The sequence below is a fragment of the Pelophylax lessonae genome, assembly GCF_965119305.1.
Source record: "Pelophylax lessonae genome assembly, chromosome: 12".
Taxonomy (NCBI): domain Eukaryota; kingdom Metazoa; phylum Chordata; class Amphibia; order Anura; family Ranidae; genus Pelophylax; species Pelophylax lessonae.
Window position 1 is genome coordinate 216,542,924 of NC_138779.1, and position 144,179 is coordinate 216,687,102.

Sequence of the window (144,179 nt, forward strand, 5' to 3'; positions counted from 1 at the left end):
ACAAATATCATGGCATTGTATTCTGGACCTACAGCTGCAGTGAATGTAAACGGATGGAGATCAGATTTTTTCGAAATCAAAAACGGAACAAGGCAAGGCTGCCCGCTGTCGCCGTTAATCTTCATCCTGACGCTAGAGCCTCTTTTGTGCTTAATCCGCAAAAACACAGAGATCAAGGGGTTACACATGGGGGGAGGGTACCATAAATTAGCGGCCTATGCGGATGACCTAATTTTCTTTACAACAAACCCAGTACAGGAGCTGCCTTTAATTTTAGAAACAATGCAGAAATATGGGAAATTTTCACAATTTAAAGTAAACCTAGCAAAATCAGTGGCAATGAATATTACAATTCCAACGGAGATTTGGAGGGAACTGCAGCCCTCTCTTTCCCTTCAATGGACAACAAAGTCATTTATATATCTAGGAGTGCATATCACACCCCGAACAGAAGATCTATTTGAGGCTAACTTTCCCCCTTTCTTGAGAACACTTAAAAAAGATATTTTGAAGTGGCAGACCCTGGCTTTGACGTGGTTTGGTAGAAGCAGCTCTTGGAAGATGAATATACTCCCAAGAGTGCTCTATTTATTACAAGCTCTGCCAATAGAAATTCCAGAATATTTTTTTATGCAAATGAATACCTTGATGAGAACTTTTGTCTGGGCTAATAAAACTCCAAGAATAGGAATAAACATTCTTACCCGGCCTAAAATCCAAGGGGGGATAGGTCTGCCGGATTTGAAACGCTATCACAGGGCAATACATCTTACAAGGGTGCTTGACTGGCATTGCAATGAGAAAGCTAAACAATGGGTAAGCTTGGAAAATGCGTTGACAGAAAGCCCAGTTCCCTGGGGCCCTTGGGTACCGATATCTTCTGGCGACCCTATCTTCTCGCACCCGACGATAGGGACTACAATGAAGGTATGCAGAAGTATACAAAAAAAAGTACAGATTGCACCTCCAATATCCCCTATGTTACCATTAGTAGGAAATAGAGAGTTCCTGCCGGGTCATAATAAGGGCATGATCAGAATCCTATCACAGAGAGGGAAAACACGACTGGTAGATATATGGACGCAAGAGAATCCCCCTACGGTGAGAGAGATTATGACCGGGTCAGAGGAAACGATGGATATATTTTCTGCGTTCCAAATTAGACATTATTTGGTGAAATTACAGAAACAGGGATATTCCCCTCGGCCCCTGACATCTTTCGAAACTCTATGTAAAGGAGGTAATACAATTCCACATGCTCTATCGTTCTTTTACTCCCTTCTGACCAAGGAACAGGACGAACAAGCATTACCCTTTATGGTCAAATGGGAAAGAGAACTAGGAACTAATTTTAACCCGCAACAAATAAAAAAAATATTAGCACTCGCACATAAGGCCTCTATAGCTAATAGATACCAGGAGATTAGTTATAAAATTATGACGAGATGGTACAGAGTCCCAGTAGTATTGCATAAGATGGACAAAAAAAAAAACCCTGACAATTGTTGGAGATGCGGAGAAACGGGGGGATCAATGCTTCATATCTTCTGGTCTTGTCCCCGGATCAGAGGCTATTGGTCAGAGATAGCGAGAGTGATTAAGGATCTCACTACAATCGAGGTGGGAGAAGATCCGGCTTTATGCCTATTGCACTTGACAAAGTTATCAACCAGGAAATATAGAAATTCCCTGTTGATCCATTTGCTTAATGCGGCCAAGGCGTGCATCCCTGGGGTATGGAGACAAATTACACCTCCATTATTACAAACTTGGTTCGCTAAGGTAAACGAAATATACCGGATGGAGACATTAATAGCAGCACGTAACAGTAGGGAGGAAAAAGCCCGCATCTGCTGGCAGCCCTGGACCATTTATACAGCCTCGGAAGAGTACCTGAGACTGCGAGAAGAGGAGATGGGAAACGGAGGGTAGGGGGGAATGTCGTTTTTCTTCTTTTTTTTTTTTTTTTTTTTTTTTTTTTTTTTTTTTCTCTCTTTTTGCAGGATGGGATATATCAAGTGTATCAATTATTTTAATTAGGAGAATAGTTATGGAGGATAGGAGATTCAAAGTGTCTGGGGGAATATGAAGGTGGAGTTTTTTTTTTTTTTTTTTTTTTTTTCCTAAACACTTGGGGTAACTGAATAGTAATATACTGAAGGGGAAGAGATAGTATATTTGATTTATGGTTTTAATATGTAATCACGTTTATGTTCTGTTAGATTTATAACAAATGGGTAGGTGCTTGTTTGACCTACCCCCCCCCCCCCCCCTTTTTTTTTTTTTTTTTTTTTTTTTTTTTTTTTTGCTCACTTTTTGAGCACTAGGGGTAACTAAATAACAAACATATGGAAGAGAAAGAGAGAGCACATTTTGACTTATGGTTTAACATGTAACCACATCTATGTTTTGTTAAGATTTGTAATTTTCACCGGGTGGATTGCGTTTTGAAAGTAGGGTATCACTACTCACTGAAGTGAAGGGGAGAAAGAACAAAGGGGTAGGATTTTGTTCAATCCTACCCCTTTTTTTTTTTTTTTTTTTTTTTCTCTTCTCTCTCCCCCTCTCTCTCTCCCCCACTTCTGTAGAAACTTGGGAGAATCTCCTTTAGGGATTTATATGTTGATCAGAATGGACATTTATGCAGTAAGCTTTCTGAATATTATGAACATCAGATATTGTTTGTATGTGAACGTGTTGTGTGGAAAAATAATAAAATATTGGAATTAAAAAAAAAAAAACCTTACAGGTGTCCCCATAACCAAACCTTACAGGTGTCCCCATAATCAAACCTTACAGGTGTCCCCATAACCAAACCTTACAGGTGTCCCCATAATCAAACCTTACAGGTGTCAGCAAACCCAAACCTTACAGGTGTCCCCATAACCAAACCTTACAGGTGTCCCCAAACCTTACAGGTGTCAGCAAACCCAAACCTTACAGGTGTCTCCATAACAAAATCTTACAGGTGTCCCCATAACCGAACCTTTGCAGGTGTCCCCATAACCAAACCTTACTGGATTCCCCAAACCTTCCAGGTGTCCCCATAACCAAAACTTTACAGGTGTCCCCAAACCTTACAGGTGTCACAATTACCGAACCTTACAGGGGTCCCCATAACCAATCCTCACAGGTGTCCCCAATAACCAAACCTTACAGGTGTCTCCATAACCAAACCTTACCGGAGTCCCCAAACCTTACAGGTGTCCCCATAGCAAAATCTTACAGGTGTCCCCATAACCAAAACTTTGCAGGTGTCTCCAAACCTTACAGGTGTCACAATAACAGAACCTTACAGGGGTCCCCATAACCAAACTTTACAGGTGTCTCCCATAACTGAACCTTTGCAGGTGTCCCCATAACCAAACCTTACAGGGGTCCCCAAAACCAAACCTTACTGGATTCCCCAAACCTTACAGGTGTCCCCATAACCAAAACTTTACAGGTGTCCCCAAATGTTACAGGTGTCACAATTACCGAACCTTACAGGTGTTCCCATAACCAAACCTTACAGGGGTCCCCATAACCAATCCTCACAGGTGTCCCCATAACCGAACCTTACAGGTGTCCCCATAACCAAACCTTACAGGTGTCCCCATAACCGAACCTTACAGGTGTCCCCATAACCGAACCTTACAGGTGTCCCCATAACCGAACCTTACAGGTGTCCCCAAACCTTACAGGTGTCCCCATAACCGAACCTTACAGGTGTCCCCATAACCAAACCTTACAGGTGTCCCCATAACCGAACCTTACAGGTGTCCCTATAACCGAACCTTACAGGTGTCCCCATAACCGAACCTTACAGGTGTCCCCAAACCTTACAGGTGTCCCCATAACCGAACCTTACAGGTGTCCCCATAACCGAACCTTACAGGTGTCCCCAAACCTTACAGGTGTCCCCATAACCGAACCTTACAGGTGTCCCCATAACCAAACCTTACAGGTGTCCCCATAACCAAACCAAACAGGTGTCCCCAAACCTTACAGGTGTCCCCATAACCAAACCAAACAGGTGTCCCCAAACCTTACAGGGGTCCCCATAACCAAACCTCACAGGTGTCCCCATAACCAAACCTTACAGGTATCCCCAAACCTTACAGGTGTCTCCAAACCTTACAGGTGTCTCCATAACCAAACCTTACAGGTGTCTCCAAACCTTACAGGTGTCTCCATAACCAAACCTTACAGGTATCCCCAAACCTTACAGGTGTCTCCAAACCTTACAGGTGTCTCCATAACAAAATCTTACAGGTGTCGTCACCATAACAGTATGAGAGGAGAAAGCTTAAATGGGGACACCTGTCCGGGGAGCAACCTTTGAGGAGAGGACTCACTTCCTGTTGTGTCACCGGGACAGGAAATAAAGGGAAATCGGGGACACAGTCAGCAAAATCACGTGATGGGTATTAACCCTTTCCATGCTTTATAGAAAGTAAAACAAACAGTTTTGGCTATAAAGTCCCCCGGGGATTGAAGGAGAACGCTGACTCATGATCGGGACCCAGCGGGCTCCATGAACCAGAGATTGTGACTTCTCTGAAGGGGCCCCCTGATGCCCCCCCCCCCTCCCCCTCCCCAGTGATCTGTCACTGTGGCAGATTGATGTGTTATAATCTCACAAAGTGACTCGCACGGTTATCACGCCGCGTCCGCCGGCGCCAATCTCTGCAATATCACTAATGGAAGAGGTTGTAAATTCACCGGGATCAGGACAAAGGTTTGGTGGACCCGGAAAGTCCCACCAGGAAATCAATCCTTCCCCCGCTCCGCCGCCATCGGCAGTTTTAGCCGTGATTCACGACTTGGACCGCGCTGCTCCGCCCACTCAGGGAAATGAAAGCTGCGGATAAAAGAGACATCAATGCAGATCTGTATTCATGAATCCACCAATGTGTGTGTTTATATGGAAGCCAGCAGTGTGAGGACCCCCATTTCCCAGCCATTGGCATCTTACAGCAGAGCTCAGACTGGAAGAGGGAAAAGCAGCACAAGGTGCCTACCTGAGTCTACCAGGCATCAGTCTCTTACAGCAGAGTTCAGACTGGAAGAGGGAGAAGCAGCGCAAGATGTCTACTTGGATTTACCAGGAATGGGCCTCTTACAGCAGAGCTCAGACTGGAAGAGGGAGAAGCAGCACAAGGGGCCTACTTGAATTTACCAAGCTTTGGCCTCTTACAGCAGAGCTCAGACTGGAAGAGGGAAATGCAACACACAAGGTGCCTACCTGAATTTCCCAGCCATTGGCCTCCTTAAGCAGAGCTCAGACTGGAAGAGGGAGAAGCAGCACAAGGTGCCTAACTGAATTTCCCTGGCTTCGGCCTCTTACAGCAGAGCTCAGACTGGAAGAGGGAGAAGCAACACACAAGGTGCCTACCTAAATTTCCCAGGCTTCAGCCTCCTACAGCAGAGCTCAGCCTGGAAGAGGGAGAAGCAACACGCAAGGTGCCTACCTGAATTTACCAGGCATCAGCCTCGTGCAGCAGAGCTCAGACTGGAAGAGGGAAAAGCAGCACAAGGCGACTGCCAGGGGATCCCATGCTTGCCTCTGCCAGCATTGCCAAAGCGTGGCCGTAGCCCGTATGCTATGGTCTTCCTGTCCTAAAATCACCAGGATTGGCTGTCAGAGCTCAGACTGGAAGAGGGAGAAGCAACACAAGATGTCTACCTGAATTTACCAGGCATCAGTCTCTTACAGCAGAGCTCAGACTGGAGGAGGGAGAAGCAGCACAAGGTGCCTACCCGAATTTCCCAGGCTTCGGCCTCTTACAGCAGAGCTCAGACTGGAAGAGGGAGAATCAGCACAAGGTGACTACCAGGGAGCCCAACGTTGCTGGAGTGTGGCTGTAGCCCGTATGGTCTTCCTGTCCTAAAACCACCAGGATTGGCTGTCAGTCTGACCTTTTGCTCTGTGCTGCAGAAGCTCTGCGGATGAATACATTGTAACAGGATGATTGTTACTTTATTATTACACTCCTTTCCTTCTTTCATCTGCTGATGCACAAATCCTCAGTTATAGCAATCTCACAAATAGGAACAAAAATATTTTATTGTTTAATAAATTCCTGTTTAGACCCCCCCCCCCCTTCCCAACCTGTTCTTATCTATCCTTGTCAACTGCTTCTTCCCCTTCTCCTTTTATCTATTATTTTTTTCCTACTTATTTTGCTTTTACCGTTCATTTGTAAACTTTTGTTGTTTTCGTTTTGTTTATTTATTTCTGTATCATTCATTATTACACACAAATTGCTGCACAGAACGCCGCCATGCTGTGTACCGGAAATGATCGAGGACTTTTACTGCAGTGACCCCTGGAAGCAACTTCCTCAATGACAGTTACATTCTGACAATTTGAGAGAATTGTTTGGGTTTCCAATCTGCTGCTTCTAAGGCTTCATATATGAATAGTCCTGTCAGGGTAAAGGGCCCTAAAAACAGCCTAGGGCCCCAGGAACACTCACTTTACCATTGACTTTGGGTATAGCCATTCTTTAGCCCAGGCGTCTCCAAACTGTGGCCCGGGGGCCAGATGCGGCCCTTTGCTTGCCTTTATATTGCCCTTGGGACACTTTCCTCCCAATGACAGCAACTCAGTGGCACCATTCTTTCTACTGACACCAAGGCTGGGGTACTATTCCCTCCACTGACACCATTGATGGGGTACTATTTCTTCCAGTACCAATAATGGGGTACTATTCCTCCCACTGACACCAATGATGGGGCGCTATTCCTCCCACTGACACCAATGATGGGGCACTATTCCTCCCACTGACACCAATGATGGGGCACTATTCCTCCCACTGACACCAATAATGGGGCACTATTCCTCCCACTGACACCAATGATGAGGCACTATTCCTCCCACTGACACCAGTGATGGGGCACTATTCCTCCCACTGACACCAATGATGGGGCACTATTCCTTCCACTGACACCAATGATGGGGCACTATTCCTCCTACTGATACCAATGATGGGGCACTATTCCTCCCACTGGCACCAATGATTGGGCACTATTCCTCCCAGTGACACCAATGATGGGGCACTATTCCTCCCACTGACACCAATGATGGGGCACTATTCCCCCCACTGACACCAATGATGGGGTGATATTCCTCCCACTGACACCAACGATTGGGCACTATTCCTCCCACTGACACCAATGATGGGGCACTATTCCTACCACTGACACCAATGATGAGGGGGAACTATTCCTCCCACTGACACCAATGATGGGGCGCTATTCCTCCCACTGACACCAATGATGGGGTACTATTCCTCCCAATGACACCAATGATGGGGCACTATTCCTCCCACTGACACCAATGATGGGACACTATTTCTCCCACTGACACCAATGATGGGGCACTATTCCTCCCACTGACACCAATGATGGGGCACTATTCCTCCCACTGACACCAATGATGGGGCACTATTCCTCCCACTGACACCAATGATGGGACACTATTTCTCCCACTGACACCAATGATGGGGCACTATTCCTCCCACTGACACCAATGATGGGACACTATTTCTCCCACTGACACCAACATCCAGCCCCACTAAAGTTTGAAGGACAGTAAACTGGCCCTTTATTTAGAGACCTCTAATCGCACCTGCGCCTTTAGTGAACGTGTGGTTCAAAATTGTGCATTTTTGCACACATTTACAAAATGTGCTAAGAAATCATGTTGTGTTTAAGGTGGCATTTATTGGTAATTGCACCCCAAACGTGGCAAGCAGACGCGCGTTTGGAGGCACGTAAAAAAGCGAAACAAACGCGGTAAAGCACGTGGTAAAAACAAGCAAACCACTACACAGAAAAAAAGCTACAGGTGCACTCACTTCACCACTGACCTTGGGTATAACCATCCTTTAGATCCCATTCACACCTGCTTGTTTTGTAAAGGCGCGCAAAATTGTGCGTGTTTTGCGCACATTTAAAAAAAAAAGCACTAAAAACGTGTCGCTTGTTTGAGGTGCTTTTCATTGTTAATGGTACCCCAAACCCGGTAAGGAGATGCGCATTGTGCCATGTGCAAAATATGTGCAATAAATACGGTAAAACCATGGAAACCGTAAGGCTCCGTTCACATCTTGGCGTCCCCGATCCCAAATCAGGGCAAATCTCGGGACACCCGTGTGATTCAAGTAGAAGAACTTCATTTGGGTGACAGGCATCCCACGATTCGGTTTGCACGATTTTACTGAGATTCATCGGCGACAATCACGGCAAAATCTTTGGGGCGTCATTGGAAATGGGCTGGGCGTCCCGTGATTTGCCGTGATTCGGGATCGCAATGATTCCGCCCTTGATCCGGCACGTAAAGATGTGAACGGAGCCTAATCAGGCAAAAAAACCCCCTCCAACTCCATATACACCTGCGCATTTTTTTAAAAGGCATGCATCTTGCGTCTGTGTTGATGTTCATTGTCAATAGCACCCCATATGTGGCAAGCAGAGGTGTCTTTTGCCACACGCAAAAGTGCGCATTTTTGCACACATTTATAAAATGCACTAAATTTGTTTGAGGGTCCTACCTGCTGCAATTAAAGCTTCATATATGAGTAGCATGTAGCATTTGCAATGCCATTCATTGTTAATAGCACCCCAGATGGGACAAGCAGAGGCGTCTTTTTCTGCACGCAAAAGTGTGCATTTTTGCACACATTTAAAAAAAGCACTAAAATAGCTTAAGCGTCCTACCTGCTGCAGCATGTCGCATTTGCAACGCCATTCATTGTTAATAGCACCCCAGATGGGGCAAGCAGAGGCGTCTTTTGCCGCATTTCTGCACACGTTTATAAAATGCACTAAAATAGTTTGAGGGTCCAACCTGCTGCAATTAAAGCTTCATATATGAGTAGCATGTAGCATTTGCAATGCCATTCATTGTTAATAGCACCCCAGATGGGACAAGCAGACGCGCCTTTTGCCACACTTAAAAGTGCGCAGTTTTGCAAACATTTATAAAACGCACTAAATTTGTTTGAGGGTCCTACCTGCTGCAATTAAGGCTTCATATATGAGCAGCATGTCACATTTGCAACGCCATTTATTGTTATTTGCACCCCAGATGGGGCAAGCAGAGGCGGTTTTTGCTGCACGCAAAAGTGCGCATTTCTGCACACGTTTATAAAATGCACTAAAATGGTTTGAGGGTCCTACCTGCTGCAATTAAGGCTTCATATATGAGTGGCATGCGCATTTGCAATGCCATTCATTGTTACCAGCACCCCAGATGGGGCAAGCAGAGGTGTCTTTTGCTACACGCAAAAGTGCGCATTTTTGCACATATTTAGAAAACACACTAAAATGGTTTGAGGGTCCTAGCTGCTGCAATTGAAGCTTCATATATGAGTAGCATGTCGCATTTGCAATGCCATTCAGTGTTAATAGCACCCCAGATGTGGCAAGCAGACGCGCCTTTTGCCGCACGCAAAAGTGCACATTTTTTACACACATTTAAAAAACGCACTAAAATGGTTTGAGGGTCCTACCTGCTGCAATTAAGGTTTCATATATGAGAAGCATGTCGCATTTGCTATGCCATTCATTGTTAATAGCACCCCAGATGGGGCAAGCAGAGGCGTCTTTTTCTGCACGCAAAAGTGCGCATTTTTGCACACATTTATAAAATGCACTAAAATAGTTTGAGGGTCCTACCTGCTGCAATTAAGGTTTTATATATGAGCAGCATGTCACATTTGCAATGCCATTCATTGTTACCAGCACCCCAGAAGGGGCAAGCAGAGGTGCCGAGTGCAAAAATGCGCAACAAACCTGGTAAAACTCATGGTAGCAATGTGCAAACCGGAACACGGCAAATAGTTCTAACTCCATTCATACCTATGCATTTACTGTGTGGTTCCCTTCATTTGAATACAACCCCAAATGCAGCAAGCAGACCGCGCTTTCCTGAGTGCAAAAATGCGCAAAAACGAGGTAAACCTCATATGATAGAAACTTGCAAACTGGAATGTTGCAAAAAGCTCCGACTCCATTCACACCTGCGCTTTTACCGTGCCACGTTTGCGGTGCCATTCCTTGTTTAATGGCACACCTTACCCGACACATGTGTTTTACCACACGCAAAAATGTGCAATAAATGTAGAAAACGCGCAGTAAAAACAGCGCAAGCTGCAACGTGGAAAAAAGGTCCGCAAGCTACTTTGTTGCATTTGCGATGCGTAGGGCCCGCCCATTGAAAGCAAAAGGCTGCCCCGTGCATTTTGCACAAAAAAAAAGTGTGAAAAACACGCGTTTCAAGAATGCTACGTGTGAATAGAACCTTCATGAGCTACTTTGCTGCATTTATTGTGTGTAAGGCAGCTCAATAAAACAAAATGGCGTCACGCGAAAAATGCACAAAAAATTTGCAAAAAAAATCGCATGTTTACATGTCACCAGGTTTGAATGCAGCCCTGAAAACATGTAACATCTCTGAATAGTTCCATCAAGAAACATCGTCAGTGAAATAAATTGGAATCTGGGGCGCTGTGCCGACCCGCGCCAAAGCTGGGAGTGAGCGCATGGTGACACGGTCTGGTACAGAACAGCGCGGTCTCAGTTCTATGAGAAGGGTCTGTTTGTGCTTCTCGGAGGGAGGGGGGCAGTACCAGGGCGAGACGGTGGAGGGGTGCTGGCGTCATCCTCTGGATTGCCCAGCCACCTGTTCCTGGGGGGGGGTCACATTGCTGCAGAAACATCCGTCAGGATTGGGCGATTGAACAGAATGTTCCAATTTTCCTCTAACCCAATTGTCTTCTACAGTGATTGGGAGACGTGTTTATGTGATGTCACCCCACACTCCTCCCCCATACTGATCAATCCAGAGACCCCCCCACCCCCCATCATATAGAACATAAGAACATACTGATCAATTCAGAGACCCCCCCCCCCATCCCCTATCATATAGAACATACTGATCAATCCAGAGACCCCCCCCCCCATCCCCTATCATATAGAACATACTGATCAATGCAGAGACCCCCCCACCACCCACCATATAGAACATAAGAACATGCTGATCAATCCAGAGACCCCCCCCCCCCACCATCCCCTATCATATATAACATACTGATCAATCCAGAGACCCCCCCCCCCATCCCCTATCATATAGAACATACTGATCAATCCAGAGACCCCCCCCCCCACCATCCCCTATCATATAGAACATACTGATCAATCCAGAGACCCCCCCATCCCCTATCATATAGAACATACTGATCAATCCAGAGACCCATCCCCCATCATATAGAACATACTGATCAATCCAGAGACCCATCCCCCATCATATAGAACATACTGATCAATCCAGAGACCCATCCCCCATCATATAGAACATACTGATCAATCCAGAGACCCCCCATCTTATAGAACATACTGATCAATCCAGAGCCCCCCCCCCAATCATATAGAACATGCTGATCAATCCAGAGACCCCCCTTCCCCCCCATCATTTAGAACATACTAATCAATCAAGAGACCCCCCCCATCTCCCATCATATAGAACATACTGAACAATCCAGAGACCCCCCCCCCATCATATAGAACATAATAACATAGTGATCAATCCAGAGACCACCACCCCCCCCCCCAATCATATAGAACATATTGATTAATCCAAAGCCCTCCCTCCCCCATTATATGGAACATACTCAAAATATCAGAGCTCCTCCCCATCGTAAAGAACATACTGATCAATCAAGAGCCCCCCCCCCATCATATAGAACATATTGATCAATCCAGAGCCCCTCCTCCATCATATAGAACATACTGATCAATCCAGAACCCCCCCCCCATCATGTAAAACATATTGATTAATCCAGAGCTTCCCCCTCCCCCATCATATAGAACATATTGACCATTTCAGAGCTCCTCCCTATCATATACAATATATTGATCAATCCAGAGCTCCTCCCCACCCTTATCATTTAGAACATACTGATCAATCCAGAGCCCCTCCATCATATAGAACATACTGATCAATCCAGAGCTCCCCTCTCGCCCCCCCTCCCCCCCATTCTCCATCATATAGAACATACTGATCAATCCAAATCTCCACCCTCATTTAGAAAATACTGAATAATCCAGAGCTCCTCCCTATCATATAGAACATATTGATCCATTCAGAGCTTCTCCCCATCATATATAACATAGTGATCAGTCCAGAGCTCCTCCCCATCATATAGAACATATTGATCAATCCAGAGCTCCTCCCCATCATATAGAACATATTGATCAATATAGAGCCCTCCCCCATCATATAGAATATATTGATCAATATAGAGCCCTCCCCCCATCATATAGAATATATTGATCAATCCAGAGCTCCTCCCCATCATATAGAACATATTGATCAATCTAAAGCCCGCCCTATCATATAGAATATATTGACTAATCCAGAGCTCCTCCCCACCCCCATCTTATAAAACATACTGATCAACAGAGCCCCCCCCCCATCAAACAGAACATATCAATCCAGAGCCCCCCCATTATATAGAACATATCAATGCAGAGCTCCTCCTATCACATAGAACATACTGATCAATCCAGAGCTCCCCCCCCCCAATCATATAGAACATACTGATAAATCCAGAGCTCCTCCCTATCACACAGAACATATTGATAACTCCAGAGCTCCTCCCTATCATATATAACATACTGATCAATCCAGAGCCCTCCCCATCATATAGAACATATTGATAAATCCAGAGCTCCTCCCTATCATATAGAATATATTAATCAATCCAGAGCCCCCCCCCCCATTATATAAAACATACTGATCAATCCAGAGCTCCTCCCCCCCCATCATATAGAATATATTGAATAATCCAGAGCTCTTCCCTATCACATAGAACATATTCATTAATTCAGAGCTCCTCCCCATCACAACATTATTGATCAATTCAGAGCTTCTCCCAATTGCAACAGAATTGATCAATCCAGAGCCCTGCCCCATCATATAGAATATATTGATTGAGCCAGAGCTCCTCCCCACCATATAGAACATACTGAACAATCCAAAGGGCCTCCCCATCATATAGAACATATTGATCAATTCAGAGCTCCTCCCCATCATATTGATCAATCCAAAACTCCTCCCTATTACAACAATATTGATCAATAAAAAATGAAAGGGGTTCTTCTAGGCCTTCCCTGCTCCCTATCCAATGGGAAACCGATCACAGGGGCGGATTTTTTTTGGGGGGGGGGGGGGTCAACAGTACAGGTGATCTAACTCCATGATAAATCAATCACGGATTTCCTATAATCAATATCGAATGATCCTTGAATCAATCAAATGTCTTTGCAATTTGCAGATTTTACCTTGTAAGGGTAGCAGTGACATCATCAATGGACATAGGCTGTGCAGAGAGCAGAGCTATGGGAGAGCCACATCAGGCTCCACCCACTACAGGTTGCCTGCATAAAAATCCAATGGGCAGGGCGGAGACAAGATCAGTTACCTTGCACAAGGAGAGAGAAAGCAGCAGTCTTTATTACAGGAAGCTCCTGCACAGAGGGAAATTTTCACATACGTTGTGCCTGGCCACATAGAATAATGGCCATTCGGCCCCCTCTGTCATGGATGTCTATTGTTTTCTACAGTGGGGCCCTTGCGTGTATGTGGGTAGGCTGGACGGAAAGTGCTTACACATCTGAGGTCACTACCCTAATTGGGTGCAAGAAAATAGGATATGTCAACAAGTTGCAAGTAAAGAGGAAGTATTCCCCCCTGCAAAATCCTTTAGAAAGTACAGCATGATGGGGCCTCATAGGCCAAAGTTGACCAGGACTCAAATTTACTGGATTAGGTTCATCATACAACATTTATCATACAAATTACAATCTGACTATACAATCTTTGTACGGTATAATCAGCCCTCGCTTTATCAAAACTATTTAATTGGGCACTCACCTATTTGATCTTATCAATCTGTATGCAATCAGGCAGGCCCTTGCACTACGTAGTTGATGGTAAAGTTGCTGAACATACAAGAATGTTCTTACACATTATGTTTTGTGTTATGTCTTATGTTTACCCACATTGCAGGTTCACCAGGGGCATTGCTGGACTTTGCCACCAAGGGCACCTGCCTCAAGTCTTTTACGGAGTGCCCCAGGTCTTCTACTAAGTGCCCCAGGCCATCTACTCAGTACCTTAAGTCTTTTACTGAGTGCTCCAGGATGTCTACCAAATTCTTGTGGTGTTTTACTGAGTGCCCCAGGTCATTTATTGGGTGCCCCAAGCCTTCAACTGAGTGCCCCAGGTCATTTACTGAGGACCCTGGGTCTTCTATTAAGAGTTCCAGAGTCTTCTACTCAGAGTCATGGGTCTGCTACCGAGTGCCCCTAGGTCTTCTACTAAGTGCCCCAAGCCATCTACTCAGTACCTTAAGTCTTCTACTGAGTGCCTCAGGGTGTCTACAAAATTCTCGTGGTCTTTTACTGAGTGCCCCAGGTCATCTATTGGGTGCCCCAAGCCTTCAACTGAGTGCCCCAGGTCATTTACTGAGGACCCTGGGTCTTCTATTGAGAGTTCCAGGGTCTTCTACTCAGAGCCATGGGTCTGCCACCGAGTTCCCCTAGGTCTTCTACCGAGTGCCCCTGGGTCTTCTCCTGAGTCTTCTACTGAGTGCCTTGGTTCTTCTACTGAGCCCCCCCCCCTCCCCCAAGTCTTCTATTGAGTGCCCCTGAACCTCTAACCAGTGCCCTGGGTCTTCTGCTGAGTACCTGGGTCTCCTACTAAGTGCCCCGGGTCTCCTACCAAGTGCCATAAGTCTTCAATCGAGTGCCCCGGGTCTCCTACCGAGTGCCTCAAGTCATCTACCGAGCTCCCCAAGTCTTCTACGGAGCTCCCCAAGTCTTCTACCGAGTGCCCCAAGTGTTCTACCGAGTGCCCCAAGTCTTCTACTGAGCGCCCCAAGTCTTCTACTGAGCTCCCCAAGTCTTCTACTGAGCTCCCCAAGTCTTCTACCGAGCTCCCCAAGTCTTCTACCGAGTGCCCCAAGTCTTCTACCGAGCGCCCCAAGTCTTCTACGGAGCTCCCCAAGTCTTCTACCGAGTGCCCCAAGTCTTCTACCGAGTGCCCCAAGTCTTCTACCGAGTGCCCCAAGTCTTCTACCGAGCGCCTCAAGTCTTCTACGGAGCTCCCCAAGTCTTCTACCGAGTGCCCCAAGTCTTCTACCGAGCGCCCCAAGTCTTCTACTGAGCTCCCCAAGTCTTCTACCGAGCTCCCCAAGTCTTCTACCGAGTGCCCCAAGTCTTCTACCGAGCGCCCCAAGTCTTCTACGGAGCTCCCCAAGTCTTCTACCGAGTGCCCCAAGTCTTCTACCGAGTGCCCCAAGTCTTCTACTGAGCTCCCCAAGTCTTCTACCGAGCTCCCCAAGTCTTCTACCGAGCGCCCCAAGTCTTCTACCATTTGCCATTGGTCCTCTACAGTTTATCCTGGGTCTTCTACTGAGTGCCCTGAGTTTCCCAATGAGGTCCCCAGGTCTCCTACTAAGTGCCCTGGGTCTTCTACTGAGCATTCTAGGTCATCTACCGAGTGCCCTGGGTCTTCTACTGAGCACCCTGGGTCTTCTACCGAGTGCCCCAAGTCTTCTACTGAGTGCCATCGGTCTCCTTTGAGATACTTTCCATGCGTTATAAAGTTTTGAAACATTGTATATACTTTTGAATCCATCTGTTGTTTATTTTGTCATGTTAATGTCACGTTAGGGCATTTAGATCAATTCAGATTATATTAGGCTTAGATTTGATGCAAAGTGGTCATCACTGTATCCTACGAGCCCCTCAAAATGTGATTCTTTCTTTCCAGGGGTGCCCCTGGTCTATTAAGGCCGTGTGGCCCAGTCTTCCACAACTATTGCTAAACCAGGAAAAGAACAGACCTTCAGTTAAAATTTTCGAGCACCACTGATAACTTTTTTTTTTTTTTTAACCCAACCATGCTGCCCCAAGGTCACCATGTCCAAACCTTTGGATAGCTCAGTACATAAAGTCAACCCTACAAAATTTTTGAAACAAACGCCACCACAAAGTTTCTCGACCAATGCCTCAACAGGCCGAATGAAAGGACCGTTCCCCTTTCTCACGGAAGATGCAACAATTTAGTAATTGGTTGCATGAAATGACCAGCATGCTGGATATTGTGTTTTGCATTGATATTGCAATATACAGTATATAGACAGTTCATTTTATTCCTAGGCACACGTATGACAATGGCCGAGCCCTGCAGCCTCTCATTACTTAAGCCGCACGAGCCGAGGGCCCCCACCTTACTCCTGACATTATCTGCTGTTCCATTAAAGAACCATCATACAATTAGTGATTCCATTAATCTCCATCCTGGCACCAGGCACCACCTGCTATTTCAGCTCCTGGCTGTACCACTGCGCCACCTCCCGACACTCAGACCCCCCCCACCATCCTTCTCATGCCATGTTGCAATTGCACATTAACTAGCAACGTACTGCAATTTTGCAGCAGCCAGTATTGCAACTCGGCCGAATGTACATTATTGCAAATATTGCAAGCCGAAAAGTGCACCTTTGCAAAGTAGGGGGTGGCCATTGGGTACCCCCATTATTATTTTGAGTACCTGTCACGCCACAATGACCTCGACCGGGCTAAGCAAAGGTAACATCCCCCCCCCCCCCAGCCCCCCCAGTCTTTAACAAGGACCCGCTAAACCAGCTGTATCATGTTTACAGTTGTCTGGCATCTTTTGACCTTATAGACCCCCCTTCCCCTGCCGCCGCCATTGCCAGCTGCCCCAGGGGCCTGGGTTTGGAGGATGCCGCGGTCCTGCGAAGGGGTTGCGATTGTTATTAATCATTTTTTCATTTGCTGCCTGCGGTGACCTTTTTGCAAAATACACCAACTCCACCCTGCCCAGCTGTGCATTGCACCTCCGCTGCCATCTTACCCCGCCACCCCCCCCTCTTCGCCGTCCCCTCACCTGGGCGCTGAGCAGCAGAACGCCACCAACGCATAGGAGGGTGGTCCTCATTCTCTCCGAAGCCCCCATCGGGGATGTCGTGGCTGGTGGTTGCCGGCTGGGTAAGTTACGGTCTGCGGCGGTCTCTCTTGGCGTCGGCCGGGCTGCTGGTGGGCTCCCCTGCAGAGGCTGTCTCGTTGCGCGTCGCTCACGGATGCATCTAGGTCTCGGCGTGCATGTCACGCAGCTGTTGTGGCTCTCTAGCTGGGATGTCTGTCTGATGAAGCCTTGTTCTGCTATACAAAGACGTAACCCATCCCCCCTCCTCCTCTGTCTCCCTCCTTCTCCCTCTCCCTCTCTCTCTCTCTCTCCCTCTCCCTCTCCTCCCATCCCTTCTATCACTTCCTCCTCCTTTCCTCCCCGTCTCCTCCCAGTGAGAATTCAATCCACACCAGCAAAAAGGGAAAAAAAAAAAAAAAAAGTCATGAAAAATTTAGTAAGAATGCGGAATGAGGGACCGCAGGAAGCGAGCTCGATTCATTCCTCGCGAAATGCAAAATAGAGGGAACAATTAGAATTGTAAAAAGAAAAAAGAAAAAAGAAACAAAAAACAGAGACGAGTGAAATAAAAAAAAAAAAAACAAAAGGTGTTTTTTGTAGGACGAACGATAATTCTCCAAAGGGGCCGAAACACGGATTTGGTTAATAAGCGCAATAACAATACACAGGGGTCATCAAGTTTTACAGGCTCAGAAGGGATGATTGTATGGTTACCCGGAGGATGGCGATCGAAAAGCGTGTATGATTAAAATGGATGAAATGTAGAAAGCCGTTATAATCACTTCAAAGTGGACCTGTCGGTAACTTTACAAGTCCCCCGTAAATAAATTACTGACTTGTTACAATATAAAAGCTCCTCCTTTTTATTTTATTTGAATTTATTTTATTGATTTTTTCATATTTTATTTCATTTTTAATAATTGATTTCATTTTTATATGGCAACAATATCATTTTTAAAAAAGATCTACTTTTTTGTTCTACCTGAATCTATTTTATTGATTTTTTTTCATATTTTATGTAATTTTTTATTAATTTATTTCCTTTTTTACATGGCAACAATATAATTTTTAAAAAAGATCTACTTTTTTTTTTACTTGAATTTATTTTATTGTTTTTTTTTTTCATAAATTTTTTATTTTTAATAATTTATTTTATTTTTACATGGCAACAATATAATTTTTTTTTTTTTTTTAGAAAAGCTCCACCTTTTATTTTATTTGAATTTTTTTTATTCATATTTTTTTAATTTTATATTTTAAATTAATTATTTTATTTTTATATGGCAACAACATCGTGTGTATATATATATTTATATATATATATACAGTCAGGTCCATAAATATTGGGACATCGACACAAATCTAATCTTTTTGGCTCTATACACCACCACAATGGATTTGAAATGAAACAAACAAGATGTGCTTTTGCTGCAGACTTTCAGCTTTAATTTGAGGGTATTTACATCCAAATCAGGTGAACGGTGTAGGAATTACAACAGTTTGTATATGTGCCTCCCACTTTTTAAGGGACCAAAAGTAATGGGACAGATTAACAATCATAAATCAATTTTTCACTTTTTAATACTTGGTTGCAAATCCTTTGCAGTCAATTACAGCCTGAAGTCTGGAACACATAGACATCACCAGACGCTGGGTTTCATCCCTGGTGATGCTCTGCCAGGCCTCTACTGCAACTGTCTTCAGTTCCTGCTTGTTCTTGGGGCATTTTCCCTTCAGTTTTGTCTTCAGCAAGTGAAATGCATGCTCAATCGGATTCAGGTCAGGTGATTGACTTGGCCATTGCATAACATTCCACTTCTTTCCCTTAAAAAACTCTTTGTTTGCTTTCGCAGTATGCTTCGGGTCATTGTCCATCTGCACTGTGAAGCGCCGTCCAATGAGTTCTGAAGCATTTGGCTGAATATGAGCAGATAATATTCCCCGAAACACTTCAGAATTCATCCTGCTGCTTTTGTCAGCAGTCACATCATCAATAAATACAAGAGAACCAGTTCCATTGGCAGCCATACATGCCCACACCATGACACTACCACCACCATGCTTCACTGATGAAGTGGTATGCTTTGGATCATGAGCAGTTCCTTTCCTTCTCCGTACTCTTCGCTTCCCATCACTCTGGTACAAGTTGATCTTGGTCTCATCTGTCCATAGGATGTTGTTCCAGAACTGTGAAGGCTTTTTTAGATGTTGTTTGGCAAACTCGAATCTGGCCTTCCTATTGTTGAGGCTCACCAATGGTTTACATCTTGTGGTGAACCCTCTGTATTCACTCTGGTGAAGTCTTTTCTTGATTGTTGACTTTGACACACATACACCTACCTCCTGGAGAGTGTTCCTGATCTGACACACATACACCTTCCTCCTGGAGAGTGATCTTGATCTGGCACACATACACCTACCTCCTGGAGAGTGATCTTGATCTGGCCAACTGTTGTGAAGAGTGTTTTCTTCACCAGGGAAAGAATTCTTTGGTCATCCACCATAGTTGTTTTCCGTGGTCTTCCGGGTCTTTTGGTGTTGCTGAGCTCACCGGTGCATTCTTTCTTTTTAAGGATGTTCCAAACAGTTGATTTGGCCACACCTAATGTTTTCGCTATCTCTCTGATGGCTTTGTTTTGTTTTTTCAGCCTAATGATAGCTTGCTTCACTGATAGTGACAGCTCTTTGGATCTCATAGAGAGTTGACAGCAACAGATTCCAAATGCAAATAGCACACTTGAAATGAACTCTGGACCTTTTATCTGCTCCTTGTAAATGGGATAATGAGGGAATAACACACACCCGGCCATGGAACAGCTGAGCAACCAATTGACCCGTTACTTTTGGTCCCTTAAAAAGTGTGAGGCACATATACAAACTGTTGTAATTCCTACACCTTTCACCTGATTTGGATGTAAATACCCTCAAATTAAAGCTGAAAGTCTGCAGTTAAAGCACATCTTGTTTGTTTCATTTCAAATCCATTGTGGTGGTGTATAGAGCCAAAAAGATTAGATTTGTGTCGATGTCCCAATACTTATGGACCTGACTGTATGTATATATATATATTTATTTTTATATATGGCAAAAATATCCCTTTTTTTAAAAAAAGCTCCACCTTTTTATTATATATATTTTAAATGTTTATTAATTTATTTTATTTTCCTAATAAAAAGCTGTCCATGGGTTCCAGTCAGTGACTTTGCCTAGGCAGTGGTGATGTTATTAGTCTACTGCAGGCAGGCTGAATGATTTCCTCAGTCTCTTCTGCCCTGATGATTACTTAGACTGAGTGTACATTGTAACGCTATAGCAAGTCACATGGTGAGAGGGTACAGCAGGGGCTCTCAAAATTATAAAGTAGCCGGGGTGCAAAGAGCCCTTCATAATGGGCACAGCAGGTGTACAGACCCGGGAACTCAGCACAGGGATGGTGGGAGCCCCTCATAATGGGCACAGCAGGTGTACAGACCCAGGAACTCAGCACAGGAATGGTGGGAACTCTTCATATTGGGCACAGCAGGTGTACAGACCCAGGAACTCAGCACAGGGATGGTGGGTACAGCAGGTGAGTAGACCTGGGAAAGCGCAGAGATTTCACCAACAGAGTCTCTGAGAGTCCCACGACTTTACATGATTGTGTCATCTCTGACCACGTCAGTCTAGGAAGTAGAGGGTGACCCTGGACGATGCCAGGGGCCGGAGCAGAGGGGATGCAGTTGGTCCTGAGGGTGAGCTGTCAATTCTTCTAACACCCACCATTGCTGGAGGAAAACTGACCAATGGAACACAGGCTTTTGGTACTGTCCAGCGGTGGGATTCAGCCGGTTCGCACCGGTTTCATAGAACCGGTTGCTAACTTTCTGCAAGTACGCAGAACCGGCTGATCCCTCTGTGCGTCTAAGGACGCGCAGTACAATTGAAGGTCCCGCGCTCGGACCGCGCAGCCGCAGACGTGGCGGCCGGGGAGCAGAGCGCCGCGACCCGCCCAGTCTGTGACAATAGCGAATGAAAATTTGCTATTGTCACACGGATCCTCCTGGCCAATCAGGGAGCGGGTCCTCCAGCTTCCTGATTGGCTGAAAGGCAAACACCGTGCCATTGGAAGAGGAGGCGGGAGGACTGAGGACTCGAGACGCGGGGAGCCGGGGACTGAAGAGAAGATGCGTGACCGTCCGTGAGGTAAGTGCATGGGTCTCGCGGGGGGATCGCTGGCATTCTGCAATTATTGGGGGCAATGCTGTGGGCACTTTGCAATTATTGGGGGCAATGCTGTGGGCACTCTGCAATTATTTGGGGCAATGCTGTGGGCACTCTGCAATTATTGGGGGCAATTCTGTGGGCACTCTGCAATGATCATTTGGGGCAATGCTGTGGCACTCTGCATTGATTGGGGGCAATGCTGTGGCACTCTGTAATTATTGGGGGCAATGCTGTGGGCACTCTGCAATTATTGGGGGCAATGCTGTGGGCACTCTGCAATCATTGGGGGCAATGCTGTGGGCACCCTGCAATCATTGGGGGCAATGCTGTGGGCACTCTGCAATTATTGGGGGCATGCTGTGGACACTCTGCAATGATCATTGGGGGCAATGCTGTGGCACTCTGCAATTATTGGGAGCAATGCTGTGGGCACTCTGCAATTATTGGGGGCAATGCTGTGGGCATTCTGCAATTATTGGGGGCATGCTGTGGGCACTCTGCAATGATTATTGGGGGCAATGCTGTGGCACTCTGCAATTATTGGGGGCAATGCTGTGGGCACTCTGCAATTATTGGGGGCAATGCTGTGGGCACTCTGCAATCATTAGGGGCAATGCTGTGGGCACTCTGCAATCATTGGGGGAAATGCTGTGGGCACTCTGCAATCATTGGGGGCAATGCTGTGGCACTCTGCAATCATTGGGGGCAATGCTGTGGCACTCTGAAATCATTGGGGGCAATGCTGTGGCACTCTGCAATCATTGGGGGCAATGCTGTGGTCACTGTGCATTGAAAGGGGGCACGCTGGTCTCTCTGCATTGAAAGGGGGGCATGTTGGTCACTGTGCATTGAAAGGGGGGCACGCTGGCCATTCTGCATTAAAAGGGGGCACGCTGGTCATTCTGCTGGGAAAGTCGGAACTGGTTACTAAAATTTTTGAATCCCACCACTGGTACTGTCCCAATGGGTTGGCACAGACAGCAGTGTATTATGGGACAGGGTATAAAAAGCCAATGGGTACATGAGGTAGAGGTCTTTGGGTGGGAAGCCAGGTCCCAGAAGAAGGGGGACCTCTTCTGCAGCAGTTGGTGGTGTTCACAGGAAGTCGGCCTGGTGTACCAGTGGTGTGAGGCTGAACCCAGAGGTCTGGGAGAGCTGACTACAGAGTTGGGGCATTGGAGAATCTGGAAAAACAGTGTAGTGAGCACAGAGGAACGTGCCCAGGGGTCTGCCCAGGAAGGGGACCACTCCTGGAGTGTAGAGTCAGTGGACAGGTGTCAGCTAGCCCCAGGATCCAGGGAATCCCTAAAGTGTAATATCCAGCAGTCCCATAGGGGGCAGTGCTACATTTGGAAAAATATGTTGAACACGCATGCGCAGGTAAATGCCTGCCTTCCACTTCTATGGCCATTTCTATGTCCAGCCCTGAGAAAGAGATTTCACTGCGTGTGGCTTTGATACGCTGTAACAAGTTTCAATACCGTATAATATAAAGGGACCTCACTGTTCTCTGTATTTCTGTTTTTCCTTTTTTGTTATTTTCAATCTTTATTCCCATTTCATTAAAAAAAATGTAAAATATTGAGACCGATGAGGGGCTGTTATTTGGCACAAGAATGGGCCCAGAAGAGATGAAAGGAGCTGATTGCACAATGAAAACCACCAAAACTTCCGTCATTTCCTCTTCCCCGCTGACTGCAATGCAACTCGTCATTTTCATCAGAATATTCATCACAATTTTGCAGAAATGGAAACTTTCATTTTTGCTCATCTTTAGTGACCGCGTTACTCTCCAAACATGGCGGCCACTGTGCACTGCAGGAATGCATCAAGGCCAATATTCTTCCTGATATGTGGAGTTATAAAGGAAATGTCCTTTTCTCTGATTTACACATGATTAAAGTGTTATTAAACCCCAGACTCTGCAGCCACTATATCTAATCTCCCCAGGACTCTGCATTCACTATATCTGATCCCCCCAGGACTCTGCATTCACTATATCTGATCCCCCCAGGACTCTGCATTCACTATATCTGATCTCCCCAGGAGCCTGCATTCACTATATCTGGTCTCCCCAGGACTCTGCATTCACTATATCTGATCTCCCCAGGACTCTGCAATCACTATATCTGATCTCCCCAGGAGCCTGCATTCACTATATCTGGTCTCCCCAGGACTCTGCATTCCCTATATCTGATCTCCCCAGGACTCTGCATTCACTATATCTGATCTCCCCTGGAGCCTGCATTCCCTATATCTGGTCTTCCCAGGACCCTGCATTTACTATATCTGATCTCCCCAGGACTCTGCATTCACTATATCCAATCTCCCCAGGACTCTGCATTCACTATATCCAATCTCCCCAGGACTCTGCATTCACTATATCTGATCTCCCCAGGACTCTGCATTCACTATATCTGATCTCCCCTGGAGCCTGCATTCACTATATCTGCTCTCCCCAGGACTCTGCATTCACTACACCTGGTCTCCCCAGGACTCTGCATTCTCTATATCTGATCTCCCCAGGACTCTGCATTCACTATATCTGGTCTCCCCAGGACTCTGCATTCACTATATCTGATCTCCCCTGGAGCCTGCATTCCCTATATCTGATCTCCCCAGGACTCTGCATTCACTATATCTGATCTCCCCTGGAGCCTGCATTCCCTATATCTGATCTCCCCAGGACCTTGCATTTACTATATCTGATCTCCCCAGGACTCTGCATTCACTATATCCAATCTCCCCAGGACTCTGCATTCACTATATCCGATCTCCCCAGGACTCTGCATTCACTATATCCGAACTCCCCAGGACACTGCATTCACTATATCCAATCTCCCCAGGACTCTGCATTCACTATATCTGGTCTCCCCAAGACTCTGCATTCACTATATCTGGTCTCCCCAGGACTCTTCATTCACTATATCTGATCTCCCCAGGACTCTGCATTCACTATATCTGGTCTCCCCAGGACTCTGCATTCACTACATCTGGTCTCCCCAGGACTCTGCAGTCACTATATACGATCTCCCCAGGACTCTGCATTCAATATATCTGATCTCCCTAGGACTCTGCATTCAGTATGTATGAGCATTATGTGTCAGTTAAACCCCCCCCCCCAAAAAAAAACAAACAAGCACTAATCTGCATGCTTACCCCCTAAGCACCCAGCTCTGCCCTCCCCCCCAGTATGCCCCAAGCGCAAATCCCCCCCCTAAAAAAAAATGTTCACCCCCCTAGCACAAATCTTTTAACACTCAAATCTCCCCTACAAGCAGAAATCCTCTGCCCCCAACTTCAAATCAACCGCTTCCAGTACTAATTCCTCTCCCCCAACGCCCCCCCTCCTGGCTAGCACAAATCCCCCCCCTTTCAAATGTATCCTCCTAGCAGAAATGCCCCCCAAACACCCCTACTAGCACAAATCCCCCTCCCCCAAAAAATTCCCCTTTTAGCAAAAATCCCCCCTCCCCTTTTCTAGCACAAACTCCCAAATCCCCCATCCTAGCACAAATACTCTTCCCCCATCGCCCCTCTCAAAAAAATCCCCCCCCCATACCCACTCCTAACACACAACAATTCTTATCTCCTGCCACCCACCTCAACTCCCCCTACCAACACAAATCCCCTCCCCCCATTCTCTTTGTGGTGCCCCCGAACCTCACATGATACCGCAGTGCCCAGGGCAGCCATCCCTCCTGCCCACCCCTTGTCCCGGGCCTGGTCTACACCAATCATACACACTGCTGTGCCCGCTATCCATGCCGATCTCAACCAATCACATTAATATCTGGGCCCGCTATTCATTCCAGGCTCCACCAATTACACACTTTCCTGTCCCTACTATCCCTTCCAGTCTCCACCAATCACATTAATTCTTGCCGCTATTATCCCTGCCAGTCTCCACCAATCACACACTTCCTTTGCCCACTATTCATGCCGATCTCCACCATTTCCACTCTTTCCGGTCCCTACCATACCTTCCAGTCTCCACCAATCACAATCATTCCTGTGCCCTCTGTCTTTGCCCGTCTCCACCAATCACACACTTCCTGTGCCCGCTATTCATTCCAGCCTCCACCAATCACAAGTATTCCTGTGCCCTCTATCTTTGCCCATCTCCACCAATCACACTTCTTCCTGTGCCCTCTGTCTTTGCCCGTCTCCACCAATCACACACTTCCTGCCCCCCACTATTCATTCCAGTCTCCACCAATCACAGTCATACCTGTTCCCTGTGCCCTTTTTCTTTGCCCATCTCCACCAATCACACTTCTTCCTGCCCCCGCTATTCTTTCCAGCCTCCATTAATCACAGTCATTCCTGTGCCCTCTGTCTTTGCCTGTCTCAACCAATCACACTTCTTCCTGTGCCCCCTATTCATTCCAACCTTCACCAATCACAATCATTCCCGTACCCCCGAGAAGTGGGTCACGGGGTGATCCAAAAAAATGTGGGTGCTGGGTGAGGCAATGGGTGGGTGGGTGCTGGGTGAGGCAATCAGTGCTCCCCTCTTAAGAGGGGAGCACTGATTGCCTCACCCAGCACCCACATTTTTTCGGATCACCCCGTGACCCACTTCTTTGTTCCATTCTCCTTGGACTTTTATCTACTTATCTATGGACTTTTTATTGGATGTCTTTTTATATTTGATATATTTTACCAATCTATATTGAAGTCTTAGAACATATTGCCCATATATCTTTACGTTATTTATTCACTTTTTCACTCATTCAATTGATTTTTTCTCTCTTGAGATCACCCTAATTGGTCACTTCTAGCACTTCGGCTAGTCTTCACGCATATTTTTGATCACTATATATTTTAATTTGCTTATCAATTGGTTTATTTATTATTCACCTTTTAAATGGTCACTTTTTTATATATTAAGACTTATTTATACCTACACGGTCACCGTCACCAATTTGCACCTATTTATTACTGTATTATTTATTATTAATATTTACTATTGGAAATTTGTGCATCATATTATATTTGGGAGTACTGGTTTAATATATGACACACTTATTTATTTATTTATTTATTTATTTATTTACCAAGTCACAACATCTGCACATATATATTTCATGTATTCATCTATTTATTAATATTTATTATCGGGCATTTGTACATTGCACTACATATTATATTTCCCAAATATTGGCTTATTATATCTATATACACCCTAAGGCTGCATTCACATGTCAGCTTATAATCGCGGGCAGAACCGCCGCGGTTCCGCCCGCGATTCGGAGATTTATTGCAAATCGCGGGACGCCTAGCGTTGCCCGTTGATTTGCAATAGCCCCCCAAACGCCGAGCGATGTTGCCGCGATTTACGCCCGCCGAATCGCGGCAACATCGCGCAAACAAAATCGCGGGACGCAATACGCTCCAAAGAAGCTCTTGTACTTTTTTGGAGCGTATTGCGTCCCGCGATTTTGTTTGCGCGATGTTGCCGCGATTCGGCGGGCGTAAGGCTGCATTCACATGTCAGCTTATAATCGCGGGCAGAACCGCCGCGGTTCCGCCCGCGATTCGGAGGTTTATTGCAAATCGCGGGACGCCTAGCGTTGCCCGTTGATTTGCAATAGCCCCCCAAACGCCGAGCGATGTTGCCGCGATTTACGCCCGCCGAATCGCGGCAACATCGCGCAAACAAAATCGCGGGACGCAATACGCTCCAAAGAAGCTCTTGTACTTTTTTGGAGCGTATTGCGTCCCGCGATTTTGTTTGCGCGATGTTGCCGCGATTCGGCGGGCGTAAGGCTGCATTCACATGTCAGCTTATAATCGCGGGCAGAACCGCCGCGGTTCCGCCCGCGATTCGGAGGTTTATTGCAAATCGCGGGACGCCTAGCGTTGCCCGTTGATTTGCAATAGCCCCCCAAACGCCGAGCGATGTTGCCGCGATTTACGCCCGCCGAATCGCGGCAACATCGCGCAAACAAAATCGCGGGACGCAATACGCTCCAAAGAAGCTCTTGTTTGCGCGATGTTGCCGCGATTCGGCGGGCGTAAATCGCGGCAACATCGCTCGGCGTTTGGGGGGCTATTGCAAATCAACGGGCAACGCTAGGCGTCCCGCGATTTGCAATAAATCTCCGAATCGCGGGCGGAACCGCGGCGGTTCTGCCTGCGATTATAAGCTGACATGTGAATGCAGCCTAAATCCCTTCCCCTTTTACTTATGGTGTAATTATATTTGGCAGCGCCAATTACCTCCACACTCATTTACTTACTAATATAGTCTATACTATATTTTGAGGTAGGCAGCAGCCATTCTATAAACTTTTTTATCCATTAGCGTGGAAATTTTGACTTATACAAGAACTGCAATATGTTTACATTTCATATTTGTTTCCAAATTCAAATTTTATTATTTCAGACAAATTCGTTTTGTCATATCAGAGGATTCATTTACATTTGTTACTACTGTCATTCGGAATGCAGATACCTCCGAATTTCCGAATAACGAAAAATGCGTCCGATTTTAGATTTGGAACGAAACGAATTGCACATGTCTAGTAGGCAGACTATTCATTTTGCACATTCACAAATGTAATTGGGGCCATTAAGGTGCCATATAATCTCAGAAATAAAATTCTGCAAAAATATGGTGGGAAGTCTTTAGAAATCGAAACCAAATGTAACCAAATATAGCGAGAAAGGGCAGAGAAATACCTTTAGCTGCTTTATAAAAGGAACAAAAGTTGTCAAAGTTATTATTTTGCATGAATAAAGCAATGAATTATGGAGTTTAAGGTTTTATTTTAAAAGACCCCAAAGCAAAAAAAAAAAAAAGGAAGAAAGGAACAGAATAGAAAAGTTAGTAGGACAGCACCATCTGCTGGGCAAATCTGGTAATGCATTTCTATTTTCCATACCTATCATTTGATGTACTACATGACCAAAAGTATGTCTGAGTTCAGATTTTTCTACACTTTAAACAACTGGAAGGCTTGGGCTGGTAACTTTCTGGTATGCCTTTATGGTCATTTCAGCATAAGGATTTGGGTGGAGATGAAGGAGCGCCTAATGCCCAGGAAAACAAATGTTTAACCAATTCTGAATCGGAAGATTTTCCCCCTTAATGACCAGGCTATTTTTTGCGATTCGGCACTGCATTAGTTTAACGGACAATTGCGCGGTCGTGCGACGCTGTACCCAAATACAATTGATTTCCTTTTTTCCCCACAAATTGAGCTTTATTTTGGTGGTATTTGATCACCTGTGCGATTTTTATTTTTTTCGCTATAAACAAAAAAAGAGAGACAATTTTGAAAAAAACAAAAAAACAATACATTTTCACTTTCTGCTATATAACATTCCCAATAAAAAAAAAAATGTAAAAATCTATTTTTTTCATCATTTTAGGCCAATTTGTATTCTGCTACATATTTTTGGTAAAAAAAATCCCAATAAGCGTATATTGATTGGTTTGCGCAAAAGTTATCGCGTCTACAAACTAGGGGAAAGATTTATGTCATTTTTATTTATTTTATTTTTTTTTGTTACTAGTAACGGCGGCGTTTCGCAATTTTTAGCGGGACTGCGACATTGCGGCGGACAGATCGGACACCTAACTGACCTTTTTGACACTTTTTGGGGGGACCAGTGACATTACTACAGTAATCAGTGCTAAAAATATGCACTGTTACTGTAATAATGATACTGGCAGGGAAGGGGTTAACACCAGGGAGGATCAAAGGGTTAAATGTGTCCCTAGGGGGTGCTTTCTAACTGTGGGGGGGGGGTGAACTTGTGAAACCTGTATTCCAAAATTTTAGGCCAATTTGTTTTCTGCTACATATTTTTGGTAAAAAAAAAATCCCAATAAGCGTATATTGATTGGCTTGCGCAAAAGTTATCGCGTCTACAAACTGGGGGAAAGATTTGTCATTTTTATTTATTTATTTTTTACTAGTAATGGCGGCGATCAGCGACTTTTAGTGGGAGTGTGACATTGCGGCAGACAGATCGGACCCCTAACCGACCTTTTTGACACTTTTGGGGGGGGGACCAGTGACATTACTAAAGTAATCAGTGCTAAAAATATGCGCTATTACTGTAATAATGACACTGGCAGGGAAGGGGTCAACACTAGGGGCGATCAAAGGGTTAAATGTGTCCCTAGGGGGTGTTTTCTAACTGTGAGGGGGATGGACTTATGGAATGAACACAGAGACCTGTGTTCCTAAATAGGAGGAACACAGGATCCCCATGTTCATTGCTGACAGAACAGCGGTCTGCCATGTTTACAACGGCAGACCGCCATTCTGTCTCCACAGGGAGCGATCGCGGCAAACGCCACAGATAAGCTTCCCCTCTGGAGAATAAGCGTTTGTTCATTGACAAACCGAAGCATAGTAAACATAATTTACTACACTTCAATTGTGATTAAGCACAGGAGTGATCAGCGCAGATCACTCACTGTGTTCATTCACTCATCCACCCTAAAATATCCCCCATAGCAGCCAGTGGGAGAGGAGACAAGGGAAGCTGGCAGTCACGTGTTCGAATGGCCCAGTCACAGTCCAGACCTAAATCACGCTGAGAATCTGTGGCAAGACTTGAAAATTGCTGCTCTCCATCCAATCTGACAGAGCTTGAGATATTCTGCACAGAAGAATGGGCAGAAATGTCCTCTCTAGATGTGCAAAGGTGGTAGAGACATCCCCAAAAAGACTTGCAGCTGTAATTGCAGGGAAAGGCGGTTCTACAAAGTAGGGGGGGGGGGGTGAATACAAATGCAACCCACAGATTTATTTGTAAGAAAATTGTGAAAACCATTTATCATTTTCCTTCCACTTCACAATTATGGCCACTTTGTGTCGGTCTATCACATAAACTCCCAATAAAATACATTTTATTACGTTTTTGGTTGTAACATGACAAAATGTGGAAAATTTCAAGGGGTGTGAATACTTTTTCAAGGCGCTGTGAACTCCATGTCATGCCTTAGAGCAGGGGTGTCAAACTCAGTTTAATTGTGGGTCGCATCAGCATCATGGTCACCTTTAGAGGGCCGGTTCTATCTTTAGCCCATCACTATCAGAGGTTAAAGGCCCACACCCTCCCTTACATCACAGTGCATCCCCTTTACCATGTGCTGCTGCTGGGAAAAAGCTGGAGGCAGAGCTGGGAAGCAGCAACTGCAGGGTCTGGAGGAGGGCGGGAGTCAGCTGAGGTGCAGGATCTGTAGGAGGAGTTGTGTCCTCCTCTCTGCTGCCAACTGCTAAGTTGGGGGGGGGGGGGGTGGTCCCAGCTGCAGGGGAAAGCACAGGATCTGGCAGAGGAGTTCTGTTCCCTCTGCTGAGACAAGGTGGGGCAGAGATGAGGGAGATGCAGCAGCTGCAGGAGAGGTGCAAGGGCCACATTAAATGGCCTGGGGGGCCGGATTCGGCCAGCGGGCCTTGTGTTTGACACTTGTGCCTTAGAGCTCATCTCCCCCCTCCCCCCTTCGCCTTGCGCGTGACATTGATGGGTGCCTGAGCCACCAACCAGTAAGCACTAATGGGAGGATGGGGAGGGAGTCACAGACTCCTTCTTATCTGGAAGTACTGCCTATTTCTCTTTGCTAGCCGCACCTGAACAGAATGACAGAGGAGTGAAGGATAGATGAGCATGTGCAGCTGGTTAGACCTCCACTAAAGTGAACCCGTTGCTCTGCCTGCATGCAGGGCCGGGACAAGGGGTGGACAAGAGGGACGGTCGCCCTGGGCGCAATGGTTTATTGCAGGGATGGGGGGGGGGCGCCTTGACCCTAAACCTAAGGGAAGGGGGCGCAGTTTGGCATCCTTGCCCTGGGCACTGGATGACCTTGTCCTGGCACTGCCTCCATGTAATGTACACACATCTCCTGTGCAATATATTAAGGCTTTGTTCACAACTACAAATGCAACCATTGCATGTAGGTCAGCCCATTGATTTTAATTGGCTACCTTGTGTGTGAGAAATGCAGAAAATAAGTCCTTGACTCTTTTCCAAAAAAAAATGTGGCGCACTGAACCGTGTGGTGATATCGCACCATGCAGTTTGGCAAGCACGAAAATGCGCGCATTTGCAGACGCATGGGGCTGCCATTAATGATTAACGGCACCACTGGGCATTTGCTAAATGGCAACGTGATTCTCAGCACGTCAGGAAAGCACATGATTTTGCGTGTGTTCCCAACATGCAAAGGTCTGAATGTCCCGCTAGATGGATATGAGCAGAAATATGTAGCCGGATCATATCAGATATTTGTAAACCAAGTCGAACCGATAAATATTAAAAATGTATATTTAATTGTGTTTACATAAAGAAAGGCAGGAACGGGGGTCCCTTTCATGTTTACCTAGAGCAGGGGTAATTAATTAAAATTCAAGGAGGTCCGATCACTAAAACTTTCTATCAGCCAAGGTCGGAATCTCTCTTTAATAAATCATAAAAGGCCAATTGCATCCAAATTTCAAGTAAAAGAAAATAGAAACCCCTAAATAAGGTGTCCCCATCAGAGTACCCCCTTACATAAGGTGTCCCCATCACAGTACCCCCTTACATAAGGTGTCCCCATCAGAGTACCTCTTAGAGCAGACCCCCCCCCCCCCCCCATCAAAGTACCCTCTTACATAAGGTGTCTCCATCAGAGTACCACTTATATCAGGTGTCCCCATCAGAGTACCCCCTTTCATAGGGTGTCCCCATCAGAGTGCCCCCTTACATAAGGTACCCCCTTCAAAGTACTCCCTTACATAGGATGTTCTCATCAGAGTACCCCCTAATATAGGGGGTCCAAATTTAGAGTACCCCCTTACATAAGATGTCTCTATCAAAGTGCCCTCTTACATCAGGAATCCCCATCAGAGTACCCCCTTGCATAGGGTATCCCCATTAGAGTATCCCCTCACATAGGCTGTCCCCATCAGAGTACCCTACATAAGGTGTCTCTATTAGGGTATCCCCTTACATCAGGACCCCATCAGAGTGAGCCCTTACATCAGGTTCCCATCAGATTGCCCCCTTAAATTAGGTGTCCCCATCAAAGTACCCCCTTACATAAGATGTCCCCATCAGAGTACTTCTTAGATCAGATACCCTCATCAAAGTATCCCCTTACATCAGGTGTCCCTATCAGAGTACCCCTTTACATAGGGTGTCCCCAACAGGGTACCCCTTACATCAGGTTCCCATCAGAGTACCCCCTTATATCAGGTGTACATATCAGAGTATCCCCTTAAATAGGGTGTCCCCATCAGAGTACCCCCTTACATAGGGTGTCCCTATCAGGGTATCCTTATACATCAGGTATCCATCAGAGTGACCCCTTACATTAGGGTGTTCCCATCAGAGTACCCCTTAGATCAGATCTTTATATCAGATTACCCCCTTAAATCAGGTGTCCTCATCTGTGTATTTCCTTACATAAGGTGTCCCCTTTAGAGTACCTTTTAGATCTGATCCCCCCATCAGATTACCCCTTACATAGGGTGTCTCCATCAGAATACCCCCTTACATAGGGTGTGCCCATCAGAGTACCCCCTTACATAGGGTTTCCCCATCAGAGTACCCCTTACATAAGGTATCTTCATCAGAGTACTTGTTTATGCATTGGCTTACCATCTTAGACCCAGTCTGTCAACACAGTATGGTCACCTGCTGACTTGGCACCATTCACAGGCAGCTTAACTCTTCAGGAAGACACAGAAGTAGAATCTGACACAGTTTTACTTCAGATAATTGCTGTACAGATACAGAAGATGTTTTCCAGTCTTTTGAAGTGTAAGAAGACAATGACTTTCCTAAGCCCTGTCTCCGCGAAGATCTAATCCGGCCTTTCTCAACCTTTTCAACACAGAGGAACCCTTGAAAAAAATTTCTGGTCTCGGGGAACCCCTGCTAAAAATTAAAAATCTACAACTCATGACACATTAGTGTGACAGTCAGTGGGAAGAATGCTCCTTACTCTTGTCATCATTGGGAAGAATTACCCCCTTACAGATAGCTAAAAGGAAAAATGGTGTCATGGAAACTTAACTGAGAGGCAGAAATTGCCCATTGCTCAAGGAACCCCTAGCAACCTCAGGAGGAACCCTGGTTGAGAAACCCTGAACTTATCTAACACTGACTAAGGGAACATGGAAAAAAGAGGAAAGGTTTAGCTAGGACTGAACTAACTAGCACTAAACGAAGGGAGGACAGAGGGAGATTCCAAAATCATATAGTAAGCACGTTGTAGTAGCCCTAAATCACCACTAGATGTCAGCATACTACAAAAAAATGTTAGCCTCATGCAGTTCCACACAACACAGAAAAATGAATTTAACAGTGGGACATAACATAGGGTTTTCCTTACAAGAGAACCACACACAGCTAGGTTTAGGTGGGTCATAAAGAAAAATAATGATTGAATGTTTTTCTAATGATTAAATGTCAATATTTAGTGCTTACATGCTAAAGTTAGGCTCTTTATATGATAACAAGTTTGATTGTTGTAGAACTATTTTATTTGAACAAGTTGCTGTTCTTTCCTGGGAGTGTCTTGTGAAACGGGCCTCATTCACACGGACAAATTGTCAACTGCACGGCAAGTATATTATGCGTAGCTGCGTCCAAGAGCCCAGGTGTTGGCGACAGCTGTGGCAAGGAAACCTGTACAAGTCAATGACAGACTGTCTGCCATGGTAGCCTACATATTAACTCATTCACTTAGGAATATGTACAAGCAATAGAAAAATACAATTACAAGAGACATTCATTTCTGTTATTTTGGAACACAAAAAAAAAAAACAATTAAAAGAGAGATTAATTTCTGTTGCTTTGGAACATATCATCAGCCTAACTGTGACCTAGGTGATCACTGTAGAAAGTTGGGATACTAAGGCCTCATTCACACAGCCCAATTGGCCATGGCAAGTATATCTGTAGCCAGGAACCCAGGTGGACAGCTATGGGAAGGTACCCTGTACAAGTCAATGAAAGGCTTACAGAAGCCACAGCCGTCCACCACTGTAGGCATGTATCCACACATCAAGTAGTTACATGAGAATAGGGACAGATGATCGGTCCTGGATACAATCCATGTACCATCATTGATCCCTAACCACCTGTAACTACCTGACTAATGCAGTTCTATGGAGCCGTGCCGCAACCTCGTCACAACTGTGTGCAATGCACGAGATTGCGGCACAGTGGTAGAGCAATTATTGGGTTAAATCAGGCAGCGAGGAGGCGACATATCATGTGGATCACTTTTCAGAGGAGTCCTTGCCACACATGCAAATTTCTACAGATTCTTGCATTAGCCCTGCTGTGACAGGTACTCTTTAAAGTCGGCTACTATTGTCCTTATCCTTAATGAGGCTTAAGGGGAACTCTTAAAGGAAAACCTGTTGGAGTCTGCAAAAGACTTGAGACTGGGGTGGAGGTTCACCTTCCAGCAGGACAACGACCTGAAACATCCAGCCAGAGGTGCAATGGAATGATTTACATCAGATCATAATCATGTGTTAGAATGGCCCAGTCACAGTCCAGACCTAAATCACATTGAGAATCTGTGGCAAGACTTGAAAATTGCTGTTCACAGACACTCTCCATCCAATCTGACAGAGCTTGAGATATTCTGCAAAGAAGAATGGGCAAAAATGTCCTCTCTAGATGTGCAAAGCTGGTGGAGACATCCCCAAAAAGACTTGCAGCTGTAATTGCAGGGAAAGGCGGTTCTACAAAGTATTGACTCTGGGGGGTGAATACAAATGCAGCCACACTTTTCACAGATTTATTTGCAAAAAAATGTTGAAAACCATTTATCATTTTCCTTCCACTTCACAATTATCTGCCACTTTGTGTCGGTCTATCACATAAAATCCCAATAAAATATTTAAGTTTTTGGATGTAACATGACAAAATGTGGAAAATTTCAAGGGGTGTGAATACTTTTTCTAGGCTCTGTATGGACCATGAAATGTTTTCATAATAAATGTGTTTGTAATATCTCTCTTGTTATACGTTATTAAAGATACCACTTGGGTAATGCGCAAGGTTGGTGTGCCCTCCTTTTCTTTGTTTTACAGAACTCCGGATCCAGCCCGGCCTCAGTGCGGCTTTACTGACCTCTGACTCCCGGTGACACTCCATTGTCCCTCGTCATTGTCCCTCCACCAGGAATGGCTGTACAAGCCGCTCGGCTCATTAGAATGGAAGGATGTCCCATCGGTTGCTTCCCTCTATCGATTTTCTGCCTATCACCGCTGTCGGCAAATTAGCGGCGAGCCGTGACACAGGGACGGAGGCAGGCTCCTCTATTGACGGCGGCGACAGCTGACAATTACCTCCCCCGCACGGCGTAATCAATGACTTTTTCATTCACTTCTTCTGCAATTTTACATGTAAAACCAGAGAAAAAAAAGACATCTGTATATATTTTCTCTCTTGATACAGCCCATTCTAATGACAGAGGTGATCTAGGACTGGAGACCGAGACTCCCATTTTCTGAGGCTGCAATTATTTCTCTTACCTTAAGAAACATTACAAGGTTTGCTACCAAAATTTCCTGCGTGTGGCTTCTCAGGGTCACCTGACCCCTCTACCTTGGGATAGATTCACACTTGGAGACTGGGTTCACTCTTGTGCCTTGTGAGACACCGCATGCGATTCGCACAGGAATCACACATGATTCCTGCGATGCCTCTGCAGTACAATTTGAGCCAAATATTTTGTATGGCTCAAATAGCATCAGATCTGAACCAAAATGGTGCAGGACCCCTTTATTTTTTTCCGCACCTGAATTGCATTGCATGGGTGCTCACACCAATGCGATTTGATTCTGGCAGTTGTACAGCTTTTTACGAGCTCTTTTGGGGTGTCTTCAACATCTGCAGCAGATCGCATGGATGCCGTTTCCTGCATTGCAGCAGTTTAAAGCTAGGCTGAATGAGTGCAAAATCGCACACGTTCCCAACAAGAACCAATCACCCTGCACAAGAAGAGAGAGCAAAGCTTTGGGAGGGGCTTGTCAGGTTCTACCCACTATAGGCTGCCTGCAGGAAAATACAGGAGGGGGCGGAGACCAGACCAGTCACCCTGCACAAGGAGAGCAGAGCAGTGGGAGGGGCTTGTCAGGTTCCACACACTACAGGCTGCCTGCAGGAAACTATAGAAAGGGTGGAGACAAAAGCAGCCCCCCTGCACAAGGAGAGAGAGCAGAGCTGTGGGAGGGGCTTGTCAGGTTCCATCCACTGACTACAGGCTACCTGCAGCAAACTACAAGTGGGGGCAGAGACAAGACCAGCTCCCCTGCACAAGGAGAGAGAGAACAGAGATCTGGGAGGGGCCCAGCAGGTTCCACCCACTACAGGCTGTCTGCAGGAAGCTACAGGAGGGGGCGGAGACAAGACCAGTCACCCTGCACAAGGAGAGAGAGCAGAGCTGTGGGAGGGGCCCAGCAGGTTCCACCTCACTATAGGCTGCCTGCTGGAAACTACAGGAGGGGGCGGAGACAAGACCAGCCCCCCTGCACAAGGAGAGAGAGAGCAGAGCTGTGGGAGGGGCTTGTCAGGGTCAACCCACTACAGGCTGCCTGCAGGAAACTACAGGAGTGGGCGGAGACGTGTTTTGATGGAGGACAAAAATTTTATAGCCTGCACACCAGGATTTTTTCGGCCGAAAAGTCGGAGTCGGTTGTCGAGAGCACCATACTAACAAGCCGAAAATCGGCAGATCGGTCGTCGGATGAAAATTCCCGGCCGAATTTCCACTCGTGTGTACGGGGCTTAACTTTATCTTTTCTTGAGAAAAAAACCCCTCCCCTGTGGGTGATCTCTGTACATTGCAGGGATTGTAACAAACTTTGTAGCAGATTCCTTCCTTTTGTTACAGTGCATCCAGAAACTTTTCACTTTTTCCACGTTTTGTTATGTTACAACCTTATTCCAAAATTCCAAAATGGATTAAATTAATTATTTTCCCCATAATTCTACAAACAATCCCCCATAATGATAATGTGTCGCACGACGGCGCAATTGTCAGTTAAAGTAACGCAGTGCCGAATCGCAAAATAGGGCCTGGTCTTTAAGGGGGCAAACCCTTCCGGTCTTAAAGTGGTTAAACGGCATTCAAACCACACATGTGAGTTATCGCTGCGAACGCTAGAGTTGGAGCAATAATTCTAGCCAAAGATCTCCTCTGTAACTTTAACCACTTAAGCCCCAGAAGATTTTACCCCCTTCCTGACCAGGGGGTTTTTTGCGATTTTTTACTGCATGAATTTAACGGACAATTGAGCGGTCATGCAATGCTGTACCTAAACGAATTTGACGTCCTTTTTTTCCCACAAACAGAGCTTTCTTTTGGTGGTATTTGATCACCTGTGCGATTTTTTGATCATGCGCTATAAACAAAAAAAGAGCGTCAATTTTGCAAAAATAACAATATTTTTCACATTTTTTTATATGAAATTCCCCCCAACAAAAAAAAAGTAAAAATCAAAAATTTTTAACATTTTCGGCCAATTTGTTTTATGCTACCTATGTTTGGTAAAAAAAATTGCAAAAAGCGTATTTTGATTGGTTTGCGCAAAAGTTATCGCGTTTACTAACAAAGGGAAAGATTTTTGTCATTTTTGGTGTTTTTTTTTTTTTTAACGAGTAATGGCGGCGATCTGCGATTTTTTTTTGCGGGACTACGACATTGGGGCGGACAGATCGGACCCTTGACTGACATGTTTGACACTTTTGGGGTTACCAGTGACATTACTACAGTAATCAGTGCTATACATATGCATTGTTACTGTAATAATGACACGGGCAGGGAAGGGGTTAACTGTATTGGAGAGGGAGGGGTTAAGTGTGTCCTAGGGGCGTGCTTCTAACTGTGATGGGACATGGCTACTAGTGTAAAAACAGAGATCAACGGTCCTACATAGTAGAACCGTCTGATCTCCATTTTTACACAGAGGAGAATGACAGGCGGCTTGTTTACATTAGCCAAAACAAGAAGAGAAAAGACCGGGCGCCGATCTAAGTGTAGCAATAAAACATTTAATAGCAATAGCAAGAGTACTACTCACAGGAGTATGTTAAAAACAGGCATCTCAATAGTGGGTGTGCAGAGTTCGTCCGGGGGGTCCTCCACAAGTCCTGTTGGAACTGGTGCTGCGAGGGATATGCAGCGGCTTCCTGGTGCGGGACGCGCTGATCTCTCTGTGTTGATCCGGCAGCGTGGGTCCGTAGGATGGAGGGCCGTGGTGTCACTTCCTGGTCGACTCTGCGTGCTTGAACGGCTTGAATGGCCGTTCAAGCACGCAGAGTCGACCAGGAAGTGACACCACGGCCCTCCATCCTACGGACCCACGCTGCCGGATCAACACAGAGAGATCAGCGCGTCCCGCACCAGGAAGCCGCTGCATATCCCTCGCAGCACCAGTTCCAACAGGACTTGTGGAGGACCCCCCGGACGAACTCTGCACACCCACTATTGAGATGCCTGTTTTTAACATACTCCTGTGAGTAGTACTCTTGCTATTGCTATTAAATGTTTTATTGCTACACTTAGATCGGCGCCCGGTCTTTTCTCTTCTTGTTTTGGGTCATACAGGGTTACTTCACCCTTTACTGGAGGCAGCCATCGAAGTGTTCAGCAAGCCACACCGGACTTTGTACACTGAAGCCCACCTTGCCACACCTAGCTATATAGAAACTGTTTACAGTTCTGACCATCTGATTGCGCCAATCTCTCCTCTCCTGTTTACATTAGCCACCTGCCTTTCTCCCCTCCCGCCGAACGATCGCAAGTGACCGGCGGACATCGGGTCCGCCGGTCACACGCACTGACTTGTCTGTGAACGAGCCAGGGCGGGCGCGCGCTCGCCCGCTATTGGCTCACAAGCCAGTGACAGGCTAGTGACGTATATATACGTCACTTTGCCTGGCCGGGGCTGACCGCCGAAGTATATTTACTTGCGGCGGTCGGCAACCGGTTAAACAGGTATCCTGTACAAATGCTTAAATTGTCACCAATGGAGATTTTTAAGTACTGAAGTTTTGTGCCATTCCACAAGTGTGCGCAATTTTAGAGCATGACATGTTAGTTTGCTATTTATTTCCTCGGTATAACATCATCTTTCACATTATCCCAAAAAATTTAGGCTAACTTTAATGTTTTTTTTTTTTTTTTTCAAAAATAGGGCATTTGAAAAGTTGCTGCGCAAATATGGTGTAACATAAAAAGTTGCAACAACCTCCATTATATTCCCTAGGGTCACTGCTAAAAAAAAACAAAAAAAAAAAAACATATATAATATTTGGGGGTTCTGAGTAATTTTCTAGCAAAAAAATGATGATTTTTACATGTAGGAGAGGGGTGCCAGAAGAGACCCGGTATAGAAGTGGTTAATAATATTTATTTACAATATGACTTTTTTTATGTTATATTAATTTATTTATTTGCTATTTTTTCCCTCCATAAAAGTAGCTTAATCCTTTAAGGAGTTTGCGCTTAAAAAACAAAAGAAAGAAAGAAAGAAAGCATTTGCATTCATTTTTCGGATTGGTTTAATTATTAAATATAAATATCTTTTATAGCTTTACATATATAAAAACAAGCATAATTGCACCTTCTCATACATACATGTGTAAAATAATAATGAAAACAATGTGACGATATGTAGCAACATGTAAATCATTTTGTACAAGAAAAAGAAAAAAAAAAAAACGTTTAAGGCAGGAGAACAGAACGGAGCGGAAGCGTCGTGAAGATTTGAATCCTCCAGATAAGTGCAGAAAAATAATAATAATATAAAATAAAATGTATCATTTGTAATGAAGAAACGTAACAATGTATTTCTACTTCATGACCAGTTATGTCAACTGATGTCCCACAGTCATTGTCACTGCAGTACACTCGATACAAGTGTGGGAGGGGCCGTGACACCATTCAGAATTTTTTATAGACATTGGGCACAACTGAGAATTCAGATGGGAGAATCTCACCGATGGAATCCCCGAGATACATAAAAAAAAAAAAGCAGCAAGTGATTCCGTTTGCCCCCAACCACAGAAAACGTCAACATCAATTTTGGTGGTATTTGACCTTTAAGGTGAACCTGTCGGCACTATAATGCTCTGCCTAAGGGTAGGCACCACAAGAGGTCTGCCAATATCTTTATTAGCTAGAAAATCCTGCTTGTGTGCCCCTCTGAACTGGTTTCACTTTATTAATAGAGGCCTTACTTTTGACTTCAGGGATGCAGGCTCCACTGAGTATTTGCAATTACCTATATTGGCTAGAAGACCCCACTCTGTGTGCCCCTCTGAACTGGTTTTTCTTTACTAGAGGCCAGACTCCACTGGGTATTAATGATTACCTATATTGGCTAGAAGACCCCCACCCTGTGTGCCCCTCTGAACTGGTTTCACTTTGGTACTAGAGGCCAGACTCCCTGACTTCAGGAGGTAAGTCTCTACTAGGTGTTTCCCATTAGCTATATTGGTTAGATAAATGTGCTCTGTGTGCCCCTCTGGACTGGTTCTACTTTACTAGAGGCCAGACTCCACTGGGTATTAATGATTACCTATATTGGCTAGAAGACCCCACTCTGTGTGCCCCTCTGAACTGTTTTTTCTTTACTAGAGGCCAGACTCCACTGGTAATTAACAATTACCTATATTGGCTAGAAGACCCCACCCTGTGTGCCCCTCTGAACTGGTTTCACTTTGGTACTAGAGGCCGGACTCCCTGACTTCAGGAGGTCAGGCTCCATTAGGTGTTTCCCATTAGCTTTACTGGCTAGATAAATGCTTTGTGTGCCCCTCTGGACTGGTTCTACTTTACTAGAGGCCAGACTCCACTGGGTATTAATGATTACCTATATTGGCTAGAAGACCCCCACCCTGTGTGCCCCTCTGAACTGGTTTCACTTTGGTACTAGAGGCTAGACTCCCTGACTTCAGGAGGTAAGTCTCAACTAGGTGTTTCCCATTAGCTATATTGGTTAGATAAATCTGCTCTGTGTGCCCCTCTGGACTGGTTCTACTTTACTAGAGGCCAGACTCCACTGGGTATTAACGATTACCTATATTGGCTAGAAGACCCCACCATGTGTGCCCCTCTGAACTGGTTTCACTTTGGTACTAGAGGACAGACTCCCTGACTTCAGGAGGCCAGGCTCCACTAGGTGTTTCCCATTAGCTTTATTGGCAACCTAAATCTGCTCTGTGTGCCCCTCTGGACTGGTTCTACTTTACTAGAGGCCAGACTCCACTGGGTATTAACAATCACCTATATTGGTTAGAAGACCCCACTCTGTGTGCCCCTCTGAACTAGATTCACTTTGTTATTGGAGGCTAGAGTTAGGAGGCCAGGCTCCGTTACCTTTTATTAGCTGGAAAATCTGGCTCTGTGTGCCCCTCTGAACTAGAACTAGAGGCCAGACTCCCTGACGTTAGGAGGCCAGGCTCCATTACTTTATTAGCTGGAAAGTATGGCTCTGTGGGCCCCTCTGAACTGGTTTCAACGTACTAGAGGCTGGGCACCTTAGCGTTAGGAGGCCAGGCTCGCTTACTTTATTAGCTAGAATATCTGGCTCTGTGTGCTCCTCTGAACTAGAGGCCAGATTCCCTGACGTTAGTGGGCCAGGCTCCATTACTTTATTAGCTGGAAAGTCTGGCTCTGTGGGCCCCTCTGAACTGGTTTCAATGTACTAGAGCCTAGGCACCCTGATCTTAGGAGGCCAGGCTCCATTACCTCTATTAGCTAGAAAACCTGGCTCTGTGTGCCCCTCTGAACTGGTTTCAATATACTAGAGGCTGGACACCCTCACGTTAGGAGGCCAGGCTCTATTACCTTTATTAGCTAGAAAATCTGTCTCTGTGTGCCCCTCTGAACTGGTTTCACTTTACTAGAGGCCAGACTCCCTGAGTTCAGGAGGACAGGCTCCATCGGCTTTACTAGCTTGAAAACCCTGCACCGGTTGCCCCTCTGAACTGGTTTCATTTTACAAGGGTTCAGACTTCCTAAATTTAGCAGAGGCATTTGCCATTACCTATTGGCTAGATTCCCCAGAGCAGTGTTCCCCTCTGAAATAGTTTCACCTAGTTTCTATGGGCTGGACATCTTTTTAAAAATTTCCAGCATCCTTCTTCAGGGGCCATTGAGATAGCAAGTGGGTGGGGCTAACCCCTTAATCGGCCCCCCTATTAACAAAGTCAAACCAATGTTGGAGAGGGTCTCCAATGAGCTTCTCCTAGCTAATAAAGATAATTAAAGGTTTCTTGTGCTGTTTGCTTTCATGTAGAAATTTTACTTTTGAACCTTTATAATGGCCGACAGATCCACTTTAAGCTCAAACATCAGCATTGAAATCCCTTAAGCACCACCCCTTCTGTGACATCAATGCATCCTTATAAAATGACAGGCCACTCTTGGCTTCCTGTATGCAATGGCGGCTTCCAGGGTGGTCATTGGTGACCGGTCTACTTTAAGTTGTATTTAAAGGGCCATTACACAGAGATCACCTCGTCTGGAAGAACAACTATCAACAATCACAAGAAAAAGTTCCACCTCTGTACGAAACCTGAGATATTTGGCATTTGTATTGACAATAGCTGGACAACTTCCTTCAGCCCTTAGTTCTATATTAGCAGCCTTGTTAGGGTGGGTAGAGGTCAACTATCATTGGTGGGTAGAGGTCAACTGATATTGGTGGGTAGAGGTCAACTATCATTGGTGGGTGGAGGTCAACTATCATTGGTGGGTAGAAGTCAACTGTCATTGGCGGGTAGAGGTCAACTATTATTGGCGGGTAGAGGCCAACTATCATTGATGGGTTGAGGCCAACTATCATTGACGGGTTGAGGCCAACTATCATTGTTGGGTAGAGGTCAATTATTATTGGTGGGTACAGGTCGACTATCATTGGTGGGTAGAGGTCAACTATCATTGGCGGGTAGAGGTCAACTATCATTAGTGGGTAGAGGTGACTGTCATTGGCGGGTAGAGGTCAACTTTCTTTTACGGGTAGAGGTCAACTATTGTTGGTGGGTTCAGGTCAACTATCTTTGGTGGGTTCAGGTCAACTATCATTGGTGGGTAGAGGTCAACTATCATTCTTAGAAGTCAGAAATTTCCTGGAGATGTCCTATTGAGTTATGAAATAAGATCTCGAGGAAAATAACAAAATACATTGTATCATTGTATAGATAGAAACAGTCAGGGCCGTCTTTAACACAGGGCCCAAAGCAGCAGCCCCTTGAGCCCGCACTGCCCACAAATGGTTGATAAGTGCATTTGGTAGGGCCCAAGAAAATATTTGCCAAGGGTCCAATCAATACTAAAGATGGCCCTGGATACAATACCGGGATGGGTTTGTCCAGCACCAAGGGCAAGGATGCAGATCTCCTAATGCATGCCATAGAATGGGTGTACCACCTTGTGTCCATTCTTTGCACCCTTGCACCAACCGCTCATGGTTGACATGGAGTGTGCACTGCACCTGCATGTCCAATCGCTTTCTTTCTTGTGGCTAGAAGGCAGTTGCACATGCGCAGCCTGTTTTTGTGTCAGCTGTGGGCAGATGGGGTGGAGAGCCGGTACACTGGAGCACAGTGTAAAAGCAGTAGTGGTCAGCGAAGACATAAAACTGCGCCCCCTGGTTTCTAGCCACTGATCTGTAGCTTGTGTGTACTCAGGGGGCTCCCTGCCCTACAGCTGCTCCCTGGGCATGTGCCCATCCTGCCCACCCCTTGTCCTGGCCCTGGATAGATAGATATTGGATAAATAGATGGCTAAATAGTTAGCTGTGGGCAGATGGGGTGGAGAGCCCATACATTGGAGCATGGTGCGACAGCAGTAGCAGTCAGCGAAGACATAAAAATGCACCCCCTGGTTGCTACCAACTGATCTGGAGCCTGCGTGTGGTCAGAGGTGTGCCCTCCCCTACAGCTGCACCCTGGGTGCCTGCCCCCTCCTGCCCACCCCCTGTCCTGGCCCTGGATAGATAGATAGATAGATAGATAGATAGATAGATAGATAGATAGATAGATAGATAGATAGATAGATAGATAGATAGATAGATAGATAGATAGATAGATAGATAGATAGATAGATAGATAGATAGATAGATAGATCCTGATTTGCACTTATCTGGAGAAGGTTGATTATCTGTCTCATGTAGACTACATAGAATAAATTAAATGTATTAAACGCCTGCTTCAGGTTTCCTTTAAACATTTCAGTCCAGTTTACAAGCAGCCTCGTACCATCCTGGCATGGTAGGGGTTAATAAATAAAACCGTCCACATAATTTTTTTTTTTTTTCGATGACCAGGGAGGAAATAAAAAATATTCCCTTTTAAAAGTGTCCCCAAGCTTCTCTTTCGAAAAAATTCTTGTCGCCCTCTCAATCACACGGTGTTCAAGAAAGCCTTTTTGATGTGGACCTATGTACAGGATATTCTTACCATAAATATGTACATTTAAAGAGATATATACATTGCATTTTGTAATAAAAAATAGATTTGCAAAAAGAAAAAAAAAAAAAAAAAATCTGCAGTACATGTAAGAGCCACAGTGGGGCACTGTTTCTCTGCAACAACTTCAAGGCATTCGACTCAAGCAATACCCAAGTATCACTTGTTTTTTTGACGTTATTAGTGCTGATCCGCAGTGGATTTCCGTGACGCAGAAAAGTTTTTAATACTATATTTTGCATTAACTAGAAATCTCGGTGCTTGTTGTGGGTTTAACGGAAATCCCATCGGCGCTCAATTCCTAATTCTGCTATTTTTGGAACAAAAAAAAATTTGTAATGACTTTCCCCCCTTATAGAAAGTGTTAATTCCATTTGAGATGTTCTCTTTTCCTCATTTACGTTTCCAATGAGTGTTCCTCAAAACAAACGTTCCTCGGCTCAAAACGTCAACAGGAAGACAAAGACGCCATAACTGGTCAAGATGTCCACAAAACTTGACTCTTCTTCGACCACTTTGGGAACCATAAAAATGAGGTCACACGTGAGTTTGCATGCGCTGTTGTGCTGGTCGGCCGTAGTCACAGTGCGTGGAGAGTGAGGCGTAGGAGAGCCGTGTGGGGCCCGATTCCAGGGTTTCGAATCGTTCTGGACGGACATAACTACAGAATGCTCTAGCGTAAGGTGCTGGTTGGCTACTGGGGCCCGTAGATATGCTGCAAGGACCTTGCGGTATATGGATCCGTTCACTTCCTTGGCGTGGGGTGGTGGCGTATCGGTGAGCATAGTCATACAGTTTTGGAGCTCCGGGTAAAGATGGAGTGGGGCAAAGCGGGCTGAGACTTGTGGTTGCGGAATATAGAGGCCGAGGAGGTGAGGAAAATTCTGGATAGGCAACTGTGGTTGGGCGGGAGTCATCCTGGGCTCGGACTTTGTAGTAGCCATTTGTTGGGTCCTAAAGATAAAAATGATGGGTTAAAGTTAAGCCAAAGAGTTGAGTTACATTATCAAGTTGGGGCTCCACTGGCAGTAGCAACATCTACCTCACATAGCATCTACTGTAGGCCAAGGGACAAGGTTATCTAGAGCCCAGGACGAACATGCCAAACTGCACCCCTCCCCCCAAGATCAGCAAAAATCTCCCCACAAAAACACTGAGCACTAATCTGCATGCTTACCCCCTAAGCATAAATTCTCCTTCTCCCAGTACAAAACCGCTCACCTGCTGAAATCCCCCATCTCAGCACAAATCCCCGCCCCCTCATCCCCAAATCCCCCCAGCAAAAATCCCCCCCTCCAAAAAAAAAAAAAAAAAGTACCCCCCAGCACAAATTCTCAAAAAATTCCTCTCCTAGTACATTTCTCCCCCCCACCCCCACGGTATCGACATAAACATCTGGGTAACCCAAGCGTTTATGCTTGAAACTCAGTCTAAGGGCTGTACGATGGGCCATCCCCTAACACAGGGGTCTCCATACTTTTCAAACAAAGGGCCAGTTTACTGTCCTTAAGACTTTGGGGGGGGGGGGTGCACACTAGAACCAGTGGGAGTAGAAAATGTCCCATGGTTGATGTCAGTGGAAGAAAAAGTGCCTCATCATTGGTGCCAGTGGGAGGAATAGTGCCCCATCATTGGTGTCAGTGGGAGGAATAATGTTCCATCATTGGTGTCAGTGGGAGGAATAGTGTCCTATCATTGGTGTCAGTGGGAGGAATAGTGCTCCATCATTGGTGTCAGTGGGAGGAATAGTGCTCCATCATTGGTATCAGTGGGAGGAATAGTGCCCCATCATTGGTGTCAGTCGGAGGAATAGAGCCCCATCATTGGTGTCAGTGGGAGGAATAGTGCCCCATCATTGGTGTCAGTGGGAGAAATAATACCCCATCATTGGTGTCAGTGGGATGAATAGTATCCTATCGTTGGTGTCAGTGGGAGGAATAGTGGCCCATCATTGGTTTCAGTGGGAGAAATAGTGCCCCATAGTTGGTGTTAGTGGGAGAAATAGTGCCCCATTGTTGGTGTCAGTGGGAGAAATAGTGCCTTTTTGATGGTGTCAGTGGGAGAAATAGTGTCCCATAATTGGGGTCAGTAGGAGGAGTTGTACCCCCATTGTTGGTATCAATGGAAGGAATAGTGCCCCATCGTTAATGTCAGTGGGAGGAATAGTGCACCATTGTTAGTGCCAGTAACAGGAATTATGCCCCATTGCACTGAAAGGAAAATCATCCTAAGGGCCGGATAAAGGCAAACAAACGGTCACATCTGGCCTCCAAACTTTTCAAACAAAGGGCCAGCTTACTGTTCTTAAGACAGGGGCCAGACTAGCCAGTGGGAGTAGAAAATGTCCCATCGTTGGTGTCAGTAGAAAGAATAGTGCCCCATCATTGGTGTCAGTGGGACTAGTTGCACCGCCATCGTTGATATCAATGCAAGTAATAGTGCCCCATTGTTGGTGTCAGTGGGAGGAATAATGCCCCATTGTTGGTGTCAGTGAGAGGAATAGTTCCCCATCATTGGTGTCAGTGAGAGGAATAGTGCCCCATTGTTGGTGTCAGTTGGAGGAATAGTTCCCCATTGTTGGTGTCAGTGAGAGGAATAGTGCCCCATCTTTGGTGTCAGTGAGACAAATAGTGCCCCATTGTTGGTGTCAGTGAGAGGAATAGTGCCCTATCATTGGTGTAAGTGGGGGGAGTTGCACCCCCATCGTTGATCTCAATGGAAGGAATAATTCCCCATCGTTGGTGTCAGTGGGAGGAATAATGCCCCATCAGTGGTGTCAGTGGGAGGAGTTGCGCCCCCATCGTTGGCGTCAGTAGGAGGAGTTGCGTGCCTATAGTTGAAATCAATGGAAGGAATGGTGCCCCATTGTTGGTGCCAGCGACAAGAATTATGCCCCATTGCAGTGAATGTAATAGTTCCCCAAGGGCCAGATAAAGGCAAGCAAACGGCCCCGGGGCCGCAGTTTGGAGACCGCTGCTCTAACATCTATGATTAGCTTTAAAACCTCCAACATTAGACTGTTGATATAAAATACATAACCCTGGAAATAGTTACATAAACTTTGGTATATGAATGGTATGTACCTGAGAGTCGTCGGGGATGTCGCTGTGTTCCGTCTGGGACGTTCTTTGAGATTCTGTATCGGTGTGCTAACAAAAAAAATTATAATAATTTGGTTAATTAGGTTTTATCAAGAACTTGGCATCAGGCTTTTTGGCTTTTTATGAAACTTGCCGTAAACCTAATAACGACCATGTGCTTGGAAACAAATGTCCCTATGCAATCATGAAGTCCTACATTTAGAAGGAAGACCAATGGAAGTTGAGTGATGATTGGCTATCCAAATTCTTTCCCAGTTTTAGTTTTGTTGAAATCCTCTCTGGTAACCTTTGTGCCTTTGGTAACATCTCATTAAATATGAAAATATCACCAATGATCAATGTGCACACAAGTACCCATTGTTCTATATTTCTCAAGAAGTAGATAGTGACAACCTTGATGGGCAAAAGAGATTGGTCTCCTATTGGTCTACTAAAGAAATCTACACTTTACACTTTAGGGGCTCGTTTACACTTGCTTCAAAATGTGGCATTGGAAACACTTTTTTGAAGCACTCTGAATGCCAATCAAAGCACCTGTCACTAAATAAAATGGTTTCCTTACAGTCCTGTTCAGGCTTTTGCTTCGAAAATTATCCACCATGTCACTCTCTTGGTTTCAAAGCCTCCACAAAAGTCTATGACAACGCTCGCTAACAGCACGTGCAGCTTTAAGGTGGACGTTATTCAGCTTTAGCTTCACTTTGTTTTGGAGGTATTGCAGGTATGAGATATCCCAGGATGCACTGGGAAACCAACAAAACATCATCAGCAGTCACTTGCAGTTCATGTGTATAAATTCTGGGAGTGTCTGGTGCAGATATCACATCTGGTGTGCAGTGTGGAGTGGCAGGAAGGTGAGTGGGGTTCGGACCGCGGCAGAGCAACTAGTAGCAGAAGGTGAGCGGGGACCAGAGAGAGAGGACTGAGCAGCAGAAGAACAGCAGAACCTGGGGACCAAGGCAGGAGAAACTAGCAATGTCACACCCAGTGGTGTATTTAGGTTTTGTGCTGCCCTAGGCCTATCTAAACTTGGGCACCCCCTAATTTAAATATGACCCACCCCTTCCTGTAAAGACCACACCCCTTCCTGTTTATGATCCGCCCCGTCATCTGTAAACCCAAGACCACAAGCACAGTCTATCAGTGCCCATCGGTGCAGCCTCATCAGTTTACATAAGTTCAGCCTCATCAGTGCCCATCAGTGCAGCCTCATTACTGCACATCAGTGCAGTCTCATCAGTGTAGCATATCAGTGCGGCCTCATAAGTGGCAATCAGTACAGCTCCATCTGTGGCCATCAGTGCAGCTTATCAGTGCTGCCTCATCAGTGGCCATCAGCACAGCCTTATCAGTAGCCATCAGTGCAGCCTTCTCAGTGGCCATCAGTGCAGCCTATTCATGCCCATCAGTGCAACATATCAGTGCCCATCAGGGCATCATATTAGTGCAGCCCCATTAGTGAAGCTTATCAGTGCCGCCTTGTGCCTATCAGTGCAGCCTCATTAGTGCCGATTAGTGCAGCATATCAGTGCTGCCTTATCTGTGCAGCCAGCATTAGGCTGCAGTGCCACACTTTTTAGCATTGCGACCAGTTGTATTAGGTGTGGTCGGCAGCCTGCGGTCTGTCCGAATGTGCTCACTAATGATCATACTGGCAGGTAGCAGTGTGACTGCTTTATGGGGTTGCCAGACTGATTTGCCTCCTGGACCTTGCCTCCGGCCCAATTCAACCAATAAGACTGTCACTATACTAAAAGTTTAGCGCAAGCTGGCGAGGACCCTTTTTCTTGCAGGAGTCGGTAGGAGGCTGTTTTTTTTTAGTGCAGGGAGCAGCTTTTTGCTGCCCCCCTGCAAAGTGCGCCCTAGGCCTGGGCCTTGTTGGCCTAGGCAAAGATACAGCACTGGTCACACCTGGTGAGCAGCATTGGAGAAATATAATGGGAGGTGAGCGGAGACCACAGAGAGAGGGGGATCAGCAAACCAGATGATCAGCAGAGCAGGGGGTTACTACTGAGTGGGGGGGATAAGCAGAGCTTAGAGGTACTATTAAGTGGGGGATCAGCAGAGCTGTGGGGACTACTGAGTGGGGCATCGGCAGAGCTGTGTGTATGACTGAGCAGAGGTCAGCGAATGAGGGTATTAATAAGCCAGGGATCTGCAGAACAGGGGTACTAATGAGCTCGGGATCTGCTGAGTGAGGATACTAATGAGCTGAGGATCTGCTGAGTGGGGGTACTAATGAGCTGGGGATCTGCTGAGTGGGGGTACTAATGAGCTGGGGATCTGCTGAGTGGAGGTACCACTGAGCTGGGGATCTGCTGAGTAGGGATTCTACTGGGCCCTATAAAAACAAACAGAAAGTCAGCACACACGGGGCATTTGCCAAGCTTCATTAATTCTTCAAAAAAGCATCACCGAAGCATCACAGAAGCTTAAAAAAAGCACGTTGAAGCGATAGGCACTTTAATGTCTGTAAAAGTTAAAGCAAGTGTAAATGAGCCCTAACAGTTGATACCAACAAAAAGATCTTAAAGAGATTGGTGTTAGTCTTCTATCTTCACTCTTAGATACTCACCAAAGGTTCTTTGAGGTCTTCTTCAGAGTCGCTCGGGTGTCTATCACTATGTTCACTCCCCGAAACCTCGACAGCTAGTATCTGTGTGTCCTTTACCTCTGTGGAGGACAAAACAAGAGGCATTAGAGCGGGCAGAGAAGACAAAATCAGCAACCGTGCAAGCTAAACATCCATGAAACCCGATATCGTGATGAAATGGTGGATCATGAGAAATAGAAAACTGACGAAAGGACGGAGGACATTAAAGAGTTTAGCTGGAGATGTGAGAAGGGGGAGTCAAACAAACCTCTCAAAAAGTTATCAATATGGAGCTTTAGCAAAAATGATAATAGAACACAGGAGAACTATATCGAAAATCAGCTTTGGAGTGAGATTTAATCTTCAAAGATAAGTAGAAAATCTCGAAGAAACTTAAGACAAGTTGGTGAAAGATGGAGATGACATCTGAAGAGGTGAGCCAAGCAATATTAGGTCTTCAAAAATGTAGACAAGAAGTCTCTTGGAAAAAAAAAACAAAAGGATAAAAATTAGCCACTTCTGGACCAGTGACCTACCAGCACGTTGCCGGTCTCTCAGTGGTTATAGAACCATCGGCTCTCCGCTATGGTAACCCGGAAGCGATGACCTGACATCACTTCCGGTTTACCCGGATGTCAACTGCGCTATTTAAATAAAATTAAAAGCATTAAAAACACTGATCTTGGTGTGATTGAATGCTTTTAAGGGCAGAGGAGGGATTTGGGGCCTTTTAGATCACACATCTCTCCATAAACAGTACCTGTCACTAGGGATGCACCGATCCGATATTCGGATCGGATATCGGCCCCGATACGGGCAAAATAGCTGGATCGGGGGATCGGTAAAATTAACAGATCCACGGGCCGATCCGGTTTTGCTCTTTATAGCTTGTGAGGGAGCAGAGAACAGCTGTCAAAGAAAAAAAAAAAAAGAGCCTCCTGCAAATGCCTTTCAACTCTCCCAGTTAAGTAAACACAATGATTACAATGTATCTTTTCGTTCTGTTTGCCGGAGGAGGGAAGTTTAACCTCTTAAAGACTAAACCCATGACATTTTAGATTTTGAATGCACAATGTTATAAGGTATCTGCCGATACCGATCCGGAAGTATTATTTTGTTATAAGCTCACAAAACAGTACTTCCGGATCGGACTCGGGATCGGCGATTTCACAAAGCAAAAGATCGGTATCGGTCACCAGGGGCTGGCTGGCAACCTTTGGCCTAGGGGGCAAGTGCAAACCAGAGGCCCATGGTCCTTGGTTCCCCTCCCACTTTTCCTCTTCCAAGCCTCCTCCTGACCCCCTATTCCAGGCTGAAGCTCCACTCCAGGTACTCTCTACTCACTGGCTGAATCCGGGTTCCCGATCTGGCCAGTAGGGGACGGTTGGGGGCAGCTGGGACAGCTTGGTTGGGGCTGGCTGGGGGAGGAGAGTCCCCAGTGGGGCATAAAAGCGGCCTTTGCTCAGACACAGTTTACACCATCCATGCTGGGGGGGGGGGGGAGGCCTGTGCTCTGCCCTTGACTTCAACCCACACTCAGTAGATCAGCAGTGGGGACTTTTCACTTCTCTTCACCAGGAATCCTTTAGGCATGTCTGTGGCAGAAGCCGTGCAGCCTTTTAAGGGGCATCAGAGTGGCCCATGGGGACCCCCTGTCCCCTGGCCCATTCCTTTTCTGCCTCACGTGCCTTTTGATGTTTACATTCCTAATAAGCTGGGGATCTGCTAAACAGGTGTACTAATGAGCTTGGGACCTGCTGAGTGAGGGTTCTACTGGGCCCTATTAAAACAAATAGAAAGTACGCACACATGGCCTAACATCATCTTTTATATTTTACAAAAAAATTGGATTACGTATTGTATTTTTTTGGATTAAAATAAAAAAAAGTGTATTTTTGGCCAAAAAATTATCGCTGCGCAAATACCATGTGACATAAAAAAATTGTAAAATCCACCAATTTATGCTCTAGAGCAGGGGGTCTTCAAACTATGGCCCTTCAGTTGTTCAGGAACTATAATTCCCATAATTCCTAGTCATATCTGTGAATGTCAGAGTTTTACAATGACTCATGGGATGTGTAGTTCCGCAACAGCTGGAGGGCCGAAGTTTGAGGATCCCTGGTCTAGAGCCTTGTTTGGGGGTTCTAAGTAATTTTCTAAAAAAAAAAAAAAATTACTGATTGTTACACGTAAACAAAAAGTGCCAAAAAAGGCCTGGTCTGGAAGTGGGTAGAGATGAATAGGACACCTAACAGAACTCTTATAAGAGACATCAGATAATGGGATGACTATGTAGACCGGGGTTTCTCAACCAAAGTTTCGTGGAACTCTAGGGGTTCCTCCTGAGGTTGCCAGGGGTTCCTTGAGCAATGGGCAATTTCTGCCTCTCAGATAAGTTCCCAATGACGCCATTGTTCCTTTTAGCTATCTGTAAGGGGGGTAATTCTTCCCAATGATGACAAGAGTAAGGAGCATTCTTCCCACTGACTGTCACACTAATGTGTCACGAGTTGTAGATTTTTCATTTTTAGCAGGGGTTCCCCGAGACCTGAAATCTATTTCAAGGGTTCCTCTGTGTTGAAAAGGTTGAGAAATCCCACCAACCACCACCCCACCACCACCACCACCACTACCACACCACCACCACCACCACCCCACCACCCACCACCACCAAAAACCACAACCAGCAAAAACCAAAAATAAATAAATAAAAGGTTGAGAAAGGATGATGTAGAGAGAAATACAAAATCAATGGTTACCTTTCCGTGGTCGCCGACAGCAAAGAACGCAGATGGTCACCAGTACAAAGAGGCAGAGCGTCCCCAAACCCAAAGCGATCAGAAGGAGCATCAGAGGCAAAGTAGCTGGAAGGGAAGCGGAGACCTTGTTATGTGTTGTTCTCCAAGATGGTGACACGTCAATGGGCGAGTAAAGATGGAGAAGATAATGTTATTCTGACACTCAAGGCTATGACAAATGAATGACCGCTCACCTTCCTCTCTCAGGGAGATAATCACGGAATCCTCGCCAAACTGATTGATGGCGGTGCAGTTGTACTGCATCGTATAATCGGAAGGCTCTGTCCCATCAATAATAAGGAAAGAGACGGCGTCGTTGTTCGTCACTCGTGTCTCCACCGAGAAGCGTCCCAAAGAGCCTTCATCTAGGCTGTGCTTGTCCCACGTCCAGACCTAAAGGAAAAGAAAAATTGTGAAGACAAATTGAACTCCCAAAAATGGTAAAACCTGTTTTTTTTTTTAATTGTAGAAGCTTCAATCATCAAATGGTATCTAAGTAGGAAGAGTTATGAAATGCCAACGCTCCTTGCTGCGGAAAAAAAAGTAACTGCAAGAACACAGATATAAATGTTCCTAACTGTAAATATACGTCAAAATTTTGACGTTTAATACCGGGGTTTTGGTTGTAGCTAAATGCCATGACCCCAGTATTTGTTTTTTTTTCTCAGGCGGTCGGCTTTCCCATAAAAGGGATTCCAGTGGCATCGGTGGGATCACTTTTAGAAGAGGCGCCCCCCCCCCCTTCCCCCACCACTTCACAGTGGTTCCTGGGCTAACGTTACTGATTGGTAGCTCTGGGAACCATCTGCAGGGTTTTTCCATAGAGATAAGCAATGGCTAGATGGCCACCGCTCATCTCTACGCCCTTGGAGGACCGAAGCGACGTCAACATCACTTCCGGGTTCTCGGGCCATACAAACATGATTTTTGTATAATAAAAGATAAAGAAAAAATTTATATTTTTTTGATCTTTTGCTTTTAAGGGTAGAGGAGAGATCTGGGGTCTTTTAGAGGCCCATTATTGGCATTAGCAGAAGAAATTCTGCCCCATTGATGGTGTCAGTGCAAGGAAGTGTCCTACCATTAAATAGTGTGAGTGGGAGGTAGTATGACCCACAGTTGGTGTCATCGGAAGGAAGTGTCCTACCATTGAATAGTGGGAGTGGGAGGTAGTATGACCCACAGTTGGTGCCAGTGGAAGGAATACTGTCCTACCATTGAATAGTGGGAGTGGGAGGTAATATGACCCACAGTTGTTGTCAGTTGAAGGATTACTGTCCTACCATTGAATAGTGGGAGTGGGAGGTGGTATGATCCACAGTTGTTGTCAGTTGAAGGAATACTGTCCTATCATTGAATAGTGGGAGGTAGTATGACCCACAATTGGTGTCAGTGGAAGGAATACTGTCCTACCATTGAATAGTGGGAGTGGGAGGTAGTATGACCCACAGTTGTCAGTTGAAGGAATACTGTCCTACCATTGAATAGTGGGAGTGGGAGGTGGTATGACCCACAGTTGGTGTCAGTGGAAGGAATACTGTCCTACCATTGAATAGTGGGAGTGGGAGGTAATATAACCAACAGTTGGTGTCAGTGGAAGGAATACTGTCCTACCATTGAATAGTGGGAGTGGGAGGTAGTATGACCCACAGTTGGTGTCAATGGAAGGAATAGTGTCCTACCATTGAATAGTGGGAGTGGGAGGCAGTATGACCCACAGTTGGTGTCAATGGAAGGAATAGTGTCCTACCATTGAATAGTGGGAGTGGGAGGTAGTATGACCCACAGTTGGTGTCAGTTGAAGGAATAGTGTCCTACTATTGAATAGTGAGAATTGAGAGGTAGTATGGCCCACAGTTGTTGTCAGTTGAAGGAATACGGTCCTACCATTGAATAGTGGGAGTAGGAGGTAGTATGACCCACAGTTGGTGTTAGTGGAAGGAATACTGTCCTACCATTGAATAGTGGGAGTGGGAGGTAGTATGACCCACAGTTGGTGTCAGTGGAAGGAATACTGTCCTACCATTGAATAGTGGGAGTGGGAGGCAGTATGACCCACAGTTGGTGTCAATGGAAGGAATACGGTCCTACCATTGAATAGTGGGAGTGGGAGGTAGTATGACCCACAGTTGGTGTCAATGGAAGGAATACTGTCCTACCATTGAATGGTGGGAGTGGGAGGTAGTATGACCCACAGTTGGTGTCAGTGGAAGGAATACTGTCCTACCATTGAATAGCTGGAGTGGGAGGTAGTATGACCCACAGTTGGTGTCAGTGGAAGGAATACTGTCCTACCATTGAATAGTGGGAGTGGGAGGTAGTATGACCCACAGTTGTTGTCAGTTGAAGGAATGGTGCCTCATAGTTGGTGTCAGTAGGAGGAATGGTGCCCCGTATCAGTGGAAGGAATGCTGCCCCAAGAGCCGGGTAAAGGCAAGCAAAAAGCCGTATCCCAGCCACAGTTTGGAGACCACCGACTAAGGCTTTTTGCCGAAACATGTCAGCTGTTCTTATTGTCACTGTTCTGTAGTTAAATAAAGACTTTGATACGGATGTGTGGGTTGCCGGCTCTCCTTATCTATCTGCATTCTGTTCTGGTGTTTGGAGGACACTCAGAGCCAGAGCACCAACTATTCAAATTCCTCACATCTATTCTGGGACCCTGAAGTGAGCGCTCCATCTGTTTTTTTATCCCCGGTGCAAGAAACCCTGAAGCCCTTTCCATCGGTCCCAGGAGGGGCCCTTCTTCTGATCCCAGGGCCCTCGCCTTTGAGCCCAGGGCCCTTCCCACTGATCCCGGGGCCTTTTACTCCCATCACGGGGCCCTTAGTAAGCCCCAGTGCACAGTACTGGAACTTATCATGTGACTTGCGGCGAATGATAAGTCAAAACACAATAATTTCAATGGGTGCCATCTTAATCAATGCGACTCAAGTCGCAGCAACAAAAAAAAAAAGGATCCTGCACGACTTTTCTGGGACTTTGGTGTGGTTTGAGTGCCATAGACTGCACTCAAATGAGACTGCCACGACTTCGGGGTCGCAGCGGTGTGACCCAATTCTTATGGACCCTTTCACATGTTCTGCAATGAGCCCCCTTCCTGCCGTCTTGACCCCCCCCCGTGGTGGTGGGATGCCAGGGTCTGGTTGCAAATGCGATCTTTGTGACCCTGGTAGTTCCGCCACTGGTCAGTAGTATTAACATAGCAGGCTTTGTATTTCTGAGTCACCCTTGTGGCACCTGCAAGGCTGTCTCCATTGCTCCTCTATCCAGAATTGAGCCACCCTAAGACAGGAAGTGTTACTGGCAGGATCACCAAATCAAGTCGTAGGGAAATTGCAAGCAAGTCCCATGACTTTTGGGTTGCAGCAGTGTGAATCAAGCCTTACAGTTCTTCAGTGGGACCCTTTCATATGTTCTGCAGCGGGCCCCCCTCCTGCCATCTTGGTCCCCCCCCTCCATGGTGGCGGGACACCAAGGCTCGGTCCCAAGGGCGACCTTTGTGACCCTGGTAGTTATGCTACTGGGCAGTAGCATTAACACAGCAGGCTTTGTATTCCTGAGTCACCCTTGTAACACGTCCAAGGATGTCTCCATTGATCCTCCACCCAGAGTTGAGCCACCCTAAGAGAGGAAGTGTGTTACTGGCAGGATCCTCAGGTGGAAATAAATAAAAAAGGCCCTAAAAAGAAAAGAAATGCAGCCAACATATCTAAGGACTGATAAGCTTCAATACATTACATTTTCATTCTTGAGTTTGGATATGCTTTAACTGTGGCCCAAATTTACTTTTGTATTTGTCAACTTCCATATCTAAGTAACATTGTACTTACAATTCTGTCTGGTATTGGCGTGGTTTCAACAAGACATTCCAGCCGTGCTTTTCCTCCAAGGACACTTTCATAGCTTGTTTCACCACTGATGACAGGAGGCCCTGACAACAAAGAAGATACAAGGTCGTTTTAGCGATCTAGAATTCTATGAGATGTCCGTCCTTTTTTTTTTTCTTTTCAATATATAATACAAAAAAATAGGACAAAAGGAGAAAACCATTTTCTGGGTGTACTGAAAATACAGTGAATACCCCGGCCGTTATCTGTAGGTGGAGAAAGAGCCACAGAAGAAAGAAAGAGGCCAGAGGGTCATACAAGCCTTAAAATTATTCCCGGTATGTGGTGTGTTCATGGCAGGGTAAGAGAAGTTGGGAGCTTTTTGTTCCAACCGTTAATAGATAATTATAATAATATAAAATAATAATAAAAGAAGATGAAAAAACATCCACCATTCCTATAAGCTGAAATGGCTCGTATTGTGTCGTGTGGTGGATCTTCTTACCTCTCACAGTCAGAGTCACTTCTTTCTCCATGGTTCCAATACGTGGGACGATGGCTTTGCACACGTAGGTTCCTGCATCTTCCCGGGTCACCTTGCTTAGCGATAGAGTGTTGCCATTGCTCAGCACCTGAGAGATGATGGGAAGGAAATTTTAAGACTTATGGTGGCCATCTCAAGTTTTATTATGAACAATCAACCAAAAACATTAAAATGTTTTCTTTTTTATGAAGTTAAGAAGGGTCTATGTCTACAACAGAGCATGAGGTATTTATCATATTTGGGTGTAAGTATATGCGTATTTCCTTCTACTGTTCCCAAAATAACATGGGTAGCCAACACGTCCCCAGATCTCGTACTGCACCTATTTTATTCAACATCACCATTGCCAAATCTTTTTGAGGATCAAAGTGCCTGCTGCCTAATAGGAAAAACCTACCCTACAGCCAACTCTACCCTCAATCATAACGCTAGCCCTATCTTCATCACCAACAATAGCCTCCTTATTGTCATCTTTTAACTAACCCTAACCTCATATCCAACACTGACTCCATCATAATGCTAACCCTAACTCTGCAACCAATCCAAAATACTAACCTAATTTCAATTACTAACTCTTCACACAATTCCAACACTAACTCTACACCCAATCCCAACACTGACCTCATGCCAAACACTAACTTTACACCCAATCCCAACACTGACCTCATGCCAAACACTAACTTTACACCCAATCCCAACACTGACCTTATGGAAAACACAAACTCTGCACCAATCCCAACACTGACCTAATTCCAAACACTAACTCTGTACCAATCCCAACACTGACCTCATTCCAAACACTAACTCTGTACGCAATCCCAACACTGACCTCATGCCAAACACTAACTTTACACCCAATCCCAACACTGACCTCATTCCAAACACAACACTACACCCAATCCCAACACTGAGCTCATTCCAAACCCTAACTCTGTACCCAATCCTAACACTGACCTCATTCCAAACACTAACTCTTCACCCAATTCCAACACTGACCTCATGCCAAACACTGACTCTACACCGAATCCCAACACTAACCTCAGTCCAAACACTAACTCTGTACCCAGTCCCAACACTGACCTCATGGCAAACACTAACTTTACACCCAATCCCAACACTGACCTCATTCCAAACACAACACTACACCCAATCCCAATACTGACCTCATGCCAAACACTAACTCTTCACCCAATCCCAACACTTACCTCATTCCAAACACTAACTCTGCACCCAATCCCAACACTGACCTCATTCCAAAGTCTAACTCTGCCTCCAATCCCAACATTGACCTCAATCCAAACTCTAACTCTGCACCCAATCCCAACACTGACCTCATTCCAAACACTAACTCTGCACCCAATCCCAACACTGACCTCATCCCAAACTCTAACTCTACACCCAATCCCAACACTGACCTCATTCCAAAGTCTAACTCTGCCTCCAATCCCAACATTGACCTCAATCCAAACTCTAACTCTGCACCCAATCCCAACACTGACCTCATTCCAAACACTAACTCTGCACCCAATCCCAACACTGACCTCATTCCAAACGCTAACTCTGCTCCCAATCCCAACACTGACCTCATCCCAAACACTAACTCTACACCCAATCCCAACACTGACCTCATTCCAAATTCTAACTCTGCATCCAATCCCAACATTGACCTCAATCCAAACTCTAACTCTGCACCCAATCCCAACATTGACCTCAATCCAAACTCTAACTCTGCACCCAATCCCAACATTGACCTCAATCCAAACTCTAACTCTGCACCCAGTCCCATCACTAACCTCTTTACAAACACCAACTTTGTCCTTAATTTTAACACCAACCACACCCAATCCTAATGCTAACTTCATTCTGAACACTAACTCTGTCTTTAATTCGAACACTAACCCTTATTCAAACACTAACTCTTTCCTTAATCCTAACACTAATCCTTATTCAAGCACCAAATCTGCACCAAATCTTAACACTAACCTCATTCCAAACACTAACTCTGCACCCAATCTCAACATTAACTCTATCCTTAATCTTAACACCAACCACACTCAATCCAAATACTAACGATCTTCAATCCTAATACTAACTCGATTCAAACCCTAAATCTTTCCATAATTCTAACACTAACCCCTATTCAAATACTAACTCCTTGTTTAATCCTGACACAAATCCCTATTTAACTCTGTCCCTAATCCTAACACCAACCTCATTCCAACACTAACTCTATCCCTGACCCAAACACTAACCCTAACCTAATTCTCAACACAAATTTTAGCCTCAATCCTAACTCTAGTCCTAACAACACTCCTAACATCACTTTTTCATTTAAAACAGTAATGCTGCCTTTGACCTAACATGAATTATAGTCCCAATCCTAACACTCATTAAATATTTTGGTGTCTAAAATATCAGCTGGCACTTTGAAAAGTAAATTAATGATGTCATTTTCAGAAGAAACATTTATCTCACCTCCGTGGAGCCTTTCTTGTTCCAGAACTGGGTTGGTGTTGGATTTCCAGTCCATCCGCAAAAAAAGGATGCGTCTCCACCAACGTCTACCATCATAGGACGGGGTTCTGTCAGGAGACGCGGCCCAACTGTTGGCAGAAAATCAAGGATCGAAGGTTAGCTTGAAAGATTTCAGTCTAAATTTCAGACAACAGACTCCCCGACACCTTCGGCTAATGCAGCTTTTATTACTTACACAGAACATTCACCGCCGTGCTAACGTTGCTGCTTCCAACGCTGTTGGAGACCTCGCAGGACACAGGAGCGGTGAAGAAGGTGTGGTCCACGGTCGCATGGTAGCGGTCTCCTGAGACGGAAATTGGAACTCCGCCCTTGGCCCACCTATAAGTTGTCACCTCCGGATTGGACACAGCACTGCACAGGAAAGTCACTGCGCCCCCTTCTGAGACGGTTGGGGGATTCACGGAAAGCGTTACCTTGGGGGGATCTAAGTAAGAAAAAGTAATAAATTACGATTTTGGAGATTTTGGGTTCTGGGCCTGAAGGGTTCAAGTGACCCTTTTCCTATTAGACTTGGACTCAGAACGTTGGACACTCACATTGCACGCTCAACTTCACCGATCTTTCCCGCCCTTCGGGCATGGCGGAGTTCCTGGCGTGGCACATGTAGCTGGACCCCGCGTCGGCAAAGCTTGGCGTGATTAGGAGACTGCTGATGGCGTCCTCGCTCTTGCCGTCCGATAGCAAGTGCTGGAAGAGAGAACAACGGGAGGAATTAGTCAGACTGAACACGTGAGAATTTACCAAAGAAGACAGTCAGAAAGGCGCCGTGCGAAGCCGAACCTTGGAGTAAATTGCTCCGTTCATTTGCCTGCCGTCATGGTACCAAATGATCTCAGCCGCCGGTTTTGCCGCAGGAGCCAAGCAGGTGAGGTTAAAGGGGGTGTCGAGTAATACGTTGAGTGTGGGAGCTCCGCGTATCAAAGGGTCTCCAGGAGGAACTGAAAGAAAAGAAGGATGTTAGCAAACCCTGAAAAACCTTTTTGTCCAATTTCTATCCAATCTCTGGGCCATATACACTGCTATCCGATGAGAAATCTCTATATAATATTTACCAAAATTGTCAGGACCAGCCTAAAGTATCCATTTCATTTATATCCAATCAGAAAAGGCCCATGCACAGCATCATTCTTGGAAAACTGCTGCTTCTACTGCCATTACTACCAGCCTGTCCAGTGTCCACCCTGATACTTCCACTACTACCAGCCTGTCCTCCATGATACTGCATTACTACCAGCCTGTCCTCCCTGATACTGCCATTACTACCATAGTGTCCTCTCTGATACTGCCATTACTACCAGCCTGTCCTCCCTGATACTGCCATTACTACCATAGTGTCCTCTCTGATACTGCCATTACTACCAGCCTGTCCTCCCTGATACTGCCATTACTACCAGCCTGTCCTCTCTGATACTGCCATTACTGCCAGCCTGTCCTCCCTGATACTGCCATTACTACCATAGTGTCCTCCCTGATACTGCCATTACTGCCAGCCTGTCCTCCCTGATACTGCCATTACTACCATAGTGTCCTCCCTGATACTGCCATTACTGCCAGCCTGTCCTCCCTGATACTGCCATTACTACCATAGTGTCCTCCCTGATACTGCCATTACTACCAGCCTGTCCTCTCTGAAACTGCCATTACTACCTGCCTGTCCTCAATGATACTGCCGCTACTACTTGGTTTTGGAAGCAGCAGAACGTCATAAAATAAGCAGAATATTAATGATGAGTAATAGGACCAAATTCCCCAGAGGTGGCTGTGTACCCTCCACATTTCCGGTCACTCACCCAGAACGGACAGGTGCGCTCGCTGTGACCTCAGGGCAGCCTGGGTCGCCTGGCATTCATAGATGGCGTCATCACTGAGCTCCACATTCTCAATGTGCAGGCTGTGTTCTCCTAAACCCGGATCTCCAACGATGGAGTAACGAGACCAACCTGTGTGAGGGTCAGATCATTATATGATGCAATAGATTGTATCAGGTTATACTTCCGTCTGCAAAACATCAGCATAGTAATCATTTCCCGTACCGCTTAATCACAGTACGTGATTGTTCACTGTTTGGTGGACACCCAGACAGATTCCTCTATCTACTTGGGACCCTATTCGTTTCTGGGTCTGTACACCTGCTGTGCCCAATATGAGGGGTTCCCACCATGCCTGTGCTGAGTTCCGGGTCTGTACACCTGCTGTGCCCATTATGAGGAGTTCCCACCATCCCTGTGCTGAGTTCCTGGGTCTGTACACCTGCTGTGCCCATTATGAGGGGTTCCCTCCATCCCTGTGCTGAGTTCCCGGGTCTGTACACCTGCTGTGCCCATTATGAGGGGTTCCCTCCATCCCTGTGCTGAGTCCCTGGGTCTGTACACCCGCTGTGCCCATTATGAGGGGTTCCCACCATCCCTGTGCTGAGTTCCCGGGGCTGTACACCCGCTGTGCCCATTATGAGGGGTTCCCACCATCCCTGTGCTGAATTCCCGGGTCTGTACACCCGCTGTGCCCATTATGAGGGGTTCCCACCATCCATGTGCTGAGTTCCCAGGTCTGTACACCTGCTGTGCCCATTATGAGGGGTTTCCACCATCCCTGTGCTGAGTTCCCGGGTCTGTACACCCGCTGTGCCCATTATGAGGGGTTCCCACCATCCCTGTGCTGAGTTCCTGGGTCTGTACACCCGCTGTGCCCATTATGAGGGGTTCCCACCATCCCTGTGCTGAGTTCCCAGGTCTATACACCTGCACTGCCCATTATGAGGGGTTCCCACCAGCACAAAAAAAAATATGACCCAATCATTTATTCCATCATCACTAAGTAGCAACAGATTAAAACCATTTTACAATTTTTAAAAAACAATTTTACCTGGAAGATCTCGCTCCGCCCCCAGCGCCAAACCATCCATCGTCCATTGCACTGTCCCTCGGTAGCCGGCCACAATACAGGGAAGAGTCACTGACTTTCCGGCGACGACCACCTGATCTGACGGCTGCTGTGCGAAGTGGGCCGCGAAACCTGGCGAGACAGGAGAGAGAGGTGATTGAGTTTCACGCCCGCTGGCTACAGGGGGTCAGAGGTCAGCCATCAGCTGGCTGCTCCTGTATACCATATGGTATATAGTTATATTTTCCTGTATCGGGTTATTGGCCTGCAGCCTTCAGCTGCCAGACACCTCATGCCAGAAATATTCCATCTCACCTATTCACTCCCTCGCCATATCTAATCTTTGCAACCCAATGGATGCATGCATTTCACTTCACTCACCTAATTAGGTGTCACCACACATCTGTTCTGGAGACTACTGCCTGGTTGCTGCAGGTTAAAGAGAACCTATCATGCAGCTATTGACTTTACTGCTCTGAACCTCACATACTGAGTTGGGGGCTCCCTGCTTCCAGGTATTTTGCGAAATGGCTGCTTCCTGTGATGCCCGGAGGAGCTGGGCCAGCACAGACAGTAGTTAGGCACTCTTAGAAGAGGAGAGAGCTATGATGTGCAAGGAGGGAGGGGGCTGTGCTAAGGAAATTGACTCTTTTTGGATCAGCCAAATATTCTAGTAAATTCAAAAGCACATTGCAAATCAAAGAGAAGTACAGAAAGAAAAAACCACTGCAAATACACATTAAAAATTCTTGATTTTTCTATTCCTTTACCTTCTGGTAACAGGTTCTCTTTAACTCGTAAGCTCAGCTCAGTCAAGCTTGCATACAATTGCAGAAGGAAGGGTGCAGATGTCCTGGATTTTCGGGGGACAGTCCCACACCTTGGCCCTCAATGCTGTCCCGGGCCATGTCCCGGGATCACAGCCTATACCGTATTTGAGTTTCTGCACATGCTCAGTAACTCATTAAGGCAATAACTGAGGGGATAGAGGCTGAAACTTGGCAGTCTTATAATAGAGGCAGGCCTGGGTGGGACCAACCGGAAAAGGGAACATAATGGGTGGTCCTCCTATATTTAGCAGTGGGGCCTTGGTGGGACCAACCTGTAAAGTGGGTGTGATGGGTAGTCCTTGTATATTTAGAGGCAGGGTCTGGGCAAGATCAACCCGTAAAGTGGGAATGATGGGTGGTCCTTGCATATTTAGAGGCAGGGTCTAGGTGGAACACAGCCATTAATGTCTAAACCTCTGGCAACAAAAGTGAGTACACCCCTAAGTAAAAAAATGTCCAAATTGGGCCCAATTAGCCATTCTCCCTCCCCGGTGTCATGTGACTCGTTAGTGTTACAAGGTTCCAGGTGTGAATGGGGAGCAGGAGTGTTATATTTGGTGTTATCGCTCTCACTCTCTCATACTGGTCACTGGAAGTTCAACATGGCACCCCATGACAAAGAACTGCTGAGGATCTGAAAAAAAAGAATTGTTGCTCTACATAAGGAGGGCCTAGGCTATAAGAAGATTGCCCAGACCCTGAAACTGAGCTACAGCATGGTGGCCAAGACCATACAGCGACTTAACAGGACAGGTTCCACTCAGAACAGGCCTCACCATGGTCGACCAAAGAAGTTGAGTGCACGTGCTCAGCGTCATATCCAGACGTTTGTCTTTGGGAAATAGATGTATGAGTGCTGCCAGCATTGCTGCAGAGGATGAAGGGGTGAGGGGTGGGGGGTAAGCCTGTCAGTGCTCAGACCATACGCCGCACACTGCATCAAATTGGTCTGCATGGCTGTCGTCCAAGAAGGAAGCCTCTTCTACAGATGATGCAGAAGAAAGCCCACAAACAGTTTGCTGAAGACAAGCAGACTAAGGACATGGATTACTGGAACCATCTCCTGTGCTCTGATGAGACCAAGATAAACTTATTTGGTTCAGATGGTGTCAGGCGTGTGTGGGGGCAACCAGGTAAGGAGTACAAAGACAAGTGTGTCTTCCTACAGTCCAGCATGGTGGTGGGAGTGTCATGGTCTGGGGCTGCATGAGTGCTGCCAGCACTGGGGAGCTACAGAACATTGAGGGAACCATGAATGCCAACATGTACTGTGACATACTGAAGCAGAGCATGATCCCCTCCCTTCAGAGACTGGGCCGCAGGGCAATATTCCAACATAACGACCCCAAACACCTCCAAGACGACCACTGCCTTGCTAAAGAAGCTGAGGGTAAAGGTGATGGACTGGCCAAGCATGTCTCCAGACCTAAACCCTATTGAGCATCTGTGGGGCATCCTCAAATGCAAGGTGGAGGAGCGCAAGGTCTCTAACATCCACCAGCTCTGTGATGTCATCATGGAGGCGTGGAAGAGGTCTCCGGTGGCAACCTGTGAAGCTCTGGTGAACTCCATGCCCAAGAGGGTTAAGGCAGTGCTGTAAAATAATGGTGGCCACACAAAATATTGACACTTTGGGCCCAATTTGGACATTGTCACTTAGGGGTGTACTCACTTTTGCTGCCAGCAGTTTAGACATTAATGGCTGTGTGTTGAGTTATTTTGAGGGGACAGTAAATTTACACTGTTATACAAGCTGTACACTCACTACTTTACATTGTAGCAAAGTGTCATTTCTTCAGTGTTGTCACATGAAAAGATAGAATAAAATATTTACAAAAATGTGAGGGGTGTACTGACTTTTGTGAGATACTGTATATATATATATATATATATACACATACATACAGTATATATATATATATATATATTGTGCTAAATATGTTTACACTATAAAGAATATATATTGTGTATATATATTATTACGCAGTGTATATAACATATTAGACTGATCCCACGCAGATCTGTTTCTATAACAAATAACATAGAAATGATTTTGGCTTCCCTTTAATATAAATGTCGGCTAGGAAGTATATTGCGGTATCTTCCCTCCAGCTGTCGGAGCGCAGGCTCTGTGCAATGTAACGCGCAATCATTTTGACTTCCTCGACAGCTCGGCAAAACATGACAAACCAGATTTCCAAACAGATATTTCCTATCCGCCTGTCTGTGGCCGGCATTGTTATCCGGCTGTCATTGTCGGAGGTTCCTGCTGCATCGTATCTTGTCTCTATTTGCCGTGTAATTACTCAATCTCCCAAGTCAAACAGGCGTGCGCAGGACTGGCGAATCTCTCCCAGATGCCGCGTTTCCGGTAAAAGAGAGCGAGATGGAGAAAAAAAATAAAAATCTTCCAATTTTCCTATTTCCCACAGGATCCAATTTGTTTTAAAAGAGTTATTTTAAGGAGCTCTTAAAGTCCCAATTTTTTTTTTTTTTTTTTTATCATTTTCACAGAACGCCGGTTCCCGAAGGTAGGTGTGTGTGCGCTCGGCGTGCGAATGAAATGTTCGCTGAAGCGTGAAGCGCAGGTTGTGCGGCTTTTTTTTTTTTTATGCTTTAGCAAACCTGCTGAAACGGAGGTGATAACACTTCACCGCCGCTCGGGAAGATTGGAGGATTTTTACATCGAAGGTCAACAGCCGTTCGGCTTAAAGAGAACCAGTCATGACTGTGTTTGTGCAATAATCATAAATCCTTTAATAAATTAAGTTTAGTTTAAATGGCTTTAAAAATAAAATCTTTGTAAAATTATACCGCATCGAACCGCATGGCGCTGCGACTCCTTGCAGTTTGTCGCACACCAAAAACGCGTGCATTTGCAGGTTCTTGGGGTGCCATTGAAGTGGTTGTAAAGCCTGAAGGTTCTTTTTACCTTAATGCACTCCCCCCCCCCCAATTCTTACTGGGGTATTTCAGAAAACTATACTACATTTTGGCCACTAGATGGAGCTAATGATCATAGGGATTACTCTATTACAGAAATTATGGTCAAAATTTGTGCAGCATGCAAACAATACCACATTTTGGCCACTAGGTGGAGCTAATGATCATAGGGATTACTCTATTACAGAAATTATGGTCAAAATTTGTGCAGCATGCAAACAATACCACATTTTGGCCACTAGGTGGAGCTAATGAACCTAGGGATTACTCTATTACAGAAATTATGGTCAAAATTTGCGCAGCATGCAAACAATACCACATTTTGGCCACTAGGTGGAGCTAATGAACCTAGGGATTACTGTTTTAGCGAAATTGCAGCCATACAAATGGTGCAATTTGGTGGCCATAATGCAGAATATTTTCTCATTTAGAAAACAATAACACATTTTGGCCACTAGATGGAACTAACGATCATAGGGATTACTCTATTACAGAAATTATGGCCAAGACTTGTGCAGCATGCAAACGATACCACATTTTGGCCACTAGGTGGAGCTAATGAACCTAGGGATTACTCTATTACAGAAATTATGATCAAAATTTGTGCAGCATGCAAACAATACCACATTTTGGTCACTAGGTGGAGCTAATGAACCTAGGGATTACTGTATTAGAGAAATTGCAGCCATAAAAATGGTGCAATTTGGTGGCCATAATGCAGAATATTTTCTCATTTAGAAAACAATAACACATTTTGGCCACTAGATGGAACGAACGATCATAGGGATTACTCTATTAAAGAAATTATGGCCAAGACTTGTGCAGCATGCAAACGATACCACATTTTGACCACTAGGAGGAGCTCATGAACCTAGGGATTACTGTATTAGAGAAATTGCAGCCATAAAAATGGTGCAATTTAGTGGCCATAATGCAAAAATATTTTCTCATTTAGAAAACAATAACACATTTTGGCCACTAGATGGAACTAACAATCATAGGGATTACTCTATTAGTGAAATTACAGCCACAATTTGTGCAGCATGCAAGCTGTACTGCATTTTGGCCAGTGGATGGAGCTAACAAACCTAGGGATTACTCTATTAGAGAAATTACAGCCAAAAATTGTGCAGCGTGCACGAATGTGTGCAATATTTGTCCAACTAATGTTTTATAAATAGACCCCAAAGATTCCAGTAAAAATACATAAACCTCTTGTAACTAGACACTATTTGCTTATCCCGGAGTTGAGACTCAAAGCATTTTCTGCATCTTTTAAAATGTTTTTTTAAGTCTCAGTTAAAATGTAATTGTACTCAATGTCCAAAAATTTTGGAAGGTGAGCCGGTTGGTGGTTTACAGCTCATTAACTTCCATGCAGGAGCTGAGGGCTGTGTAAAGTCTCATGCATGGTGCACACATTTTGGCTGCAATTTCTCTAATAGAGTAATCCCTATGATCGTTAGCACCATCTAGTGGTCAAAATGCTAAATATTTTCTCACTGGGGTATTTCAGAAAACGATACTACATTTTGGCCACTAGATGGAACTAACGGTCATAGGGATTACTCTATTAGGGAAATTACAGATAAAGTTTGTGCAGCATGCAAGCTATAGCACATATTGGCCACTAGATGGCACTAACGAACCTAGGGATTACTCTATTAGAGAAATTACAGCCAAAAAGTGTGCCTAGTTCACGAATGTGTGCAATATTTGTCCAACTAATGTTTTATAAATAGACCCCCGAAGATTACAGTAAGAATACATAAGCCTCTTGTAGTTAGACAATATTTGCTTATCCCGGAGTTGAGTTTTAGAGTTTTTTTCTGAATCTTTTGAAATGTTTCATGAGTCTCAGTCAAAATCAGGGGCGTAACTACAGGGGTTGCAACCGGGCCCCATGCTCCAGGGGGCCTGTGCGGCTCCCCTGTACACCCGGATAGGAGGGGCAGCGGGGGCAGCATGTAGAGAAATCACTGTCCTCCTTTTTCCTCCTGTAGCTGCAGGAGGAAAATGGAGGAGATTGGTTCCTCTGTATGCTGCCCCCACCGCTTCTCCTATCCAGTTCACTTGTGTTCTGCTGTCTCTGGACCCCTGTGTGCTCCCCTGGTCCCCCCCCCCCTACTGTGCTCCCTTCCCTCTCCTGCTGGCTGCTGCAGGGGATGTGTCACAATAGAGAACCAGGAAGGGGGTCGATAAATATGTAATTTACCAGCTCCTTCCTTTTCTGAATGGACAGAGTCATAGTCGGTGACATTGTAAAAAAATAATATAAAATGATAAAAAATAATACAATTAAAATACCAGAAAATAAAAACTACTGACAGCAGTGGGTGAACTTCCAGGATCGCAAAGGTCACACTTGCGACCGGGCCCTGGCATTCCACCACCGTGGGGAGGCCCCAAGATGGCAGGAAGAGGGCTCACTGCAGAACTTGTGAAAGGGTCCCGCTGCGGGACCGTAGTAAAGGGCCCCTCAACGAGAGTAAAGGGCCCCAGGATCAGTGGGAAGAGCCCCATGCTTGAAGGGAAGGGGTCCAGGGGGCCCTTCATGGTTTCTTGCACTGGGGCCCTGAAGGTTCTAGTTACGCCTCTGGTCAAAACATACTAATTCTACTCGAAGCCCAGAATTTTGGAAAGTAAGCTGGTTGGTGATGTACAGCTCATTAACTTCTATGAAGTCTTGAAGCCTTCATCATGGATCAGCCGGTGCTGAGATGGGCCTGGCGCCATCGATACCCGCTCACCCCTAGGACTGTGTGTGACAGCTCATCCTCCAACATCCGGCCCCGGCACGGCTGACTGTTAGTGCTTTATGACGATTTTCTGCTCGGATGACAGAAAGTTTCCATCGTGCTGACATCGCAACCAAAAGCTACACATTTTTGCTGCTTCAAAACTCTCATTCTTCCTCGTTAATCATATGCTGTCTGATCATTGCAAGGAACGCAGGAGATTTTTTTTTGCATCTTCCATCAAAAAAAAAAATCCATATTAGTTAAAGGGACAGTACAGAGCTAATGGAACAGGATTGCTGGAGGCTCAGAAGATAGCAAAGCCAAGCTTGATTTTACAGGAATAGCTATGATTTTCACGTAACTTCAGCTGCTTACATCATTTGAAACCTCCAAAAGTGTAGCTAAACCCAGGAACAAAAATATAATACATTGCAGTTTGCATGAAATCTGGCTGCACTCTTATCAGTTGCATTGTTCCCAATTATCTCTGTGGACTACAGGACTCCCCGGCTCCATGTGATGAAGAAGAGGAGAGTTGGAGGTGTGGCGGCTGCATTAGTTTGCTTTTTTTCACACTTTTCCCCCTCATTTTCACCTGGGGATCCTGCCAGTAACACACTTCCTGTCCTAGGGTGACAACGCTCCCTTACTGTACTATCAATGGAGGAGCAGGGTTGTCACCCTGGGACAGAGCTTCATAACACCTCAAACTCTCCTCTTCTTCATCACATGGAGCCAGGGAGTCCTGTAGTCCAGTGTTCCCCAACCCCCGGTCCGCGGACCAGATTAAACGGTACCGGGCCGCCCGAGGAACTTTGAATTATTTTACTGTCTCGGCAGTGGCGGCCGGGGCGCAGAGCAGTGCGCCCCGAGCCCACCCATTTTGTGACAATAGCGAATGAAAATTCGCTATTGTCACATGGATCCTCCTCCTGGCCAATCAGGAAGCGGGTCCTCCGGCTTCCTGATTGGCCGAAAGGCAAACCCCATGTCATTGGCCGAGGAGGAGGCGGGAGGACTGAGGACTCGAGGAGACGTTGGGGGACTGAGGAGAAGCCGACTCTGCCTGAGGTAAGTGCACTGGTCTCGCGGGGGGGGGGGGGCATGCTGGCGTCTCTGCATTGAAAGGGGGAACGCTGGAATCTCTGCATTGAAAGGGAGCACGCTGGCATCTCTGCATTGAAAGGGGGAACGCTGGCATCTCTGCATTGAAAGGGGGCACGCTGGAATCTCTGCTTTGAAAGGGGGAACGCTGCAATCTCTGCATTGAATGGGGGCACGCTGGAATCTCTGCTTTGAAAGGGGGAACGCTGGAATCTCTGCATTGAAAGGGGGCACGCTGGAATCTCTGCATTGAAAGGGGGCACGCTGGCATCTCTGCATTGAAAGGGGGCACGCTGGCATCTCTGCATTGAAAGGGGGAATGCTGGAATCTCTGCATTGAAAGGGGGAACGCTGGAATCTCTGCATTGAAAGGGGGCACGCTGGCATCTTTGCATTGAAAGGGGGCATGCTGGCATCTCTGCATTGAAAGGGGGCACGCTGGCATCTCTGCATTGAAAGGGGGCACGCTGGCATCTCTGCATTGAAAGGGGGAACGCTGGAATCTCTGCATTGAAAGGGGGAATGCTGGCATCTCTGCATTGAAAGGGGGAACGCTGGCATCTCTGCATTGAAAGGGGGCACGCTGGCATCTCTGCATTGAAGGGGGAACGCTGGCATCTCTGCATTGAAAGGGGGAATGCTGGAATCTCTGCATTGAAAGGGGGCACGCTGGCATCTCTGCATTGAAAGGGGACACGCTGGCATCTTTGCATTGAAAGGGGACATGCTGGCATCTCTGCATTGAAAGGGGACACACTGGCATCTCTGCATTGAAAGGGGGAACGCTGGAATCTCTGCATTGAAAGGGGGAATGCTGGCATCTCTGCATTGAAAGGGGGAACGCTGGCATCTCTGCATTGAAAGGGGGCACGCTGGCATCTCTGCATTGAAGGGGGAACGCTGGCATCTCTGCATTGAAAGGGGGAATGCTGGAATCTCTGCATTGAAAGGGGGCACGCTGGCATCTCTGCATTGAAAGGGGACACGCTGGCATCTCTGCATTGAAAGGGGACACGCTGGCATGTTTAAATACAATTAAATGTAAAATTATTAAATCAAAACAAGCGGGCCACGGAAAAATGATCAAACGTTTACCGGTCCGCGGCGATAAAAAGGTTGGGGAGCACTGCTGTAGTCCACAGAGATAATTGGGAACAATGTAACTGATAAGAGTGCAGCCAGATTTCTGTCAGGATCAACAGATATGTTTTGGTACAGATCTAACACAAGACATTAAATAGTAAATTAAAGGAGGGAAAATAAGAGACATTTTACATATACTGATGTATTATATAAATCGAGGTTTATACGACTCATCTTACATTAAAACAAAATATGCGACTGCTGATTTCGAGAAGCAGAAAACTTTTTTTCTTGGTGTTTTTTTTGGCCGAAATCTTTAAAGAGTGAAAGGAAGGACGTCAACGTCTGCCCAAACTGCTTGTCCCCATATGATTAATGTCTCCCCCTAAGAAAACAGACAATCGCAGTCATCTATCCATTGAAAGGGTCCCCCTTTGTGCGGGCTTGTCCCTTTGTGCCAGTTTGTCTCTCTGTTCCCGGGCTGTCTCTTAAGCCCCCTTCCTGTCCCCTGAGTAGCCTTAACAGATTTTTAAAAGCTGTTTTTGCAGAGTTAATCTACTTTACCCCTTTTCATGCTTTCTGTGCCTTTGTGTCAACTGACAGCGTGAAACTTGGTGGGGGCGAATGAGCACCGAGGGAGGGAGGGAGGCCGTGCAGGCCCCTAATCTCTTAGTCTGCAGAAGAAAAGCCCCCATGGGGTGAGAAAAGAGGCCCTTAACCCCAGATCTGCTGGAGATAAGAGCCTGGATTCTTCTTAGAACACTGGGCAATTTGAAAAATGTTGGAAGATACTGAACAATAAGATGCAATATGAGAAGCCAAGGAGATGTTTGCCTGCTGTTGGGCAAGTGATTAGGAAGTTTGGGTATCCACCACCATTCTCAGCAAGATTGGGTCTACTTGTGCTATGAGGAGCATTTTGAACGGCCTTAGGTGCTCATTATCGTGCAATTTCCTAAATACTGAAAAAAGCCTCCATGGGGTAGGATACATGGGCAATAACGCCAGATCTGCTGGAGATAAGAGCCTGGATTCTTCCCAGAACATTGGAAAATTTTGGAAAATGTTGGAAGATACTGCAAAATATTATAGAGTTGTGAGAATCCATGAGCTTTGTTTGCCCACCATTGGGCAAGTAATCAGAGTGTTAGATACCCGCCACCATGCCCAGCAAGGTTAGGTCTACATGTGCAATGAGGTGCACTTTTAACTGCCTCAGGTGCTTATTATCATCCAATTTCCTTAATATTGGAAAAAGCCTCCATGTGGTAGGAAACACCGGCCTTAACTCCAGATCTGCTGGAGATAAGAGCCTGGATTCTTCCCAGAACATTGGACAATTTCGGAAAATGTTGGAAGATACTTATCAATATGATAGATATGTGAGAATCCAGGAGATTTGTTAGAAGCCTTGAGATTTTTTCCTGCTGTTGGGCAAATAATCAAGAGTGTTTAGGTACCCACCACCATTCTCAGCAAGGTTAAGTCTACTTGTGCGACGAGGAGCACTTTTAACTGCCGCGGGTGCTTATTATCATCCAATTTCCTTAATATTGGAAAAAGCCTCCATGGGGTAGGAATTATGGGCCTTAACTCCAGATCTGTTGAAGATAAGAGCCCGGATTCTTCTTAGAACACTGGGCAATTTGAAAAATGTTGGAAGATACTGCACAATAAGATGCAATATGAGAAGCCAGGAGATGTTTGCCTGCTGTTGGGCAAGTAATTAGAAAGTTTGGGTATCCACCACCATTTTCAGCAAGATTAGGTCTACTTGTGCCATGAGGAGCATTTTGAACTGCCTTAGGCACTCATTATCATGCAATTTCTTAAATATTGAAAAAGCCTCCATGGGGTAGGAAACACGGGCCTTAACTCCAGATCTGCTGAAGATAAGAGCCTGGATTCTTCTCAAAACATTGGACAATTTTGGAAAATGTTGGAAGATACTGCAAAATATGATAGATATGTGAGAATCCATGAGATTTGTTTGCCCACCATTGGGCATGTAATCATGGTCTTAGGTACCCGCCACCATGCCCAGCAAGGTTAGGTCTACTTGTGCAAGGAGGTGCACTTTTAACTGCCCCGGGTGCTTATTACCATCCAATTTCCTTAATATTGAAAAAAGCCGCCATGGGGTAGGAATTATGGGCTTTCCTCCAGATCTGCTGGAGACAAGAGCCTGGATTATTTTTAAAACACTAGACAATTTGAAACATGTTGGAAGATACTGCACAATAAGATGCAATATGAGAAGCCAGGAGATGTTTGCCTGCTGCTGGGCAAGTGATTAGGAAGTTTGGGTATCCACCACCATTCTCAGCAAGATTAGGTCTACTTGTGCCATGAGGAGCATTTTGAACGGCCTTAGGTGCTCATTATCATGCAATTTCCTAAATATTGAAAAAAGCCTCAATGGGGTAGGATACATGGGCAATAACGTCAGATCTTCTGGAGATAAGAGCCTGGATTCTTCCCAGAACATTGGACAATCTTGGAAAATTTTGGAAAATACTGCACAATATGATAGATATGTGAGAATCCATGAGATTTGTTTGCCCACCATTGGGCATGTAATCTTGGTTTTAGGTACCCGCCACCATGCCCAGCAAGGTTAGGTCTACTTGTGCAAGGAGGTGCACTTTTAACTGCCCCGGGTGCTTATTACCATCCAATTTCCTTAATATTGGAAAAAGCCTCCATGGGGTAGGAAACCCGGGCCTTAACTCCAGATCTGTTGAAGATAAGAGCCCGGATTCTTCTTAGAACACTAGACAATTTGAAACATGTTGGAAGATACTGCACAATAAGATGCAATATGAGAAGCCAGGAGATGTTTGCCTGCTATTGGGCAAGTAATTAGAAAGTTTGGGTATTCACCACCATTCTCAGCAAGATTACTTGTGCCATGAGGGGCATTTTTGACTGCCTTAGGTGCTCATTATCATGCTATTTCCTTATGGTTTTATACCTTTATAGGGTATAAAAAGAGTCTGTTAACCCCAGATCTGTTGGAGACAAGAGCCTGGATTGTTCTCAGATCATTGGAAATTTTTTGGAAATTTTGGAAGATACTGCACAAAATAATAGTCAGATTTGTGGTAATCCAGAAAATACTGTATTTTTGCCCACTGTTAGGCAAGTAATCAGAGTGTTGGGTACCCGCCACCACCATGCTCAGCAAGATTTGGTCAACTTGTGCCATGAAAAACACTTTTAACTGCCTCAGGTGCTTATTATCAATCAATTTCCTTATTATTGAAAAGAGCCTCCATGGGGTAGAAAAAAAGGTCATTAACCCCAGATTAACATTAACCCCAGATCTGCTGGAGAAAAGAGCCTGGATTCTTCCTAGAACACTGGGCAATTTTAAAATAGTTGGAAGATACTGCACAATATGATTGTCAGATATGTGAGAACCCAGGACATATTTGCCCACTGTTGGGCAAGTAATCAGAGGGTTGGGTACCCACCACCATTCCCAGCAAGATTAGGTTTACTTGTGCCATGAAAAACAGTTTTAACTGCCTTGGGTGCTTATTATCAATCAATTCCCTTATTTTTTAAAAAGCCTCCATGGGATAGGAAAATAGGCCTTTAACCTCAGATCTGGGATAAGAGCCTGGATTCTTTCCAGAACACTGGGCAATTTTGGAAATGTTGGAAGATACTGCATAATAGGATATTTGAGAATCCCTTGTTATCGCCCAATTTCAAGAAAAGCCCCAATAGGGTGAGAAACAAGGCCTTTAACCCCAAATCTGCTAGAGATATTAGGCTGGAATTTTCTCAGAACACTGGACGATTTTCGAAAATGTGAGAAGATACTGCACAATAAAATGGGCAGATATGTGAGAAGCAAGGAGATATTTGCCCTCTGTTGGGCAACTAATCAGAGTGTTTGGGTACCCACCACCATTCCCAGCAAGATTAGGTCTCCTTGTGTCATGAAGACCACTTTTGACTGCCTTAGGTTCTTGTTACCGCCCAATTTGAAGAAAAGCCCCAATGGGGTGAGAAAAAAGACCTTTAACTCCAGATCTGCTGGAGATATGAGGCTGGAATTTTCTCAGAACACTGGACAATTTTGAAAATGTGAGAAGATACTGCACAATGAAATGGGCAGATATGTGAGAAGCAAGGAGATATTTGCCCTCTGTTGGGCAAGTAATCAGAGTGTTTGGGTACCACTACCCACCACCGTTCCCAGGAGATTAGGTCTCTTTGTCCCATGAGGTGCACTTTTGACTGCCTTAGGTTCTTGTTATCGCCCAATTTCAAGAAAAGCCCCAATAGGGTGAGAAACAAGGCCTTTAACCCCAAATCTACTGTAGATTTAAAGGCTGGAATTTTTTCAAAAGTCTATTTTTGTGGACAAGGAGACATAATCCTGTTGAAATTGAGGGGCAAATATCTCCTTGTTTCTCTCATATCTGTCCATCTTATTTTGAGATATTTTCCAGCAGTTTGCAAAATTGTCCATTGTCAATCTGATTTTCCATAAAAAAAAGAACTGAATGAATAGTCCACTAATTTTAATTGACAGCTTGGTACCCGCCATGATTCTCAACCAAATAAGGTCCCCTTGTGTGATAATAAGCACCTTTGACAGTCCTCATTATCCTTCTCTAAATGATCAAATGGTCACGTTATCACAAGCCATACATTGCTAGTTATCATCAATCTATTTAAAGCCAATGATGTAGGTCATCAGCGGGTTATATGCGTGGAAACCTGATCATTCAATCCCAAGTTCAATTTGATTCTCCTTTGAAACAACAGAATTAAGAAAAAAATCTATTATTTTCCATCAACCACTGGGCACCAAAAAAGGGATTCAGATTCAGAATACTTTATTAATCCCGAAGGGAATTTACTAAGTACTGGGTGCCTGTCATGATTCTCATCCAGGGATGCGTGGTAATGGACACCCTTAATTGCTGTTAGGTACTTATTATAATATTATTATCCCATAGAGGATCAGAAACAGCTCCTTTGTTGGAAGTGATACATGGCTTGGTTAACTTATCTGTCTATTTGTGGCAACCTTAAGGCCAAAGATGTAAGACTTAACCTGGCCATACAATTGGAAATCCAGTTGTTCGGTCCCAATTTATATTTTATTTTCCATTAAACTTAAAGAAAAAAAAAGCAACATTAAGTTTCGGAAATCCTGATGATGCCTACGTTTTTTTACAATTTCTGTTTATTCACAATAGTCTTTGTATTCGATCTAATTCAGCTTATAAAATTTAGCAAACTTTGAAAGTCAATTGAGTTTGTCCATGTATTCATCCATGGCTTTTTTGGATCACTTTTAATCATATTAGGGCACATGTGTCAAATACAAGGCCCAAGGGCCGAATCTGGCCCTCCAGGCCTTTCTCCTGCAGCTTTGGCAACCCCTTTGTTGTTGCCCCCACCTTGTCTCAGCAGTAAGCAGGAGAGAGGAAGAGAGAACTCCTCCTATAGATCCTGTCCTGAATTATAAGGTTATAATATATATATATATATATAAAAAATTTAAATTATATATATATATATTTTTTTTATTATATATATTTTATATATACATACATACATACATATACAGGAATATTAAAAAATGTGTGTGTATATATATATATATATATATATATATATATATAAATATATAATTGTAATGTTATAATATATATATGTATATATATATATATGTATATATGTGTGTGTGTGTGTGTGTATATATAATATAATAATAGTACCGATAAGAGTAAAAATAATACAATTTAATAAAAAGTAAAATATATAATTAAAATTATATATATATATATATAATTATAATGTTATAATAATAATACCGATAATAGTAAAAATAATACAATTTAATAAAAATTCCAGAATGGCACCCGCACCACTTTAGGTGCTTTGGCTCAGGAGGAGCAATGGGTCCCTGGAATTCGCTATTTTAATATGAACCATTGCCATCGCTTCTGGGCCCTCCATTCGAATGAAAGCAGCGATCTCACCCTGCTCATTAGAGAGACTACTGCAGAGATATCAAGCTGTTCAGCGCTAAAAGAAAGTATTGTATTGAATTGCAAGCTCTTTGGTATTTCACTGCCCCCCCCCTCCCCTCCGCACACACAAATACACAAACACACACCAGCTAGCAGCCTGTGGGGGGTTGAACTGTGTTAAGTGGAAGTTAATGCACCATATGGTGTGTTTAAGAGACAGTTTGTCTTGTGTTGCCTCTGATAAGTGTACTGGAGCGTGAGAGATCCCATTCACAGATATGGCGCTGGGGTCACAGGCCTTGCAGAGGGAGGGTCCCAACAAATAAGTGGGGCATTCAGTGTGAGAATGGAGCCAGGCCGTTGTAAGGGGACCGTGTACCCCCATGTAATTCACCAGAGTTACACGGCCCGCCACCAAAATCACATTAACTCCCTAACGAGACACCTTTTCTCCACGTGTGTGTACGTCACCATGGTATAGGTTGGAGCTGAAGCGCCGTCAACGGCCTATACTTCCCAGGGATTCCTAAAAAAAATCCCATATTTGTGAGAAAAAAAAGTGTATGCAAACTCAATCAGTAAAATCTCATTACCACGGTAATGCAATTTTCAATCTTTTTAAATCTCCGGCTTTCATTAAAATATTACCTAGTGATCCTGCCATGAGGGGCCTTGTTTTGGCCCTTCCTTTTATAGAGTGACAACGCTCTGACCCTGTCTCCCAATTGTGGTCCTGTGTTGTCGCCCTATCATCCTGCCATGAAGGTCCTTGTTCAAGCACTTCCTGTTATAGGGTGACAATGCTCTGACCCTGTCTCCCAACTGTGTTCCTGCATTGTCACCTGGTGGTCCTGCCATGAAGGTCCTTGCTCAGGTACTTCCTGTTATAGGGTGACAACGCTCTGACCCTGTCTCCCAATTGTGGTCCTGTGTTGTCGCCCTATCATCCTGCCATGAAGGTCCTTGTTCAAGCACTTCCTGGTATAAGGTGACAACACTCTATCTCTGTCTCCCAGTTGTGCTTCAGTGTGGTCACCATGTGATCCTGCCATGATGGTCCTTGTTTAGGCCCTTCCTTCTATAGGGTGACAACGCTCTTCCCTGTCTCCCAATTGTGCTTCTGAATTGTCACCCTGTGAGCCTGCCATGATGGTCCTTGTTTAGGCCCTTCCTGGTATAGGGTGACAATGCACTGTCCCTGTCTCCCAATTGTGCTCCTGTGTTGTCACCCAGTGAACCTGCCATGAAGGTCCTTGTTTAGGCCCTTCCTGGTATAGGGTGACAATGCTCTGACCCTGTCTCCCAACTGTGTTCCTGCATTGTCACTTTGTGGTCCCGCCATGAAGGTCCTTGCTTAGATACTTTGTGCTATAAGGTGACAACACTGTCTCCCAGTTGTGCTTCTGTGTTGTCACCCTGTGATCTTGCCATGATGGTCCTTGTTTAGGCCCTTCCTGTTATAGGGTGACAACACTCTGTCTCCCAGTTGTGCTCCTGCTTTGTCACCCTGTGAGCCTGCCATGAAGGTCCTTGTTCAAGTACTTCCTGTTATAGGGTGACAACGCTTTGACTCTGTCTCCCAGTTGTGTACCTGCCATGAAGGTCCTTGCTCAGGTACTTCATGTTATAGGGTGACAACACTCTGACACTGTCTCCCAATTATGTTCCTGTGTTGTCGCCCTGTGAGCCTACCATGAAGGTCCTTGTTCAGGCCCTTCCTGGTATAGGGTGACAATGCTCTGACCCTGTCTCCCAACTGTGTTACTGTATTGACACCTTGTGGTCCTGCCATGAAGGTCCTTGTTCAGGCCCTTCCTGGTATAGGGTGACAACGCTCTGTCTCCCATTTGTGTCCTGTTACTGTCACCCTGTCTCAGATGGAAGCTACATCACATAGTAGCCATAGTTGACACCTCCAGGAAACCTGTCCTAAGAAATGCCATTAAGCCATCACCGAAACGCCAAAACACATGTAGATGGAGATCAGCAGCATTGGAATGCAACAAAAGATGAAAACAGGTGAAAAAAATATTATTAGAAAAAAATGAAAATTGTTTACATAATTTCCCTTGGGATTAATAAAGTATTCTGAATGTGAATGTAGAGCAGAGCGCAGAGCACAGAGCAGATGCAGAGCAGAGCACAGAGCAGATGCAGAGCAGATGCACAGAGCAACTTAGTTACAAGTCATCCTGTTAGGGTTTCTATCTAATTTGCTTCTAATATAAGTCTATAAGTCCTGATTTTTTTAGATTGTGGCTTTCAGATTTATTTATCTGTACAATAAAGAATATTTTTTCTTGCTGTGTGCCTAAAATGTATATAATAGCCCGGCATGATACACTTTCTCCATTTTTTTTTTAGTATATACCGTATTGATAAAGTGGTGAGTAAGTGAAGAGATCCGTCACATTAAACCTTGGTCCCGGGGGAGCCCAGTGAAGTGACCCTGCCATGCTGGTACATACTTTTAGTTGCCGCTTGGTCACAAGCCAATAAACTTGTCTGTCTGGTGCTGCCAAGTCCTAGTCGAAGCAAGACAACCCTTCGCATAATTCATAGTGATTGGCTTTCCTTAGAAAATAGGATACAGAAGTCGACTGCAAGGCCTTCCGTAGAGGAAATTCATTGTAGGGCTAATTTAGTCAGAACCCAAAAAGGGAAGTGCATGGATGAATCCTGGATAAACAAGGGGAGATAATAGCTGATGGGAATGTTGATCCTCCAACCCCAGAATGATTAAAGCCCTTTGGCTTTTGTGTTTTTTCAAATGAATATTTTTTCTTTAGCTATGTGTGATGCTGTTGTCTGCTAGAGTAAAACTTTAACCTTTCATGTATCATGCATCGATTGACATCATCTGGGATTCCAATAAACAATCTCCCAATGTGTTTGTGGGTTTCCAATATGTCTCGTCTCCATGTCTATATGGTGTACCACTGTATCCTCTTTCAATGTCTATGTGGGGTTCCATTATGCCTTCTCTCCATATCTCAGTGGGTACCACTATATCCCCTCACAATGTCTATGTGGAGTTCCAATATGTCTTCTCTCCATGTTTGTGTGGAGTACCACTATACCCCCCCCCCAATGTCTATGTGGGGTTCCAATATGTCTTCTTTCCATGTCTCAGTGGGGTACCACTTTATCCCCTCCCAATGTCTATGTGGGGTTCCAATATGTCTTCTCTCCATATTTGTGTGGGGTACCACTATATCCTTCCCAAAGTCTATGTGGGGTTTCAATATGTCTTCCCATATTTCTTCTCCTCATGTCCGTGTGGGGTTCCTACATACCTTCTACATATGTCTGTGTGGTACAATATATATACCATATGTCTTCCAATATTTCTCCTCCTCATGTCCGTGTGGGGTTCCTATATACCTTCTACCTATGTCTGTGTGGTGTTCCAATATACCATTTCCCCATGTCTACGTGGGGTTTTAATATGTCTTCTTGCCATGCCTACATGGGGTTTAAATATTTCCACCCCCATGCCTATATGAAGTTCCAGTGTATCCTGATGTCTTCGTGAGGTTCCCATAACTCTTCTCCAGATATCTATGTGGGGTTCCAGTATCTTCTCCCCATGTCGGTGTGGTCTTCCTATATATCTATTCCCCAAGTCTATGTGGTGTTTCTATAAATCTTCTCCCTAAGTCTGTGTGGGGTTCACCTCTAGTTACTCCAACATTTTTGTGGGATTCCCATATACAGTATCTTCACCCGATGTCTACATGGGGTTTCAATATATCTTCCCCTCAAGTCTATGTGGGGTTTCCATATTGCTACTCCCCAAGTCTTTGTGGGGCTCCTATTTATCTTCTCACTATCTCCACATGGGATTCCAATATATCTTCTCCCCAGTTTGGGGTCCCCATATATCTACTCCCCAAGTCTTTTTGGGGCTCCCATATATGCCCTTCCTATTTCCACATGGGATTCCAGTATATCCTCTCCCCAGTGTGGGGTTCCCATATATTTACTTCCCAAGTATTTGTGGGGTTCCCATATATCTTATTCCTATATCTACATGGGTTTCCAATATATCTTCTCCCCAAGTCTATGTGGAGTTTCCATATATCTACTCCCCAGGTCTTTGTGGGGTTCTTATATATTTTCTTCCTCTGTCTACATGGGGTTCCAATACATCTTCACTGCAAGTTGATGTGGGGTTCCCATATATCTACTTCCCAAGTCTTTGTGGGGTTCCCATATATATTCTCACTATGTCTACAAGAGGGTTCCGATATAACTTCTCCTCAGCTGTGGGGTTCCCATATATCTACTCCCCAGGTCTTTGTGGGGTTCTTATATATTTTCTCCATCTGTCTACATGGGGTTCCAATACATCTTCTCTGCAAGTTGATGTGGGGTTCCTATATATCTACTTCCCAAGTCTTTGTGGGGTTCCCATATATATTCTCACTATATCTACAAGAGGGTTCCAATATAACTTCTCCCCAGTTTTGGGGTTACCATATAGCTACTCCTCAGGTCTTTGTGGGGTTTCCATTTATCGTCTCCTTAAGTCTATATGGGGTTCTCAGATATTTTCACCCTATGTCTACATGGAGTTCCAATATATCTTGACTTCATGTCTACATAGAACAGCAAAATACCTTCCACTCATGTCCTTGTGGGATTCCAGTAAATTATTCTCCCCCCATGTCTATGTAGTGTTCCATTTATTCTTCTTCCCTCCATTTTTTCTCCTTTCTATGTCTATGTGGGATTTAAACCACAACCCCATTAACAAACTAGTAGTTTGACTGCTTTCTGACCAAACAGGCCTTGGTGTGTTTATGGATGACCATATTAAGGTCTTTAGATTGTGATCTCCTCTAGTCCAGAGGTTGACACCTGCTCTATAAAGCCCTACAGAATATAAATAGATGAAATATGTATATAGAATATAACTTCTAATCACACATATGAAGATTAATGAGCAGATTGCATTCAATGTGATCACACGGGGAAAATATAATATTCGTCAGTTAGCAAGTGGCCGCTGCGTCCACTTTATGTTGTATTTATGGAAACGTCTCTCCATCGACTCGGCCCCAGTAATTGCTCAGTGATTACAATAATCAATGTCTTATTATCCCAGCGATTTCTATCTATGTTTCAGTTTATCTTAATTACAGTATAACTAATGATCTGCTTCATCAGCACATGATTCAGTCTAAATGGATGAAGCAAAGCAATGTATGACCTATAGGATGCCAGCGCCTTCATAATATTGCACATATAATCGACTCACTTCTGTGCACTCCAGTATTATCCTGGAGTATTACAGATAATGAACTGCTCTGTTTACTCTCAACAAGAGCCACCAAGCAATTAGAATCCAGTCCAGGACCAAATACCCCCACCGAATGAATATATGTACGTAGCTCCTCCATTGCATATGTACGGTAATTGCTTGTGCAGGAGCAATTGTTCCATCATGGTAGATGATCTTTCTCCCTTGGTTAGGACCTCCTCAATGGTGTCACATAAAAATGAGCACATGGTCATGTGTACTGCCAGGTTAAGATTGCACATCCCATAATACCTAGGCGTTCATGTTCTGCAATGTACATGCATGTCCTTGTCATTTAACTATGCCATTGGTGGTGCGGTTATCGTAGTGTACTACTGCAGGAGCATGTTGGGGATGGTGGCTATGCTGGACCTAGAAGGAGACCCTATAGGGCAGTGATGGCGAACCTTGGCACCCCAGATGTTTTGGAACTACATTTCCCATGATGCTCAATATACACTGCAGAGTGCATGAGCATCATGGGAAATGTAGTTCCAAAGCATCTGGGGTGCCAAGGTTAGCCATCATTGCTATAGGGCTACCATAGCCACCATTAGGCTGAGTTCACATGGGTGTTGTGTTCACAGGCAGCTGATCAGCTTTTCTTTCACCCCTGACCATCTACCTACAAAATAACATGGCGGCCGCTCAGGTCTATACACATTACCATAGCCATGATGCCGCTTACCAAAGGCGACTATTAGAGTCAATAGGATCTCACCTAGAGTGCGTTGAAGAGGTTGGCTATGCTAGTCCTATAGGAAGATCTGGTTCGGCTAGTGTAGCCACCATTATAATTCACATGGATGGAGGTGGTTAAAAACAGACACTTAACCCATGATTTTACCACTCCAGACCCCCTACCTACTAAATAACATGGCAGCCGCTCAGGCCATTGCCATGCGCGTTAAGCTTCGCTGTGTGGCAAAATTTAACTTGGCATGTCTAGTTTGGCAAGTGGCACCGCTTGCCAACAGAACCCATTGTAGTCAATGGTACTGCATTTAACTTGGCATGTCAAGTTTGGAAAGCAGTGCCACTTGCCAAAGGCGCCCAACGAAGTCAATGGGACCGCACTATAACTTTGGCACATGGTTACAGTGTGGTACTGCAATACAACCCCCCTGAAAAATACTGAAAAAACCCCAGTATTGCTTCCTGACTGCCTGCAAACCATTGCTCAACCATCTCTATAAAGTGATCCAGTTCAGATTGTTTTTAGAAGGGGGATACTTGCATGACCCCCTGGAATGCAAGACTTCTGACAGGGGCAAGGCACACTTAGGTCAACCGAGCTAAAAAGTCCAGCAGACCCCGTTCCTCATGGTCAGCTAAAGCTGACCAACAAGTACTACGTCAGGGGCTTTCCCAAAGACAGACCACCCCCAAAGCTGGAGAGGAAGGAACCTGATGGCCACACATCCTCCTTCTAGACTTTAGGATTGGCCTAATGACCGACACCCAACCATCCAAGTAAAAAAAAAAAAAAATCATATATAAAGGTTGAGATAAAAGATAAAGAAACTTAATGCAGATATTGCCTCTGCTGGTATTCAAGATGATATGAAGACCAATCTGAAAAAAAAAAAAAGGTGAACATTGAAACCCCTTTATGATGTTGAGGCACCAAATTAGGGAGACAACTGTAGACCACAAGACCCGGTTGGGGTGATGGGCAGTAAATAAGGGAGAATAAACTCCATGCAGATATTGACTCTGCTTTTGAAACCCCTTTTTGAACCACTCAGGTCTCAATTTAAGGAAACAACTGTAAACCACATGACCTGTACGAATCAGGAGAGAAAATAAAGAAACTCCATGCAAATATTGCCCCTGCTGGTATTCAAGATGAAAACAAAAGTTTAGCACTCAAAACCTCTTTTTGAACTGCTCAAGCACCAAATTAGGGAGATGATCATAGACCACACGGCCCAGTCCTGACGGGGGGCCGAGGCACATTAAGGTCCATCTAGCCAAAAAGCCCTGAGGACCCTGCTCCTTATGGTCAGCCAAAGCCAACAATGAAGTTCTTAGTGAGGGGCTTTCTTAAAGGGAGACCCCCCCCCCAAGGCAAAGGAGGAAGGAACCTGATAGCAACACATGCTCCCCCTAGACATACATACATATTTTGGCTGAGGCATCAAATTAAGGACACAATCGTAGACCATCCGTTCGGGTCTTCACCAGTAAGAGCTCCAAACTCCATATTGACAAGCATGCTAGAGAGATGGACCAACTTGAAAAAAAAAAATGTTGAACACCGAAACCCCTTTTGAACTATTTCGGCTCCAAATTAAGGAGACAATTGTAGGCCACATGACCCGGGGGGGTCTTCACCAGTAAGAACAGGAGAGAACATAAAGCAACTCAATGTAGATATTGCCCCTGCCGGTGTTCAAGATGGACCAACTTGAAAAAAAAACCAAAAAGTTGAACACCAAAATTCCTTTTTTGAACTGCCCAGGCACGAAATTAAGGAGACAATCATAGACCACTTGACCCGGTTGGGGTGTCTACCAGTAAGAGCTGCGAATTACATGTTGGCAAGCCTGCTAGAGAGATAGACCAACTTGAAAAAAGAAAAGTTAAAACCCGAAAACCCCTTTGTGAACGGCTCAGGCACCAAATTAAGGAGATGATTGTAGACCACATGACCCGCTTGGGGCCTTCCCCAGAAAGAGCCTCAAGCTCCTTGTTGATCAGCCTGCTAGAGCGATGGACCAACTTGAAAAAAACATTGAACGCCAAAACTCCTTTTTGAACTTTTCAGACACCAAATTATGGGCACGATCCAATTAAGGAGACAACTGTAGACCACATGACACAGTTGGGGTCTTCACCAGTAGGGGCAGGAGAGAAAGAAAAAGAACTCAATGTAGATATTGGCCCTGCCAGTGTTCAAGATGGACCAACCTGAAAAAAAACAAAAAGTTGAACACCAAACCTCCTTGTTGAACAGCCCAGGCAGGAAATTAAGGATCCGGTTGGGGTCTTTACCATTAAGAGCCGCCAACTCCATGTTGGAAAGCCTGCTAGAGAGATGGACTAACTTGAAAAAAGAAAAGTTGAACACGGTAACCCCTTTTAGAACAGCTGAGGAACGAAATTAAGGAGACAATCGTAGACCACACACATGACTCAGTTGGTGTCTTCTCCAGTAAGAGCAGGAGTGAAAAAAAACAAACTCCATGTGTATATATATTGCCCCTTCCAGTGTTCAAGATGATCCAACCTGAAAAAAACAAAAAGTTGAACACCGAAACTCCTTTTCAAACTGCCCAGGCATGAAATTAGGGACTCAGTTGTGGTCTTTACCAGTAAGAGCTGAAAACTCCATGTTGGCAAGCCTGCTAGAGAGATGGACCAACTTGAAAAAAGAAACGTTGAAAGTCGAAACCCCCTTTCTAAACAGTTTAAGCGCCAAATTAAGGAGATGATTGTAGACTATATAACCGGTTGGGGTTTTCATCAGTAAGAGCAGGAGAGAAAATCAATAACCTCCATGCAGATATTGCCCTGCTGGTCTTCAAGATTGACCAACCTTAAAAAAAAATGAAAAGTTGAACACCAAACCCCCTTTTTGAACTGCCCAGGTACAAAATTATGGAGATGATCGTAGGCCACACAACCCGGTTGGGGTCTTCACCAGTAAGAGCCCGAACTCTATGTTGACAAGCCTGCTAGAGAGATGGAGTGCAGAACAAAGATGGACCAACTTGATAAAAAACATTGAACATCAAAACCCCTTTTTGAACTACTCAGGCACCAAATTAAAGACACAATTGTAGACCACATGACCCAGTTGGGGTCTTCACCAGTAAGAACCTCAAGCTCCATGTTGATAAGCCTGCTAGAGAGATGGACCAACTTAAAAAAAAAAAAAACATTGAACACCAAAACTCCTTTTTGAACCAATCAAGCACCAAATTAAGGATACAACCTTAAACCATGCGACCTGGTTGGGGGTCTTAATCTAAGAGCAGATAAGAAAATAAATACCTCCATGCAAATATTGCCCCTATCGGAGTTTAGGATGGACCAACCTGAAAAAAGTTGAACACCAAACCTCCTTTTTGAACTGCCCAGGTACAAAATTATGGAGATGATTGTAGACCACACAACCCGGTTGGGGTCTTCACCAGTAAGAGCCATGAACTCTACGTTGACGAGCCTGTTAGAGAGATGGATAAGAGTGCAGAACAGAGATGGACCAACTTGATAAAAAAACATTGAACACCAAAACCCCATTTTTGATTTGCCCAGGTACCAAATTAAGGACACAATTGTAGACCATGCAACCCGGTTGGGGTCTTCACCAGTAAGAGCTGGAAACTCCATGTTGGCAAGCCTGCTAGAGAAATGGACCAACTTGAAAAAAAGAAACGTTGAAAGTCGAAACCACCTTTCTAAACTGTTTAGGCACCAAATTAAGGAGATGATCGTAGACCAGATGACCCGGTTGGGGTCTTCGCCAGTAAGAACCTCAAGCTCCATGTTGATAAGCCTGCTAGAGAGATGGACCAACTTGAAAAAAGAAACGTTGAAAGTCGAAACCCCCTTCCTAAACTGTTTAGGCACCAAATTAAGGAGATGATCATAGACCAGATGACCCGGTTGGGGTCTTCAACAGTAAGTACCTCAAGCTCCATGTTGATAAGCCTACTAGAGAGATGGACCAACTTGAAAAAAAACATTGAACACCAAAACCTCTTTTTTAACCACTCAGGCACCAAATTCGGGACACAATGTAGACCACGTGACCCGGTTGGGGTCTTCACCAATAAGAACCTCAAGCTCCATGTTGATAAGCCTGCTAGAGATATGGACCAACTTGAAAAAAGAAACGTTGAAAGTCGACACCCCCTTTCTAAACTGTTTAGGCACCAAATTAAGGAGATGATCATAGACCAGATGACCCGGTTGGGGTCTTCACCAATAAGAACCTCAAGTCCCATGTTGATAAGCCTGCTAGAGAGATGGACCAACTTGAAAAAAGACATTGAAGATCAAAACCCTCTTATTTAACCACTTATTTGACCATGGAGATGATCGTAGACCACACGACCCGGTTGGGGTCTTCACCAGTAAGAGCCCCCAACTCTATGTTGACAAGCCTGCTAGAGAAATTGACCAACTTGAAAAAAAGAAACGTTGAAAGTCGAAATCCCCTTTCTAAACTGTTTAGGCACCAAATTAAGGAGATGATCATAGACCAGATGACCCGGTTGGGGTCTTCACCAATAAGAACCTCAAGTTCCATATTGATAAGCCTGCTAGAGAGATGGACCAACTTGAAAAAACAAAAAGCATTGAACACCAAAAACCCTTTTTGAACCACTCGGGCACCAAATTCGGGACACAATGTAGACCACACGACCCAGTTGGGGTCTTCACCAGTAAGAGCCCCGAACTCTATGTTGACAAGCCTGTTAGAGAGATGGATAAGAGTGCATCCATCCCTCCCCCCCCCCACCTCCTTATCTTTCCATTCAGAGCTGTGATCTGCCTGGGGATTACACCGCGCTCCATGCAGTCTTGAGTGGTTACACTTAAAGAGAATTCAGAATTATAGCGAAGAGTCAATCGCATTTCTGAAGCTTCTTCCGCGTGAACAAAAAATAAAAACCAAAGAGAAAAAACAAGAAACAAAAACAAAAAAAACATTTTTATTGTGAGACTTAAGGAGCGCGTTTCGCCACCATTCTGCGGGGGAAGGGGGGCAGCGGTTCAGGCCCCCGATACGCGGGAGTTCTCATAACCGCCGGCAGCGGCAGGTCGAAAATCCCCCCCCCGCATCCCACATTTCCTTCAATCTCATCCGCGCCTCGCTTAAACCCCGAGCAGAAACCTCTTCACACGTTTTATAATTAGACGCGCGGAGAAGAGCGTTGCTATGTGCGCCCGCCGCCCGCCTCTGACCCTTCCTGTAGATTATGTACAGCCGCCTCACATAATGAATAATTATAAGTAGCTTTATGATAAAGGAGCGCGTTCCGTCCTTGGGAGACGCAGCGAAGCTCAATTAGAAGCCGGAGGTGCGGGACCTCAATCAATGTCATTTGTAGAGCCGGCCGCCGTGATTGGCAGCCCAGCGGGGGCGCTGATTTCTTTTTCACCTGGGGAGGGGGGAGGGGGGGAGGTGCAGGAATCAGGTTGACGTTTGAAATTAGCTTAAAGAGGACCTGTCAGTTTTTCATGGGTTAAGGTTCCAGGTATTTAAATCGCACTGCCACCAGTGGCTTCATCTGAAGAAGGGCGGCGCCATCTTTGTTCAGGCCTCACCCAGGGTCACCAGCTATTTCTAAAACTGATGGAAGGATCCTATAAATCCTGGTGCCTGTGCAGTTCTAGGTTGCGTTCACAAATGTCTGACACAGATCAGCCCCTGACTGCAGCCTCCCTACAAAGGTACAATGTTGAAGTCGGATCACAGGGGGAGGGAGGACTGAGGAAATGAGACAAAGTTACAATGTACAGTCTGATCACTGGGGGGGGGAGGGGAGACTGAGGAAATGCTTCCTCCCGCCTGCAGCAGACCGATGACATCATCTCAGCCTAGACAATATCACTGACTCAGGGGTGACTTTTATAAGATAAAAGATGGGAGACACCCCGCCTCCAAAACCCCAGAGATCTTTTACCACCCCCCCTTACAGAAAGTGGAAATCGGAGGGGGGCACGGCTGCCAGGTAGAAAGGAGTCGGGAACTCTTTCTCATGCATTGGGCGGCCCATTGAAATGAAGGTGCTGCCATACATGCGGCACAGGGGAACACGCCCCACGCACAGGGCCATCTTACCGAATGTTTGCCCGGGGGCCTCACTTGCCCAGGGGGCCCCACCTGCCCAGCGACCCAGCCCCAGCCAAGCATTAGTCCCGATTCCCGTGTGCATCCCTCCGTGCGACTTTACCCAAACGTCCCCGAAAGGACCGGCGCCAAAGGTCTCGGGTCCGCCATCAGCGATAACGCCACCCTGCGCCGGAGGGATGTGATAGGTCGACCCCTATGGAAGACAATACGCGCCATTCTCAGCGTCACACAATTCCCGTGAGAGCCGAATCTTTAGCCAACCGATAAGCCGGCCAAGTCTCCGTCTCCCATACCTGGTGGCCCCTCTTATCAGCGCCCCTCCCCCCCCTCACCGCCACCGATGAAAGGCCGCGGCTATACTCCTTATCATGTTTGGTGTCCCCTGTCATAATGACAGACAGACATTTCTGCAATGTGCCCCCCCCCCTCCTCCCCCGCTATCTTTCAAAAAGCGAGGTGTCGGCGCCGGGAAGCGATCCGCAGCACCTTTGCGGAAGGTGTCAAGGAGAATTCTATTTGAGGAACAAAGTGATAAGGACGGCGGCGTGGGCGTTTAACCCCTCCGCAGCCAGACGCACCTCGACGGCCACCGAGGCGTCAAACACTAAGCTGACCGCAAACGCTGCAATCTGATTGGACAATCTCCTCTCGCTAACGCCAACTCGGCGTTTGCCAAATCGCCAAACGCACAGAATCATCGCAGCCCATCCCTCGATTTAAATGAGATTAATGGCTCCCCCCGCACTTCTGCTAAGGCGCACGTTTTCGCATGCGCCAGATCGCAGGGGTGGCGCAGCACCGCGTGGATGCGGCACATTTCTGGAAAAGAGTCGGGGGCATTTTTTTTCTGTATTTCTTATGTGTAGGGCACCCCAGTGAAAACAAGAGGCGTGGGAATGCATGGAGAGCATTGAAACGCATGGAGAACGCATGGGAATCCACAGAAACGTAGGAGAACGCAGGAGAATCCATCCAGCACTCTATGGCACCGGCACAATCGTACTTCTTATTTAGGCTTTGTTCATGCCATGCTGTTGCCATGCATGTGCATGTGCATGTGCGTTCGCATGCGTTCTCCTGCGTGCTCATGCATTCTCTGTGAAGTTCTCAATGCATTCCCATGCATTCTCCTGCATTTCTATGCACTCTCCTGCATTCTCCATGCTTTGCCATGCATTCTCTGTAAGTTCCCATGTATTCTCAATGCGTTCTCCTGCGTTCCCATGAGTTCTCCATGCGTTCCAATGAATTCTCCATGCGTTGCCATGCATTCTCCTGCATTCTGATGCGTTCTCTGTAAGTTTCCATGCATTCCCCTGCGTTCTCATGTGTTCTCCATGCTTTCCAATGCATTCTCCATGCAATGCCATGCATTCTCCTGCATTCTCTGTGAGCTCCCATGCATTATCCTGCATTCTCCTTCATTCCCATGCATTCTCTGTGAGTTCCACATGTGTTCTCGTACATTTCCATGCATTCTTCTGCGTTCTCATGTGTTCTCCTTCATTCCCATGCATTCTCTGTGGGTTCACATGCGTTCTCCCTGCACTCATTTGCATTCCCTTGCATTCCTATGCATTCTCCTTGCACTCCCTTGCATTCCCATTTGTTCTCCTTGCAATCCCTCTCATTCCCATGCATTCTTCTTGCACCCCCTTGCATTCCCTTGCGTTCTTCTTGCACCCCCTTGCATTCCCATGCGTTTTACTTGCACCCCCTTGCATTCCCTTGCGTTCCCATGCATTTTCCTTGCACCCCCTTGCGTTCCCATTCGTTTTCCTTGCACCCCCTTGCATTCCCTTGCATTCCCATGCGTTCTCCTTGCACTCCCTTGCATTCCTATGCGTTCTCCTTGCACTCCCTTGCATTGCCATGCGTTCCCCTTGCACTCCCTTCCATTCCCATGCGTTCTTCTTGCACCCCCTTGCATTCCCTTAAGTTCCCATGCATTCTCCTTGCACTCCCTTGCATTTCTATGCGTTCTCCTTGCACTCCCATGCATTCTTCTGGCACCCCCTTGCATTCCCTTGCGTTCCCATGCGTTCTCCTTGCACTCCCTTGCGTTCCCATGCATTCTCCTTGCACTCCCTTGCATTCCCATGCATTCTCCTTGCATTCTCTTGCGTTCCCATGCGTTCTCCTTGCACTCCCTTGCGTTCCCATGCATTCTCCTTGCACTCCCTTGCATTCCCATGCGTTCTCCTTGCACCCCTTGCATTCCCTTGCGTTCCCATGCGTTCTCCTTGCACTCCTTTGCGTTCCCATGCGTTCTCCTTGCACTCCCTTGCATTCCCATGCGTTCTCCTTGCACTCCCTTGAGTTCCCATGTGTTCTCCTTACACTGTCTTGCATTCCCATGCGTTCTCCTTGCACTCCCTTGCGTTCCCATGCGTTCCACTTGCACTCCCTTGCACTCCCTTGAGTTCCCATGCATTCTCCTTACACTGTTTTGCATTCCCATGCGTTCTCCTTGCACTCCCTTGCATTCCCATGCGTTCTCCTTGCACTCCCTTGAGTTCCCATGCATTCTCCTTACACTGTTTTGCGTTCCCATGCGTTCTCCTTGCACTCCTTTGCGTTCTCTGTGCGTTCCCCTGCATTCCCAAACGTTTTCCGTGCGTTCTCACACCAATTCATTTCAATAGGCTGCCTTAAGCACGGGAAAGCGCAGAAAACTCTTTTCCATGAACGCGCCGGTGTTGCACCACTATGTGGTCTGGTATGCGCAAAGTGTGGGTCGCCATTAACTAATAATGATAATAGGTAAATCTATGTAGCGCAAGGGCCTTCCTGATTGGATACAATCTGATTGGGTCGTTTAGGTAGGTCCTCATATTGCGGTCAGATTGTAACATGTATGGTGAGCCAATGCTGGGGGGGGAGGGGGAAATCCGTGTGTGGGAACATTCACCCAGGCTCCTAAATCCACCTTTGGAGAAAACAATCAATCGGGCCAATGTCAGGGGAGGCACCGCTCCCCCCCCCCCCAAATCGACTTATGGATGTATAGGGCAGAGCAATGCAAGATGGATTCTGGTTGGCTGGCATGGGACTTGGCACCGCTTTATTGGCTGAGGCCCATGGCGTGATCTGTGGGACGTGTATGGCTCAGACGATTCCCGACTCAATCAAAGATCTCTTCCAACAGAAAAAAAAACGCCAGGCGACCCTGAAAGCAACGTTTTTTATTGCCCAGCAAGCATGAAGCCTTAGCGTAAAGATATATCTAAGCACTCGCAGCAGATGATTACACCCCCCCCCCCCAAACGCCATATGTCCAGCTGGTGATCACCAGCTGTTTGGGCACTACAAGTCTCATCATCCCCCTCCCCTCCAGGCTGTCAGATACACCCCCAGTGATCACCAGCTTTTTGGGTACTACAAGTCCCATTATCCCCCTCTCCAGGCTGTCAGATCCACCCACAGCAGTTTGGGTACTACAAGTCCCATTATCCCCCCTCCAGGCTGTCAGATCCACTCCCAGTTATCCCCAGCTTTTTGGGTACTACAAGTCCCATCAACCCCCCTCCAGGCTGTCAGATCCATCCCTAGCAGTTCGGGTACTACAAGTCCCATTATCCCCCCCTCCAGGCTGGCAGATCCATCCCCAGTGATCACCAGCTTTTTCTGTACTACAAGTCTCATTATCCCCCCCTCCAGGCTGTCAAAACCACCCCAGTGTTCCCCAGCTTTTTCGGTACTACAAGTCCCATCATAACCCCCCCCCCACAGGTTGTCAGATACACTGCCAGTGATTTCCTGCTTTGTGGGTACTACAAGTCCCATCATTCCCCCCTTACGGCTGTCAGATCCACCCCCAGTGTCCCCCAGCTTTTTGGGTACTACAAGTCCCATCATTTCCCCCCCACAGGCTGTCAGGTACACCGCCAGTGATCACCAATTTTTTTGGCACTACAAGTCCCATGCCACCCCCCCCCCCCCAATCCAGGCTGTCAGATCAACCCCCCAGTGCCTAGTGATCCCCAGATTTTTGGGTACTACAAGTCCTATCATCCCCCCTCCAGGCTGTCAGGTCTATCCCCAGTGATCACCAGCTGTCTGGTTACTACAAGTCCCATCATCCCCCCCCCCCACACACACACACACACTTCCTCCAGGCTGTCAGGTCCACCCTGCCATATGTGTGGGTCTCAGATCCACCCCCAGTGATCACCAGCTTTTTGGGTACTACAAGTCCCATGCCATCATCCCCCCTCCCCCCCTTATCCAGGCTGTCAGATCCACCCCAGTGATTTTCAGCTTTGTGGGTACTACAAGTCCCATCATTCCCCCCTCCAAGCTGTCAGATCCACCCCCAGTGATTCCCAGATTGTTTGGGTACTACAAGTCTTATCATCCCCCCTCCAGGCTGTCACCTCTACTCCCAGTGCTCACCAGCTGTCTGGGTACTACAAGTCCCAACATCCCCCCTCCCCACCCTCCCCACTTCCTCCAGGCTGTCAGGTCCACTCTGCCATATGTGTGGGTCTCAGGTGTCCTTTAACTCACCAGCTGCTGCAATGCTACAACACCCAGGGCATGCTGAGAGTTGTAGTTCAGTATCACAGACTGACATCATAGTACATCACAGCAGCTGGCTGAGACCTGTAGTCCCCCCTCCACCTGCCAAGATCTCCCCCCACAATTGGGAGTACAATAGCGAGGCAGACAAAGGCTCCTCCAGCCGCCCAGCATTGTCTTCAGCAGAGCACTGCACCATTCCCTGCTACAGAACACACTGCAACCACATCTGAGACCATACACCAGCAGATCGCCATCGCCCACAGATCTTGTTGCTGAGATTACCTAAGGGTCCAAATACACATCCGACCGTACAATCTTTATACAATCTACATTTACCAATGACCTACCTAATCAAATCAATTCATATCCAACCAGTCACATAAAGCAGATTGTACAATCAGATTGTATTGTGGGTGGTGAGCTTAACAAGGCCGATCGCTACATGCACCAATGGCCGGAAGTGTTCACTCACACGTGGCCCGAGAGGCCGATCGTTACAAGGCCTCTGGTTAACAAAGAACCAATCCCATAGGCCACCACTTTCCTGTGGCGCTTGAAGGACCGCAAGTCCCAGCAGTCAGTGCCGGGACAAGGTCATCAAGCACCCAGGGCAAAGATGCCAAACTGCCCCCCCCATTACCTTTAGGGTCAGGGTGCCCCCCATCCCTTGCGCCGGGGCAGCTGCCTCTCCTGCCCACCCCTTGTCCCGGCCCTGCCAGCAGTATTCATGTAAAATGCAACGACCGCTCAATAAACATGCGCCGGCCGAGTGCCCAGGGCTCGGGTCATTGGGCACCAAGGGTTAGGGTCAGGGTGCCCCCCATCCCGGCAATAAACCATTGCGCCCAGGGCAGCCGCCCCCCTTCTGCCCACCCTTTGTCCCGGCCCTGCCAGCAGTATTCATGTAAGATGCAATGACCGCTCAATAAACATGCGCCAGCCGAGCGCCAAGGGTTGGGGTCAGGGTGCCCCCCATCCCTGCCAATAAACCATTGCGCCCAGGGCAGCCGCCCCCTCCTGCCCACCCCTTGTCCCGGGCCTGCCAGCAGTATTCATGTAAGATGCAACGACCGCTCAATAAACATGCACTGGCCGAGCACCCAGGGCTCGGGTCATCGGGCGCCAAGGGTAAGGGTCAGGTTGCCCCCCCCCATCCCTGCAATAAACCATTGTGCCCAGGGCAGCCGCCCCCCTCCTGCCCATCCCTTGTCCCGGCCCTGCCAGCAGTATTCATGTAAGATGCAATGACCGCTCAATAAACATGTGCCGGCCGAGCGCCAAGGGTTAGGGTCAGGGTGCCCCCCATCCCAGCAATAAACCATTGCGCCCAGGGCAGCCGCCCCCTCTTACCCACCCCTTGTCCCGGCCCTGCCAGCAGTATTCATGTAAGATGCAACGACCGCTCAATAAACATGCGCTGGCCGAGCGCCAAGGGTTAGGGTCAGGGTGCCCCCCATCCCTGCAATAAACCATTGCGCCCAGGGCAGCCAACCAGCAGTATTCATGTAAGATGCAACGACCGCTCAATAAACATGTGCCGGCCGAGCGCCAAGGGTTAGGGTCAGGGTGCCCCCCATCCCTACAATAAACCATTGCGCCCAGGGCAGCTTCCCCCTCCTACCCACCCCTTGTCCCGGCCCTGCCAGCAGTATTCATGTAAGATGCAACGACCGCTCAATAAACATGCGCCGGCCGAGCGCCCAGGGCTCGGGTCATCGGGCGCCAAGGGTAAGGGTCAGGTTGCCTCCCCCCCATCCCTGCAATAAACCATTGCGCCCAGGGCAGCCGCCCCCCTCCTGCCCACCTCTTGTCCCGGCCCTGCCAGCAGTATTCATGTAAGATGCAACGACCGCTCAATAAACATGCGCCGGCCGAGCGTGCGCCCTTATACCTCCAAAGCCGAACTTATCGAAAACCAACCAGAATGATCCCCCACTCCCCCAAAAACTGCCACCGTCATCTCATATAACCTGACCGGCGCGCCAATTTAGCAGCCAAACAGCGATTTCTGATTGGTCGCCATTCTTCGCCGTTGGGCTACCGGTCCCTTTTATTCTCGCCGGGCCAGGTCGCCCGACCCTTAAAGAGCCCAGATACAGTAATGGAAAGTCAATTCCCTCCGGGAGCAGACGGCACGGTATAATTACTGCAGAAAAACTTGGCAGGTAAGTACAGCGCTCATTAGATTGGTATTATTAGGACGCATCCGCTTTACCGCGGGGAATAAGACCCGATATAGAACAATTATCACCAGCCGGGTAACAGCCAAGGATGACAGTAAATATATTAATGAAGAAAAGCGTGGGGGGTGGGAGGAAAGAGGAGGGGGGGGGTCTCAGATTGAAATCCTGCAGGTAAAAAAAAAAAAAATGTTGCAACGGTTGAAAGATTCCCTATGCAGTGGGATCATTGTCTCCCCCTACCCAACGCATTCCGAGATCCCTAATATCAGAACGGACAGGCACTGCAGAGGAGCTCTCCTCCTGACCACATACACTGCAAGATCCGTGCAAAGCTGCCTCCCCCCCAGATCTCTCTGCACCGCATGTGCGTTAAAACACTCCCCCCCCCACTTCCCTAACAACTGCATAGAATTTCCAGCATGCGGAACAGTGCCTGCGCCCACAGAGCTGACACTCTAACTGCAAAAAAAAACAAGTCGGTAAAGATTTGCGTTTTTTTTTAACAGAAAAATGCAATTTTTTTTTCGCAGGGCGCTTTCGCCACTTCAGTGGAAACAGTTAAAGGCGTTAGAGTACGTCACGTGGCGTGATGTCACAGCGATAATATAAGCACCGCGCAAACTGTTTGCGTTATATAAATCCGATATAATAATATTAATAATATTACGATAGGAATAATAATTGCGTTTTGAGTTTGTTATATAACGGCTGACGTATGCTGAGCGGCGAACGCCGGCGTGATGTCACATTACTAGCGATAATATTAGCGCCGGGCAAACTTTTGCCGCTATATAAATCCTGTATAATAAAAATATTATTAATATCACGATAGGAATAATAATTGCGCTCTGTGTTTTTTGCTATTTAACGGCTGGCGCATGCTAAGCAGCGAACGCCGGCGTGATGTCACGTTAATAGCGATAATATAAGCGCCGTGCAAACTGTTGGCGCTATATAAGACCTGTATGATAAAAAAGTTAACAATATCACGATAGGAATAATAATTGCGCTCAGAGTTTCTTGTTATTTAACGGCTGGCGTATGCTAAGCGGCGAACGCCGGCGTGATGTCACATTAATAGCGATAATATAAGCGCCGCGCAAACTGTTGGCGCTATATAAGACCTGTATGATAAAAATGTTAATAATATCACGATAGGAATAATAATTGCGCTCTGAGTTTTTCATTATTTAACGGCTGGAGTCTGCTAAGCGGCGAAAGCCGGCGTGATGTCACATTAATAGCGATAATATAAGCGCCGTGCAAACTTTGCCGCTATTTAAATCCTGTATAATAATAATATCACGATAGGGATAATAATTGCGCTCCGAGTTTTTCATTATTTAATGGCTGGCGCATGCTAAGCGGCGGACGCCGGCGTGATTTCAGATTTTTATCGATAATATAAGCGCAGCGCAAAATGTTGGCGCTATATAAATCCTGTATAATAATTATAGTAATAATATCACGATAGGAATATAAAATGCGTTTAGAGTTTGTTATATAATGACTGGCTTATGCTGAGCGGCGTATGCCGGCCTGATGTCACATTACTAGCGATAATATAAGCGCCGCGCAAACTGTTGCCGCTATATAAATCTTGTATAATAAAAATATTAATAATATCACGATAGGAATAATAATTGCGTTTCCAGTTTTTTGTTATTTAACTAAGCTAAGTGGCGAATGCTGGCGCGATATAAAATTGATTATAATAATAATAAATGTATATTGAGATTATTATTATATATTAATATTGTTGTTTTTATATATTCTTTTTCTTACTATTATTAATATTATTTTAATTTTTTTTATTATTGTCATAGATTTTAAATCTTCTCTAATAAATATATAACAATAATATATAAAAGCAACAATACTAATATTATTATAGTTGTTTTTATATATTGTTATTATCATGAATATGTATTTATTATTAGACCTATTTATTGTTTTAAATTTTTTTTATTATTGTTTTTATATATATATATATATATATATATATATATATATATATATATATATATTAGAATTGTTTATTATTTTAAATATTTTTTTAACATATTTTTATTTTTGTATATATTTTTATTAGAACTTTTTATTATTTTTAATATTTTTTTTACATATTGCTTTTATTATTGTTATATATATATATATATATATATATATATATATATATATATATATATATATATTATTAGCATTATTTTTAATATTTTTTCTAATAGATTATTTTTATATATTTATTATTAGAATTATTTATTATTTTTAATATTTTTTTATATATTATTTTTTTGCTATATATTTTTTACTAGAATTATTTATTATTTTTAATATTTTTTTTACATATTGTTTTTATTATATATATATATATATATATATATATATATATATATATATATATATATATATATATTAGCATTATTTTTAATATTTTTTCTAATAGATTATTTTTATATATTTATTATTATTTATTATTTTTAATATTTTTTTATATATTATTTTTATTTTTGCTATATATTTTTTATTAGAATTATTTATTATTTTTAATCTTGGTTCTATATATTATTTTTAAACAGGATTTTATATAGCGCTAACAGTTTGCGCAGCGTTTTCCAATAAACTGAAATAACCGTGTGACGTTAACTTTTGCACCCCCCTCAATTTATTGATTATTTTCCGTAGCATTGATCCGTAAAAAAAAAAAAGTCACTTACTTGCATGCAGCGTGGCGAGGAGCAGAGACAAAAGTAAGGTGTCATATCCATCCATCGTGATCAGATCCTCAATCTGGTCCCCTCTTGGCTCTCTCTGTCGCAATGCTCCGGATGGGCTCACCACTCTTTACAGTCCCTCTGCTGTTGCGAATGATCCCCTCTGCTGTTAAGGGTCCCTCTGCGGTGGTCCTGCAGTCAGCACAGACCTGCACTAGTGATTCCCCAGTTGAACTGCACTCCAGCGTATGTGTCTGCAGCATCCAGCAGCTTTCTCCTGCACTCTGCTGTCTACTGGTCCCTCTCTCTGCAGTGGATTTAGTGAGAGGCTATTCCCTCCTCTCCTCTCTACCATTGGAGAGAAAGTTCATTCTGCTGTAGAATAAAAGGAGGATTCTCCTCCTACCCTGCATGTGTGTGTGAGCCTCTCCCCCTCCCTCCTGCTCCCAGGTCCCCCCCCCTCCCCAACCCTCCCTCCTTTCCTCCCTGCACTGCCTCTGCTAACTTAGATCATCTGCCGTCTGCATGAACTTTACCAGTCGAGAGCTGACTGCAACCTGACGCCAGTCAGCCAACGCCATGCAGCGAGAATGCTGCGCTGTCGCAAGGTGACGCAGCTCTGCTGTTGTGGGTTGGGGCTGCTCCATGTACTTTTGTGGTAGAAAAAAATGGAACCAATAGTGGATGTAGTTAGAAAAGGGTCCCAGTACAAGAACATTTGAAGCTTTACCAGAAAGGGTTTCAATGCCCAATTTGGAGCTTTATCATAATGGCTTCAAAGCGTGTTTTGAAGCTTCACCAGAAGGGCTTCAATGCTCGATTAGAAGCTTCATCAGAAGAGTTTCAATCCTTGATTTGAAGCTTCATCAGAAGGGCTTCACTGCTCGATTAGAAGCCTTGTCAGAAGAGTTTCAACCCTTGATTTGAAGCTTCACCAGAAGGGCTTCACTGCTCGATTAGAAGCTTCATCAGGGGAGTTTCAACCCTTGATTTGAGGCTTCATCAGAGGGCTTCAGTGCTCGATTTGTAGCTTTGGCTTCAACGTGAGTTTTGAAGCTTCACCAGAAGGGCTTCAACGTGAGTTTTGAAGCTTCACCAGAAGGGCTTCAACGCTTGATTTGGAGCTTTATCATAAGGGCTTCCATGCTTGATTTGAAGCTTCACCAGAAGAGTTTCAACGCTTGATTTGAAGCTTCATCGGGAGGGTTTTAATGCTTGATTTGCTGTTTTATCATAAGGGCTTTATTGCGTGTTTTGAAGCTTCACTAGAAGGGCTTCAACACTTGATTTGAAGCTTCACCAGTAGGACTTCAATGCTCAATTTGAAGCTTCACCAGAAGGGCTCGGATGTGCGATTTGACGCTTCACCAAAAGGAATTCAATGCTCCATTTGAAGCTTCACCAGAAGGACTTCAACGCTTGATTTGGAGCTTTATCATAGGTGGTTCAATGGCTCTTTTAAAGATTCACCAGGAGGGCTTCAGCGCTCCATTTGAAGCTTCACCAGAAGGGCTTGGACGTGCGATTTCAAGCTTTATCATAAGGGCTTCAAATCGTGTTTTGAAGCTTCACCAGGAGTGCTTCAACTCTTGATTGGAAGCTTCACCAGGAGGGCTTCAACTCTTGATTGGAAGCTTGACCAGGAGGGCTTCAACTCTCGATTTGAAGCTTCACCAGGAGGGCTTCAACTCTTGATTTGAAGCTTCACCAGAAAGCCTTTAACGCTCAATTTTAAGCTTTACCAGGAGGGCTTAAACGCACAATTTGAGGCTTCACCAGAAGGGCTTGGGCATGTGTTTTGAAACTTCACAGGAAGAGTTCCTTCGCTTGATTTGAAGCTTCACCAGAAAGGCTTCAACACGCGATTTGAAGCTTCACCAGGAGGACTTTAACGCACGATTTGAAGCTTCACCAGGAGGGCTTCAACACTCGATTTGAAGCGTCACCAGTAGGGCTTCAATGCTTGATTTGAAGCTTTACCAGAAGGGCTTCAATGTTTGATTTGAAGCTTCACCAGGAGAGTTTCAGTGCTTATATTGAAGCTTCGCCAGAAGGGCTTCAATGCTCGGTTTGGAGCTTTATCATAATGGCTTCAACGTGTGTTTTGAAGCTTCGCCAAAAGGGACTTCAACGCTCGATTTGTAGCTTCACCGGAGGAGTTTCTTCGTTTTATTTGAAGCTTCATCAGGAGGGCTTGGACGATTTGAAGCGTCACTAGAAGGGCTTCAATGCTCAAGTTGAAGCTTCTCCAGAAAAGCTTCGATGTGCGATTTAAAACTTAATTGGAAGCGCTTCAATGCTCAATTTGAAGCCTCACCAGAAGAATTGTGAATGTTTGATTTGAAGCTTCACAAGGAAGGCTTCAACGCAAGATTTGAAGCGTCATCATACGGCTTCAATGCTCAATTTGAAGCCTCACCAGAAGGGCTTCAATGTTCAATTTGAAGCCTCACCAGAAGGGCTTCAATGTTCAATTTGAAGCTTAACCAGAAGGGCTTCAATGTTCACTTTTAAGCTTCACCAGAAGGGCTTCAATGTTCAATTTGAAGCCTCACCAGAAGGGCTTCAATGTTCAATTTGAAGCCTCACCAGAAGGGCTTCAATGTTCAATTTGAAGCTTAACCAGAAGGGCTTCAATGTTCACTTTTAAGCTTCACCAGAAGGGCTTCAATGTTCAATTTGAAGCTTCACCAGAAGGGCTTCAATATTCAATTTGAAGCTTCACCAGAAGGGCTTCAATATTCAATTTGAAGCTTCACCAGAAGGGCTTCAGTGTTCAATTTGAAACTTAACCAGAAGGGTTTCAATAATCAATTTGAAGCTTCACCATAAGGCCTTCAATGGCTTTCACTGCTCACTTTGAATCTTCACGAGAAGGGCTTCAACGCATAATTTGAAGCTTCACTAGAAGCTTCTTTGTTATGCTGCATGTACAGCAGCCCATTGAAATGAATGGGCAGCTCTAGGTGTGTGGCATGACAACACAACGCCTGCCGTCACGCGTCATAACGCGAATAGGGAACATCGGGAAGTTCGCTTCTAAGGCTCAAAAACATCTTTCGGTGAAGAACTTCCTTGACAATCAGAGATGCTCCTCGCAGGAAGTGGCTGCCGGGGATCAGTATTGCCAAGATGGTAAAATCGAAAAGAAAAGGTAAAAATTGTATATTTTGTGAAAAAAATAAATGAGAAACCGGTCGATTGTTTGTGATGATACTCAATGCAGTGAACCAACGAAAAGGGATAAAATCCTGTCTAACTGCTTGCCGCCCACATAACGCATATGTGCAGTAACAAAGAGAGTGGGCACTACGCGCACACAGGGACGTCACGCACATGTTGCACATATCCATCCAAGGACAGCCGAGGTGGCCGAGCACAGTGAAAGAACTGTCAAAGATAGTTCCTGGCAGGGCTTTTTTTCTCAGACAATAGGTGCAGGAACTCCCCTCTTTCCGAGGTACTCCTTTTCTCTGGCCCTACCCACCTCCGAGCACCATTCCTTGGTTCCACCCCCTTCCCACCTCTGAGCACCATTCCTTGGTTCCACCCCCTTCCCACCTCCGAGCACCATTTCTTGGTTCCACCCCCTTCCCACCTCCGAGCACCATTCCTTGGTTCCATTCCCTACCAACCTCCCAATACTGCCCTTTTAGACAATACAGAACCAAATATCATTTTGTGGTGCTAAGTAATTTTGTATACAATTTGGGAGTGATAACAAGAAACGTAGTAAAATAGATCCCCTGCAGCCAGCAACAATAGATCCTCCTAACAATGGACCACAAACCCCCCCCCCCAGGAACAATAGACTCTGGCAGCAACAACAGATCTCCCTACAGCTAGCATCAATCGACCCCTCCCTCAACAGTAGATCTCTCCCAACAAAAACTGACCCCCCAGCAACATAGAACCCATCCCCAGCAACAATAGACTCCCTTGCTAAAATATATCCCCTCCAGTAAGAGCCGGGTCACACTGAGGCGATCCGACTTGCCGGGGCGACCTGCGAAGTTGCGGTGCACAGCGCGCACCGCGACCTCGGAGCGACATGCACAGACTTCATATCATTGAAGTCAATGCACTTCGCTCCAGGTCGCCCCAAAGTAGTACAGGACCCTTTTTCTAAGTCGGAGCGACTTGTGTCGCTCCTATTAGAACGGGTCCTGTGCTAATCAATGGCAGGCGACCCACGGCGACTTGTCAGGCGACCAAGTCGCCTGACAAGTCGCCCCAGTGTGAACCGGCTCTTAGAGTAGATCCCCTCACAGCAAGCATCAATAGACCCTGCAGCACACCCCAGCACCCCTTAATATTACATACAGTCAGTTCTGCAGGTGCCGGAACTGCGTTCCCCCGCGTTCCCGCTGAAAAAAAGCCCTGGTTCCTGGTCTCTAATAATGTTCAGGAGGCAGCGGGACCAGCGCCCGGTCATGTAACCACTGTGACAGCTGATCACGCTGGGGCAAAACGACCCAGTTAAAGGGACTCCGGGGCCGGGTGGGAAGGGAATAAAGTATGGGGAACCCCAATCATCTTAGCCCCGGGCTCCAGGTGATATTTTTGACCCCTTAAAATACAGGTCTATGAAACGTCTTCATGAATGGCGCGCTCAAGCAGCTTGCACATTGATAAAAAAAAAAACAAGTTTGCTACATCCATCCCCGGAGTACGGCAGGAAAGGAGATCCAAGAATAACTTGACTGGCAAAATATGATGATGCAAATGGTTCCCCCATGAGACGCCCAACCACACACTTCTTTTTCCATTCTGTCGTCTCCCCTGAGGCTCAGGTTACCTAGGGGGAAGGAGAACGGATGAGGTGTTTAGGTTGCACCCTGCCAGGTCTCTTCGCCAGGAGCTGTGGCTCACACCTCAGTGTGAAGTGGGTCCCCTTTGAAGCTGTAGGCAGGGGGTCACTTGGATGTTTGTTCATAACCGTTACTGCTAAACAAACACCCCTGAGGGGGGTCTGAGCCCCGCGCCAGACCTTCAATGGTGGATCTAGCTTGTACCTGTCCTGAGTGAGCCCAGCCATTCCTAACCAGGGTGAGGGTTCCTACAGAGTTTTCTAGGGTTTACTTGAGCTTTGGCTGATTGACCTCCCATCTGATGGTGCCTTCATGGTTCCAGGGCCAACGCCATGTGGCGTAGCCAGCTGCAAGACACCAATTAGCTTTTTAGGTGAGCAAAAAACGATCACCAGATGCCAAGACCTTCACCTGGACCGAGCTGGGATGCTATCAAAATGGCAAATGGGTTAGCCGGGCATGTGTTCTGATGAGGAAGCTTCAGCCCCTAGAGCAGTGGTCTCCAAACTCTGGCCCAGGGGCCAGATGTGGCCCTTTGCTTGACTTTATCTGGCCCTTTAGGAATTATTTTTGCCACTGACACCAACTATTGGGCATTATTCCTCCCACTGACACCAACGATGGGACATAATTCCTTCCACTGACACCAACAATTGGGCACCATTCCTCCCACTGACACCAATGATGGGGCACTATTCTCTCAACTGACACCAAAGATGGGGCACTTTTCCCTCCGCTGACACCAACGATTGGGCACTATTTCTCCTACTGACACCAACAATGAGACATAATTCCTTCCAGTCACACCAACAACTGGGCACTATTTCTCCCAGTGACACCAACGATGGGGCACTATTAATCCCACTGACACCAATAATGGAGCACTATTCCTCCCACTGACACCAAGGATGGGGCACTATTCCTTCCACTGACACTGATGATGGGGCACTATTCCTCCCACTGATATAAATGATGGGGCACTATTCCTCCCACTGATATAAATGATGGGGCACTATTCCTCCCACTGACACCAATGATGGGGCACTATTCCTCCTACTGATACCAATGATGGGGCACTATTCTTCCCACTGACACCAATGATGGGGCACTATTTCTCCCACTGACACCAATGATGGGGCACTATTCCTCCCACTGACACCAATGATGGGGCACTATTCTTACACTGACACCAATGATGGGGCACTATTCCTCCCACTGACACCAATGATGGGGCACTATTTCTCCCACTGACACCAATGATGGGGCACTATTCCTCCCACTGACACCAATGATGGGGCACTATTCTTACACTGACACCAATGATGGGGCACTATTCCTCCCACTGACACCAATGATGGGGCATTACTCCTCCCACTGACACCAATGATGGGGCACTATTCCTCCCACTGACACCAATGATGGGGCACTACTTCTCCCACTGATACCAATGATGGGGCACTATTCCTCCCACTGACACCAATGATGGGACACTATTCCTCCCACTGACACCACTGATGGGGCGCTATTCTTCCCACTGACACCAATGTTGGGGCACTATTCCTCCCACTGACACCAATGTTGGGGCACTATTCCTCCCACTGACACCACTGATGGGGCGCTATTCTTCCCACTGACACCAATAATGGGACACTATTCCTCCCACTGACACCAATGATGGGGCGCTATTCTTCCCACTGACACCAATGATGGGGCACTATTCCTCCCGCTGACACCAATGATGGGGCACTATTCCTCCCACTGACACCAATGATGGGGCACTATTCCTCCCACTGACACCAATGATGGGGCACTATTCCTACCACTGACACCAATGATGGGGCACTATTCCTCCCACTGACACCAATGATGGGGCACTATTCCTTCCACTGACACAGGGACGGAGACTACAATTAGCCGTTCTAACACATATTACACAGGCACGGTCTGCTGTTGTCACCATCAGGAAACCCTCTTTAGAAATGCCATGCGACCACCTCTAGAAAGTGTGTAGACATGAAGTGGCTGCAAAGCAGCTGCAGGAGATTAGCAGCACTGAGGTTCAACAAAGGATGAAGGGAAAAAAAATGTATTTAAAATAAATGTGTCATTGTTTATTATATACCGGCTTTAGCAAACTAATCTCATTCCGTTATGGTTTACATCTAATTCAAAGCATTAATAAACCCAAAAGCAACATTTATGATATAGCAGCTTACCAATTCTTGGGTGCGACGGCTGCATTCATTTTCCTTTTCTTGGCTTTATTTCCACCTGGTGATCCAGCTAGTAATGTTATTTTTCAAAAGAACAAGCTCTCCTGTAAAATGTAGCAGTTTGCAGGGATGAGACAAAACATTTACCACTGATAGGGGTGCTTACAAAAGATCAGCTTTTATTTATTTATGTAAAACCTTTATCCCAAAAGGAAACAACAAACTGTTTGCTGTAACTGATTGTAAAGTGTGAGCTGGAGTTTCGGCTTTAATTTGTTAGTTTATGTAAATCTGCTAGTCCATCTAACACTCCCCTTCCCCCAGACTGACAATGCTGCTGTCTAAAGGTGTACCCCCTGTGCTCCTTCATACAGAGTAGGGGTGCTCTGATAACAGGAGGTGTGTTACTGGCCAGATCACCCCCCCAGACTGACAATGCTGCTATCTGCTGTACTCCCTGTGCTCCTTCATCCAGAGTGGGGGGGGGGGACACTCTAATGCAGGAGGTGTGTTACCGACCAGATCACCCCCCAGACTAACAATGCTGCTGTGCCCCCTGTGTTCCTTTATTCAGAGTGGGGGGCCTTCTAATTCAGGAGGTGTGTTATTGGCCAGATCACCCCCCCAAACTGACAATGCTGCTGTGCCCCCTGTGCTCCTTCACCCAAAGTGGGGGGGGGGCAGCCCTCTAATGCAGGAACCAGATCACCCCCCAAGACTGAAAATGTTGCTGTCTACTGTGTCCCCTGTGCTCCTTCATCCAGGGTAGGGAAGCACTCTAATGCAGGAGGTGTGTTACGGGCCAGATCACCCCCCCAAGACTGACAATGCTGCTGTCTGCTGTGCCCCCTGTGCTCCTTCATCCAGAGTGGGGGGGCACTTTAATACAGGAGGTGTGTTACTGGCCAGATCACCCCAAGACTGACAATGCTGCTGTCTGCTGTGCCCCCTGTGCTCCTTCATCCAGAGTGGGGGGGGGGCACTCTAATGCAGGAGGTGTGTTACGGGCCAGATCACCCCCGAGACTGACAATGCTGCTGTCTGCTGTGCCCCCTGTTCTCCTTCATCCAGAGTATTTGGGGGGGGGGGGGGGGCGCTCTAATGCAGGAGGTGTGTTACTGGCTAGATAATCAAGTGAAAACAGAGGGATAAAAGGTCACCGTTCTGTCAGAAGGGAAGGCAGGGATCCTGTGTTCCTGCAAAACAGTTATATGTATCCATGCCTTCCCCAGGTAAAAGCCTCTCCCACACTACACTAAAACACTGGCTAGGCACCCTTTGATCACCTCTAGATGTTTAACCCCTTCCCAGCCAGTGTCATTAGCAGGGGCGGCTGGTGCTCAAAATTTTTTTGGGGGGGGGGGGGGCGCAAACAGAAAAATGTAATAGGCATTGCTTTGCGGCAAAAAACTATTTAAAAAATTGCGTGACTTTGAGGTCACAAAAGTGTAAAAGGGGCCTTCAGTAAATAAGGTATAGTGTGCCCCTTCAATGCAGAGTGACCAGCGTGCCCCCTTTCAATGCAGAGAGACCAGAGTGCCCCCTTCAATGCAGAGTGACCAGTGTGCCCCCTTTCAATGCAGAGTGACCAGCGTGTCCCCTTTCAATGCAGAGTGACCAGCGTGCCCCCTTCAATGCAGAGTGACCAGCGTGCCCCCCTTTCAATACAGAGTGACCAGCGTGCCCCCTTTCAATACAGAGTGACCAGCGTGCCCCCTTTCAATGCAGAGAGACCAGCGTGCCCCCTTTCAATGCAGAGTGACCAGCGTGCCCCCTTTCAATGCAGAGTGACCAGCGTGCCCCCTTTCAATGCAGAGTGACCAGCGTGCCCCCTTTCAATGCAGAGTGACCAGCGTGCCCCCTTTCACTACAGAGTGACCAGCGTGCCCCCTTTCAATGCAGAGTGACCAGCGTGCCCCCTTTCAATGCAGAGCGACCAGCGTGCCCCCCTTCAATACAGAGTTACCAGCGTGTCCCCTTTCAATGCAGAGTGACCAGCGTGCCCCCTTTCAATACAGAGTGACCAGCGTGCCCCCTTTCAATGCCGAGTGACCAGCGTGCCCCCTTTCAATGCCGAGTGACCAGCGTGCCCCCTTTCAATGCAGAGTGTCCAACGTGCCCCCTTCAATGCAGAGTGTCCAACGTGCCCCCTTCAATGCACTTCAGTGCACTTACCTGCATCGGCGGCTTCTCCTCAGTCCTCCGCGTCTCTTCGAGTCCTCCCGCCTCCTCCTCAGCCAATGGCATGGGTTCACCTTTCGGTCAACCAGGAAGCGGGTCTCGGACCTGCTTCCTGATTGGCCAGGAGGAGGATCCGTGTGACAATAGAGAATTTTCATTCGCTATTGTCACACAAATGGGCGGGCTAGGGCGCAGTGCTCTGCGCCCAGGGTCCACCCTTTTCTGAAGCCTATTAGAGCCTCTGGCTCTAATCAGGTGATTCACAAAAAAAAAAAAACCCATTGAACTCCATGCGTCCGCCCCCCCGCATGTAGATTAGGGGGCCGGGCGCATGGATAGGGGGGGTGGCGCCCCTTCGCCCCCAACGCATCAGCCACCACTGGTCATTAGTACAGTGACAGTGCATATTTTTAGCATCGACCACTGTATTAGGAAGTTTTTACCCCCTTAATGACCAGGCCATTTTTTGCGATTCGGCACTGCATTATTTTAACGGACAATTGCGCGGTCGTGCGACGCTGTACCCAAATAAAATTGATGTCATTTTTTTCCCACAAATAGAGCTTTCTTTTGGTGGTATTTGATCACCTGTGCGATTTTTATTTTTTGTGCTATAAACAAATAAAGATCGACAATTCTGAAAGAAAAACAATATTTTTCACATTCTGCTATATAACATTCCCAAAAAAAAAAAATTTTCATAATTTTAGGCCAATTTGTTTTCTGCTACATATTTTTGGTAAAAAAAAAAAAAAAATAGCAATAAGCGAATTTTGATTGGTTTGCGCAAAAAATATTGCGCCTACAAACTAGGGGAAAGATTTATGTCATTTTTATTGTTTTTATTTATTTTTACTAGTAATGGTGGCGATCAGCGATTTTTACCGGGACTGCGACATTGCGGCGGACAGATCGGACCCCCAACTGACATTTTTGACACTTTTGGGGGGACCAGTGACATTACTACAGTAATCAGTGCTATACATATGCACTGTTACTGTAATAATGACACTGACAGGGAAGGGGTTAACACAGTGGGCGATCAAGGGGTTAAATGTGAGCCTAGGGGAGTGATTCTAACTGTGGGGGGCGGGGCTTCTGAAATGACCATAGAGACCTGTGATCCAATATAGAAGGATCACAGGCGCTTTGTGGTCATTCCAGGGAGAAGGACGGTCGGCTGTGTTTACAATATCTGACCGTTCTTCTCTCTCAGTGGGGAGCGATTGCGGGTGTCAGGCCAGTGCGGGTGTCAGGCCCATGCATCGGAGTCCCTGCTGCTGAGTGGGGGCGGGAGCGCTCCGCCGCTGGTGCGCTCGCCCCCTAGCTGAAGGCTCACATTCACCCCCTAGCTGCAGGCTCTCGCTCGCCCCCTAGCTGCAGGCTCTCGCTCGCCCCCTAGCTGCAGGCTCTCGCTCGCCCCCTAGCTGCAGGCTCTCGCTCGCCCCCTAGCTGCAGGCACGCGACCGATGTAGCCCTACGTCGGTTCGCGCAGGAGAGCCGCCCTGCCGCAGTATATATATATATATGCCGTGGGCGGTCCAGAACCGGTTAAATGCTCAGTGCTTTTTGCGAGGGGATTTTTGCTGACAATGATAATGCTCATACATCTTGGGGGGGGGGGGGGGGGGGGGAGACACAGTTTGGCATGTTTGCCCCCGTCCCTAAATGACTTTGTCCCAGCACTGAGCACCTTAATGCGTTATACAGTAGAGCCCAATGCATAACGCGCCGTGCCGCTCTAAAACCCGTATACTGTGCGTTGTGGTGCGCTGCATTGTTAAAAAAGGTCATGACATTTTTTTTTTTTCCATCCATTGTGGTGCGTTGGCGGCCCATCTATAATGAATCGGCTGCTTTAAGGAATCTCACATTAACATGTTTCCTAACACCGCAACAGAATGCCTGAAGCGATATCTCACCCTCCATTCTTTGAAGGCACTTCCAGCAGCTGATTTCATCACTTACTGAGTACGCGGCTTCTTTATCTTTAATCCTTGCCTGGGTTCCGGTATAAGTCGGTGCCGTGACCGCTGACCCAGGTTTCCTATGTAGTCATCCTTGCAGGGCTGGGACAAGGGGTGGGCAGGAGGGACAGGCGCCTTACTGCAAGCAAGCTCCAGATCGGTGGCTGGAAAACAGCATGCCACGGCTTCATGTCTACCAATCTGTGCTCCAGTATGCAGGGCTGCTGTTAGAAACCAAGGGGCCTCATACAGACAAGCTAACATGGGGCCCCATACAGACAAGGCGCAAGCTGACACAGGGCCTCATACAGACAAGCTGACACAGAGCCCCATACAGACAAGTTGGCACAGGGGGCCCCATATAGACAAGCTGACACAGGGCCCTATACAGTCAAGCTGACAAGGTTCCCCATACAGACAAGCTGACAAGGGGTCTCATACAGTCAAGCTGACAGGGGGACCCAGACAGTCAAGCTGACAAGGGGACCCATACAGACAAGCAGACAGGGGGACCCATACAGACAAGCTGACCTGGGGCCCCATATAGACGAGCTGACAGGGGGACCCATATAGACGTGCTGACAGGGGGACCCATATAGACAAGCTGACCTGGGGCCCCATACAGACAAGCTGACAAGGTTCCCCATACAGACAAGCTGACATGGGGCCCCATACAGACCAGCTGACATGGGGCCCCATACAGACAAGCTGGCAGGGGGCCCCATACAGACAAGCTGGCAGGGGGCCCCATACAGACAAGCTGACACAGGGCCCCATATAGACAAGCTGACAAGGGGCCCTATACAGACAAGCTGACACGGGGACCCCATACAGACAAGCTGACAAGGGGTCTCATACAGTCAAGCTGACATGGGGGTTCATACAGACAAGCTGACACGGGGCCCCATATAGAGAAGCTGACAGGAGGCCCCATACAGACAAGCTGACCTGGGGCCCCATACAGATAAGCTGACCTGGGGCCCCATACAGACAAGCAGACATGGAGCCCCATACAGACAAGCTGGCACAGGGGGCCCCATATAGACAAGCTGACAAGGGGCCCCACACAGACAAGCTGACACAGAGCCCCATACAGACAAGCTGGCACAGGGGGCCCCATATAGACAAGCTGACACAGGGCCCCATATAGACAAGCTGACAAGGGGCCCTATACAGACAAGCTGACACTGGGACCCCATACAGACAAGCTGACAAGGGGTCTCATACAGTCAAGCTGACAGGGGGACCCAGACAGTCAAGCTGACAAGGGGACCCATACAGACAAGCAGACAGGGGGACCCATATAGACAAGCTGACCTGGGGCCCCATATAGACAAGCTGACCTGAGTCCCCATACAGACAAGCTGACAAGGTTCCCCATACAGACAAGCTGACATGGGGCCCCATACAGACCAGCTGACATGGGGCCCCATACAGACAAGCTGGCAGGGGGCCCCATACAGACAAGCTGGCAGGGGGCCCCATACAGACAAGCTGACATGGGGATTCATACAGACAAGCTGACACGGGGCCCCATATAGAGAAGCTGACAGGAGGCCCCATACAGACAAGCTGACCTGGGGCCCCATACAGATAAGCTGACCTGGGGCCCCATACAGATAAGCTGACCTGGGGCCCCATACAGACAAGCAGACATGGAGCCCCATACAGACCAGCTGACAAGGGGCCCCATACAGACAAGCTGACATGGGGCCCCATACAGACCAGCTGACAAGGGAACCCATACAGACAAGCTGACCTGGGGCCCCATACAGACAAGCTGACAGGGGGTCCCATACAGACAAGCTGACAGGGGGCCCCATACAGACAAGCTGACCTGGGGCCCCATACAGACAAGCTGACATGGGGCCCCATACAGACAAGTTGACAAGCTTCCCCATACAGACAAGCTGACACAGGGTCCCATACAGACAAGCTGACATGGGGCTTAAAGCTGTGCTGGCTGCCGATACAGCCGTCTCTTTGCTAGCTGCGTTGTCGGACGGCCATGGTGGGGGGAATGGGGCGGGGGGGTCATCCTGTCTGACCACATATCTAGCCTTCCACAGCACATAGGAAGATGGGACGACGGACTACATGTACCCAGGAGACAGAGCACTGTCATGAAAGCAAACATTAAAGTTTCCAATGGTGGAAGGATTGGAATCCCTAAAATGATACAAATGAAACAAACATGCGCAGGACTTTGGCTGTAACATTAATGGACTTAATCTGAAATCAGAAGGGAGGTAACAATAATCGCGGCACGTGGCAGGATCAGACCTCTGCATGTACACGGCGCCCGCTTGTCATTGGACCCGCCAGCACGCCCTCCGCCATTGCGGACAAAATATCCGAACGCCGAGCTTCGGAATCAGATCGCAATCTCGGTGAGGCAGGGCTGCGGCGCTTCTCTTCTATTTTTTCCCAGTCACGCCTCCCTCTGCCATTCTCTATGCAGCTTAAAAAATAAATTAGTAATTGCTTATCAGACTTCTTTATGCAAATGCCTAAATCCCTGGAAGGCATGTGAAAGCAGCAATGCGTTACGAGCAGCAGACTAACGTCTATTCCATCTCTGGAAATATTATTAACCCATATACGGCGATAGCGAGAGATCAGCCGCCATAACCATAAATCACTTCAACATTCCGTATGAAGATCAAAAAAATAAATAAAATAAAAGGATTTTCCCTCGAAAATGAGAAACTGATAACATGACGAAAGTAAATCATGTAAAGCTCAAATGAAGTTTTAGATTAAATCAGCTAGATACCTTCCAGGTGTATCCAAGGAAAAGGTGTGCAAAGCAACCACAACCTGAGTAGAAAAGCCTGTCCCCTGCCAGCATGCTGCAGAGAACTTCACTGTAAACAGGGGGGCGTCTTATTTTTGGCCTTAGTTTGGTTTTAAGCCCCAATAAAGAGGACTTCTAGAGCTGTCGAAATGTGTTGGCTCTTCTGACCAAAGGTGTGCGAAGTCTGAGAGCTTTTTTTTTTTTAAAAAAGTAACCACAGCCTGAGTAGAAAATCCTGTCCTCTGGGGGAAGGACCCTTGTTTTCTGTGTGAAAGCAGTGGCCTCTCTGCAGAGGTCTGAGACGCCTCCTGGTGAATCACAGCTGAAGCTCTCAAATAAGTAGGGAGAGTGAGCTTTGACTCTAGCTCTGACTCTATTTATTTAGTTATTTTTGGGTGTAGTTTGGTTTTAAGTCCTGATGAAGAGAATTTCTAGAGCCACTGAAATGTTTTGGCTCTTTTGATCAAAGGTGCGCAAAATCTCAGAGTTTATATTTGTTATCTTTATTAGAAAAGCCTGTCCCTTGCCAGCATGCTGTAGAGAAGGACCTTGGTGCTCTGTGTGAAAGCAGTGGTCTCTCTGCAGAGGTCTGAGACACCTCCTGGTGAGCCACAGCTGAAGATCTCCAATTGACAGAGAGAATGAGCTTTGATTGGAGGACTCTAGCTCTGACTCAGTAGGGGGTTGCCATTTTTGGCCATAGTTTGGTTTTAGGCCTTTTAGAGCTTTTTTTTTTTAGAAAGTAACCACAGCCTGAGTAGAAAATCCTGTCCTCTGCCAGCATGCCACAGAGAAGGACCCTTGTTCTCTGTGTGAAAGCGGTAAGGAAGGAGTCTGATGGGGACCCTGATGTAAGGAAGGAGTCTGATGGGGACACCTGATGTAAGGGGACACTCTGATGGGGACACCCGTTGTAAAGGGGCACTCTGATGGGGGCACCTGATGTAAGGGGACACTCTGATGGGGAAACCTGATGTAAGGGGGCACTCTGAGGGAAACACCTGATGTAAAGGGGCACTCTGAGGGGAACACTTGATGTAAAGGGGCACTCTGAGGGGAACACCTTATGTAAAGGGACACGTTGATGGGGAAACCTGATGTAAAGAGGCACACTCTGATGGGGACACCTGATGTAAGGGGACACTCTGATGGGGAAACCTGATGTAAGGGGGCACTCTGAGGGGAACACCTGATGTAAAGGGGCACTCTGAGGGGAACACCTAATGTAAAGGGACACTTTGATGGGGAAACCTGATGTAAAGGGACACACTCTGATGGGGACACCTGATGTAAGGGGACACTCTGATGGGGACAACTGATGATAAGGGGCACTCTGATGGGGGACACCTGATGTAAATGGACACTCTGATGGGGAAACCCGATGTAAGGGGGCACTCTGAGGGGAACACCTGATGTAAAGGGGCACTCTGAGGGGAACACCTGATGTAAAGAGGCACTCTGAGGGGAACAACTGATGTAAAGGGGCACTCTGATGGGGACACTCTGATGGGGACATCAATTACAGAGTGCGCTAAAAAATTATGGAACACAAATATTCACAAAAATGGTGATTGCTGATATTCAGCTAAACATAAAGTCTATATTCTAAATGATGAGACTGTGCAAAAGTCTTGAAAATCCAAAGAATATAGTGAGGTTGGGGAGTGATGAAGGATAAGGGTGACCTCTTCCCAAACGGTGATCCAGACAGTGCTCAAATGTACACGTGATGCACCCGGTGTTAAGAAGGGACTCTTACCAGATGATGGAGAGATGCAAACATATAGTGTATAATCCTGGAGTCCGTTAGGTCAGCTTGTAGGAGAGAATTCACAATAGGAATAAAGCGACCATCTGCTTCCAAAGTGTAGGGATCTAGAGGCTTCCACTCAAGGGGATATCGCCACCAAGAACATACCCAAGGAAGAGAAGGGGACTATAGTGCATTACCTCACTTTATTGAACCAATAAGAAAGAGTAACACTTACATTGTCAGGAGAAAAAACAGCATATGTAAAATTTTTGGATCGAGGACCTCTGCAGTAGTCCGGGATCATAGGCAACACGGCTAGCTCCCCCCGACGCGTTTCCACTAACAAGTCGGCTTCTGGGACTGGAGCTGTAGCCGTGCTGCTCGCATCTCTCATGTAAATAGTGTGGCTGATGGACACTTCCGGTGCGGCCGTGGCGAGGACCCGGAAGTGTTGTGACGCACTTCCGGTTCAAATGTTAGCCAATCACGGTATGTTAAGATGAAGACCCGGAAGTTCTAAAAAGCGCTTCCGGAGGCTTCTGCGGCCAATCACATCGGATGTCAACAAAACTCATCATCCATAACACCGGAGTATAAATAACATAACTGTTCTTATCGGTGCCAAGAATATTGGAATTGTATATGAAGGCAAGCGATTCCATCTGTCTATATAATTATCAAAAAGGAATCTATTATAAATAAAAGGCAGACAGAATTCTCTTATTAGAAGTATATGACAGATGAGTTATATTAAAAAGGGTTTAAAATTAACACATAAATTCCCTAAATTACCACAAATTTGGTCTAAGGACCCGGAAGTGGTTTTAATAATTGTGGCTAAAACATTTAACACTGTGGAAGATTACAACTCCACCCGTGTGTTCAAATGGCAATTGAACACTGGGGAGAAATTTGGCTCCACCTCTGGCGGTAAATTAAATGTTTTAGCCACAATTATTAAAACCACTTCCGGGTCCTTAGACCAAATTTGTGGTAATTTAGGGAATTTATGTGTTAATTTTAAACCCTTTTTAATATAACTCATCTGTCATATACTTCTAATAAGAGAATTCTGTCTGCCTTTTATTTATAATAGATTCCTTTTTGATAATTATATAGACAGATGGAATCGCTTGCCTTCATATACAATTCCAATATTCTTGGCACCGATAAGAACAGTTATGTTATTTATACTCCGGTGTTATGGATGATGAGTTTTGTTGACATCCGATGTGATTGGCCGCAGAAGCCTCCGGAAGCGCTTTTTAGAACTTCCGGGTCTTCATCTTAACATACCGTGATTGGCTAACATTTGAACCGGAAGTGCGTCACAACACTTCCGGGTCCTCGCCACGGCCGCACCGGAAGTGTCCATCAGCCACACTATTTACATGAGAGATGCGAGCAGCACGGCTACAGCTCCAGTCCCAGAAGCCGACTTGTTAGTGGAAACGCGTCGGGGGGAGCTAGCCGTGTTGCCTATGATCCCGGACTACTGCAGAGGTCCTCGATCCAAAAATTTTACATATGCTGTTTTTTCTCCTGACAATGTAAGTGTTACTCTTTCTTATTGGTTCAATAAAGTGAGGTAATGCACTATAGTCCCCTTCTCTTCCTTGGGTATGTTCTTGGTGGCGATATCCCCTTGAGTGGAAGCCTCTAGATCCCTACACTTTGGAAGCAGATGGTCGCTTTATTCCTATTGTGAATTCTCTCCTACAAGCTGACCTAACGGACTCCAGGATTATACACTATATGTTTGCATCTCTCCATCATCTGGTAAGAGTCCCTTCTTAACACCGGGTGCATCACGTGTACATTTGAGCACTGTCTGGATCACCGTTTGGGAAGAGGTCACCCTTATCCTTCATCACTCCCCAACCTCACTATATTCTTTGGATTTTCAAGACTTTTGCACAGTCTCATCATTTAGAATATAGACTTTATGTTTAGCTGAATATCAGCAATCACCATTTTTGTGAATATTTGTGTTCCATAATTTTTTAGCGCACTCTGTAATTGATGTTTTTCATTTGTTACAACCCCTCACATATTTATAATTTTTCAGTGCTGCTTTTTTTCACTCCTTTTTCTCATTAAAGGTTCGCGCACCTATTTTTCTTTTCACTCTGATGGGGACACCTGATATAAAGGGGGACTCTGATGGGGACACCTGATGTAAGGAGGGAGTTTGATGGGGACACCTGATGTAAGGAGGGAGTCTGATGGGACACTTGATGTTAAGGGGGGGACTCTGATGGGAACACCTGATGTAAAGGGACTCTAGTGAGAACACCTGATGTAAGGAGGGAGTCTGATGGGGACACCTGATATAAGGGGTTACTCTGATGAGGACACCTGATGTAAAGGGGGACTCTGAAGTGGACACCTGATGTAAGGAAGGAGTCTGATGGGGACCCTGATGTAAGGAAGGAGTCTGATGGGGACACCTGATGTAAAGGGACACTCTGATGGGGACACCTAATGTAAAGGGACACTCTGATGGGGACACCTGATGTAAGGGGACACTCTGATGGGGACACATGATATAAAGGGGCACTCTGATGGGGACACCTGATGTAAGGGGACACTCTGATGGGGACACCTGATGCAAAGGTGGACTCTGATGGGGACACCTGATGTAAGGAGGGAGTCTGATGGGGACACCTGATGTTAAGGGGGGGACTCTGGTGGGAACACCTGATGTAAAGGCACTCTGGTGGGAACACCTGATGTAAGGAGGGACTCTGATGGGGTCACCTGATGTAAGGGGTTACTCTGATGAGGACACCTGATGTAAGGGTTTACTCTGACGGGACCCTGATTTAAAGGTAGACTCTGAGGAGGACTCCTGATATAAAGAGGGTGAAAAAGACACTTGTGTTTTTTTTTTTTTGGGGGGGGGGGGGGGTATTAATGCAAGCAAGGATGATTGGGGGTGATCATGCGAGGTGGGGCCACAAAGGAGGTTATGGGGGGAGATTTGTGTTGGGAGGGGGAATTTAGGGTCATCAGGGGATAGGAATTGTTCTAGGAGGGGAAATTTGGGGAGGTGTGCTAGGAGGGGTGATTTGAGGGGATTAATATAGTAGGGGGAGGAGATTTGTGCTAGGAGGGGATTTGGTGACCGCCATGGATTCCTTTTCTGAGCCCGCCGCCGCCGGTGGGAAAGAAGCCTAAAACGTTGAAACAAATACATTTCATAAAAAAGATAACTCCATCAATGCGGTTGATCTTTGGCCACCAGGACATAGGTAAGGCCGGGGACGAGGACTCCCATTGGCGGCGTTCAGTCTCATCGTATAACCTTCTGGACTGGAATAACGCCCCAGGCAAAAACATCGCCAACTGATGGCAACGCGGCTCACAAGGTGACAAGACGGCACACACATATCCCGGGGAGCTGGAATGAACACACATAGGCGGCTGTTATTCACTGAGACCTGCATGAGCCAATACCCCCCCCCCACCACCCCTGCGGCCTCCTCCTCACCGCCGCCACCACGCTGTCCTCTCCCTGCGAGCCGCAGCCGATCCTCTCTATTATCTCCCATTATGTGAAAATAATAAGGATTTGCCAATGTTCTGCTCCACTTGCAGCTGTGATTAAGCCGTGTTTGACAATACAAGTGCTGGAATATTTTAATTCATACATTCACTGATGCTACAGCTCCGGGGCAAGTAAATATTTGATAGACGGAAGCCACGCAGGGCCCGCTCCCGTGTGTGCGCGCATACCACAACGAAGAGTCAGGGTAACTCTATGGATGCAGCGTTTTCCATGCCAGCCATATAAAAGGGATTTGTGTGGCGGTCACTAAAGAGCAAAAAGTTTTTTTTAAAAAAAAGGATCTTTTAAGCGCGTTCATCGTGTTAAGCTACGCCGAATTCTGATTGGTCAAAATCCGGTCGCGCTTTCCACCACCATTCCCGGCTAATGCTGGCCATACACCTGCCGAAAAATCGTTCGAAAATCTGTCATTTGGTCCAATCGTCCGTTTTTCGTCCAGTTAATGGGCACAAATAGAAAATCGTTTTCAACTTTTCAGAGCCGAAAAAATCGAAGGAACAGTTTTGAAAATCTGAAGGCCGATCGATAAACGAACGATAAATTGAAAGGTCAATGTGTTTCTCGGCCGACCTGTTTGCAGTAGGTATATGTGACAAACTGATTTCATTTATGTCCATTGAACGATTTATCCTTCGAAATTCGGTCATTACATGATGGCACGATCGTCTGCTCTCAGGGACGATTTTTAGTTTTTCGAAAATTAGTTTGTCCGATATTTCGGCTAGCGTATGGCCAGCATTAGGCTGCTTGTCCACAGGAACTAAACTCTTGCAATAAACGTGAACTACACGGTGCCCTAAAAGTCGCCATACATAGGGAAAATTGGAAACTGTAGCTAAATGGATCTTTATTTACTAAACATTCATTACAAAATGTTACAAAATATTTACAAAATATTTAAAGAGGAAGTAAAGTCGAAAAAAAAAAACGAGAAAAAAAAAAGCCCTGTAAAGAGAAAGGCATAATGAGCTAGTATGCATCGCATACTAGCTCATTATGTAGTACTTACCTTAAAACGAAGCCCCCGCCATGCCGCCACCTCAGCGACAGGACGGCGACATGTCCTGCCGTCCTGCTTCCGGGTTCGCGTCCTCCGGCCATCTGATTGGCCAGAGGCGCGATTACATCACTCCTGCGTGCAGGAAATTGTAACTTCCTGTTACAATTTAATAAAAACTAATAAACTAATAAAAAAAAAATAAAAAATATTAAAAAAATATAAAATATAATTTGAGTTTGTGATTTTTTTTCTAAGGCATGGAGACTTTTGGGACAATCATATTCTGCTAACAATAGTAAATAGAGTAATACATTTTATTGTAATTGTACTGACTGCCCTTATGTTGTAAAGCGCTGTGTAAACTGTTGGCCCTATATAAGATAGATAAGATAGAATAGATAGATAGATAGATAGATAGATAGATAGATAGATAGATAGATAGATAGATAGATAGATAGATAGATAGATAGATAGATAGATAGATAGATAGATAGATAGATAGATAGATAGATAGATAGATAAGATAGAATAGATAGGTAAGATAGGTAAAATAGATTAGATAGTTTAGATTAGATAGATAAGATAGACAAGATAGATAAGATAGATAAGATAGAATAGATAGAATAGATAGATAAGATAGAATAGAATAGATAGATAAGATAGGTAAGATAGAATAGATGGATAAGATAGAATAGATGGATAAGATAGAATAGATAGGTAAGATAGAATAGATAGATAAGATAGGTCAAATAGATTAGATAGATAAGATAGAATAGATAGAATATATAGATAAGATAGGTAAGATAGGTAAGAGAGAATAGATAGATAAGATAGAATAGATAGAGAGATTGATAAGATAGAATAGATAGATAAGATAGATAAGATAGAATAGATAGAATAGATATAGAGATAGATAAGATAGAATAGATAGTTAAGATATATAAGATAGGTAAGATAGATAAGATAGGTAAGATAGAATAGATAGATAAGATAGGTAAAATAGATTAGATAGATAAGAGAGAATAGATAGAATATATAGATTAGATAGGTAAGATAGGTAAGAGAGAATAGATAGATAAGATAGAATAGATAGAGATATAGATAAGACAGAATAGATAGATAAGAAAGAATAGATAGAGAGATAGATAAGACAGAATAGAATAGATACATAAGATAGAATACATAGATAAGATAGAATAGAATAGAATAGAATAGAATAGAATAGATAGATAGATAGATAGATAGATAGATAGATAGATAGATAGATAGATAGATAGATAGATAGATAGATAGATAGATAGATAGATAGATAGATAGATAGATAGATAGATAGATAGATAGATAGATAGATAGATAGATAGATAGATAGAAAGGTATATTTTGTTTACTTGTTTTAAACTTTTTTTTTTTTTTTTTTTACATTTTTTTCAGTTGCTTCCTGGTTTCTGGCCTAGGCCAAAATGATGTCATACTTCCCAGGAATCCTCATGTCAGGAGGGGCTTTCTCAGCTAAGCACACCCTCCTTATCTTCATGCCTGAACTAAGGTCAGAGGGATTCCAGGAAATAAATGCTACATGAATCATCTGCCCTTACTCAAGATGGCCACAGCTAGAAATGCTAGGGTGGCTGTTAAAGTGGAACTAAACTCTCAATCAACAAGAACAGGTTTTAAACCTTATGCTGCTATCATTGGTAAATGTATAGGGAGATTTATTTGTTTTATAATTTTTTTTTTTTTTTACATTTCTTCAGTTGCTTCCTGGTTTCTGGCCTAGGCCAACATGATGTCATTACATCCCAGGAGTCTCTATGTCCAGAATCATGAAGAAGCAGGTGTCATTCATGAAAGGCGTTGACATGAGTAGAATTGTTTTAAAGTCAGCTAAACTGCTTGTTGAGGTTTACCCTAATGATTTAGGCAGGACGAAACGCGTTGTGGCATGATCTGGGAGAAGTTGGGCCTAGATCTGGGGAAGGTTGGGCCTAGATCTGGTGGAAGTTGGGCCATGATCTGGGAGAAGTTGGGGCATGATCTGGGAGAAGTTGGACCTAGATCTGGGAGAAGTTGGCTCATGATCTAGGAGAAGTTGGCTCATGATCTAGGAGAAGTTGGGCCATGATCGGGGGGAAGTTGGGCCATGATCTGGGAGAAGTTGAGCCATGATCTGGGAGAAGTTGGCCCATGATCTGGGAGAAGTTGGCTCATGATCTAGGAGAAGTTGGGCCATGATCGGGGGGAAGTTGGGCCATGATCTGGGAGAAGTTGAGCCATGATCTGGGAGAAGTTGGCCCATGATCTGGGAGAAGTTGGCTCATGATCTAGGAGAAGTTGGGCCATGATCCATGATCTGGGGGAATTTGGGCCATGATCTGGGAGAAGTTGGGCCATGATCTGGGGGAAGTTGGGCCATGATCTGGGGGAAGTTGGGCCATGATCTGGGAGAAGTTGGGCCATGATCTGGGAGAAGTTGGGCCATGATCTGGGGGAAGTTGGGCCATGATCTGGGGGAAGTTGGGCCATGATCTGGGAGAAGTTGGCTCATGATCTAGGAGAAGTTGGGCCATGATCTGGGGGAATTTGGGCCATGATCTGGGAGAAGTTGGGCCATGATCTGGGGGAAGTTGGGCCATGATCTAGGAGAAGTTGGCCCATTATCTGGGAGAAGTTGGGCTAAACCTGCTTTTACTCTTTCTAAAGCCTCGTACACACGCAACGATTGTTGGCCGACCGATCGGCTGTCTTTTGTCCAGTGTTGTTGTGTTGGTTGAAATGTGCTCTAGACTGCACACGAATTTTCCCGGCCAACAACAACCAACTTCAGAAGTGATGTCATGTGCTGGTGCAGTCAGTACAGATTTCGGCAGACAAACATCAGATGAGCAAGACTGGGCATGCTCAGAGAAGAAAAAACACACGGAAAATTAACCAGCACATGACATCACTTCTGAAGTTGGTTGTTGTTGGCCGAGAAAATTTGTGTGCAGTCTAGAGCACATTTCAACCAACACAACAACACTGGACAAAAGACGGCCGATCGGTCGGCGAACAATCGTTGCGTGTGTACGAGGCTTAACAAGCCGATAATCGGGCCGATTGGACATTGGCCGAAAATTCACGGCCAACAATTGTTGCGTGTGTACGAGGCTTTACACCTGGGCTGTCCCTTTGGAGTGCAGTGTTCCATCCTCCCTCCCTTCATGTGTATACAAAGCCGGGATGGGCTCTCTTAGCACTGGCACCTATACTCACTGTGAGTCTATGTGGTTCTTTGCCACTTGTTGAGGTGGTCATCGATTGTATATTACATTTGAAATATACAGAGATATTTCTTATATTGGATGTGGACAACTGCCCAGATACTTTTGAACAAATATACATTGTTCATAAATTTTTATGATTCCTATGCTCTAACCAGCATGGATCTCAGCGCTGTAAAGAAAAGTCCCATTAATGGACACAATATATTTACTTTAGGAGACTAGAGATGTCCCTGTAGAGCAGTGATGTCTTCCCTGGAGACCAGAACCTAAATACTGCTCTGGGAAAATAAAAATGATAAGGATAAAATATGGCGGAAGCTCTTCTGTCCAATGGACCCAGATTACCTTTTGTCCTGGTTTTTGAAGTTATATTGTACACTTCATATAGAGCTGACCATAAACTAGATTTTTATTTCTTTTGTTTAATACATTCTGAGGAAATTTCACGATTGGAGTTCGCTTTATTTTATTTCTGGTCATGCATACTGGACAGGCCCTGCCGAGAAATATTTATCTGGGATTTTACTTTCTGTAGAACAGTCAGAAGCTATATGTACAGTTTACTGTATATACATATACAGTATAAAACTGTAATTTTTTGTGAAAATGTTTGGTCTCTGAATGATCCAATGTTGACCTAAATGACTAATGATGATAAATAGAATCCACCTGTGTGTAATCAAGTCTCCGTATAAATGCACCTGCACTGTGATAGTCTCAGAGGTCCGTTTAAAGCGCAGAGAGCATCATGAAGAACAAGGAACACACCAGGCAGGTCCGATATACTGTTGTAGAGAAGTTTAAAGCCGAATTTGGATACAAAAAGATTTCCCAAGCTTTAAACATCCCAAGGAGCACTGTGCAAGCGATAATATTGAAATGGAAGGAGTATCAGACCACTGCAAATCTACGAAGACCTGGCCGTCCCTCTAAACTTTCAGCTCATACAAGGAGAAGACTGATCAGAGATGCAGCCAAGAGGCCCATGATCACTCTGGATGAACTGCAGAGATCTACAGCTGAGGTGGGAGACTCTGCCCATAGGACAACAATCAGTCGTATACTGCACAAATCTGGCCTTTATGGAAGAGTGGCAAGAAGAAAGACATTTCTTAAAGATATCCATAAAAAGTGTCGTTTAAAGTTTGCCACAAGCCACCTGGGAGACACCAAACATGTGGAAGAAGGTGCTCTGGTCAGATGAAATCAAAATCAAACTTTTTGGCAACAATGCAAAACGTTATGTTTGGCGTAAAAGCAACACAGCTCATCACCCTGAACACACCATCCCCCACTGTCAAACATGGTGGTGGCAGCATCATGGTTTGGGCCTTCTTTTCTTCAGCAGGGACAGGGAAGATGGTTAAAATTGATGGGAAGATGGATGGAGCCAAATACAGGAACATTCTGGAAGAAAACCTGATGGAGTCTGCAAAAGACCTGAGACTGGGATGGAGATTTGTCTTCCAACAAGACAATGATCCAAAACATAAAGCAAAATCTACAATGGAATGGTTCACAAATAAACATATCCAGGTGTTAGAATGGCCAAGTCAAAGTCCAGACCTGAATCCAATCGAGAATCTGTGGAAAGAACTGAAAACTGCTGTTCACAAATCGCTCTCCATCCAACCTCACTGAGCTCAAGCTGTTTTGCTAGGAGGAATGGGCAAAAATGTCAGTCTCTCGATGTGCAAAACTGATAGAGACATACCCCAAGCGACTTACAGCAAAAGGTGGCGCTACAAAGTATTAACTTACGGGGGCTGAATAATTTTGCACGCCCAATTTTTCTGTTTTTTATTTGTTAAAAAAGGTTGAAATATCCAATAAATTTCATTCCACTTCATGATTGTGTCCCACTTGTTGTTGATTCTTCACAAAAAATTACAGTTTTATATCTTTATGTTTGAAGCTTGAAATGTGGCAAAAGGTCGCAAAGTTCAAGGGGGCCGAATACTTTTGCAAGGCACTGTAAAGGTATGGGACAGCAGTTGAGTCACTAATAAGGGGCCAACAGTGTATCTATCTCATAAGGAGTAAAGGTCCATGTAGGATAAAGTGCTCACCCAACAAACAGGGATTGTCCCTCTCCTCGCATGCAAACTGAGCCCGCGGAGTGCCTGGAGATACGGAGGCCGACGCATGCGCAATGGACAGAGTCCTGCGCATGCCCAGTGTGCAGGCCAATCAGATCCTCCGTTCGCGGAGCGCATGGCGTTCCATGGACACCGACGCACAGAGGTGACGTCACACGGCACACCCGCCGGCTCACCCTCTGTGACGACGAGTGTGCCGTGTGACGTCACCTCTGTGCGCATGCCCAGTGTGCAGGCCAATCAGATCCTCCGTTCGTGGAGCGCATGGCGGCACCCCGCGAGAGCGGTGGGGCGCCATGCGTTCCACGGACACCGACGCACAGAGGTGACGTCACACGGCACGCCTGTCATCACGGAGGGTGAGCCGGCAGGGCGATCCTGTGGAGCCACAAGAGCGGGGCGCCGAATGGAGTCTGCGCCCCCCTGTGTGCACCTGGGGGGGAAACCAACATGTGTTCCACACGTTGATGACAAATGAAAGCAAAGCTAAATCAGGCATCCACATCACACACAGTGTGAAGCCTTGAGAATTTATTTATTTCTAATTCCCGTTGATATAAGAGTGCTTTGGATTACATGCATGTTTCTGGAATGAATTATGCTCGCAGTCCAAGGTTTTACTGTACTTTACTTTTTTTTTTATATATATACAAAGTTTACCAATGTTGAATTTGATACATTTTGTTTCTTTTGTTTCTCCTTTTTTGTATCTCTGTTTAGACTTTTTATGTGTTTATTTGTATTGTTTACAAAACTTTTCAAGAAAAGGAAAAACATTTTTATACATTGTATCCTTTCACTTCCTTTTATGTCTTTGTTTCTATCACTCATCTACCAAGCAGTAATGTCCCTCCTGAAAGATATCTGTGATACTTGGAGGGTCCGGACAGCATCATTTGTAAAGCGTACTACACGGTAGGGTGTTCCAGAAACTCCATTGTCTCCTATCGACCCTCTAGCATTCTATATGCAAAGTCTGTGCGCTTCCTCTTCCAAAGAGATAATTGAATGTGGATTTATTGTACAGTAATCCACTTTGTCATGAGGGATCTCCTACTGATTGTGGATTCACAGGTGATTACCTGGAAGTGAGCACACCTCGCTGTGTAATGTGAATTGTTACCCCCTGCCTGAGTCTCATTATAAACCCCCCACGCAGCAAGCTGTCCGAGATGTTTACTGACTGCTAATCTGCACAAACTTTCCAGCTTCACTCCTCCAGAATAACAATGACACCATCCGCAGAGGCAGCAAGGTGGAACGAGGCAAATTAAAACCAAACATGCAGAGGTAGAAGGGTGTCGCAAGCCCGCAGCAGGCGCCTTGCACAATCACCGTGGCAAGATTTTTTCACGCCGCATTCCGTCTCGTTGAGATCGATCGCGTTTTTTTTTCATGGCAGGCGTCATGGCTTTTAAAATGGCGGCCATGGATTTCAAGCGTGATGGCGCAGAAGAAAATGACTCACGACATAAGATAATTATTAGCCAATAGGGTTGGGTAGAGTAGGATTGGGACGTGATTTGGCCAACTGATGTCTGCACAGTTTTTTTCCGATGTGGTCTGGCCAACCAGAAATTGAAATCTGGAATAAATTAAGATTATTCGCAATGTTGCCATTTCCCCAGGACAAGTCCAAACCCGGGGTATCCATTCAGTCCATAATACAAATACGATGAGCTAAAACTGTTCATGGAAAGATCTTCCAGTGAGATTCTTTTGAATGGTCAGGTTGTCTGGCGCCCGTCTCATGTGTATGTTTGTCCAAGCCCTGGCCTAGTCAGAGCCCAGACTTAAACCCCATTGAAAATCTGTGGAATGACTTAAAGACTGCAGTTGACAAATGGTCACCGTCAATTGTAACTGAACTTGAGCAGTTCTGCAAAGAATAGTGGGCAAATATTGCAATGTCTAGATGTGCAAAGTTAGTAGAGACAAATCCCAACAGACTAAGGGGTCAATTCACTAAGAGTTAAATAACGGGCAAAAAAATGCAGTATACTAACGGCTTGCAGTAAATCAGTTGTGAAAGTGCAATTCACTAAGATCTTTGCGTTAAACACCGAGAGCAGCCCAGGGGGAAATTGCCCCCCTGCCCCCTGGCCCAGTCCTCCCCTGGTTAACTACCAACTATTGTGAGCTTGTCGGATGGGGTCTTGATGACATCAGCACTATGCAACCAATCCCCGACTGACACTCCAAGCTATACAGTATCACGGAATTGTCATAAACAGAACGAAGATCCTGCAATTTTCCCCATTAGAGCCCTGCAGGTGCAGCAGCTGATTGATAATTATAAAATCACTCCCATTCACATTCACATGCACAAAGACACAGAGAAACAAACAGCTATTTCTTCAGAATACCAAAAAGTAGGAATCTGCAACAATGTTTGTTATGATCCCTGCAATGTACATAGATCACCTAGAGGGGGAGGGTTTTTTCCTCTCAAAAAAAAGTAGAGTTACTCTTTAGGTGTTTTCTCCATAGGGTATAATTCTTCTCTTGCATGTCAACATTTCAAACAAAAGACAGACAACCTTCATTGGAATTTTCTATAGAATGTGACCCTGAGAATCGTTATAACGTGACGCCACCTTCACTGTCTATAATGGTAAATAGCTGCGTTTCTCAAAGTGCCTGCTGGAAGGAACGTTCTGAGATCCTGAGGAATTTTATTTGTTTAATAAGGTATTTCACATATTTAATTCTTTGAGGCTTCAGGGACTTCTCGGATGAAAGGTGTCTGAAAAAGATGCTTGTATGGTACGTTGCCATAAAGGTGGAATAATCAATATTTTACAGGGGGTGGAATGACCTGTACTAGTGTAGAAAACACATACATAATAGGGAGGTTAGGAATACAATGGATGCATTCATTAGGTGTACAAATGCTCATCATGGATTCTGGTGGAGCTGGTGGAAATTCTGCACGTAATTCCGGAGCTCTACCTAGAAATCCAAATGAAGAACCAGTGGCATCTGACTGATCTAATCATCACTGTCTACCAGCATAGCCCCCAACGGCTTCAAACATTTCCTCTGCCATTGTCCCTTTCTCATTTAGAGGCCTCTAAAAATAAATGGACCATTTCTTACATTGCACCAAACATGTGTCCAGGAGGTAGATGGTGACCCTGGTTGATACTTAAACAAATATGGTGTCGTCCTTCTGGAGAGAAAATCAGATGAAGGCATTGTCAGGGAGAGTGCTGTGATCTCAGTGAGAGGTAATAAATACTGGGAAGTGTTACCTTGAAACATTACTGAGCATGCATGGACTTTACATGAAGAAATGTATCTGGTGACAGGTCCACTTTAATACTTTTTTGAAGGGTGCAGCAGCCAGGGACAGGGGTGTAGAGAATTAACCTAAAAACATAAATATCTGATGACAGGTGTGCTTTAAGTGTTGGGCTTTAGGCAGGTAAAAGGTTAAGTGTCAAGGTGACAGTAGCTGATGACAGGTCCTTAAGTGTTGAGGTTTGGGCTGATGACAGGCCCACTTTATGTCCTAGGGTTCAGAAATGTGGAAGGTTACGTGTAAGGGTGATAGTATCTGATGACAGGTCCACTTTAAGTGTTGAGGTTTGGGCTGATGACAGGTCCACTTTATGTCCTAGGGTTCGGAAATGTGGAAAGTTAGGTGTAAGGGTGATAGTATCTGATGACAGGTCCACTTTAAGTGTTGAGGTTTGGGCTGATGACAGGTCCACTTTTTGCACTAGGGTTCGGAAACGTGGAAGGTTAGGTGTAAGGGTGATAGCATCTGATGACAGGTCCACTTTATGTCCTAGGGTTCGGAAATGTGGAAAGTTAGGTGTAAGGGTGATAGTATCTGATGACAGGCCCACTTTATGTCCTAGGGTTCGGAAATGTGGAAGATTAGGTGTAAGGGTGATAGTATCTGATCACAGGTCCTTAAGTGTTGAGGTTTGGGCTGATGACAGGTTCACTTTATGCCCTAGGGTTCGGAAATGTGGAAGGTTAGGTGTAAGGGTGATAGTATCTGATGGCAGGTCCACTTTAAGTGTTGAGGTTTGGGCTGATGACAGGTCCACTTTTTGCACTAGGGTTCGGAAACGTGGAAGGTTAGGTGTAAGGGTGATAGCATCTGATGACAGGTCCACTTTATGTCCTAGGGTTCGGAAATGTGGAAAGTTAGGTGTAAGGGTGATAGTATCTGATGGCAGGTCCACTTTAAGTGTTGAGGTTTGGGCTGATGACAGGTCCACTTTTTGTACTAGGGTTCGGAAACATGGAAGGTTAGGTGTAAGGGTGATAGTATCTGATGACATGTCCACTTTAAGTGTTGGAGTTCAGGCAGGCAGAGGGTTAAGTGCATGAGTGATGGTATCCGATGACAGGTCCACTTTATATCCTGGGGTTTGGAAATGCAGAGTTTTAAGTGTAAGGGTAATAGTATCTGATGATAGGTCTATTTTATATGCTGGGGTTTGGGCATGAGGAGGGTTAAGTGTAAGGTGGATAGTATCCGATAATAGGTCTACTTTAAGCGTTTGGGCAGGCGGAGGGTTAAGTGTAGGGTTGAAGGTATCTGAGGAAAGGTCAACTTAAAATGTTGGCATTCGGGCAAGGGGTGGGTTCAATGACAGTGGCGGTATCTGATGAGAGGTCCACTTTATGTCCTGGGGTTCAGAAATCTGGAAGGTTAAGTGTAAAGGCCCGTACACACGTAGCAATTGTCGGCCGTAAATATTCGGATATAACAGAATCGGGTGTGCAGGCTATAAAATTTTTGTTGGCCGTCACCAGAACGGCCGATTGTTCGTCAGTCAGTACAGAATTCGGCCGACTAACAGCAGATGAGCAAGACTGGGCATGCTCAGAGAAGAAAAAACACACGGAAAGTTAACCATCACATGACATCACTTCTGCAGTCGGCTGTTGTTGGCCGACAAAATTCGTGTGCAGTCTTTAGCACTTTTCAACCGACAGGACAGCAGCGGACAAAAGACGGCCGATCGTTCGGCCGACATTCGGTACGTGTGTACGGGGCTTAAGGGTGATAGTATCTATGACAAGTCCACTTTAAGAGTTGGGGTTCGGGCAGGTGAAGGGTTAGGAGTAAGGTTGATGGTATCTGATGACAGGTCCCCTTTATGTGTTGGGGTTCGGGCAGGAAGAAGGTTAAGTGTAAAGTTGATGTTATCTGAAGACAGGTCTACTTTAAGTGTTGGCATTCAGGCAAGGGGTGGGCTCAATGAATGGGTGATGGTATTTGATGACAGGTCCACTTTAGGTGTTGAGGTTTGGGCAGGAAGAAGGTTAAGTGTAAAGGAGGTGGTATCTGATGACAAGTCCACTTTACTTGCTAGGGTTGGGGCATGTAGAGGGTTAAGTGTAAAGGTGATAGTATCTGATGACAGATCCACTTTAAGTTGGTCGCTTGGCAGGCAGAGGGTTAAGTGTAAAGGTGGTGGTATCTTCTGAAAGGTCCTCTTTAAGTGTTGGCATTTAGGCAAGAGATGGGTTCAATGACAGGGTGATGGTATCTGATGACAGGTCCACTTTAGGTGTTGGCATTCAGGCAAGGGGTGGGTCTAATGACAGTGTGATGGTATCCGATGACAGGTTCATTCTAGCCGTTGAGGTGTGTGTAGGCAGAAGGTTAAGGGTAAGGGGTAATGGTATCTGATGACATTTCCACTTTAAGTGTTGGCATTCAGGCAAGGGGTGGGTTCAGTGACAGAGTGATGGTATCTGGTGACAGGTCTGCTTTAAGTGTTGGGGTTCAGGCAGAAAGTAGGTTAAGTGTAAAGGTGGTGGTGTCTGATGACAAGTCCACAATTTACTTGCTGGGGTTGGGGCATGTAGAGGGTTAAGTGTAAAGGTGATAGTATCTGATGATAGGTCCACTTTAGGTTTATTGTTTTGCAGGCAGAGTGTCAAGTGTAAAGGTGGTGTTATCTGATGACAGGTCTACTTGTGTTGGCATTCAGGGTTCAATGACAAGAAGATGGTAACTAATGACAGGTCCACACAGAAGGAGCATTAAGTGTAGGTTTGATGGTATCTGATGACAGGTCCACTTTAGGTGTTGGGGTCCGGGCAGAAGGAGCGTTAAGTGTAGGTTTGATGGTATCTGATGGCAGGTCCACTTTAGGTGTTTGGGTCCGTGCAGAAGGAGCATTAAGTATAGGTTTGATGGTATTTGATGACAGGTCCACTTAAGGTGTTGGGGTCCGGGAAGAAGGAGCGGTAAGTGTAGGTTTGATAGCATCTAATGACAGGTCCACTTTAGGTGTTGGGGTCTGGGAAGAAGGAGCGTTAAGTATAGGTTTGATGGTATCTGATGACCGGTCCACTTTAGGTGTTGGGGTCTGGGCAGAAGGAGCGTTAAGTGTAGGTTTGATAGTATCTGATGACAGGTCCACTTTAGGTATTGGGGTCCGGGAAGAAGGAGCGGTAAGTGTAGGTTTGATAGCATCTAATGACAGGTCCACTTTAGGTGTTGGGGTCTGGGCAGAAGGAGCGTTAAGTGTAGGTTTGATGGTATCTGATGACCGGTCCACTTTAGGTGTTGGCATTCAGGCAAGAGGTGGGTTCAATGACGGTGATGGTAACTGAAGACAGGTCCACTTTATGTGTTGGGTTCTGGGAAGAAGGAGCGTTAATTGTAGGTTTGATGGAATCTCATGATCGGTCCACTTTGTGTTGGGTCCTGGGAAGAAGGAGCGTTAAGTATAGGTTTGATGGTATCTGATGACAGGTCCACTTTAGGTGTTGGGATCTGGGCAGAAGGAGCGTTAAGTGTAGGTTTGATGGTATCTGATGACCAGTCCACTTTAGGTGTTGGCATTCAGGCAAGGGGTGGTTTCAATGACAATGATGGTATCTGATGACAGGTCCACTTTAGGTGTTGGCATTCAGGCAAGGGGTGGGTTCAATGACAGTGATGGTAACTGATGACAGGTCCACTTTAGGTGTTGGCATTCAGGCAAGGGGTGGGTTCAATGACAGTGATGGTAACTGATGACAGGTCCACTTTAAAAAAAAAAAAAAATGCAAAATAGATACAAAGTATCATTCAAGCAACGTGTTAGCAATGTGTTTCATTACCCCCCATTAGCATCAGGAAAATCGCTGTCAATGTCAGTAATCTTTGGGTCTGTTCACATCAGCTGGAACATGTTAATGGTGCGCATAATGCGCAGGTGCTGATGTGTGCATGCATAGCTACAACCCATTGTTACAATACATTGCAACGTATATTATTTTAAGTTAACAAAACCCTCTTTAACCAAACGCCACCACAGCGCCTTACAACGAGATGCTGTGCATGGCATGAAAACGCAGACGTGCATTGTGTAGGGCCCACAGAGAGCGAATCTTCCGTCCATCAGCGCCCCCCCCCCCCCCATTAATAGCCAGTCTTACGCCCGATCGTTTCTGAGGGAATGAAGATATTTAGCCGGGGCGAGCGGCGAGATGCGGATTTATAAATGCAGCTGTTGTGACTGTGATCCGTTCTTGGTAGCGCAGGGCGACGTCTAATTCCGTCCTCTGAATAATAGTACAGCTGCAGAGTCCCCCCCCCCCCCCCCCCCGGTCCGCTCCATCTAATCTGCTCCTTCTGACTCTTTACTGCTCCGGAAATCTGCTGCACTAAGCACAATCCGTGTTACGGCCACTGCAAAAAAAAAAAAAAAAAAAAAGCTTTATCGTCTTTAACCCCTTCGCCTTCCCGCATTGTGCTGATGACATCACTATTCAGAGGGATGATTCCCTTCTCTTTCCTGGTTTACGCACCGCAGGCTCCTCCATACATCTGAGCAGCTGTCGATGGAGACTATTTGATTTCAGGCCGTGGAACTGGGATGCCGCATCAGTGCTGACCCCAGTGTTTTAGCATGGTGACGTGCGCAAAGCGTTTTGTGACACCCCCCCCCCCATCCAAAAAAAAAAAATTTATTGGATTGCAAAGAAGTAACATGAGTTAGCTGCCGATTGGTAAACATGTGTTAAAGCGCGTTATGTTGTATTATTTTTTGGTCGCCGTTCGTTGGGAAGGCGCTCACAAACGCAACCCAGCGCATCTGGTGTGAACGAAGGGTAAGGCAGCCCGCTGAAATGAAAGGGCCGCCACGGCGCTTTAACACGCATGAAAACTGGATCTGAAAGTTCTAATGCAACGCACTACTCTGCCTAGCGGTGTGCTAAAATGCAGTTTTAACAGGGGCGTAACTACAGGGGTTGCAATTGCAACCGGGCCCCATGCTCCAGGGGGCCTGTGCAGCTCCACTGTACTCCTGGATAGGAGGGGGGGGGCAGCATGTAGAGAAATCACTGTCCTCCTTTTTCCTCCTGTAGCCAGCCTGCCGCAGTATATTTGCGGTGGGCGGTCGGCAAGTGGTTAATGTATTTTGTAATGCTGCTAATGCAACTTACTTTAAACTATATTTATATTATCTTCCTGCAATCCCCCCCCCCCCCCACTGCGGAAATCTCACTACTACTGTACCTGCCTCACATGTTTCAGGCACTGGGAGCTGGAATGGATTTATAAACATAGAGAAGGAGAGGGGGAACGGAGCCAGGCAATGTGATGGTGACACGGGAAAAAACATTTTAATTAGCAAAATCTAAGGAACCCATTTACACCTCCACGTTGCAGTAATGTGTGAGGTACTGAGTGAGTTGACACAAATTTAATGTAACATATGTTGCTCTATTGTAGTGTCATTCATTTTGAATGGCACCCCAATACACAAAGGCAACACCGCAATGTCGGTGGTGGATTGCATTCGAAAAAAAAGGATCATGAGCTTTTAAAGGGCATTCTGGTGCCTTGGCAGCCCATTCATTTTGAATAGGCTGCCTTATCACGCATGACAAAATGCATGTTCACACATCTCAAAGAAGTAAATGGGCCCTGACCGTTTCCACTTCTAAGTGATTTCACAGCAAAAAAAATATTTTACCAAAATTTTACCAATTTTAGCTAACACATTGCAAAGAATTCAAAAGGCCTTGTAAGTTTTCACTTCTAAGCAATTTCGCAGCAAAATAAATTTTACCAAAATGTTACCAGTTCTCGGTACTGCACTGCATAAAAATGGGTACTGATAGTTTCTGCTTCTAAGCAATTTCGAAGCAAAAACATTTTACCAAAATGTACCCAAAACTTTTCCACTTCAAAACCATTTCAAAGCAAAGAAGTCAATAGGCCCGGAAAGTTTCTGCTTCTAAGCAACTACAAAGTTAAAAATTTTTACCAAATTTTGACCCATTTTAGTTAACACACCTCAAAGAAGCCAATGGGTCCTGAAGGTTTCCGCTTCTAACCAATCTCGAAGAAAACTAAATTTACCAAGATTTTCTCATTTTTAATTAATGCAGCATAAATAATTTATTGGGCCCAGGAAGTTTCTGCTTCTAAGCAAAGCTAAAAAATGTTACCTAAATCTTACCAATTTTAGTTAACGCACCACAAAGAAGTCAATGAGTTATGAAACTTTCCACTTCTAACCAATTTCGAAGCAAAATACATTTAATTAATGCACCACAAAGAAGTTAATGAAAGTTTCTGCTTCTAAGCAATTGCAAAGCAATAACATTTTACCAAAATTTTACTGATTTTAGTTATCGCACCACATAGAAGTCAATGGGCCCGGAAAGTTTCTGCTTCTAAGCAATTGCAAAATTAAAAAATGTTACCAAAGTTTTACCGATTTTAGTTAACGCACCTCAAAGAAGCCAATGGGTCCTGAAAGTTTCCACATCTAACCAATCTTGAAGAAAACTAAATTTACCAAGATTTTCTCATTTTTAATTAATGCAGCATAAAGAAGTTAATGGGCCCAGGAGGTTTCTGCTTCTAAGCAACTGCAAAGCTAAAAAATGTTACCAAAATCTTACCACTTTTAGTTAACGCACCACAAAGAGGTCGATGGGCCCTGAAACTTTCCACTTCTAACCAATTTCGAAGCAAAATACATTTTTACCAAAATTTTATAAACTTTATTAACGCACAGCAAAGAAGTCAATGAAAGTTTCTGCTTCTAAGCAATTGCATAGCAATAAAATTTTACCAAAATGTTACTGATTTTAGGTATCATCCAAATAGAAGTCAATGCCCACTGAAAGTTTTTGCTTCTAAGCAATTGCAAAGTTAAAAAATGTTACCCAAATGTTACCGATTTTAGATAACGCACCACAAAGTCAATAGGTCCTGAAAGTTTCCACTTCTAATCAATTTTGGAAGAAAAATCAATTTTACCAAAATTTTCACAGTTTTAGTTAAAGTGATGGTAAAGTCTCTTTTTTTCTATCAGTTGTCTCAGGTCCCTCTTCGGCTCTCCTGGTCCCTCCCTCCTGTTGAGTGCCCCCAGAGCAAGCAGCTTGCTATGGGGGCACCAAAGCGGTGCTGCAGCTCCGTGTATCCATGGATCCGTGTCGGCGCTGCCCTGCCCCAATCTCTCCTGATTGGCTAACTGAGTTTTATTGATAGCAGCGGGAGCCAATGACCCTGCTGCTGTGTCTCAGTCAATCAGGAGAGAGAGGCACCTTATGGACATCGCTGGATAGAGATGGGGCTCAGGTAAGTATTAGTGGGGTTGAGGGGTGCTGCTGCAAACAGAAGACATTTTATCCAAATGCATAGAATGCACCTTCTGCCTTTACAACCCCTTTAACGCAGCCTGAAGCAGTCAATGGGCCCGGAAAGTTTCTGCTTCTAAGCAATTGCAAAGCTAAACATTTTTACCAAAATCTTATCAATTTTAGTTAATGCAGCAAAAAGAAGTCAATGATCCCTGAAACTTCCCACTTGTAACCAACTTTAAAGCAAAATAACTTTTTACCAAAATTTTATCAAATTTTAGGTACTGTGCTGCAAATAAATAAATGGGTACTGAGAGTTTCTGCTTCTAAGCAATTTCAAAGCAAAAACATTTTACCAAACTTTTACAGATTTTATTTAATGCACCTCAAAGAAGTCAATGGGCCATGAAAGTTTCTAATTCTGACCAATTTGGGAAAAAATAAATTTTTCCAAAAATTTTACCAATTTTAGCTTACGCAGAACTAAGAAGTCAATGGGCCCAGAAAGCTTCTGCTTCTAAGCAATTGAAAAGCTAAACATTTTAACCAAAGTTTTATCAATTTTAGTTAATGCAGCAAAAATAAGTCAATGGGCCCTGAAACCTTCCACTTGTAACCAACTTTAAACCAAAATACCTTTTTACTAAAATGTTATAAATTTTAGGTACTGTGCTGCAAACAAAATCAATGGGTACTGAGAGTTTCTGCTTTTAAGCAATTTCAAAGCAAAAACATTTTACCAAAATTTTGCAGATTTTAGATAATGTACCTGAAAAAAGTCAATGGGCCATGAAAGTTTCCAATTCTAACCAATTTGGGAAAAAATACATTTTACCAAAATTTTGCCAATTTTAGCTTACGAAGTACTAAGAAGTCAATGGGCCCAGAAAGCTTCCGCTTCTAAGCAATTGCAAAGCTAAACATTTTTAATAAAGTTTTATTAATTTTAGTTAATGCAGCAAAAGGAAGTCAATAGGCCCTGAAACTTTCCACTTCTAACCAATTTTAAAGTAAAATACATTTTTACCAAAATTTTACCAATTTTAGGTACTGCGCTGCAAATAAATTAATGGGTACTGAGAGTTTCTGCTTCTAAGCAATTTCAAATCAAAAACATTTTACCAAAATTTTACAGCTTTTTGGTAATGCACCTCAAAGAAGACAATGGGTTTTAAAAGTTTCCAGTTCTAACCAATTTGGGAAAAAATACATTTTACCAAAATTTTGCCAATTTTAGCTTACGCAGGACTAAGACGTCAATGGGCCCAGAAAGCTTCTGCTCCTAAGCAATTGTAAAGCTAAACATTTTAACCAAAGTTTTATCAATTTTAGTTAATCCAGCAAAAAAGAAGTCAATGGGCCCTGAAACTTTCCACTTGTAACCAACTTTAAAGCAAAATACCTTTTTACCAAAATTGTACCAAGCTGCAAATAAATCAATGGGTACTGAGAGTTTCTGCTTCCAAGCAATTTCGAAGCAAAAACATTTTACCTAAATTTTACAGATTTTAGTTAATGCACCTCAAAGAAGTCATGGAAGTTTCCAATTCTAACCAATTTGGGAGAAAAATACATTTTACCAAAATTTTGCCAATTTTAGTTAAAATGATTGTAAAGTCTCTTTTTTTCTATCGGTTCTCTCAGGTCCCTCTTCGGCTCTCCTGGCCCCTTCCTCCTGTTGAGTGCCCCCACAGCAAGCAGTTTGCTATGGGGGGACCCGAGCCGAAGTGCTAAGTACTAAGAAGCCAATGGGCCCTGAAAGTTTCTGCTTCTAAGCAATTGCAACCAAAACATTTTTTACTAAAATTCTCGTCTGGGTTTTTTGGCAGATATTGACCATCTATAGCCTTGGTCCTCTCCAGACCCCCCCCCCCTACCCCCCACCCCTTTCCTGATGCTAACTTTAAAATAAACATTCTCTGTTGTGAAGTTAATTGCAGAGCCACAAACTCGTTGATTCTATTATCATCTCAATGACTTGTTGTGAAAACACCTCGTGTGATGGTGGTGACAGGAGGAGGGGGGTGTTGCACAGCATTTGATCTTTAATTATACCTTTAATAATAATTCCGCCTCTGCTAAGAATGAATCGCCTATAATGACGGCACACTTTAGATCCTCTCATTCCTGGAACCACTTTTTTCTCTTGTCTTGTAAGAAGGATCTATTCCTGATTGTCGGATTTTCCTCGCGGTCTTACGCCAGTCATACGCAACCATTTTGCCCGTTTTTTTATTTTCTTTCTACGTAAGGAAAGTTTGCATTTTAAAAAAGACCATCCATTAAAAAAATAATGTGCTAGTTATAAGTTCATCTGTCCACTCTTTCTAGGTTCACCTGCCTGGCAGTTGAACCGCGGTTTTATCACCCCTACCTTTTAAGCTGTAAAAGCAGCCGGATGGGAATGTACAGATTCTGTGGCAAAAAATAACGGTCCACAATCTGCTTCAGAGTCACCTAATGACCAGGTGATCCCAACCCAGGTCCCTCTTCTCCTTCCCCTCTCTCTGATGCCCAAAATAGGTCCTATTGAGTTACAACGTAGGGGAGAGACTGTGATTCCGGGATATCACCTGGGACACAGCATCCTCGGGACTGAGGTCTGGGATGTGGGACTGTCCCAGCACATCCAGAACAGTTGGCATCTATACTGTCCCTGTGACAGTTGCAATAAAAATATTCCCACCCTTCCCCCACACTAAAATAAATGTGTTTTGTTTTCTGTGTCCCTATTGGAAAGATTACCCCGTCACTTCTTGTCCTGATGTTCTTATGATTAGGGATGATCGAACTTTTGAAAAGTTCGGTTCGACCAGAACACCCGAACTTCACGAAAGTTCGGTTCGGATTTCAGAACCCCATTGAAATCAATGGGACCCGAACTTCTGTAATCAAAAAACACCATTTTTAAGCCCTAAAACCCAATAAATGCCCCTAAAAAGTGCCTAGGGTTCTGGGTCATGCCCCAGGGACTATTAATCACACAAAAAAAAGTTCTTAAAAATTGTCATTTTTGATAAAAAAAGCCAATTATTGAAAAATTAAAAAAAAAAAAAAAAGAGATTTTTTTGATTTTTACTTTGGATTTAGTATCTGGGGGGTCTAAAAGGTGTGCATGTGAAGTTTCAGCTCTGTAGCATGTCCAGAACCATGAAAAAAAAAAGATAATTTTTCAGTAGAACAGGGATGTGGTTCGGGAGCCTCCTTTAACTTTAACACCTATATGATCTTTTTTTCTGGTTCTGGACATGCTACAGAGCTGAAACTTCACAGGTACACCTTTTAGACCCCCCAGACACAAAATCACACAAAAAAAGTTCTTAAAAATTGTCATTTTTGATAAAAAAGCCAATTATTGAAAAATTAAAAAAAAAAAAAAAAAAGAGATTTTTTGATTTTTACTTTGGATTTAGTATCTGGGGGGGTCTAAAAGGTGTGCATGTGAAGTTTCAGGTCTGTAGCATGTCCAGAACCCCCCAAAAATTAGCATTTTCTTATAATTTTTATTAGAACAGGAATACGGCTTCTCTACGGCGCTTTTTCTTGCATTTATCGGGCATTTTTGGAGGCAGGCATGACTTTTTTTGGATTTAGTGTCTGGGGGGTCTAAAAAGTGTACCTGTGAAGTTTCAGCTCTGTAGCATGTCCAGAACCAGAAAAAAAGATAATTTTTCAGTAGAGCAGGGATGGTGGGACCCCTCTTTTACACTTATATGATCTTTTTTTGGGGTTCTGGACATGCTACAGAGCTGAAACTTCACAGGTACACCTTTTAGACCCCCCAGACACAAAATCACACAAAAAAAGTTCTTAAAAATTGTCATTTTTGATAAAAAAGCCAATTATTGAAAAATTAAAAAAAAAAAAAAAAAAAAAAAAAAAGAGATTTTTTGATTTTTACTTTGGATTTAGTATCTGGGGGGTCTAAAAGGTGTGCATGTGAAGTTTCAGGTCTGTAGCATGTCCAGAACCAGAAAAAAAAAGATCGTTTGTATTAGAAAACTTTAAGCACAGGAATATGGCTTCTCTGCTGTAACACCTTGCCGGTTTAATAGCAGGCATTTTTTTGGGTTCTTTGCAGTCAGGAAAAACATCTGAACTTGTGTATAGTAGTACTGTGCACAAGTTCTGATGTTTTGCCTGCCTCCAAAATTCCCCAAAAAATGCCAGCAAAAACACACCTGGGCATTTTTTTTTTTGACGCTAGCGTTTTTTTTTGGCATTTTTTGGGGTTCTTTTGAGGCAGGCAAAACATCTGAACATGTGTATAGGGGGGATATATAGACATATATGTCTGAATATATACCCCTAGACATATATAGGTGTGATAGTAGCAGAAATAAATGCTTGCGCTAATGAAATCATTTACAGTAATATATTTCTGCTACTATCACACCTATATATGTCTCGGGGTATATATTCAGACATATATGCCTATATATACACCCTATACACATGTTCAGATGTTTTGCCTGCCTCAAAAGAACCCCAAAAAATGCCAAAAAAAACGCTAGCGTCAAAAAAAAAATGCCCAGGTGTGTTTTTGCTGGCATTTTTTGGGGATTTTGGAGGCAGGCAAAACATCAGAACTTGTGCACAGTACCACTATACACAAGTTCAGATGTTTTTCCTGACTGCAAAGAACCCAAAAAAATGCCTGCTATTAAACCGGCAAGGTGTTACAGCAGAGAAGCCATATTCCTGTGCTTAAAGTTTTCTAATACAAACGATCTTTTTTTTCTGGTTCTGGACATGCTACAGACCTGAAACTTCACATGCACACCTTTTAGACCCCCCAGATACTAAATCCAAAGTAAAAATCAAAAAATCTCTTTTTTTTTTTTTTTTTTAATTTTTCAATAATTGGCTTTTTTATCAAAAATGACAATTTTTAAGAACTTTTTTTGTGTGATTTTGTGTCTGGGGGGTCTAAAAGGTGTACCTGTGAAGTTTCAGCTCTGTAGCATGTCCAGAACCCCAAAAAAAGATCATATAAGTGTAAAAGAGGGGTCCCACCATCCCTGCTCTACTGAAAAATTATCTTTTTTTCTGGTTCTGGACATGCTACAGAGCTGAAACTTCACAGGTACACTTTTTAGACCCCCCAGACACTAAATCCAAAAAAAGTCATGCCTGCCTCCAAAAATGCCCGATAAATGCAAGAAAAAGCGCCGTAGAGAAGCCGTATTCCTGTTCTAATAAAAATTATAAGAAAATGCTAATTTTTGGGGGGTTCTGGACATGCTACAGAGCTGAAACTTCACATGTACACTTTTTAGACCCCCCAGATACTAAATCCAAAGTAAAAATCAAAAAATCTCTTTTTTTTTTTTTTTTTTAATTTTTCAATAATTGGCTTTTTTATCAAAAATGACAATTTTTAAGAACTTTTTTTTGTGTGATTTTGTGTCTGGGGGGTCTAAAAGGTGTACCTGTGAAGTTTCAGCTCTGTAGCATGTCCAGAACCATAAAAAAAAAGATCGTTTGTATTAGAAAACTTTAAGCACAGGAATATGGCTTCTCTGCTGTAACACCTTGCCGGTTTAATAGCAGGCATTTTTTTGGGTTCTTTGCAGTCAGGAAAAACATCTGAACTTGTGTATAGTGGTACTGTGCACAAGTTCTGATGTTTTGCCTGCCTCCAAAACCCCCCAAAAAATGCCAGCAAAAACACACCTGGGCATTTTTTTTTTGACGCTAGCGTTTTTTTTGGCATTTTTTGGGGTTCTTTTGAGGCAGGCAAAACATCTGAACTTGTGTATAGTGGTACTGTGCACAAGTTCTGATGTTTTGCCTGCCTCCAAAACCCCCCAAAAAATGCCAGCAAAAACACACCTGGGCATTTTTTTTTTGACGCTAGCTTTTTTTTGGCATTTTTTGGGGTTCTTTTGAGGCAGGCAAAACATCTGAACTTGTGTATAGTGGTACTGTGCACAAGTTCTGATGTTTTGCCTGCCTCCAAAACCCCCCAAAAAATGCCAGCAAAAACACACCTGGGCATTTTTTTTTTTGACACTAGCGTTTTTTTGGCATTTTTTGGGGTTCTTTTGAGGCAGGCAAAACATCTGAACATGTGTATAGGGGGTATATATAGGCATATATGTCTGAATATATACCCCTAGACATATATAGGTGTGATAGTAGCAGAAATATATTACTGTAAATGATTTCATTAGCGCAAGCATTTATTTCTGCTACTATCACACCTATATATGTCTAGGGGTATATATTCAGACATATATGTCTATATATACCCCCTATACACATATTCAGATGTCATGTCTGACATCAAACATGTCCTCAAAAAAGCACTGGCAGTGGCAGCCCCTGCAGCATTAAAAAATGCTTGCTGGTGAGAAGCCACATTCCTGTCCCGAAGCAGAGAAATGATCATTTCTCTATAGCGGTCACCCTGCTATGGAAGGGTTTTGTCACCCTTCCATAGCAGTCACTGTCAGTTAACCCTACACTACACTACGGTCCCCTGACACTTAACACTTTCCCTACAGAAACTAAATTTTTGAAGCTAACTTAAGTGTAAAGGAGCACTCTAACTACACTAGATATCCCTTTCCTCACACTAAAAATAGCTAAATGACACTTTTAAAGTAAAATTAACAGAACTGCTTCCACTCTCTTCCATGTCCAGTATAACAATGCTGGGAATATGGCGGGGGCGATCTTATATACTGGGGGGCGTATTCACTAATGATTGGTCTAGGGACCCCCTAGTCACTCCAATCACATTCCTAGCATTCTTCTGCCCCCTCAATTGGCTTTTGCTAATGGTTCTGGTCCAATCACGGGCTTTTAAAGCCCATTTCCTGAAGCATTGCATTTTGGGCGGTTCTGGTTGCCGAATTCCGAACTTTTTGGGCAAAAAGTTCTAAATTCGGCCGAACCTCGAACACCCAATGTTCGGGCCGAACCGATGGTGGACCCGAACCGTTCGATCATCCCTACTTATGATTGGATACACATTGAATGGATCATGTAGGCAGGCCTTCAAATTACATAATTATGGGTCATCTAAAGCAGCCATTCTCAAACAGGGTATACTAATTTAAGGGACATTCTTTCCAGTGACCACCAATCTAAGGGAGATTTTTCCCACTGACAACCAATGTAAGGCCCATTCTTCCCACTGGTCACCAATGTAAGGAGCGTTCTTCCCAATGATAACCAATGTAAGGAACGTTCTTCCCACTGACCACCAATGTAAGGGACATTCTTCCCACTGACCACCAATGTAAGGGACATTCTTCCCACTGACCACCAATGTAAGGAACATTCTTCCCACTGACCACCAATGTACGGAACATTCTTCCCACTGGTCACCAATGTAAGGAGCGTTCTTCCCAATGATAACCAATGTAAGGAACGTTCTTCCCACTGACCACCAATGTAAGGGACATTCTTCCCACTGACCACCAATGTAAGGGACATTCTTCCCACTGACCACCAATGTAAGGGAAATTCTTCCCACTGACCAGCAATGTAAGGGGCATTCTTCCCACTGACCTCCAATGTAAGGAGCATTCTTCCCACTGACCACCAATGTAAGGAGCGTTCTTCCCACTGACCACCAATGTAAGGAACATTCTTCCCACTGATCACCAATGTAAGGAGCATTCTTCCCACTGACCTCCAATGTAAGGGGCATTCTTCCCACTGACCAGCAATGTAAGGGGCATTCTTCCCACTGACCACCAATGTAAGGAGCATTCTTCTCACTGATCACCAATGTAAGGCCCATTCTTCCCACTGGTCAACAATGTAAGGAACATTCATCCCACTGACCACCAATGTAAGGGACATTCTTCCCACTGACCACCAATGTAAGGTCCATTCTTCCCACTGATCTCCAATGTAAGGAACATTCTTCTCACTGACCACCAATGTAAGAAGCATTCTTCCCACTGACCACCAATGTAAGGAGGATTCTTCTCACTGACCACCAATGTAAGGAGCATTCTTCTCACTGACCACCAATCTAAGGGACATTCTTCCCACTTATCACCAATGTAAGGAGCATTCTTCCCACTGATCACCGATGTAAGGAGCATTCTTCCCACTGATCACCAATGTAAGGAACATTCTTCCCAATTTTTGTTTATTAAAAGTCTTGCAATCAATAATCATAAAATCAATATACATAAATAAATATATACATATTTACATGAAAAGGGGAAAAAAAAATACATAGCAAATTCTGCTCTCAAATAAAGACTGCCTTTACAGCAAAAACAAAACTCACATCATGAAACACATCATTACCGGGAAAAATAATCTTAATTAGACTCACACCACCACACCAGACATCAAACCTGCGAGGTCAAGAAACAAAAACCACTCCCATTATGCATGCAGCCCTTCTTCAAAAATGAAGATATTAACTAACAAAAGCTAAGGGTGTGAAAGAAATAGCATAGGAAAAAAGCTTTTCACCCAGAGATGGACAGTTCACCAAAAGCAGGTCTGATATTCCTCCACGCCCTTATCCAGACCGCTCGAGGCTCCCTGCCCTTCTCAAGACCCCGAATCTTCCCAACCTCACCCAGAATATCGTACACCACCACCTCGACAGGGAGGACTTTCTTCCGCAGGGTAATCTGGCACCGTGCATTCCACGTGAAGTAACGGACAACTATACTAACTAGAAAAAGTGTATCCAAATCAAAATCCCAGCGAGTCGGGAATGCCCCATACACCCACTCCGCATAACTCATGCGATAGAGAAAGGGGATGCCTAGAGCCCTCCCCACCCTTTTATAC

The 144,179-nt window shown here is 45.3% G+C and overlaps 2 protein-coding genes and 1 long non-coding RNA gene across 4 annotated transcripts in view; 1 reads left to right on the forward strand and 2 right to left on the reverse strand.

Moving 5' to 3' along the window:
• The window catches only part of APLP1 (amyloid beta precursor like protein 1), an 86,431-nt gene extending 69,120 nt beyond the window's left edge, over positions 1 to 17,311 (reverse strand). For both annotated transcript variants that reach the window (XM_082273903.1, XM_082273902.1), the window contains exon 1: positions 16,970 to 17,311. In XM_082273903.1, the coding sequence (XP_082130029.1) occupies positions 16,970 to 17,038 (69 nt within the window). In that variant the 5' untranslated portion in view covers positions 17,039 to 17,311. The remainder of the gene's footprint in view (positions 1 to 16,969) is intronic.
• Positions 17,312 to 40,583: 23,272 nt separating this feature from the next.
• Positions 40,584 to 41,978, forward strand: LOC309568428. The gene is made up of 3 exons (XR_014226020.1): positions 40,584 to 40,649; positions 40,741 to 40,941; positions 41,922 to 41,978. It is a non-coding gene; the product is annotated as an uncharacterized lncRNA (long non-coding RNA).
• Positions 41,979 to 44,256: 2,278 nt separating this feature from the next.
• On the reverse strand, positions 44,257 to 99,589 carry KIRREL2 (kirre like nephrin family adhesion molecule 2). Its single transcript, XM_082273904.1, has 14 exons — positions 99,187 to 99,589; positions 62,926 to 63,075; positions 61,854 to 62,003; positions 60,844 to 61,001; positions 60,600 to 60,750; positions 60,236 to 60,487; positions 60,001 to 60,128; positions 57,487 to 57,613; positions 56,985 to 57,085; positions 53,346 to 53,544; positions 53,113 to 53,217; positions 50,336 to 50,433; positions 47,743 to 47,808; positions 44,257 to 45,613 (listed from the first exon to the last, which is right to left on the reverse strand). The coding sequence occupies exons 1-14, from the start codon at positions 99,239 to 99,241 to the stop codon at positions 45,197 to 45,199; spliced, it is 2,157 nt and encodes a 718-aa protein (XP_082130030.1). The 5' UTR covers positions 99,242 to 99,589; the 3' UTR covers positions 44,257 to 45,196.
• Between the last annotated feature and the right edge of the window lie 44,590 nt (positions 99,590 to 144,179).

Excerpts from the sequence above, each read along its gene's own strand:
- KIRREL2 (XM_082273904.1), bottom strand. The coding sequence starts at position 99,241 with ATGGATGGATATGACACCTTACTTTTGTCTCTGCTCCTCGCCACGCTG. Across the intron at positions 60,751-60,843 it reads ACGGAGCAATTTACTCCAAG|CACTTGCTATCGGACGGCAA; the intron begins GTTCGGCTTCGC and ends TCTCTCTTCCAG. Across the intron at positions 45,614-47,742 it reads ACATCCCCGACGACTCTCAG|GACCCAACAAATGGCTACTA; the intron begins GTACATACCATT and ends TTTTATCTTTAG.